The following is a 143,331-nucleotide window of genomic DNA, read 5'->3' as shown; positions in this document are numbered from 1 at the left end:
GAGGGTGCCAAATCTGAGGATCTATAAAACTCATAGGTTGAAGCGCAGAGGGGCAGCAATGCACAGACTCGTCTCCAGCTGCCTCTTGCATTTCTGCCTCTGGTCCAGCGTGGCTTACTGCATGGGGCCAGGAGGTAGCCCACCCTATAGAGCTCTATTTACAGTCCATGCTGTGGCCAGAGCTCAGCCCCACAGCTGTCAGCGACATCCTGCACTGCAAGCATCTCCAGCCAGGGGCTGCTCTCATGGCCATGCCAAAGCAGAACGGCTCCATAGAAATGAAAATAGCTAGAGATCACAGAACCATAGAATCAGTAAGGTTGGAAGGGACCTCTGGAGATATCTAGTCCAACCTCCCTGCTCAGCAGGGTCACCTAGAGCATGCTAGACAGGGCTGCATCCAGGCGGGCCTTGAAGATCTCCAGAGAAGGAGACTCCACAACCTCTCTGGGCAACCTGGCCCAGGGCTCCGTCACCCTCACAGGGAAGAAATTCCCCCTCACGGTCAGGCGGAGCTTCCTGTGCTTCAGTTTCTGTCTATTGCCTCTTGTCCTGTCACACGGGACAACTGAAAAGAGTTTGTCCCCATCCCCTTGACACCCTCCCTTCAGGTACTTCTACACATTGATCAGATCCCCCCTCTGTCTGCCAGGCTCTTCCCCAGGCTGAAGCGGCGCAGCTCTCGCAGCCGTTCTTTCTAGGGCAGATGCTCCAGCCCTCTGATCATCCTCGTAGCCCTATGCTGGACTCTCCCCAGCAGCTCCATGTCTCTCTTGTCCTGGGGAGCCCAGAACTGGACACAGGACTCGAGAGGAGGCCTCCCCAGGGCTGAGGAGAGGGGCAGGATCACCTCCCTCCACCTGCTGGCAACACTCTTCCCAATGCACCCCAGGAGACCATTGGCCTTCTTGGCCACAAGGGCACATTGCTGGCTCATGGTCAATCTGTCATCCACCAGCACTCCCAGGTCCTTCTCTGCAGAGCTGCTCTCCAGAAGGTCAGGCCCCAGCCTGTACTGGTACCTAGAGTTATTTTTCCCCAGGTGCAGGACTCTGCACTTGCCCTTGTTGAACCTCAGGAGGTTCCTCTCTGCCCAGCCCTCCAGCCTGTCCAGGTCTCCCTGAACGGCAGCACAGCCCTCAGGTGTCTCAGCTGCTCCTCCCAGCTTGGCATCATCAGCAAACTTGCTGAGGAGGCACTCTGTCCCCTCATCCAGGTCTTTAATGAAGAAGTTGAACGGGATGGGACCCAGTCCTGAGCCCTGGGGGACGCCACTAGCCACAGGCCTCCAACTAGACTCCACACCACTGATGACGACCCTCTGAGCTCTGCCTTCCAGCCAGTTCTCAAGATGATTTTCTGAGATGATTTCTATTACCACATGAGTGCATTTGCCCTTGGTATGGGCTCCCTAATTGCACAGGGTTGCTCAGCTGATGTTGTCTTACCCACCTGGGTGTTGTGTTCAGCACCGGTGGCCCGAAGCAGACGGGAAGAGCAGCCACAAGCGTTCGGTTCCCGGCCAAACCCTCGCTTTTGCTGCGCTCGGTGCCGAGCCCAGGAAGCTGCAGTGGGGCGAGCTGTTTTCCACCCTGCCTCGTAAATCAGAATTGCCAGGCAGCTCCTGGTCCCGGATCCAGCAGCAGGTGTGAATCAGGAAGAAGTTTTCATTCCAAAGGCTGGATTGAGCTTGGATGCGGAACTACTTTGTTTTGACTTGCAACATAAAGCAAAATAATGAAAAAATCCATCCCAAATATTATATCTATAACTCTTCCCCTTTTCAAGAGATTTTGCCTTGACTTTCTATTAGTTCCTCTGTTCTCTCATTTATCCTCACACCTCCTTCACCTTTACTGCAAATCCTTCTTTCAATTTTGACTTCATTGAATTTAACCCTGTCTTTCCCTGGAGTATTTTGGGGATGAGCTTGTGGGCAGGAGCAAGCTGTGCACCGCTGCACCCCGCTTCTCCGCACTGCTCGTTTCTTACCCTCTGTGAGACCGCGCAAGCGTGGACATCCCCGAGGCCGAGGAAATAAAGAACAGAAAGACTTGGCAAGCCAGTTTCACTGTCCAGGAAGCAACCTCACCAAAAAAAATACAACACGTCAGAGCTATAAAAATGAGTGAAATCTCTGATTGCACAGAGAAAGCGGTGATGCTAGGAGCATATATCTTATTTCAGCAGTTGCCTGCCGCTGCAGGAGCCTCACGCTTCTGTGGCACTTTGAGTTTCTCAAGGACAGTAATGTTTGGCCCAATATCTGTGGGCTTAATGTAGAGGCCGAGGCTTAATGGCCTGCGGTGAAGAAAAGGTCAAGCTGGACGATCAATGATCCTTTCGAGGCATCAAAATCAAGGAGAATCTCCTACCACTTACCGGATTTAACCCAAAGAGTAATTGCACCGTGGGAAAATATTTCTGGGTTTTGTGCAAGACTTCATTCATTTTAAAACATCTGTCCAGAGGACAACTGCACGTCTGCGGGAGAGCCAGAGGAAGACGTCGTCCCACTGTGCTCATGCTCAAACCGGCGCTGGCGACCAGTCGCGCAAACCCAGCAGCACCTGGTCGCAACCGCAGCGAGAAAATATTTTGAAAGTATCCTGTCCTCAGAGATGTTCACTGTTACTAGGTTTGCGCATTTAGAGTATCTGCTTATGTCAAAAATCCTGGCACGTGAGAAGGAATACATGCTTTTTTGACTGGGAAGATGCCGAAACTGTCACGACCTGTTAAAGTTACGTGCTCTGCGGTGCTGTGCTCTGCGAGGAAGGATAACGTGGAGCCGGCGGGTGGGTATTGCCTGTACAACGGGTTTTCACAGTTTGGATTCTGCCTAAATTATGCATCGCGCTGAGAGGCTGAAACGTGTAACGTGTTCAGGGGATTTTTTTTTTTTAATCTGTGCTTTGTGTCCCTGTGACTGAGGAGAGATCATTACCAATAGGTAATGAAAGTTGTAGAGCTGATGAAGCATGCTTTGCTTGGAGCTCATGTCATCTGAGAGGGGTTTGCGTTGCTGTTGTTTCTCTCCGGCAGCCTATCGCTTACCTTACCCAACGTCTCCCAACAGCCCTGCTCGAACCGCCGTAATTTACAGCTCCGTCACTTCTTCGTTTAGCTTGACGTACAGTTATTCCTCTCACAGCAAAGACAGCTCCAAGCCCCTTGGAATGAGAGTGCGTTAAGGTCTTTGAGCCAGGCAAACTGCTACACGTCTTTCACGTGTTTTGTTTTTTTTCTTTCTCAAAGAGCAATGGGCCTCTGGTGTTAGACACTTCACAGAGTTTACTTCAATTTATAATAGCAGAGGTTTGCCTGAAAAGCTCGATCTCCCTTCTGTGAGCAGTTCCCTTTACGACTAAAGGCAGAGAGCAAAATAATTTTTCTAAATTACATATAAAAATGAGTTTTCTGCACTTTTCCTATGCCAACAAAAACTGGACAAGACTTTTTTTCCACCCTCGGGGACAAATTTTGATTTTCAGAGATGTTCCGATGCCAAGAAGTCAAGCGGCACCACGACCCCCACGTCCCTGCCTCCAGGGGCAGGAGGCTGGAGGCTGCCGGCCGGGGCGGCGTGGTGCAAATACACTGCAGTTTCTTTACGGCCCATGATGGTATTTCCAAATTCAAGTACGTCACTCCATGATTTGCAGTTTTGATTTTCAGCCATTCGCATTTTTGACAACTGTGAAGTTATTTCCATAAAAATGGGGATGTCTTAAGCAGATAAGATTTGCTAGAGAGAAATTTCATTTTTCCCCTCAATTAATTTTGACAAAATAACCAAATCTTCTGATAAGCCTTAATGAGATCATTAGAAAGCTGGGTTTTTTGAGCCAAGTGCTTTATCAAGATCTCATTTCCATCATTTGTCCCTGCGAAAAAGATGGAAAGCAAACTAGGACATGGGCACCTGCTGCAGTCCTGGTCCACAGGGCCGGTTGCACCAGAGTCAGTCCAGCTTTACGTTCTCCCTCAGAAGGATTCAGATATAATTGGTTTTCTGAGGTTTTCACCTTCTCACTTTCTAAAATAAAAGCAATTCAGAAAAAGATGAAACGTAAATAATAAGGTAATCAGCAACATTGCTGCTATGGCCTGGTCTGCCCACCATGGAGGAGCCAGCTCACATCCGAGCTTAAGTGCTGAAAAAGAGGGAAAGGAACTTCATTCTGGCCCCATCATGATAAAACTGAACTTGTTTAAAGGCTTTTTAGCAGAGTTTTTAAATGTTGATAATGTGGGAAGACAGATGTACAGCTCCCAACTACAGGAAAGCACACCCGTACACAGACACGCAGCCGCAGAAAACACCCCCCTTTCCAGACTGATCCCGATGGGCATGGGGGCTCCTGCCAGGAGACAGCCAGCCCAGCCCGCTACCCCCCGACACCTGGATAATGCTTTGGCTTTTTTTTTTTTTTTTTTTTTAATAAAATAAAACTTTTTGAGTTCTGTTTCTTTCCACCTAAATCTAGGAGTTTCAAATGTGTGTGCTTGTATCCCTTTGGAAAGAGATAAATGTATTTTAAAAGGTCGGTACTTAAAACCATCCAAAGAATGTCTTAGATCATTACCTGTACAGTCTGAGGCTTACGGGACGTTACTGGAAATAAATGTCATTGATTTTGCTCACTGAGTGCAGTAACTGGGAATACTTTCCGTTAAGCAGTCAAGGCTTACACTTGGGTAAGGTCCTCTCATCCATGCTGGAGATCAGCCCAGCACCTGGGGGGCTCCTTGGGGAACAGGCTTTGCCTGGACGTAACCCAAAATCTTTTAGCTGTTGGCGCCTGTTGTCTCCTTTTCCCCCAGCCAGAGGCCTGGGCAGGGACGTGGGGGCACCGGCCCGAGCAAAACGCAGTTGGCGTAAGGCCTACGATGGCAAAAAAAGCAGCCCTGGGTATCTAGGAATAATTAATATGGTGAATTACACTACCAGAAAGATACTAATGCGCCATTAGGAAGAGATCTGATTTTATTATCCAATTATTATGAGAAATTAAAAATCAACCGCGTTTCAATGTAATTTAAGAAAGGCTAATTACAGATCAGCTAAGGAGGAATCTCTTGTCTGCGAGAGCAGGAGATGCCATCAGAGATGGAACAAGCCGCTTTCGCTCTCCACGAGCTTCCCCTGACCTTCCTGACGGACCCCGGAGCCCTTCAGCTCTCCACGGCCCTGCACGTGCTCCAAGTCTCCCTGCCCGCCGCTCTGCGAGCCCGGCCGTGGAAGTCCTCCTTCCCACCGGCAGCGAGCCTCTTTCCCGGGCGCCCTCGTGCTCCGGTGGTCGTCCGCGCGAATTTGGAAACGCACGGTCAACGCTCCTGCAAACGGCGGCCGTGCGCCCTGCTCCGCAGCACCGCGAGAACGCCCGTTTGCTCAGGAGTCTGGTGTGTTTAAAGAGGGAACGAGCAGAATGGGCGAAAAATAGCGGACGCCCGTGCGGGCCTGGCGGCAGTCGCCCGGCGAGCAAGAAATCGCACAACGCAGATGCTGCCGCAGAAGAAATCAAGAAAAACGTGCCTATCGCAGACCAAAGAAATGCTACCCTATAAATAGCATATTAATCATTTATGGCTATCAGCTAGGGCTCGGATTTTAAGCGAAACCCTCCGTGAATGCCAATGGGAAAGAAAAGGCGAGAGCTGGCGCCCTCCGCGCGAGCCTCGCTCCTCCCGGGAGCTCGTTAGCGCAGACGCGCTGGCTGGGAGCGGCAGCAGCCCCTCGGTGCCGGAGCCGCCTGCGATTTCCGAGCGGAGATAACGCGCCAAACAGCAGCTCGGGGACAGCGCGAACCCTTTGTCAAATTTCAAGGCACAGCCTCTAATACATTTAAAAATGCAGTTACCAAACTGTCTCTGTAATTCAAATATTTTACCAAGCAAGAGTTCTCGTGTCGTGCCAACATTTAGTTGCTTGCAGAAACGTTTATCTGATCGGGAAGGAGTTTTGGACCCGGCTCGATCTGGCACACCGGGATATCCGCACGGAGCCCAGCCGCCAGTGCTCGAAAAGATTGCAATGGCTCCATTGTATGAATGACTGATAAAATCGATAAAATCACGGAAATGATTTTATGTTCCCCCAAGACACGGTTGATAACCCGGACCTATAATACACCTTTTCTAGAGCCGAGGTAGGCGGCTCCTGCCCCGATGCGCAGCCGGGTCGGTCTGGGAGTTCGCATTGACGCCCGTGTAAAGATTTACAACGAGAAGAAAAGAAATAGCTGATCGAAATGAAATACGCAGTGTTTCAGGACCTTAATGAGTTGCTAGAGAAAATTAATTTCCACGTTTAATATATGCAGAGACTATGAGAAAATCTTTGAATTTAATTAATCACAGCATAAAAAAAAGCTATTGGATATAATTGTAAGCAAATACTGTTTAACCATTTTTCTAACATCGTGGCTAATTTAGACCCCGTTTCCCCTGATCCCGTTCTGGGTGTAAATTCGCTCTGTGTTTTCCGGTCCATCTGCAGGCTCCGTTATTTTTTAACGCGCCAGCCCATTTTGGGCAGCTCCGTTCCCAAACCAAGAGGTTTGCAGCACGAACAGAGCCCTGCGACGCCGGGGCAGGGAAAGCCGCCGGGAAGCGCAGGCGCGCGCCGGTCCTCGCTCGGCTCGGCGCCGCCGCTCCCCGCGCCCTCGCTGCCTGTCCCCAGCACCCGGGGCCTCCTCCAGCTTCGTGCTCGGCCCTCCCGACTTTGGCGCGAGCTCTGCTCCGCACGAAGCCTCGCGGCCCTCGCGCTCCGAGCGGCGGTAACGGGACTCAAGGCGAACGCTGTATAAATCTATCTCCGAAATGATGGTTTTGCGCGCAGGAAAACGAGTAGAAGTAGGTGCAAAGCCACACGTTTTCCTTTGCGCGGGCTGCTCGTGAAGATGCTCCGGCTGCTGTAAAGTGACCGGCGACCCGGCGACTCCCGTCGCGGCCGGACCAAAGCCAGGCGTCGTGCGTGTCCGGCCGAAGGCAGGAAGAGCAGGGAGCTTCCAAGCGCCGTCCTGCTTCCACCCGAGCAGGAGGGCCGAGAAACGCGCCGTGCGCACCCGCGCGGCTCCCTCCCGCGCGCTTTCCAGGGACAGCAATTCATATTTTGCTAGCGCGCAGAGTAACGTCCTGGGAAGAAAACTCATCGTAAGCTCTTATCTTAACGCCGCCGACCCGCTCAGGGTCCCGTGCCCAGGGCGGTGCACGAGCCCTGCGTTCGGCATCGTACCGACCCGGCGCAGAGCCGCCTCGAGAAGCGAATTTCCACCGCCGAGCACCCGAACACCCGGCCGGGAGCCCTGCCCCAGGGTCCGAAGGGACGCGGGCCGGTCTCGCCCCGCGCGCCCGGTGCCGCGGTCCAGCCGGGATCGAGCCTCGCACCGGCCGCTGGGGTTTTACCCAAACCGCGGGATTTCGCCTGGGTTCTGCGACGCGCTGCCGACAAGCAAGCCCAGAATTAAAACAATTTAACTTGCAAAGGCTTCAGCCTGAAGAAAGACATAATCTTATTTGTATTGAATTAATTTATTTTTTTGAAATTAAGTTTGTTGAAAGAAGCTTTTTTTGCAAGACTCCTTTGATAAAGGACACGAACTACTATATAAATATAAATTATCCAATTTAAAAATCCTGTCTTTCACCTCAAAGAAACGCAATGACTACTCAGTAATTCCCCAAGGTGAGGCCAGGAATATAATGCACTAGCTGATATATAATAGCTGTCTCGCGTGTGAAGAGTAAAGAGCCATTTATGGAATTTTAGCATGCAGGAAGACTAACATGTCTATTAAAAGAAAAATGTGAACTCTGGGTCTCTCATCAGGGACTCATTTAAATGCAATTTTGCTAAATTAGCTGCACTAAGAAGCCAATGGAGAAAGGCTAACTGTAAACCTAGATAAAATAGTACTTCTTTGGTAATAGCAATTCGTATTAAAGGACTCCCATGGATAAGTCATTGATAGGTAAACATTTTCTTAATCCTATATATCCTAAAACAAGCCCTGAATTCAGCGCCTGCTTCTGTATCCGGTTAACTGAGGTTGCCAAGATTTGATTGAAGAATTCCCAATGCATCTTATGTATTTAAGGAGCAGAGGGAAAGAGGTTGGGACCTGCTGATCTGACCTCCAGCACGCGTGAGATGTTGGAAGAGCTTTTGAAGGGTAGGGACAGCCGGGAAGCGCAATGTAAGGCAACGCGGCTTAATCAAATGATGCCAAACTAGAGTAAGATTTTTTTCTTTTTGGTAAATTGTTGCTCATCAAACAAAGGAAATGCCCATCAGATTTTGGCAAGGCATTTGCTACGTGGAAAGTGAGGTAAGGAGGAGAGGAAGAGGGGAATTAGGACAAAAGGGGAAGTAGCACTGGTGCGGAAGCGAGCTCGGGGCTGATGAACCCGGAGGTGCCTGTGCTAGCGAAACAGCTCTGGGTTACTCGGCTCGGTGCTCAAGGCTCGGCCTCGCAAACGCTCTTTCGAAGATTTTATGTAGTCATCTTTGCACAACAGCCACGCGCGACCCACGTGCTCGTGGAGGAGCCGCGGTGGAAGTCCTCCCCAGCGTTCGGCGGGCCCTGGACGCGCAGAGGTGATATCTGCTATCTAGCACCGACACGGCCTCAAAACCGCCCGCAGTCTCGGAGAAGGTCCATATCGAGAAGCAACCAACAGCAAAAACGTTCAATTTAAACTGATGCCATAGAAAGTTCCTGATCCCAGACAGGCAGAAGAAACTCCAAGGGGGAAGAAATTTGCCACCGTTCACCTGCCCAGAAACGAGCTGCCGTCGTGGCTGACGCCGCCGCGGAAACGCAACGTGTGGCAAGAGGCGCTTCAGGAAGCACCGCGGGCGGCAGGCAGCTTGCACGGAGAGCGATGTGCCCTGGCGCCCACCTCCGTGCAACTTATTTTAATTGGCTTGCACTCCAGCGTCCACAGTTAATATCAGAGAGGGGAAGTCGTCGTGGGATGCAAAGGCAGGACGGGAAACAGTTAGAGCCAAGGGAGCGCAAGGGGGACGGCGGCTTTCCGGAAGGCTGGCTCAGTAAGGACGCGCTGCGTCCTGGAAGCTGGTGGGAAGCAGAAACGAAGAGCGCTGGAAAGGGCAGTGCTGCGCAGGCTGGGTGGATGTGGGCCGGCGGGTGGATTCGTTCCCAGTTCCTCCAGCGCCAAGGCGTAAGTTGGGTTTTCAAACCCGCCTGGACAGCAGGGGTATTTTTAATGGATTTTTTTTTTTCCTGAAACCATTGCTGCAGATTGCATTACCTGAACAAAAACTATAATGCAGATTCACTGAGAAATTTTTAAATTCTGACTGTCTCACAACCACGTCCCAGAGTCATAGCCGCTGGCCGTGTCTTTGGCAGAGCAGATCGGCTGTGCGTCTTCCAACCCCTGGATGAAATTCAGAATAGCACCGATTTCCGTTCGCATTTTGCCCGTACATATGCAGGGTAACTATCCCCAGGCAAGGCTGCCGCAAGCTGAACTCTCAGTCTAAGGGCGCTCTCGCAGCAACGCTGCTCCCGGCGCCCGCGGGGTTCGTTTCCAGCCTGCAGGACCTTGGGCAGGTTGCAGGGAAAAAACGAAACGCGGAGAGGGGACGTTCACCGTTGCCTGGACCGCACAAAGTACCGACACCGAGTCCCCCACCTCAAGGTATTTCTAGGGGAAAGCACATGCATATCGAGGCTGTTCAATGTGTTTTCTGAATTATGCCTCTAAAAACAGGCTCTCAAATTTCCTGGCCGCTGTACATTTGAATTTTAAATGCAAAACGCTGGATTTTGCTCTCAAGAGAACATTTCCTCTAATTCTGTAAATGCATTCCTCTCGCTACTTTTTGAAATTTAAAGATGGCAACACTTGGAGGTGAAAAGGACTTTTTTCAAAACACTGGGCAGTTACTAGGGATAATCATAAAAGATTAAATTTTCAATGTAATTAGCCAGTGACAGGTCAATAAAATCCCTAGGCCAGATGGCTCCTTAATTAAGTTTTCAAAGAAATTCAGTAATTATAGGAACCACCCTTAGATATACTTGACTTTTCTTTTTAATGAAATTGCATAATACCACATTATGCAAGACAGACCGTAATGAGTTTTAGCAAACCGCACGAAGACCCTTGTATCACCCAGCTCGATACGTCACGTCACGCCCATCGCCCCGACGAGACGTTCAGTCTCTGTTATCCAGGGCTCAGATCAATACGTTAACCCGCACAGATCAATCTGCATTAATTCAAGAGACTGCTGTTCGCGTTGCAACACTGATTTGCCCAGATTTTTCCACAAAACTAGGTCTTCCTAGAGGCAACCCGCTACCACACGCTGCGCAAAGTGCAGAAGATGGTCATTTCGGCTGAACGAAAACGAGCAGATATTTGGCTTTGCATTTATTTATTTAGCTCTCTACCGCTGTCCTCCCCCCAGCCCGAAACCTCCCGCAGCCCCCTCCGGCGGTGGCAGAGCGGGGGCCGCCCGGCCGGCAGCCGCGTTGCTCTCGGCAAGCTCGTTACCGGAGGCTGTGGCCCGTCGCTGGGCGGCTTCGGCAGCTGTGCCTCGCAGCGACGTCTTCCCTCCGCTCGCGAGCGCCGGCTGGACCTGCCTAGTACGCGCCTAAGGCGGAAAAGCAGGGGGGATGAGGTCAAAAAGCGTGTGCACATAAAAATATATATATAAAATATATATACTGTATGCATATTGTGTATATTTGCCTATTGATATTCATTCAGAATATCCTCTGCCAGACCGGCCCCCCGCAAACCCGCCCGCGACGCGGCCAGTCCTACGTGGCTCGGGTACCGAACGAGGCCCAGTCCGGGCTTACGCCGGGCATTAATGGACGTGGAGGACCAATTCGGTGCTTCAAAACCGTCCCTTCGTTCTGCAGAAGCAGGCGGAGGCGGGCGCAGCGCGTCAACGTGCTCGCGGTGGATGCTTCACAGCGGAAATTATCGCGGATGATAACGTGCTGAAGCAACGTTAAATAACAGGTTAATTCATGTACCAAAGAAAATCAGGACAGCTTATTACATTTATATCTTGCCTCGTTAAAGAAACCAGCTCTCGTTGGCTTCAAAGCCAGTAACGCGTTTATTGCCGACGTTTCATCGATGCCGAGGTGAGCTACTTTTCCCTTTTGCGAATCCCCACAGCTCTCATCACTGCGAATGATGAAGATTCAGATACAAACCCAGAAGTGCCCGGGAAGAAGCGAGACGCGTGCTGCTCTGCAGTTTGAGCGACGGCCTGCGGCTGGCTGAGGACAGCCTGGCGGGCGCGTAGTGGGCAGCTCTTTACGGACGGGCGCGCGGGGAACCTTCAGCCGCAGCGCGTGCAGCTCGAGGCGTAACCAAACTCGCTTAAGTTCACGTGATTCCCAAGCCAGCAGTGAAGACCGAGGGAGACTTGCGCTCGTGCTACCCCGGCTTCTGCCACGTCGTTTACCAACTTCTTCCCGAGGACAGAGCGCGTCCACCCTCGGTCTTCCGAGTCCGCTACTCTTAGCGCCGTTTGCTGCTTTGGAGGACGCGATCTGCCCCAGAGACGCAAGGGACGAGAGGGGGAACGTGCAGTGGTCTCCTGCGTGGGTGGCCTGAGCTCCCGGCCACCAGCCCTTTCCACTCTGCCACGGCAGAAGAAAATGAGAATGGTGAAAAAAGTTGATAAATTACTCACCTCTATGGACTTCTTGTGAAGGTGTGCTCTGGAGCTCACAAAAGTGGATGATGCAGCTTTTTATTAACCCCGTAATGCTTCATCCTCAGCAGAAGGGAAGAGGCGCAAAACACGTCCTGTGATGCTGCTGGTACCTCTGCTCTGAACCAGCGCTGCCAGACAAGCAGTGCCTCTCTCACGGCACTAAAAAAAAAAAGAAAAGAAAGGAAAATAAGCATCCTAGGTCAAGCTATGATCTCCAACACCATCATCATAGAGAACCTACTGACCTGCCTTCATCTTCTGAACAACGTGCAGAAATTCCTCCCCCGGGAAGCAAAAAGCCACGCACACCTTTAATTTTCACCCACACAGCTCACCCGTTCTTGTTAAAGCTTCTAGGAAGCCCCAAGCACGGAGCTGGGAGGGAGAGGAGGTCGCCCAGCTCACAAGTGACGTTTTCAGGCTCGAATCCCCACCGCGCGTCGGAAGAGCGGCAAGAGCCGTGCTTGGCCTCTTCCCCGCCAGCTCTGCAGGGTGGGAGCCGGGCGCCCAGTTGCCACTTCCACCCTTCGGTGCGTGGAAGCACCAACGCTGGCCACGGTGATCCAAAGCGACGGCAGCGAGGATGAGCAGAGACACGTAGTTGGAGACCCGCGAGTTTAGGGGAAGAGCTGAGAGTGCTGAGGGAAGCGATTCTCCTGTCAAGTGATACTTCCCTGATGGGATTTGAAACCTTCCTCCGTAAAAGCAGGCAGCTGGGAGCGTTGCAGCGATTAAAAGCTACGACTCTGCTCTAAAGGAGATTGCTCAAGGTTGTAAAACTCTCAAACTAAACCGATAATGCAGAAAATGAACTCAAATTAAGAAGAATCTGAGCTAAAAAGGGAGCTGAGAAACTACAGCTTTCGTTTTGGTAAACTATGAATTTTCCTTGGACTGGTGTGTCCCAATTCAGTGTGTAATGTCTGAAAGAGACTTATAGTTTCCTCCTCATTAATAATATATCTTTCTGAGAGCTGGACTTGAACTGCTCAAACACAAACCACGACATGACCAGACTCCCCCAGAAGTCACGCTGCAACGAGGTTAAGGAAGAAGAGCAGTTCATACGCAGTAGCCAAGGGCACTTTCATCCTAGTTAGCAGCCTACAATTATCACGGCCTCCCAAGAACACACGTATTTTGGCCCATTTCTCGTCAGCATGTTAACACACACATTTTTGGGAAGGGGGGAGCATGGCAGAGCCCTTGCAGCCCTGCCGAACGGCAGGAGCTGCCTTGCTCCCCGTCCTTCGGCCCAGGGATGTCGCAGCAGGGACCCGCGCCAGCCCACCTGAACGTACTTCGTGAACGGGGTCATGAAACGCCGCGGCTAATCCAAACATCACCCCATTCTTTACCATTAGCTCATCCGGGCGATCTGGGGCTCACAGCGTGAATTAGGCTTCAAAAGCCACTGATGGAAGGAGGGTTGGCACCTGCACGACGCCAGAGCCGCGTGGTCGTTCGCAGCGTGGAACATTTTTCCAGGAAGAAAACATAAAGCATATTCCCTGGTGACAAACTCTTTGCTGCATTACAAAGGCCTCATGCAAAGTCAGGACAGCGACAAGCTTTCCACGGACATGACCGCGTTTTGCGGCAGGGCCCATAACAGATACTTTAACTGGGCTCTTGGATGACATAGAAATGAGGGAGCGACTGGAAGAGGTCCCCAGCCTGTGCCTACAGCCTCTGCCGTAAGAGAGCTCAGCGGAGGGACCATGGGAATCTGGTTGTACAAACCTCCGTGCAAAATGCATGACAGCTTGGAAAGCCACCGGCCAGGGGATGCTCCCGGTAACGGCAAGCGCCGGGGATTTGCAGGGCAGACGAGAGGCCAAAGCAGGGACCAAAAAAGAGCGTTCCTGAGCCAGAGGTGCAGCAGCCTGCGAGCTGGCAGCATTCCTGCTTCCCTTGCATCCTCCCTCGGCCACGTGCTTCATACCGGCCTGGGGGCTCCCAACCCTTCAGACAAGCTGGCGCGAAACAGCTGCTCCGCAAGCTCTTGAGCTAGCATCCATCTTTCCTATAAGCCAGTCAATGATAAATTTTGCCCAAGCGGAAACGAATGCTTAAAGCTCTTTAGAGTTGTAAGTAATGTTGAAGTTGCCGGTAAAGGACAGAAACCCCAATACTGCATGAGCCCACCTGGATTTGCATTAGCAGCCTTGCTGTTTTCTGATCCTTCTGCTCATATTAAGCAGGATTACTCCTCAAGTGATTCACTGAAACCAGGGAGCTACTCTTTAAATACTTAAAGAGTGAAATACTGTGAATATGTATCAAAATATTAAAATCAACAGGATCAAAGTGCTTATTCAGCAAATGTAAGCACATCACACTCTAGCCTTTAATTTAGCGCATGTGACTCGTGGTAGGTTTACAGCTTGGAAATTTCAATGAAAGGTTTTAGCTTACTGTTTTTCTTTCTGGACTTTATTTCCCCCTCCCTTTTTTGTAACTGTCTTTTTTAAACCCTTAGAACTAACCATTTCTACAATTTTGGTCTGCTAAATATTAGGTCATAAATAGTGATTTATAGTTGCAGGCAGTTTGAGATGGTCTTTCACAAGCTGGTTCAGCATGAAAAGTTGGCCACCAAAGAGCCATCAGCCAGGACCTCTGAAACCAAATTCTTGCATATGAGTGGAGGGATGATGAAGGTTTCTTTCTACAGGGTAAAGTAGAGAGAGTTTTTGGACTGGCTAAATGGCTTCTTCCAGCTACAAAACAGATGCATTTTTTTCCCTTATGAATTACTTTTTCTGAAGTCTCTTCCTAATTCCTCCCACTGTTTTGAGTCAAGCATTCGTGTCAAGTTCTTTTGATCTTGCTCCTCAATTACAGTGAGCAATTACCCCCTCCGCTGGGTTTCTCAGCCCCCTAATTGTTCTTATCTCTTCTTTCTCCCTGAATCTAATCTCTTCAGCCTTCTTGGAAGCTTACTGGTAACAGAGCGCTACGTGTTTCCTAGGAACTCAGCAACACCGCGCCACACCAAGGACTCCAGACATACATGCTCCGTCTCATTTGCCCTTCAATTAATCCCAGATATAAGGTACGTGCTATCATGCCTTGGATCTCTTGCCTCTAAGGAGTCTTAAATCCTCTGTCATCAGAAATGCGGTTGCTCTGATATCTGTATTTATAATTTTTCTCCCAGCTGAAGAGTATTCAATTTTTCCTCCCAAAGCGACCAGCGCGGTGCAGCAAAGCCTGCGTTCAGAGAACTCCCCGTTGAGCCTCGACGTTTTTAGCTGACTGCTTGGCACTCAGCACGAGCATCCCTCCCCTTCCCCCATGGCAGCTGGATAGCAGCCGACGAGGTGATGAAGTGAGAATCTGAAAAGTATGTATTTTTAATGTATGTTTAAAGCTGGCAGAGCCTAGGGAGCTCAAAAGGAAATTTATGCCCCTGCTAGTGAAAAAAGAAAGCACCAGGGATGCTTTGTTTGTCCAAGGACAGACCTCCTTAAACTGATTGCAAAATATATGCACTGTTCTTAAGAGCACCCTGTCATCTAGCGCTACAGCCCTTGTGACATGTCTTAGCTCATGGCACTGAGCCATCCCTTCAAACAGGTCTCTTCTACTATCAGTGACAGGTCCAAGACTAAGGTCTCGGACTAAGGTCTGCTCCTCGTTTCCACGAGCGCCGGGTTCAGAGATCAGGCAGGGTGCACAGAGCCGTGCCGGCCGGCTCGAGCCGCAAGGCTGGCGCGTTACAACCAAATAGCACGTAATTTCTTGCATGCTACACGCGCCTTTTCACACAGGCGTGAGCATGATCCTACCGGAGTCGGTGCTACTGAGCACTCTCGGCTCGTAGCGAGACCTCCCAGGAGCGCGGCACGCCCGGGTGCAGGAGTCAGGAGCTGGCTTCTTCGCGTTGTTTTACCAAGGCTGCCGCACGGGTCCGGTCAGCCCTACGCGCAAGTCGAACGGCTGCTCCAGTCTACGAAGGCCCTTCCGCAGCCGCGCACGTGGCGCACCGCCAGCTCAGATAACCGCAGGGCCTCCCCGGCGGAGAACTTGCAAAGCTTCTCCAGTGGGCAGGGTGGACACCAGCCCCCAGCATCAAGAGCACACACAGAACATTTCCTCCTGTTCTCTAGCCCCAGCATTTCCGTGACCATCTTCCTCCCCACCCACACAGCGGGATGCATAGCTATCTATTAAAATCAAGCACCAAGAAGTTTTGTAAACACCATCATGGGAAGAACCATGAGACTTAAAACACTGGGCTAAAGTCCAAAGGGAATTGCCCTTGGACCATTTCCTAATCAACAGGCTAATAAAATATCGGTAACGCACGTCTGTACAAAGCAGGAAGCATATTAAAGGAGCTGTTTAACAGCAGTGACTTTAAATAGAGACCACAGTAAGGTGTGCTCCCATAAAGCAAAAGGCACGGCTCTGGGTTACGATTTCTCTCATGCAAAGCCAACGCAAGATGTTTCAGCCTTCTGTTGGCCGTAAACCTCTAGTTGCCCTCCACATTTTTTGCCACATTGTGTTGATTCATATGGAGCCAGGCTCCAAAATGAGAGAAATACAGAACATCTGAGAAGGACAGGCGAGATGGCGAGCGTATCCCCTCTGGTTGCTCACCCAAGGAGGAGCTGCACTGGTGACCTTTGTCATTCATGCTTGGCACTGAAAACTGGATTTATTTAATACTGTTTTTATAGATCTGAGTTTTTACCATGAATGAGGAGGTTGGCCAATTCAAGCGTTCTGCAGTTAAATAAAGATTTCATTTTACACCACACACATATACTCCCGTTGAGTCACTGCCAAATACTAATGATAATCTCTCTTAGGAGCTATTTGGGAAGTTAGAGGTGAGTCTCGCTCTGCAGTAGAAAGTAAACCAGAGGCTGTGCTCGTGTTTCATTTTTCAATTACAAAATTTGACCTTTACCTGTGATTTGTTTTAGGTCTTCTGAAATATGCTGTTAAAGTAACAGAGTTGGGCAGAAACCCATTTATAAATATCCGAGTAACCCGCCTCACTTGCATGTTGAACAAACTAAAATCCTCCTGCTGCTGTTCCTCATCCGAAGGCTCAAAAAAAGGAAAAACCCCACAGAATCAGCTAACAAACAGCACACATGTGGGTATAACCCCCCCCACACACACACATTTTACAACACCCTACTGACAAAAATTTGAGGGAAATCTTCACGTAAGGAAAATTTAGCTAAAACTAAACTAAAGCTACCTTGCGTGACATACAGCCATAATCTTCCTTCTGCCTACGGTCAACAATTCCACAAACGGAGCCCGAATTAGGTCCTTCCCCTGAGTTACAGATTTCCTAGCACGGGAACAAGGTTCCTGAAGCAGAAGATGAAGTTCGGGTAAGGTTACGTTTACAGTTTTTCTTGGCACGTGAATATCTTCTATTTCTCGGAACCTCACGCTGCCAAATTAATTGAATACTTGCAAATCCTTGCAGGGAAATAACATAGCAAATACAGGAATTTCCCAAAGATGAAAAAGGCAGCTATAATCAGAGATATCTCAGCAGTAACACCACATAATTTTTATGTCATCTTTCAATCATAGTTCCCTTAATGCATCCTTGAAAAATAAGGACTTCATCAGTCATGGTAGCTTTAATAGCCAGGTAGATTTATACTGGAAAAAAAACAGTGGCAACTTCGCATTTAAAATAGCAGTACTTGGATTAATTTAAATACTATTATCCAGCTCAGTTTTGTTTTTAAACCGTATTAACAGCCCCAGGAGAGATTGCAGTATTACAAACCTTCATAAGAAAAAAAGATCGGTGTTACTGTTATTTTGCTTCTGCAAAAAACGTTTACTGAAGTGCCTTTATCAAAATAAAACCACCGGCCACAGGAGAGTTTGGGTGCGAGGCTCACAGGGCCAGGCACATCTGGGCAAAGGCACCTAATTTAACACGTGGCATTGCAAACCTGACCTAGATGCTTCAGTGAGGTCCAGACCAGGATGCAGTTAGGGACCCTCAAAGACTGAATGCTCTTAAGCAAAGACCACTGATTTCTACCTCCCTGCAGTGCTTACATCCAACCTCACAACCACCACGGATAATAAGAAAAAAGAAAAGAAAAGGCCACTAAGGTGTTCTAGAAATGAAATAACTCCTCGTTTTCTTGAGATGACCACAGGCATCCACAGATGTCATTTAGGCCCTTCCTCCACGGCCCCGGGGAGTCAGGAGCAGAGTGAAGGGCAGATGAAACTCCGCCAGCACCCGTGAGAACGGACCACGGCGCATGCTGATCAGCAGAAGCAAAACAACAAGCGAAAAACCCCACCGCGTTAAATCTATTCGTCTCCCAAACCTTCCTCCGGAAGGGCCGCGTGTCTGTGCGGCGCCTTAGAGAAGCGCCCGCTCCAAAGGGAAGCAAACGTCCGGCTCTCTCGGCGAGGGATTTGGTGGCCACCTCGCCGCTAAGGGGCAAGGCGAGCTATGCAGGACGGGAACTTCCGCGCGGTTTAATCAAGGCTGAGCAAACGGCTGCGGTGGGAGGCAGGACAGGACAGCGCTTTCCTCTCCCCGGGGGCTCGGTAGCTGCAGCCTGGCTGGGGACCGCCGGCTCCGGCGGCGTGGGAGAGGCTCACCGCGGGCAGCTCCACCCGGGCCAGCAGGTCCCCGTCCCGCCAGAGAGCGGCGAGGCTCTTCCCGGGCTTTAGTCCGCTTCGGAAGGGGGACCCGCTGGCGAAGAGGCAGCACCGATCAGCCCTGCTACCCGGGCAGGGAGCAACGTCGCGTTTGCCCCGAATTGGGGCGCCAGCGGCCCGCGGTCCCAACGGACGAAGCAGGGCGCTACTTCAGCAAAGGTTTTATATCTAGTCACAAACGTTTCTCGCAGCACAAAAACAGCGCTCGCTTCCCAGCGCGTCAAAACGTCCGTTATCCGGTTATAGCTAATTAAGCTCTAGTAGCAATTTGCAACGAAACATGTCACTGCACTTTAGAGCCCACAAAGGGGGGGCCCGACGCTGCTCCCGCGGTCACCCTGTTCGCGGTCCCGTGAAGAAGTGGAGAGCACCAAGGGAAGGCAGGGGGTGCGGAGAGCAAAGAGCCGTGCGCGCTCGGGGCGAGCAAACCAAACCCAGCTCGCAGCTGCTCTCTGCCTGCTCCAGAGGGGACGACTCCAGGGCTCCGCCGGGTTCCTTGGCTCCAAGATTTCGGTGGCTTTTCACCGAATTTGCTTTGAACGTTTCCCAGCCCGCTCTTCCAGGTCTGCTCTTTGCTCTCCATGTGCTACCACAAAAAAGTTACCAAGACCTGCGACATTTGGCCGGCCTCCCACAAACAGGCATGGGTAAAACGGGACGGCAGATGCAGCAGAAGCGGGTTGGTTCAGCCTCTCCTGTGCCTTGGGAAGGAGCTGCGAAACGATCCTTGTTCGTGCCCCACGGAGGCGTTCGTGCCCCATGGAGGCCTCAGGCACTACAGTGGGGATTTACTCTTTGGTGGCACTTTGTGAATACGCACGTTTTTCTGCGCAGGAGGAAAGGTACCAGGACCTGACCCCACCGACGCCGGCTTGCCAGGAGCAGCAACCCACTCACATGCTTCGTGGAGACCGCTACTTCGAGACGATGGATTATTTCAATTATTTCCATGTTTGTTTGGGTTTTTTTTTAGCAGAGTTGGGAAGTGTAATTCCAATCTGGCAGGGAAAAAAGTCTGTTATTTGCGTACAGACACGCACATCAGCGGCCAAGGCAAAAATTCTGCCTACTAGTTTGATCCTCTTACTGTAACTTCCTAGACTGAGGTTTTAATACTGCAGCATTGGGGATGAGCAGCTTAGCTGAAATAAACCCCTCAAAACAAATAAATTAGTTAGTACCATGTGTTCCCGTCGCCACTGCGTGCAGACCTGCCCGACAGGAGAGAAAAGAGAGGGCTGACTCCCGAGCAGACCGCCGAGGGAGCGTGCCAAACTTCGCCGAGCACCACGGAAGCGGCCCCGGCGCAGCCCGAGCGGGGCCCGGCACGACCTCCGCGGGACCCAACGCAAGCCAAGGGGGAGGGGGGCAGCAACACAAAGTACACGGATCCCTCACACACCAAAAGGGTGTTTGGCATAAAATCATAGGATAAATACCATCCATGAAAGGGCTTTTTTCACGTTGTTCACGAACAGCAAAATAATAATAATAAAAAAAAAATGCTAAGAGAAAGTACCGTGAGGAATGCACAGCCCAGCAATTTTAATGTAAGTTCCAGGCCAGAAGTGAATATTTGCTCTCAGATGGAAAACAGCCAGATATCCAAAAGGAACCTGAGCAAAACCCCTCTCTCACCCCAAATGCTGGCTGCTACCATCAGAGCCTCTCCCAAGATCACTGATGGAGAACCTTACATGCCAACTTACCTGGCAAGTCAAAACATGTAGTGTTTTTTGAAAAAATGAAAAAAAAAAAAAAAATGTTGAGTTGATAAAAGTCCTTTTTGATGACAAATCCATCGAAGGGGATATTTCTTGATCTCTGGGAGGATATCAAGCTGTCACAACCGCAAGCCGCTCGGAGGATGCCCTTCGTGGACCTCCCGCTCCGGAGCGAGCGCGCGCGTCCTCCGAGGCCCCCGTCCACCCGCCACGCCGGGTCGCTCTGCTGACACTCCCCGAACACGAGGTTTCCGAAAGCCTGAGGCCCCGTTCTGCCGGAGCGGAGCACGACGAGGACGCTTGCCCGGCGACGTCTGCAGGCGGAGAGCTAAAGCCGGCGCTCGCTCACCCCGCGCGACCCGCGCTGCGGGGACCCGCTCCCCGGCGCAGCAAGCGGGTCCGGAGCTGCTGGCCCGCACGCCGGCGGCACGAGGGGCAATTAACGCTAGTTTAGAGCTAAGCAGAACACGATTCCCGGTGCGCAAAGATGTTTATTATTTATTCCATACTTAAGGGTTGTTAGATTAATCTATTTTAAATTACTGCGCGCTGCCAGACCCCATTATTTTAATTTATGGGGGTAGCTCCAGGGTTTCTTCTCCCTCCGGTGACAGCTTGCATAGGAGGGGCAGGCTGCTCTTGAAGGCTCCCACACAGCAGCTTTTGCCGGTATGAATGGAGCTGCTTTTTTTAAAAAAACCCTACATATTTGCTTAAAAGCTGCAGTTACCACTATTACATGCAACTGCTACCCTCGGGGGCTCAAAATGAGACACGTTTTTATGAAATTTAATGATTTTCCATGGGGATTTGCCAGGTAAAGGTGCAATTACAGCAAAAAAAAAAAAAAAAAAAAAAAGGGCGCCGCTCCCGCGGCGCAAAGGCCCCTTCCCCGCGCAGACCCCTCGGCCGGACTGCTTGCAGCTTTCCCTCGCTCGTTTTGGAGGGGGGGCAAAAAATAAATTTTGGGTGTGACGAAAGGCCAGATCACCGAGTACGAATGCACGGCAATTTTGTCAAGCACCACTTTACTCAATTTTGTGCTTCCAGGCAGGCTAGAAGGAGCGCCCGTCGCGTCCCGCCGCCACGCAGCGGGATCCTCCCCGCTCCTGACTCCTCCGGGTGAAACAAGTGATTTTCTGGCAAAGAACGTCCTGGGGGCGGGAGGACAACGTCTTGCTTTAGCTGCTACAGCACTGGACTCCAGATTCATGGTTTCGCAGTCGAGATTTTCCCCAATTAAAAATCTCCAAAACCCATCCAGTACCTCGACGCCTGGGAGGTTGGTGTTTTAAACACAGTTTCAATAAACCGCAAAAGTTGATACTGTTAGAGGCTTGAAAATACACGATCTCATTAAAAAATGCTGGCACTTAGAAAGATCTCTGGTGGCCAGTCACAGCATGGGGAGCGCGGTGATTTACAGCTTTGATCCCCACAGCTAACCCATTTAATCTGATAATAAACATCAATCACTGATTTTTATTGCACCATTTTGCAGCCTGAGCAGAAAACCTTGCTCTCGCGGACAAATTAGGCACCCCAAAGTGACTCTTGCAAATAAATGCCAACTTTAATATTCAGCACTAAAATTCCGTGAGCTCAATTTTTTATGTAAGCGCAGCTGGAGCCAGAAGAAAGTTTGTGATTACAAGAACAGCTACAAAGCCCACCCGAAGGGGCGCAGCAGCGCGGGGCGGGCGGCTCGGCGGCCCGAAACGCACCGCCGAGACGGCGCGGAACATCCCGCACGCGTGCAGCCGCCAGCGGAGATCAGGCGGAGGCCGTCAACACGCAGCGACGCCCAGAGCACCCTCAATTCAGACGCTCCTTCCAAACCAGAGCGCTGTTTAAGAAGGAAAATCATTTTCCGTTACTTTGAATGCACCAAGCATTAACTGCTTAACACTGGATTTTTGCACTCCATAGAAAAAAGTATTTCTTCAGGATGCCTTCTGAAACGTTTCTCTCTAAACTAATATTTTCCAAGTTGCAAAGATATACAGTGATCAAGCTCCAGTCGGAGCAGTCTGCAGCACCTGGGCCAGGCCGAGGGATGCAGCTCATTTGCAGGACGAAAATAGAGAGCAGCGGTCAGACTGCACTCCAGGACAGAGTTAAAAATCCAGAGACAAGCCACCGTCTGAAGGAATTTTTAACATTTCCGTAAAGCTCAGGACCATAACCAACAGAAGCCCGCGAAGGCTTGACCAGCACCGTTCCCCAAGGGGCAGAGAAGGCGTATTCACGTCAGAGCTCAATCAATCAGTACAGATTGATCTTCCTTAATTATCTCCCCAGAGCACCTGCTACACCAAGGGGCTTTGCTTACACGAGAAACGTATCACCTTTGCGTCAAGCACGGAAAACATACGGAGGCAGTTAAATCCATGCCTTAGAGTCTTTCACTTCTATGAGTACAGTTTAGTTACCGATCACAAGTATTGGATCTACTCAAAGTGAACTTTCCAGTTGTCTCCAGTAAAGTCTCTAGTGTGCACAGAAAATTGCTTTAACAGACTCACATCAGCAATTTTGTAAGCGTTGCATTAAATCCAGACAGTGTTTTTCATCTCAAGACAGAAAAAAATACATATTAATCCACCAGCAAAGCAATACATTGAGAATTTTATACATTTTTGTCAGTATCAAAAAAAACCACTACAACACATTCTTTGCTAGACAAGATACGGAGTCATTTTGGTTCATTTAGAGGCCATTTGCTAACTTTATTAGGCAATATTCAGATGATGGATTTCAAAAGGATATTCACTGTAGAAACAGGCTTTGTTTCTGAAGACAGTAATTAGGTTAACCTCATGAATAAACCCTTTACATCAGCAGCCTGTATAAAGAAAAAGCAAGGAAAAAAAAAAAGATGTAGAAGAAAATGAGAAAAATAATTTCACACAGAGGGAAAAAGCCTGCATCTACGCAGAGCGCCCTGCATTTGACACTTTTTAAACAATTAGCATACCTCAATTAAAACCTCACAGTACCCTACGTGCCACGAGCGTATAGATAAATCATCACGCGAGCGGCCCAGCCGCAGGCTGCTGTGCTCAATGCTGCAAAGCAGAAACGAGCCCCCGGAGGGGCTGAAAGCGCCGGAGCCGCAAGCAGCTTTCCCGGGGTCCCTACCGCTCCCGGCCCGAGCACGAGGCCGGGCTCTCCCCACCAGCGGGGCCCGCGGCCCGAACTGGAAAACGACGCACGCACGCAAGTTACGGGCACCCAGACCAAGGCAAGCAGCAGGGATTTGCAGATGCGTTGAGCGAACTGGTTTTATCAGCCGCTCGGCCCGTCTTCAGCTGGGGGCCCTGTGACTCGAGACACTTGGTGTTACCAGCCGTGGGTCTAAGGGACTTTTCCAAAGCAGCACAGCCAGCAGCAGGCTCAAAACAAAACCCCAGGAAGTGCCCTGCCTCTTAGCTCCAACACCAAGCAATAAGCCACAACCATTTCCATATACATAAACGCGCAGAATAATTTACCACAAAGACACTTAGGGTAAAAAGGGAGGAAATCTTGCAAAAAAAAAAAAATGCAAATGTAGACTTTAGCTGATTTAGGCAGAAGCTAAGGAACAGGAGATATTCCATACAAGGAAAACCCTCATTTAACACACACTCTCTGTCACTGTGACCATCGGTGGCTCACGGGCTACAGCACGGCCACCTTACCAATCCAGAGGGCAGCAGCCACCCTCGCGGCTCCAGCATCGCTGCTTCTCGTACGGCCAAGCTCTAATACTTACAACGAACATCAGTCAACTGAAGTGTTTTCAACAGAGAGGTTTTTTCAGTGCCCCCGTGTTGGGCTATGAAGATGATTAGGGGACTGGAGCATCCCTGCTATGAGGAACGGCTGAGAGAGCTGGGTCTGTTCAGCCTGGAGAAGACAAGGCTGAGAGGGGATGTTTTTCAATGTGTACAAATATCTTGAGCGTCAAGAGGATGGGGCCAGACTCTTCTCAGTGGTGTCCAGCAACGGGGCAAGAGGCAGCAGGCACAAACTGAACCACAGGAAGTTCCACCTGAATATGAGGAAGAACTTCGTTACTGTGAGGGTGACCAAGCACTGGAACAGGCTGCCCAGAGAGGTTGTGGAGTCTCCTCTGGAGACAGTCAAAGCCCTCCTGGATGTGATCCTGTGCAACATGCTCTAGATGATGAAGCGTGAGCAGAGGGGGTTGGACTAGATGATCTCCACAGGTCCCTGCCAACCTCAACCATTCTGTGATCCAAAAAACAAAATCACACAAAAAACCCCCAAAACCCAAAGAAACCTCCAAAAGACAATCCCACCAGACCACCACCAAAGCAAACAACAACTAGGCAAAGCAGACTGAAGGAAGTGGTTCTAAGGAAATCAGCTGGAAGTTATATCCCTGGGACCAGACGTGAGCACAGAGGGAGAAAGCAAACCTGCTGCTGACATGCAGTTTCCACCAACTTCCAGTGGTTACAGCCAACATCATTTAACCTGGTCCTGAATATAACGTTGCTTCAGTCAACATCCAGAGATCTGACCTGCAAAATTCAGAACAGAAAGTAAAGAACAGGAACAGCAAGGGTGAAACCCCATTAAACTTGACTGAACAGCCTGTTTTTTCGCCTCAGGGCATCTCGCAGTTCTTCCACCCTTAGCAAGATTGGCTCCAAAACACACTAAAAAAATCACGCTCCTCGTGACTTCAGAAAAAAAGCGGCTAACGCACAGACGCGCCAGCGCAGCGCCGGGTACCAAAGCGTGCCTCGGACCCGGGCCCGCGGGCGAGCGGGCGGGCAGCGGGCTCACGGCCAGCGCGCCGCGGCTGCACGCTTAGGACGCCTCCAGGCGGGAGGCGGACGTGGGAGCAGCGCGGCCGGTCTGCCCGAAGAGCCTCGGCCTCTCCTCCAGCGCGCGGCTGGAGACGCCGCGGGTCCTGCTCACGGACCGCTACCGCGGCTCGAGTCCCCAGGCGGGTCAGGACGCAGCCCGCAGACCCGGGTCACCCCTGCCGTGACTCACTAGGAATACGCAAAGCCATTTTAAGAGCCATTTTATAGGGTTTGAGGAAAGAGGTTATTTGGACCATATTTTCACAGGCTTTCCCTTTCAGCGGGATAAATCATTTATTTCAACACTGACAACGAGATATTTTTCCTTGAGTCAGCTTTAGAATAATCTTGACATTATCGTCAATACGTTATATATCACTACATTTATGTCAGAACCTATTGGCATAAAAATAAATCAATATAAATAAATAGCCTTTGTATTTAAATGAAGCCTTGCAATCCCACACCTTCCCTTCGCTTTTCACTCAGCTTCTCATCTGTGTATCAATCATTTATGGCAGATTTCATACACTGAGTTATCAACTCTAGCCTCAATAACAGCTATTTTAACCGAGTTTTATACACAGAGCCTGGAAAATCTGCTTTTGGAAGCTCCTTTTATAAGAAATTTTGATTGCTTATTGTGTCCCAAGGGAGGTTTTATGTTAACCTCGTATTCAAGGTAGGGCGCACTCCTAAACGAAGCTCACCCCAAGTTCGGCAACTTGTGTTAGTTCCTGACCAACAGATCGAGTTGATTTGTTCTCTGCTGTTCTATAAAATAGACGTAAGTGTATAAATATACAAAAATATAAGTGACAAAAACCAAAGATTGTCTGTAAGAAAACATTCCTTGGCTCTATGTTACATACTCTTATCAACGATGTCTTCACATTTATTTCTGAAGTATTTCCCTTTGCTCAAGTGACTACGTCTGGCTGTTTGTCCAACATCACTGTGTGAACTGATAGTGCTGTTCTCGCCTAGCCTGAGAATAAAAGCAGCAGCTTTTCACCAAAACACTGCTTCTACCTTTGCTTTCCAAGCTGGCGGCCTCCCCGCAGGAGCACCGGCACGCTGCTTGCCGAGCCCCTTCGCGTGCCGGTGCCACAAGCCCACGCGGCCCTGGGTGGGAGATGAAGGGCAGCAACAAGGAGAGGCGAGCTCGCCCCAGCCCTGCCAGCAGCCCAAACGAGCCAGAACGAACAAAAAATGGCCCTAAATCTGCAGTATTAAGCAGGTCAATCAATTTTCCATAAACATCTAAGTGATATTTGAGATATTTTTCAGCAATTGCTATAGGTAGACCATTGCACCTAGGATGCTACAACGCAGTTACGTCACCTACCTCAATCTGAAGCGGCCAGTTACGTTCAAGCATTGGCGCAGCTGACAAGAGCGTAGCTGGCATCTCGCGTTTCTATTTCTGAATTACTGACATTAGCAGCTGTTTTATATCCAAAGAAACAGCTTTGTAAACATGTAAGCAAGTCAGTTAATTAAGATATTACAGTACCATAGATTTTAATAATTTGAGGAACAGAACAGCCTCATGTTTACAGACCCGCACATACTACGTGAAAATTAAAGATACCAGAAAGTGAAATTTGCTCCTTCAGAGGAAACAGAACAGAAGCGATCTTCTTCCTTCTGTTTGCTGAAAAGCCCCACTTTTTGCTTGCAGAATGAGAAGATCTCAGCCTATAGCCAGACATATTCTAGGGTAGATCCTTCAAAGGTTCAAACCCAGTCACACAAACACAACTGAAACCCCCTAGGGGCACCACTCCCAGCTGGATTAGTTGAAGTTGCTCCAGAACACGCACCCCAGAACCCTTCCGCAGTGCACTGAGCAACACACCAGTGCCAAACACCAATTATTCCCTGGAACCCATCAGAAGGGGGGAAGATTTCGTAGAAAGCAGTTGTCTTGCCCCTAAACTGTCATTTCCACAGCAGCCTCACATTGTGTGCTGTGTTGAGGGGGGTGGAAGTCGGTGGTGGACTCTTTGCTTCCTTTTCCAGCATGTGAAGTTGCCAGCAGCCTAAGCAAGGTGAACCAAATGAGTCCCAAGGAAATGGAGAGGACCAAGAATTACCCAGCTTGGATTCAGAAAGTCAGTTTAAAAGAACTGACATCTCTGGGAGACATCAGCTACCCAGTTGGTCACAGTGCCCAAGTGCAGCAGAAGCTTCTCCATCCCAGTGGGATCCAAGGCTGTACCATCAAAAGAAACTCCTGATAGAAGTTCAGTTCATGTTTTCTGTAATTTCATTTGTCACAGGCTAAAAAAAAATGCCAATAATCCCTGCAAGAGTTCTTCAGATTCATGAATCCCAGGGAGAAAACTAGTCTGCTGGCTGAAAACAGCAGCTTTATGGCATTCTAGTCACACGCAGGCCTGAAGCGGCGTGTGAATGCCCATGTCCTATCCAGATGGACCCATAATGATGTTAATTGTCTGAACAGGGCATGAATTAATTACTAGGGAAGAGGCATACTCCGGAATAGAAGCCTACACTTCCTTAATTTTTCGGAAGTGCAGAGCCATCCCTCTCCGGGGAGATGGTCTCCAGATTGTGAAAATGGCTTCCAGAGTGGTTAAAATTTTCCTTGAGAGGGCTGGACACAAGAGCAATGTGTGCTTGGGAAAAATCAATCAGCAAACACAGTCTTGTCATACTGGAAAACTTCAGAATTAGAAGAGGGATAAAAGGAGGAGAAAGCCCCCAGGCACTGGTGGACAGAAACACCAGCTCGCTGGACCCTGTTCTCCAGGAGGTAATGACATGATTCAACACTGCTGGACAAGCCGCTGCTACAAAACTTTAGCCAAGCTCAAAGAATATACAGAAAACATGGAAGCTATGGATAGAGACCTGCAGCAAGTGAGGTTCTCGCACAGCCCCAAGAGCTTACCCCGCGCTTGCAGCACTCTCACGTGGATGCTGGTGGAGGACAGCAGGAGAGGTGTCCACCCTTCCCAGCTGGTACTCCCCAGTGAGCACTGAAGAGACCACAGACAACCAGCACCTCAACACAACATTTCCACAGAGATGCAGAGTTCTAGCTGAAGTAGGTGTGCTACAAGTGTTCCGGTTCAGTTCAGGATATATTCAGCTATGTCTGAAAATAGATAAATCCGTTTTGGCCACCTAGACTTTCCTAAAAACTTACAGACGCGTCAGCCTGAGCAGCAGCGTCATAACCTGGGACAACCCCACAGAGCTCTCGGCTCTCCAGCTGTCCGTGCCTTAGGAATCTGTAAGCAGAGAAGAACAAGCTGAAAAGCACTAGTATCATCTACACGTACTTTACTGGAAAACATCTGGGCTACACTGGAAACATTTGACACATGTGGGAAGCAAGCATTCGGTTCCGCATTTTCACACCTTTAAGACAAACATTAGCTAACGGAGCCAAAAAAAAAAAAAAGAAGTAAATTTGGTCACTATTACTCAACCATTTTTATCAGCATAAGAGACAAAAGCAACTACCTTCTGCTGCACCTTGCTGGCGTTAATATTCACTTCAGCAAGCAGCCTCTGAAACTATGCAAATAAGCAGCAGTAACGAATGAGGGCAGCTGCAGCCTTGAAATAAGACCCTTTTTATCCTATTGCAGAAAACATTTCGCGTACATTAATGCGACAGTACCGACCTCTAGCGACAAGTTAATCACCGAATACGCAAGCGTGCGTTAGAATAAACTGTGCTGCTCACATCTTCCACCCCAGTTTAACCTGCTGGTCCAGAGCAACCTCGCCTACCCCAGGACGGGGAACGAGCGCCGTCCGCCAACCGCGGCGGCTCTCCGCGTTTGCTCCCCGTCGACGCCGAGGGCTTGGCACCCCCATCCAGCAGAAGGGCTTTGCAGAGGGCCAAAACACTAAAAGACCCCAGAGCACAAGGCTGCTGTCAAACCAAACGCACCAGACGACGAAGAAATTGGTACGCCATTCAAAAGCGGAACTTTCCGCTGAGCGCCTCGCACCACGCTTCGCAGAAGCACGAGAGCTGTAACGTCTTTGAAGGCAACGCCAGCGGCCGGGGAGCGCCTTTCACCCGAGAGGAGGATAGCAAGCAGGGAAAAACAGCACCGTCCCCAGCCCTCCAGGCAGAGCGCGGCTGCCGCCGCTCTCGCCCGGGCGGCCACGAGCGCGCGCTGCCGACGCCAACGCCGTCCCGGCCGGCGAGGCCGCCTGCGGCCGTCAGTCGCGCGAGCCCGTCCCTCGCCGGCCGGGATTAAACGCGCCCCGAGTCACGGGTGCTCCAGGCTGATCTTGAGCCCGCGGGGAAGGTCACAGCGGTTTCGGCCCGGCTCTGCAACGAGGACCGCCAGCTGTCCTCGCGGGCCAGCCGCGCCGCCCGCGGGCACGCCGCCAAGTTTTGGCGGCGGTCGCTGTTTTGGTTGAATTCGGGTCGTAACAGTGACGTGGCACCACTTCCACCGCGGTTTCACCTCTTCAGAGGTTTCCTTAATGCACTTTATTTATGATCCTACAGCTTGCCTCGTGGTGCCAAGAGGCAAGGGCCACGGGTGACAGGCGGCTGCCGGGTGTTCCCGTTTCTATTTCTGGCAGGGAGGGCAGGAGGCTTTAAAGCAGCAGAGCAGCAGCGCACGGTGCCCGAGGCTGCGCCGAGCAGGGCCGAGGCCGGCGGAAATGGGGAACGGCACGGCGGGGAAAGCACCGTGCCCGCTCGCGGAAAACTACAAGTACGTCCTGCTCCCCCTGACGTACAGCTCCGTCTTCGTGCTGGGGCTGCTCCTCAACGGGGCCATGCTGTGGCTCAGCTGCTGCCGCGCGAAGGAGTGGACCTGCACCACCATCTACCTGGTGAACCTGGCCGTAGCAGACCTGCTGTACCTCTGCTCTTTGCCCTTGCTCATTATCAACTACGTCCTGCAGGACACGTGGCCTTTCGGGGAGCTGCTCTGCAAGCTGGTGCGGTTCTTGTTTTACGTCAACCTGTACGGTGGCATCCTGCTGCTGACTTGCATCAGCGTCCACCGCTTCCTAGGCGTTTGCTACCCGATTCGCTCGCTGCCCTACCGGACCCGGCGCCTGGCCACCGTTGGCACAGCAGTGTCCTGGGCACTGGTGTTCCTACAGCTCTTGCCCACCCTCATCTACGCCCGCACTGGTGTCATCAACAACCACACCGTCTGCTACGACATGACAAGTCCTGAGAACCTCAACAGCTACTACCCCTACGGCATGGCTTTAACGGTATCCGGCTTCCTCTTTCCTTTTCTCATCATTTTAGTCTGCTATTGCTCGATGATCAAAAGCCTGATCCAAACCACGGGGGACACCAACCCCATGGGACGCGCTGCTCGAGCCAAGTCAATCCGAACCATTCTCCTGGTGTGCGGCCTCTTCGCTGTCTGCTTGCTTCCCTTCCACATCACCCGGACCATCTACCTCTTCGTTCGGGTGTACCGGATAACCGAATGCCAACTCTTTCAACGCTGGAGCTTACTTTACAAGATCTGGAGGCCTCTAGTGAGCCTGAACAGTTGCATCAACCCCCTCCTCTACTTTCTTTCTGGTCAAACCAACAGAGCCAGGCTCGCTGTGGAGCTCAGACTGCACAAGGCAGACCCTCTTGCTAGGCCTGCTGGGAACGCAAACGAGACAGATGCCCAAAGACAACTTCCCTCATGCTGAGGGAGCAAATCCCGGAGAAAGAGATCCCTGCTAACTTTGAAACACTGCAGATCCGTTCCACTTTACTGAGTATTTGACTTGGAGAAGAGCCATAAAACTCACCTGCGCAATGGAAGAGATATCTCTTAACTACAGTTTCCCTAGCTAATACAAACTTTGTTGAGGACAAGTTTGGGGAAGAACAAGAGGAATTGTATTTATGAAGGAATAATGGACTAGTTGTCATGATTTCCTGGATCAGCTGTGAATAATAAAGTTGAAACGCACCCTTTCCAAAAAATACATCTACTGCTTCTAATTATAAAGAGGACTGAACACAAATGATGCTGAATAACCAAGGAAGATGCACCAAAATAGAGGTAAGCAATTGCCTGTGGTCATTAGTTAGGTACCAAATGTTTAAAATGCTACGACTGTACTTTAAAAAGCTAAATCAATGATGATAATTGCTTTCATTTCCCCTCTATTTTCTTACCTGGAATCAGTTCTAAATATGGTATTAAGAGGCCTTTGCCTTACATATAACATTTCAGGAAATGTAACAACTAAAATTATCTCCAAAGCATCTTCAGACACAGCTTAGCTGTCATGCAAATCACAGCAGCAGCAGCCAATAGTTTGGGGCAGTTCACTAACCAAGAAGTTGTGGTACGCCTACCACAAGACACTTGGAAACACGAACACCGTTTGTATGATCCCTTCTCAGTGCTGCAACCTACAGCACATACAGCACCACTGCAGCAGAAGTCTGGTTCAGAAAGCTGCAGTCATCTCTGCAAAGGCAGCTCAGTAACACAGCCAGCTCGGCCAAGAGGCGCTCACAGGAACGGCCAGGTTCTGATTTCCTCCCCACCCATGCCATGCCCTATTGCGCTTCACTTAAACGTCGGGGGCATCATGGGCTAGGAGCAAGCTTTGATTATTTGTACGAAACTTAATAGGCAAGAAGCAGATCAACGACCTTAGCAAGTACTGTAACAGAAACACAAGCGGGCTGTTGCTATTGAAAAGTGTTAATCACTTCCAACCCCACACTCGAGCTAGCAGGCCTTCCCTGCACCCAGTGGCTGGGCGACATCCCCTTGGTTCATGCTGAGGAAGCAACTATTCAGAGGAAGCAAAGTAAGACAGCAGGAGCTGGAAAACACTATGAGAATAAAAGGCATTTCCTTTTGAGACTAACAAATGATCTAGCTGGGACACTGACCGCATCTCCAAAAGCATCAGAACTGGGAAAAAAAGGAAAAAAGAAAAAAAAATACAGTCATGGGATACCCCTGAAAAGAAACAAAAAGGCCAAAAACAAACAAACAAAAAAACCACACTTTCCTTCAGAAGTTCCAGAGCACCTCCAGGAGAGTTCTGGGCCGGACTGCGTTTGCCCTCCTCCCCACCTGAACACAGCTGTTGCAGTCACAGTAACATGGGCAATCTGGACCAGTGGCAACGAGAGAGAGCAGCTTGAGTTTGCGAGACGTTCGTTCAGACTCAGCCGAGCTCGGTGACTGCTGCAGCCCACCATACGTGGCGGCTGAGCAGCGGCCCAAGCAAGCCGGCTCCAGCCCTGCCCTTCGCAGGGAAGGACGAACAGAACCCGTCCCGGTGTCTTGGCTGCGGGCCAAAGACGGGTGCTCTGGGAGGTTCAGGATGAGGAAGCTTTCACTACTGTTGCTGTTATAGTTAAAGACTTCCAAGGTCCTGGAGAATAGAAAGCTTATGAGTAAGTACTATCTTTGCATTAAAACTTTTTTGCTATGCTGTGCTTAGTGACCAGTATTTATCAAAAAAAAAAAAAAAAAGCTGCAAAGCTGCAAACACATTTACCTACTTGGAGAACACCATGAGACTTGAAGCACTGCAGTGTCTTCAAGACAGCTATTCCATTACTGAATGTTTGAAAGAGTTATTTCATCCTTTGAATACATGGGAAATTTAAGTATTTATGGAGTATTTCTGTTTCAAATATTTTCTTTTAAGTGGTCTGCATAATACAGCACGCCACGTGCACAGAAGTCTAGGGCTAACAGGCTTCCCCTTCATGCCAACACACATCTGCCCCATTGAACAAAACCCAGCACGAATACATTAAGAACAGAGATGTGTGTGTGTTACTCAACGACGCAGCTCATTTGAGCAGCTCTTTGTCACTTTGCTTGACCATCTGCACAGCAGCAGAAGCAGTAAAATAGCACCTACAGCAGTAAGATACTCAATGAGATAATAACTAATTTTTTAAATGAACATGAGAAAATCTACTGAAAAGTCCAGTGATAAGGAAAAGATCTGTCAAAAGAAAAAACAAAAAAAAAGAACCATCCTGAAGATTTGGGCGTTCCCCACCCCTAAAGGCACCCTGGGGGAGCAGCAGGAGTAATAGACAGGAGATGGATAGCACAATTTACATTCTTAAGTTACACCTCTCTGAAATTCTTCCAGATATTTTAATAAAATACTGTATTGAGCTGCTATTCACTACGATATTTACTGCACCTAAAGCATAGCATAAGTTGTCTGTCACGTTATTTCTTTAGCACTAACCCAGTCAGACCATTATAGTCTGGAAACGGAGCCCGATCCACAAAATAAGTCAGGCAAACCATATCATACCACCCACCTCTCGCACTGGCAAGTGGAAGCGGCACCAGGAGCAGCTTTGGAAAGAGAAAGGCACTCCACAAAGACAAGCAGCCTTCAGCTCGAGCCATTCCAGACCCACCGTAAGCAAGACTCACGCAGGTATTGCCAAATCACGCTCCAGCAGCACATGCTCAGGCAGCCCCTGCCCTCGCCAGGGCAGGCAGCCTGCTCATTTGGGTAGCTGCTGGCCTTATCCTTCCCACAACAAATACAACCAGACTTCTCACAAAAAAAAGAACAGAAAAAAAAGAAACACCTCCATTAAAAAATGCCTTTTCCCATTTTGTTCTTGATGGTCAACATCCATCTGGAAACTATACGCCAGGAGTTTGAAGTATCAGTGCTGTGGTGAACACTTTCATGCCAGGCTGCGAGAAAGAGAGCTGGCAGTAGAAAGTGGAAGGCTCCACTCTGCCAGAAAGCTGCTAGAGGAACAGAGGATGGAGCAACAAGAGCCAGATGGCTTCCATGCACCACATCCAGAAACGAAAATGCAAGGTAATCACTGAGCAGAAAACACGCAGAAAGAAAAGGCTAGGGTGTTTGGAGTTGAGCTGACACAGGAAATTATATTTGCGCAGAAGTCAACCATTGCACTTTACCAAGATGCTTAAGAGTACAGAGAAATTAGGAACTGAAAATAAAGTTTCAGCAAAACTCTGAATTCATACCTTGATATTTCATGTGACAATAGCTACAGGTAGCAGTGGAATAGTTATCTATAACCATAACATGTCAGTGTTGGAGGAGAAGCAAAGACAGATCTATGAGCAATGAGAACAGACAGAGGAAAGATAGGAGGAAGAGCAGTGAAACAACAAGAAAATCTAATTCCCTCCCTCCCCAAGAAATAAAAATGCATCAACCAACAAGTGACGTAAGTGGGGGAAACTTCTCCTTTGGATCCTCAAAGATACACTTCCCAGAAACGCCTTGCAAATATTTCTCTGGAGAAAGCAGAAGCCATGCTCACTTAAATAAATAAGTCTCAACTACCACCAAAGGTAACAACACATTACAAGCAGTAAGAAAAATACAAGTGGCAGCAGCCATTTGAAGTTTTTATTAAAAAAAGACCCAGAGTTCACAAGTCAACAGGCAAATAAGTTAGCCTTGCACCATCCAGCCTCACAGCGGACAATGTTTTCTTTTCAAAGATAGCACCAGCAAGTCATCACAGGTAAAGGAACTCCCCTTCAGCAGTTAACTCAAGGTTCAGAATCTGCTCTTTTACCTTCCTAGGTCATTCTTCAGAACATAGTACTACCACCATAGTCCTGGCTTAGTCTTTCAGGAAGATGATACAACACAGCAGAAATCTCCATGGAGAAATATCTTAAACACATGAGTTCCAGAAGGTCTCCTCAAATTACTGTAAGCAAGTGTTACACAGCTATAAGGTGACATTTTTATTGTAATATTCTGTCTTCAAGCAGTTGGTCAAAGGCCAACCAGTAGCTCTTCAGCATTTTGTTGCTTGCAAGGACTCCCGAAGTAAGCCAGGACAAGCTCACTCACTACTGTGCACTGAAGCCTCTGCTTGCAGAGTAGCTCTTCCCTTGAGCAACTACTGCTTAAGAAAGCCAGATGCTCCTGCCCTTCAAGTAAGACTAGTTTAAGAATGTGTTCGATTCCACAATCGAGCCCAAATAGTTAAAAACAAAAGAAAGTAAGAATTTGGAAAATGGGCCCTGGAGGAGCTATCAGGACCTAGTTCTATGCAGGAACAAGTCTTCCACCAAAATTGCACAAAAGTACTTCACGATGAAGTTAAACATTTTTTCCAGTGAATGTAAAACTTCAGCTCCTCCTACATTTCCAGAGTTGTTACTCACAATCTTTTAAAGATTTACCAATATTCATATTAATGGGGACTTGCATGAGGTTACAGCCAAGCCTGTGATTAATATTGAATTCAAGGGCCAGTACTTTTTAAATAGGAACATTAAAATCATAATCTGATTTCCTCAAAAATATTTGACCACAACAAAAGTCATTTTCCCCAAATTTTTTCTATAAGAAAAATGAAACAGACTATCACCAACTTGTTAACAAAGTTGTCCGAATTAAGAGTCTCAATCACCCCATGCCCACATCAAGACTCATTTCACAGCAAGCTGATTACTGTAACAGGGTTTCCATATTTCAGACGCTCTGTTTTGTAGTAAGAACAGATGAAGTCTTAGCTATTTTAGACAGGATGGTGTAACATATAGCTCCTGGGTTCAAATAGAGAGCCAGATGATTCTTCTTTGGTGTCTTTGTTATCCAGAGGGAGTTTAAGGTGAGTATTTTAAAAATAGGATCTACAGTTGCAGAAGTGCTACATCATTCTGCTTTTGCTTGTATTAATTCTTAGTACTAGCAAAGTTCTGTGTACAGGAACTTCAATTACTTCTGCCTCTGCAAGTGGGCCAAGATGCTATTTCAACACGCTTCTATGTGCCATTGTTGATAAGTAGGAAGAATAATTATCTGGCAGCTGCAAAAATAAAATCAGGGAAAACCTCATTAGATTTCCAGTTACCATGGACAGGACTTCATTTCCAAGAACAAGGATACATTTGGCATTTTACTCAGAGGCCAGTTTCCTGGCTATTTGAGGCAAGAAGCTGAGTTTAGCACTAACTCTTTTCTTAATAATTAAAAACCCTACTTTGCTACTAATACCTGAGCGCCTAGTTTGGAGAGGTATCTATTCCTTAAACTAAAGTCATCATCTTTTGGCTGCAACTTAGCCAAGTCATCTTCATTCTGACGTCTGAGTCTCTCTTGTTCTTCTGCTCTGGAAAACAAAATTGGTTTAAAAGACTTGCACCAAAGAGTGCAGATCCAAAACAACTTTATCTCATGTATGGTAATTTTATCTCTAATAACTAAGAAGAGCTCCTGTGTTTACAGATGGAATACTCAATATCAGATTAAAAGACAAAAGATGCACATAGATTATACTACTTTGGTATAAAGAAAGAGAGAGGCTATTTTCTGAAGTTTCCTTTTATTTAGGCTGTTATACTTCAGTAGAAAGAAATATTCATTTTCACAGATTACAACATGCTCAGTTCTTACAACAAAATTTATACCATCCCTTTATTAAACAAGTTTTCATCCCTTAAAATATATGAAGATTACGTTACAAAAAGAAGCAGTTGTCAGAAATACAAATAAAAGACTGCTCAACAGTCTTCAAAATTGATAGTAATCTTCTACAAAAGAGTCAATATTTGACCACATAGTTATCACTCACTTTTCACCAAGTCTTAAGAAAGAGGACAACTGAACGAACCCCAAATAATTTAACTTAAGAAATTGGTTTGCATTAAGACAGCGATAAAGGCAGTAACAGAGTGGCCCATTTCTAAGTTCTGGAAGGCAGAGACCCTCAAAGTACATAAAATGCTGTTTTATCAGGAAATTTCTACTCCCATCAAAATAACAGAGTGCTGTTTAAAGATGACACTTTAAATTAGACTTTATTTTTAAGACAAAGTTTGCTTCAGGTTGCAGAGTACCTTCTTTAGTGATAGAGCTTAAACACAGTGTAAAAGGTCATAAACCAATTTTGTGCAAATATTGAGAAACAGATCTGCATTAATTAAAACTGGTTACAAAGCATGGAATTTAGCCATTTACTGTAAAATCCTCAGCAGGTTAGCCTCTCTTCCAAAGAGCTACTGTCCACGGCTAACCACCAAACTAAGTAACACCATAATTCTTCAAGTTGACATGTTGCTGATCAAACGCTCCCCACTTCTGGATGATATTTGCTATTCAAATTTCTTTTCTGCAAAAAACATTGTAATGAAAATTACTTGAAGTAATGCTCTAAGGCACTATATCCCATAGCCTACTCTAATACAAAACCATCCTTGAGTAAATACTGGAAGTGTTACATGCACCTTCCATGGGTCAGATAGATTAAAAGGAGCAGATCTGTTTGGGCATAGAATTCCTTTGTTCCTGGGTACAAGGTGGTGTGTTTCTGTTGTGTTTTTAATAAAAACCGGCTGTGATCTGTTGGCTCAAGGATGACATTCAACAGAACAAAGTTAGCAAAACTTCTACAACTGGTAAGGTTTTAGTTGCCTTCCTCAAGGTTAAGGCACAACAGCCCCATAAATCAGGGCAAGAATCCAAACAATGTCACATCCCAGCACAAACCAGAGAAAACCTTTGACAGGTTTTTTGGTTCCTTAAACCCTTAAACTAAGTATCATCATATGGACAATTGCACAGTCTACTTCTAGAGAAGTCCATAAAGTTCATTTATAAAAAACATCATGTTAGTAAAGTATCTCTCTGGAATGAAATTAAAAGTGAAATGCATAGTAGCTGCAGATGAATTTTAGTACCTATGTACTAAGATGTAAAAAATTCCAGCAACATTACAGGCAAAGTTCAAAATTTGAAGACTTGCTGAGCTGAATTAGCTCGTAACAGAGAGCGTATCAAAAGAAAAACGTCACATGGTTCACATACAAGTAGTTCAAATTCTAAAGATTAGCCTGACATGACATTAGAGGTGCAAAAAACACACTTCATTTTCAAAAAAAATGTTATCTTGAAAGTTCTAATTCAGATTAACACAAGACTACACTTGCGTTACAAATACCGAACCAAGGCTAGAAAAACATCAAGTGCGTACTATGTAGGCACATGCTGCACCCCTTCCAGCAGCTCTCATTCGCAATCTCAGAGAAAAATTCAATTAAGAGAGCAGATCCTAGGATTTCTTACAGTTGCTCCACTGATAAGAATCAACTTACACTTTTGCTTTAAATACAGTGAAATAAATACATTCACCAAGACTTCATCGCTTTTGCATTCTCTAATCAGCTTGTTTTAGTGCTCATAGCACACAGCGTACTTTAATCTTCAAACACTCACAGCATAACAATCCTTGAGTACTAGACACTAAAGTAGACACTGGAGGAGTTGGAGAACAAGTTAGGGGAATTTTTGCCTTTAAGGTGACATCTCTTAATGGATTTTAAATTCCATACAGTGTTTTTTTTTTTCCCCTTCCAATCTCCACTTCTCTTCCTGACCAGACAAAGTAACCGTTTTATAGGTTGAAACTAACCCAGTGTCAGTTTGATCTTCTTGTAAGGTATTCCACGCCCCTTGTAAGCTTAAGAGTCCCTCTTTTAGCATTCTTGGATAGCCAATCAAAGAAAAGCAAGTGAACTTTCTACACTGCAGAGGGGATAAAGCCAGCATCATGGAACACTGGCAGCAAACCAGCAGATGACGACAGACATCTTCCATGTTTGATTTAAACAACACTCTTAAAAAGCACAGAAACCCACCACCTAATTTCAGCTGTTTGGACAACGCACAACCGTGGACTTTTAATATGTCATCGATGTTTTGTTGAAAGCAGTTTAGTGGATTTTTAAATTACTATTCTGAAGAATGTCACTATCCTCATCTTCTGTAAAGAAGAAAGCAAGACATTCAAGCCTCCTGCAGAATGAGATTTAATTGGATCAACTGTCAGAATTGGTTCATTTTATGAATTTCTGCTCTCAGGCGTTTGAATTTCTTTCAAAGGAAACTGATTCCACTTACTGGAATCCCTGTACTCCATTTTCTTTCTGAAATGGAAGCTTTTCACTGAAGTCAACATACTTACGCAGAATCTGACCAACTTCCATTAGCACATTAGCACTGAAATTTAGCCTCAAGCCAGTTTTCAAAGACAAGAGGTTAAATTAAGACTTCTAAATGAGAAAGCAAGAGGATCAAACTGAAACAAACTAACTAGTGGGTAGTTTCTTTAAGAGATACAGCTTTTAATATGACTCTTCAGAACATTAATCCACTTAATTACTTTAGGTTAAGTCCTTCTGAAGGACATTGTTCTTTACTGTTCTTTATACTTACTCAGTTGCAGCTACTTTTTGCAGTTTTTCCCTTTTCTTTGCAGACCAGTTAAGATCACCTCCTGCAACAGAAGCAATACATACTTTGAAACTCTAGAAATTGATCTTCTGAAAGTATATTTTTGATATTATATTTTGTTAAAGAAATTCTCAAAATATTTTGCCAAAGACATCAGTGGAGTAATTTTACAAAAGCAGAAACTGATATATAGAGAAAACGCAACCTATTTGAAACAATACAAGCAAGTCAAATCAGGAACCAAACCAAGGTCTCAAGCCTGATCCACTTTTCTGTTGCGTAACAGAGTTTCATCTCTAATTCACCATATTATCCTATAAAAGCAGAGAAAGTGGAAACAACTTGGAAAGAAATGCCATCTAGACCCCTCAGTAGTTACTACTTCCCACTGACAATATCTAGAATAAGTTTCCAAGACACTGTAGCTGCTAAAGAGACAATGTTGCTCCAGTAATACAAAGCAGGAACAGGTTATGGGCAGTAACACTTTTAACTGTGCGCTCAGTTGTAAGCATCAATTTGAAGAAATCCCATTAATTAGCATTAAACAGCCTTCACTGGCACCCAAATTAAATGCTTACATGCTGGAATATCAGAACCTCAGAGTAAGCAACAGTAATTTCAAGAAGCAAGAACTACAAAGGGAAAAAAAAAAAAATCAGGAACAAAGCAAAGATGACAGGCTGAAATTAAATTAAGAAGTTCTGTCTCAGACCCACCAAGCAGATCTCTTCCCAGTTGAGAATTACTTTTAACAGAAATGGTGCAGGCTTCATGATTTGAAAGCAACAGAAACATATCAAAATTCTAGCACATCTTCTGCTGACATAACCACACATTATCAGCAAGCGAACTACGTGTAACAAGCATTTCCCAGCACTCGACTTCACCACTGTATCTTTAAGTGAATAATATAATGAGCTGAAAAAACAGCTGAGATGGATTAAGAACACAGCTATTTGAAGGAAGATCTACAGAATTAAGCTTTTATATTTGTAGATACATACACAGTCAAGTTTGCCAACCAGCTTAGAAAGAACAATTTGAAATTATCTGCAGAATATCCTAGGTGTTCATTCAAGTGAGCTGGAAGGACAGATATTGCATGCCCCACTGATCAGATTTAACATCACAGGAAAGTTTAGGGAATTACACACTTGCATGTGTAGGAAAAAGCAATTACGAGGACAATTCTCACCCAATAGATGCTGCTGCTACCAAATTCAGGAGCTACAGCATCTGACAGGGGGTTTTTCAGTATCAACCGTGAACAGTTCAACTTGATAGCTTTAAGAATTATGGTGGAAAACAAACGTCAAGAGAAGGTGAAAATACTTTACCTGTGAGGTGATTCACAAAATACAGCATGACTACAGCTATTAGTGACACTAAAAAAAAAAAAGACACCACACAATTAGAGTCAACAAATTTAAAACAATGACATAAGAACAGACAGTTAAGCAATAACCAAGATCCTTCACGATTATTCTAGAAGGCAGACTTTACCAGAACCACTTAATTACTTCTAAAAACTCCACTGCAAGTTTGCAAGTAGTAAAACAAAAATAACTTCTGAGTTATTTATACTAATAAAAACCATCATATAAACATAGCCTTTAAAAGTATCATTTAGCTATCCTTTTATTCACTCTTTGTATTTTCAATACTCAAACTACTTATGCCTCTTCAAAAATACAAAATACCTCCCTAGGATGAGTTATCCTCGACATTGCCCCAGTTGAAATTTCCTTCCAACTACACAAAGCGTAGGTACTACCGTTTTATGGTAAATGTTAAAAGAAATGTTAAAAGAAAAGGTTAAAGTCTCCCGAATGTACAGAATCCATTTTTAATGTTTTTGCTACTTACAGCAAACGCAAGCACTGAAGAACACTTCGAGAAACAGATATCCTCTTGTATCCAGTATCATACCAGCTGCTATAGCAATAATTGCCAGACCCAGATTCTGGATAGACTGCATACTAACACATGAACAAAGAATTACCACTGTATGTATGTATGTGTGTATATATATATTTGTGTGTGTGTATTTTTTTTTAAACAAAAAAAAAATCATTAGTGGCATTGAACAAAAAAGAAGTTTAATCTCTTCTCAAACGTTACACAACTACACTCATGACTCCACATATTTGAAGACATTTCTGCGCATCCACCACAACCACATGCTCTACCACATATACATCCTGAAAATACGTAAGGTTTCCTGAACTCTGAGGAAGTTATTAACCATTAATTTACTAGAACTGCTTGAAATTCAGTATTTTTACAGCATAAAGACACATATAAGTACTTACAAGCCATAGGCAGTTCCCAGCTGATGTTCTGGAACTACAAAGGCCACCATGGGCCACAGGGCACAGGCAAGCAATGAGTAAGCCACTCCTAGTAAACACTGGTGAAACAAATAAGAACAAGTAAACAGGTATTAAGTTCAATGCATTTTTGTGTAAAGTATTAATAAATTAACATATTTCCCTCCTCCAAAAAAAGAACAAAAAAGAATAAAGTTTGTTTGCAATACCCTTCTACATAAATATGCACATTTAGAAGAGGCAACTTTTTTCCGGCCTGGGTTATGTGAAATCATAATACCAAGAAGATCGTTAAAACAAAATAACCTGTTACCTCAAGCCAGAGCTAGATGAATTTGGTCTCATCATAAAGTGTGAAAAGCTTCTAATAAAAGGTCTCAACTTGGTGGGAGAGCACACAGATTTCTATTACAACCAAGAACTTTTGCAATCAAGGATTATATACCACAAAAGTCGTTCTACAGAAACCCTACAAAAACATTTGAACCAACAAGAATTTCTCTCAACACATTCGAACATCCAAAAGCAAAGTGAACCCTATATAATGGGCCTCAAAACCAGGAAACAGTTTCCATTTACCTTTAATCTAATAGCTATTCCATCTAACTTGAATGCTGACACAGAAATTTTAGAGCCTAAAATTAATATCCAGAAGAAAATTATCAGTGCTGAATCCCACTGGAAAAAAATAAGAACAAAGACCCCATATTTAACCCTCATACATGCTGAGCACCAGATTTAAACCTGTAAACCCAAGCTCCAAAGTCATTTCTCAGGCAGTTTGCCCTGGAAAGGGGAAACAACCAGATCTTTGAGGTGTACCACTATCCAACACACACAGCACATTAGAGGCAACTAAATATTGTTAATTATGATATTAATTAACTTCAGAATTACACCAAGAGTAAAATTTAGAAGGAGTGAGCAACTAGCACAGTAATCGAGTCGTAGTTACTGTGAGGAGAGAGTCTTGAGAAGCTTGAGGGCAGACCTCTGAAACAGAGCACCATCTACCTGCAGAGATCATGGTGAAATTAAGGTCTTCTCTGAATGGGCAAAGAGTTGCCACATTTAATCCAACATTTCCTAGGAAGCTGAACTTTTTTTTTTCTTTTTTACTTTTTTTTTTTTCACTGAACAGTTACAGAATCACTGCTATAGAGAGCGGCATGTGAACAATCTTTTCCACTCCAAAAAACACACGTGCATTTACTGCCATCCACCAAGAAACACCGAAAGTTAAAGTGTTATCTTAGGGTCACAGACAGCTCATGGTGGCTTAGCCTGTGTTAGGCACACTTTGCTTTTATATTAGTCTGGAAAACCCATATAGTTTTCAAGAACTAACCAAATTCAGAAGATGCAGGCAACATACACAGAATGATTCATTATCAACTCAATTTTCTATTTTATCATATTGAGTTATAATAGTCTCTTATGAGAAATCAGTTACCATTGCCACCCAGGGGTTCCAGAAGGTAAAAGCCAACATGATGTGAGAAGCAAGTGTAGTTATTACAGCACATAAAACCCAGATGATATTCTTTCCAACTTTATCCACCAGGAGTCCAAAGACAGGGGACATGGGTGCAGATATGATATAAACAATACTGCAAAAGAGTAAAAATAAGAGAACTGAACACTAGTCACAGACAGCTTTGCGTTTTCCAAGCTATAAGTATCATCACATAAAAATGTCAAATTCTGCTATTGCTTGTGAAGTCTTAATAAAACAAAAACCCCCAAACAAACAAGAGCCCTCCACAACTCAAAATTCCTCGGAGGCCTGAGGACATAAGAACATTCAATATCCAATAAGGAAAGACTGACACATTTAAAGCTCTTTAAATCTTTGGATCAAATGTTTTGTATTTTGTCATATCACAGATTCATTCTCAAACAAGGAAAGTTTAATTTAGCATTGCTATTAATCTCCTTCTATTGTTCTGAAGGAAATCATCAAATGCTAAGATATCCTCGAGGCAGAACTTCCCCCTTTTGATTCTTCAATGTGAAGATCTAATACTTATTTTTACTTAAACACCGGCATCTCCCAGTTACTTCTCAGGCTGTGGAAAGTTTATCTATTCACCTAAATGCAAACCATCTTCAACAGCAGATCCTAAACTTCTTCCTAAACTTTCAGAGCTCAGGTACATATGCCTCTAAAAACACAGTTGCACATTCACTTGTTAAACCAACTGCAAAATACCTGTTAATTGCACTTGCTTCTTGAGATGAGAATTTGAATTTCTCAATGAAGAAAACCCTAAGAATAAAAAAGAAATCCACAAGTTCAGAACAATTCATATTTGTATGAAGTAAAAGCAAAGTTTTAAGCTAAACTAAGTAAATGCAGGAGATTCTGGTTTACAGAGGACTTTTAAATATAGCTTTGACTGACATCTGCTACTTCTCTATAAGAGATCCTCTTTTGTAAGACATTTAGGAGTTTAGAAAAAATTTCTCTGACTTAATAAAGACTGTTCAAATCACATTTTGGGGAAGCCAAAGGATGCAACTAGTGCTAATGTCTTGTTACTGTGCTATGCAACAGAAATACCGCATGAGACTAAAGTGAGAACTTTTGGAATGCACTCACAAGCAGAAAACGGGCATCTAGTTAGCCTGGAGAGGTCTTACAGTCAGCAAGCTCAATCTTTTCCTTCTCATTCAATATGCACTGAGCTTAAGAGAACTGTCTCCAATCACAAGAATATTCAGCAGACATTTGATTGATCTATTATGAGATCGTCATGAGATTCATAAGAAAAACCTGCACAGAAGTACTTCAAGTTTCAGCTTAATGTATTCTTAATATCAGTACAATAAGAGAACTCCAGTCCAAAGCTGTAATTGCATTCATTTAAAGCCCCTCATACTCAGTCAGTGCGTGAGTATAGAAGAAATTCTACATGGCAGCTGTCCACAGCTTCCTGCACTGAAACTTATGCCATATTTTAAAACTACACCAAGTTTTAATCAAAAAATTGAACACGTATTATGCTTTAGAGCTCTGACTACTCAGCCTACGCTAAGAAATAGTATTTCTCACAAAGCTCAGCAGATAAGGAAACCATAATACTTATGATTACTTGTATTGCAAGTATTCCAAACAGCGCCACAAAAAAAGAGACAAAGCACAGCACAGACTTGCTAGGAGATGAGTTGTTCTGTAGGCACCTGGAATTCTTAAATATTAGCCAACATCTCTCCCCTTTTAAGTAACTAAAACTGGTTAAACTTAAACCCTGGCCAGATTCAAGGGGAATAACCACCTTCATGCAAGAGATACTTACTTTCCAAGTCCAATGAAAGGAAAGACAGCTGCATAGTAACAGACACAGATTACAAATATGAGCCACAAAGACAAAGAGAAGTCCTTCACATCAGTGAGTTTAATCACTTCACCTGCAGTGGAGTAGAAAACAATATGAAGTGTTTTAGCGAGCACAAACAAATTAGAAATTCATTCATACTGATCCCTACTAAAGCATACAATCCTGCCACTATCTACACTCTTATATGAAGTTTATGTTGCAAAAGGAAGTGGTTAAGAATATACACACCCTAGGTCTACAGTGCCAAAGTCAAGAACAAACTTCGTCTATGCCTTATTAAATCAAATGTACATTTTAAAATAAGTTCTCTAAAATCTCTGGAAGTCTCATATAGCAGAATTAAATAAAAACAGCTTTCTCAAAGAAGTGTTTAACTAGGGCTAGGGAAATGCCTATCTGAAGCCTCAAGTTATATGGTTTATTTAGTTTCAAAGTTTAGTTCATTTTTAATTGCTCTTACTATTTCCACGCAGAAAACTCAAAATACTACATATTGTTTGAGAAGGGATGCATATTTTCATACATCTATTAAAGGAAACAAGATCAATTCAAATAAAACAGAGTACTGGTGACAATGGCACAGATAATATCAGTGAATCATGAAAACTTCCCACATGCTTGTTTTCAGCATGATATATAAAGCAGATACATATACATGCATATACATGCATATACATCTGTCCGTAAACCAGTCTGAAAACTGTAAGAGTTCCTATCAATACAGAACTGAACTAAAAATTATAATTAAAGCTACAAGTAGTAAAGTAAGTAGCAGCCACTGAATTACATAATACACAAACCCACACAGTGAATCAACTAGAATGATCTGATTCAGAATAAAAGAACACAGACCAAAGTTTAGCTAGCCTTACTATCCATACCACTCACCAGTTTTTCCTTGCTCTTTACAAAGGAGCTTCTCTGCTCTCTTGTCCAGATAAGCAAGAATTAATGCACAACCCAGGGAAAGGAGACATGTTATGCCACCTGCAAGAAGGCAAAGTGCCAAGTTTATTTGATGTTCCAAGTAGTAAACTGCTTTTTAAACATGCAGTGTAGTATATCTTTCTATATCTAATGCAATTCAGTCAGTTTACTGACACCTGTTTGTCATACATGTAAGACTCAATAGCTGTAAAACTCAAAGAACCGAACATTTAAGCCTTCTGTCTTCAGGTCTGAGATGTCTCGAGTTTGAAAACGTAACTACTCTTTATTCCAAAATATTAACGCTGCTCAGCACAGCTGAACTCCTTATCTGCACTTTGCAATCACAAAAGCTCAGCTTGTTTCTGTTACGAACACCAGTGCCTTCATACCGAGTGCTCTGAAAGAAGGGACACTAATCCAAAGGGAGCTGAAATTTCACTTTTGCATGTTAGACATAACTGCAGACAAGCTTTGACATGGTGCCCTTCAGAAAAGCTTTCAAGTCCGTTTTAACAGAGCAAGTCATACTGCCAAGTATGTTTACTCTACTTATGTGAAATGTTTCAACTCTGTAAGATACAAACTTGATTTTTTAAAAAAAATGACAGAAACCACATAGCATCATCAGATACAATAATCTTACACTATGCACACTGATAGCGTACAAACATAGTGTTATGCATTGATAGTTCTTCCCAATCTTAAGTACAATTTTCTTGCATTCTAGACAGTAAGTCAAGAATGTATATGCACATTGTTCATAATGAAACCAAAAACAGTAGGTGTGACAGTAGTTCAAAAATACTACTAACCTATCATAAGAGTTAACCCAAGAGTGCTGTGACCAGTATGCCCCAGAAGATCTTGAACTCTAGAGTATATCCATCCCATGATATTCATGTTCACTGTACTCCCCTAGGCAGAACAAATGTATGTTAAGGATAACATATTTTACGATATGAATTCAAAAGGAACACTAGGTAGACTGCTTGTTGAATAGCATTAAATATATATCAGGTAAGACACTACACACGGAACATGAACCACCAGCTACAATGATAAAGTTATTCCTTATTGTTTGGGTTATTGTTTGTGAGGAGTTAATCATTATAACAGAAGTAAGTTTAATACCACATGTTAAAGCAAACAGACAAGCATCAAGAAGCAGCACATTCTCTTCTACAGAGAAGGCTCACAGTCAAAATCCTGAAGCTAACACAGGCAGCTAACCATGGTTCAGCTCAGGTGAGGCAATCTGCTAAGCAGCAGCAACCTGAACATCAGTCCACACCCAGCAGTGACCAGCTAACTCACTTTTACTGAGGTGAACATCTGCAGCGGTTTAGGAAGTTACAGGCTGCTCAATAAGGTCCCATAAAAAGCAAATGCATGCCTCGGGTCTCTCAACTCACAGCCTGGTATATTAGTGTAAACCCACCTTCATCAGTAGTTTGAGTACATCAAATTGAAAACGGCACAGCTAAATGCAGTCACACAGTTCATCACAACTGGCAAAAGGGACAAGAAACAATAACAAAAAACCCACCAGTTTCTTACAAAAGCACAGCAGTAATAGATAAATAACTATCTATTACTTAAAGCAGCCATCTCAGCTCACTTATTAGAACTCACACTTGAGTTTGAGCCACAAAAGTCACAGCACACCAAGCATCAGTATCACACTTTTAATAATAATTAAAAAAAAAATTGCCCAAAGAACTTCCTAGCGAGCCTTAGAAATGCTTCTTTCCATCAGTACCACTGCCATGCCAAGCTGAACACCAGAGACTAAGAAGTAGAGATAAAGTTTTACACTTACAATTCTGGCCATGCTTAGCTGCAATCCAAACACAAGATTTAATTCCTTGCCTTTAAACCAGCTGACTGCATAAGTGTTTTGTGCCACAGCTAAAGACTCTCCACCTATTCTAGAAAAAAGAGAAACAATGTTAATTGCAACACACAAAGCAACAATAGTTCCACTTTCTGATACTATCAGGATGACATTATTTCTGAGTAACTTCTGTATGTACAGGTAAATCTAATACATATACAGTGCAGTAGAAGTCTTGCTCGAAGATGTGATTCAAATAACAATTGCACTCTGACAAAACAGATAAGCAGATATCTTCAGTAGTCTAGGAATTGATTAAAATTGCCTTTGTCATTTAGAGACGTTAAATGGATGAGCAGTAGATTCATTTCTCTTTTGCATAGGTAAAAGATAAAAAAAAAATAATAAAATAAAAAAAAAAACAAGTAGTATAGCTCCTGATCCCAATGAAATCAAAAGCACACATCTTCTCTAGAACCAAAATTTAACAAAGGCAACCACCCATACCCTAGTGTCGTTGGTCAGATTTCCTAACATTCTCATGCTGTGAGTTTCACAACTTAAAGACATATTCCTGACACTTTCTCTAATCTTTACAAATACATACAAAACGGCTGATGAAGTAGCAGTTTCTAGGAAAGCAAGAATGAGAAAAAAGGAGGAGTAATATACTTTTAGTCAGCTTACTGAATGTTCAAGTGTTTATTTGCGTAGTTTCACGTTTTTCAAAGTCAGTAGACAGGTATTGCAAACAACAACAAAACCCTGCTATGTCCTATTTGCTTTCTAACATTAAAATAGACTGGGGTGATATGCAACTGAAGCTTTTTGCATATCTCAACTTTAAAGATGTTTCGATATCTAATAATTTTGTCTCAGAAAGTATAAACATATTAACAGTTTTCTAGGACACAGAAAGCTGGTCCTTACCTCAGAGGACAAACATTCTACTCATCTAGACTTACCCAAACACAAATCTGCCTGCTTCCATCAGCCAAAAAGCATTAAATAGTGCTCCCAAAGCAAAAATCACCTGTAAGACGAGCATATAGGAGAAATTATCATTTCACACTTGAAGTACAGAATAAACAAGAACAGTCTCAGAACTGGTAAAAATGCTTCCCCCTTCCTAGACCGGCAGGAATATTTCACATCCACTTCCTGGTCATAGCCTTTGTCCTTAGCTCCCTCTGTCTTACGTATCATCCCAGTTGGCTAGACTATATCCAACCTGGTCCACCCTGAAACAGCACTCAAACTCTAGATGCTCCATCATGCCTTCCCTTACCCTCATACCCTACCCAAACACATGTACTATGTGTAGCCCTAGCCGTGCTCCTCTGGTCCACAGTCCCCAGGAACTCCTGGGCCCTGTGATGTCCTAACGATCAAGGATAGGCAATAGAGTGGCATCTGTAGTCATCAACTTTAATCCCCACCATGGAAACACCAGTACAGGTGCGTAGATACAATCCAGTCTACCACATGTACCTGAACTGGATAAAGACTAAAGTCTTACACTATATGAAAATATAAGCAGATAATTGAGACAAATTTACAGGTTGGATGTTAGTCACCTCCAGAAAATCCAGGAATTACACAGGGCAGCCAGTATAAAAACCAACATGACTATCTTAGAAAAAAGATATCCTTGCACAGTTGCATATTCACTGAACAGTTCTAGAAACACGACCATGTTACTTCTATACTAATAAAGGATTCCACTTCTTTTAAGTAACACATATAGGCACATGTCGGGGAGAAAAGTTACCCCAGGTCAGGGTTCTCCCATTTCCCGCTTCCTCCCACCTGAAATACACATCACTGAGAAAAGTAATCTGCAGGTTGGGTTTTGGTTTGCTTTTTTTTTTTTTTTTTTTGGTAGAGGCGCTTCAAATGGATATCATCCTCCAGCCTCCCAGTTGCACTTACCTGCCCAACACAAACAAAGATGCTAAAGATTACTGTGCCCAACCTGTAAGAAAAATAAAATAATTCAATGCATAATTAGATTTTTTCCCCCTAAACAATAGGGTATTAGATCTACATAAAGGAATAAAAAGGAGGCTGATATGCAATAGAAGTTTTCTGTAATAAATGCCATGGCTTCATCAAAAATGAATGATACAGTCCAGCAATAACTTTACCAAAGCTACAAAAGGAAGAAATCCCATTCACTTCATTGGAAATTTTGAATTTGCCAAGTCACAACTTGCACTTATTTAATATGATGCTCTCTCTCAGTACCAGTGTTTAGTCTTTTAAAATATTGCATTCAAAAACACGAGGCTTACATCTGGACTGAGCTAGACAGTTATTAAGGTTCCACTAACTCAAGGAGTTATTTTAAATCCACTTACATCACATCTGAAAGTGGTTTACTGTACACAGTAAGATAGTACATATTATTTAAAGTCTACAATCTCTATAATTCTGTTCTTAATTATAGCCATGCAACACCACTGAAGTTAGTAGAGTTATATGTATGTTGTGAGAAGACCTCTTACCCTTGTAAACTTGTCAAGGTTACGTTAATTGGAAGGATGAAGTTCTGTTAGTTTGAGAGTATGTTTTAAAACGACAAATAGCACTCACCACTACTCTGTGGTATGAAAAGCAACATTTCAAAGGCTGTGATTTCTTTTTCTTTACAGCTGGCACAATGCCAGGTTTTAGCTCTGTTTGAGAAGATTTAATTGAGAGCCATCATACTTGGCCTCACGAGAGGCTGCTTTCTGCAAAACAGTGCTAGTTCAAACATCGCTAGGGAGCAAGGGATTACTTAAGTAAAAAAAAAAAAAAAAAGCACACACACACAGAAATTCAGACTATGATACATCTTCCCTATATTTTAGGTCTAAGCTCAACTTTCATACTAAAGAAAGAGTGCATCCTACTCTTTCAATTCCATTAGGTTCGTAATTTCATTTTAAAAAGTCACTCTTGCTGTGATTTTTAATAACCATAAACCATTAACATACAATCCACATCTTAAATTGGACTGTATCGAAACATCTAAGGTCTCACAGTCAAAGAGCTGCAATTCATTTAAGTATTCCTACATGTTTACCAGAACATTCAGGATATTTTTAACTACACCTTCAATTTATGCAAAGATTTTTTTTAAAGCCCACATTATAAAACCATAAGGTTACCCTCAAGAAGCTTAATGCATCAAAGTGATCTTTGCTCACCCTGTTTTACAAGTATTTGCCACAGAACCATATTTTCGGCTTACAGTTTCAAGGAAATGAAGTGAAAGTTACTACTCCGTCATAATGTCGCAGGAACTTGCCACCAGAAGGGACGTACCAGACATCTCAGTCTCGGAGCTCTTTAGACAGTAACGGCGGTTACCTCTCACACAGACCTTAACTCTGCACCCACTCGACGTGAACAGTTGCACCACCACACTTACCGTATCCCAAACACTCTGTCTATCAGGAAGCCTCCAAAGAAACAGAGAACCACGTTGGGCCAGGAATACCAGGCATAGAGTGCCATGAACTGCGCTGTGTTCACCTTCATGTCCTGCACAAAGGAGGGAGGAAAAAAAAGGGGGGGAGCAATTACAGGACAGGCATCCAGCCTCAGTGCTGCTACTCTTCGCTCAACGAGCTGGCTGGAAGCAGCTACTCACCGCCTGCACCTGCGTCTGCAGGGCCGCCGGGTTGTCGTAGCAGAAGTAGCTGCCTGCAAGGAGAAGGAGACGCCTCAGGGCTCTGCCCCGGGCCGCCCCTCACGGGGAGAGGCCGCCGCTGCCCCCGCCGCCACCGCCACCGCCACGCACCGAAGCCCAGGAAGCACATGAGGGCGAGCACCAGGAGACGATGCGGCAGGCGCCGCGGGTCGCAGGCGGCGGCCAGGCCGCGGGACCCCGCCGAGGGGGAGCCGCCGCCAGGGCCCAGCAGCGCCCGCTCCTCCTCCGCCATCGCCGCCTGCCCGCGCGTCACGTGGGCCGGCGTCACGTGACCGCGCAGCGCGTCACGTGGCTCCTGCGGGGCGGGCCCACAATGCGCTGCGGCTGAGGGAGGGCTCCCCGTTGCTATGGCGACGCAGGGGCTTCTGGTTGCCGCGGCGCCGCGCCGCGCGGGGCACTCGGTTGCCATGGCGCCGCGCCTCGCGGAGCTCCCCGTTGCCATGGCGCCGCGCCGCGCGGAGCTCCCCGTTGCCATGGCGGCGGGCGCGGCCGGCTGCCCCACAAGCGGTGCCGGCAGCGCCTCAGGCAGCCGCTGCGGCCGGGTTTAAACATTGAGGCGAAAACGCGTGTTTGGCTCTTTCACAAGGCTCCCCGGTTCCGGGGCACCTTTCTGGCTTCTCCCCTTGGATTTAGTAGCTAAAAATATTGGGGGGGGGGAGGAGAGAGGGAAAAAGAAGCTGAGATCGACAGAAAAGAGGGCACCAAGAGCAGCAAAAAGTAAACGATTCGAGCTAAAATCGTCGAGCTTGGCAATGGCAGATTTCTGCATCCTCCCGCCCTGCTAAATCTCCCCAGGACAAAATGAGATGCAGCAAAAGCAGCCTGTCGATGGGTAGGAGAAACTCGTGCTGAAATAAAGTCGAAGCAGGAGAGGGCAAAGTCATACAGAATTTCTTTCATATATGTGCATATGCGTATGTCCTTAAAAATAGTTAAAAAAAAAAAAAAAAAAAAGCTTTACATTTCAGCTATTAAAGCCATTTTATTTAAGCTATTGAATTAAAAAAAAAAAAAGGCTTACTGCATTGGATAAACCCTCGGGCAAGCAAAAGAGACCCCTGCAGCCAGATTTCACTCTTTTTTACTCCAGGGATGATGCTGATTCTGTACACACATCATTAGGTGGCAGATGGTGCTTTTCTGACCAAACTGTTTCCTTAATGCTGGCAGAACTACTATTATTTATGTTATTCAAAGTATTCAAAGTACTTAATTGCCTTTCCAGGCTCTATCATGGATTTTACTTCGCGTCCTTGTGAATGTGGCCCGGAACCATTGAAGTTTTCTTGGCTCTTCCTGAAGCCGCCTCGACGAACGCGCGTTCTGGCCAGGCGGATCGCCGCGAGGTTCCCGGAGGAAGGAGTCAGCGGGGCAGAGCCTCTGTGCACGGATAAACGGGATAACTTTGGAGAGCAAAGTCATACCTGTGTGCAGGGAAAAAAAAAGTCTTCCTTTTCAAGCAGCCACCAAAAAAAAAAAAAAAAAAAAAAAAAAAAAAAACACATAGCAGCTCTGAAGGTATCGGACAGTTTCTGGTTCAGGGTGAGGATGTTACGGGCTTCAGATGGGTGTGCCTACGTGGAGAACGGAGGCTTGCGGAGGTGCTGGGGATATCCCCACCAGTCAGTCCATCCTGAATATTCTGTTGCAACGTTTTGCAGCCTTTTTGTTGTGATGTTTTGCAGCCTAAAGACCGCAAACCGCCATCCGCAGAAGTACTTCTAATGCTTCCAACAGCCGGGGCTCCCGGGTGGTCTCTGCCGAGCACGATGGCAAAGGACTCCTGGAAAAGCAGTGCTCCTCGAGGAATGTCGTCCTGACTCTGCTGACCTGGCAGCAGGATTTTAATAAGGAGCGCTGGTTCCCCGTGTTCCTGCCTCATATTCCATCATCACCAGCACATCTTAATTTACGTAAATCTTCCTTACTGCGAGAAATTCAGAATGTCGCTGTCACATCAGTAAGTAACAGAAACAGAGGAAAGCAGTGTTTCCTCTTCCCTTCGTTCTCCTGCTAAAACACAGGGACAAAAGTCTTTAGTTCAGCACACATCACCTTAACGCTTAAACAGTGATCAATAATCTCGGTCTTATTATCTATGCAAAGACACCCAGAATTTGTCTTTTATATTTAAGTCATTACCCAAATGAGCAGTGTTATCTCGAGAACTTCACAATTTTGTAATATGTCTTGCTGTTTCGTGTCCTCTCTTCTGCCTGCTTGGGAGGCCAGGGATTTGCCTTAATTCGCTTATTCTATGATTTCCTAACAAATGAGTGTTACATGTCCTACCCTGCTAGGAAAGACTTTCGCATTTCATAGTTTATTGTATCAATTACGTTATTGTCAGTGTCCCACGATCCAGTGCTATCATCCAAAAACATGCAAAGATGGAAGGATTAAGATAAGCTATATAGAAAGCTACCTAAATCCTTTAAAAATGACTATTTATGTTATTCTTAAGCAGGTTCCACTAAGTATAATTAATTCAAGGCCAAAACAGTAAATGTACAGGTGGGAGAACTCCTCCTGTGGAGCACAGCCATGGCAGGTTCTAGCACAGCAAAGGTCTTCAGTGCCTTTGCTTGTCCTTGAGGGAGGTTTCATAAATCTGAAACACGTGCAATTTCATTATATAGCTCGTCAAAAATGTTTTTCAGGTTATTATCATTACTATGCTTTAATGGCTTTTGTTAAATGGCCCTGGATTTGTACTTTATGTTGTTCAACATACCATAGTATCCTTTATAATAGAGTAAGAAATCAATTTATCCAGAATATTTAACAGGACAAGAGGAATGTTTTTCCATCTGTTAGTTCAAAATATTTACCATGCCCTCCCCCCTCCTTCCTCCCTACAGCCTTCACCTTGTTGTGCCTGGAGCTTAATGACTTTAATGTGCAGTGTGAGCTAAGCCCGCGATGATTCTCAAATGCATTGCAGGTGAGTGTTTATGCCACAAATAAATACAGTGGATTGCTCTTAAACCCCTGCTTTAGAACGTTTATTAAGCTACAATTTCTGTCTTAACATAAATCAAAGTACTTAAAGTGCCATATGATACCAAATGTTTAGTTTAACTGCATAAAATTGAGCAAAACCTCTATACAAAACTTTATAGGTGCTATAAAACTCTTGCACTTGGGGCCTCACCTTTTTGCATCACCCAGATCAATCAAGTCCGCTGCAGATTCTGGATAGGAAATGCGCCCATGAAGCCACGATTAGCTTTCAGAGCTTTGTTCTTCTAAGTTATTGCTATCTTCAGTGAAGATGTTTCAAAATATGACAGAATTGCAAAGAAACAGGAACTGCATTTACCATGATTAAATTTACTTCACTGTCGTTAGACTCTTTTTTCATTCTCTGAAAGAAAAATGTTGTACTTTGGCTCCAGCATGCATTAGTAACCCATTATGAAAGATCTGCCACACGGAGGCATGCAAACACATTTTTTTTTTTTATCACTTCATATGGAAAGGAATGTGTTATTATAAAGCTCCCTGTGTCCTGTACTCTTCCTGTCTCACTCTTAAATATTACTGGACTTACATACACTTTCCTTAAGACATGTCCTTGCATTTTCTGTAAAAAGAATGCATTTTCTGTAAGCTCTTTTTCCTCAGAGAAAGCTGAAAATGGCTGAGGAAGCATTCTTTTTCACCAGAAATCTATCTGAGACCAAAGATCTTGGCCCGAGGAACCTCCTGAATTTCGAAAGGCTTCTCTGCCAAAGCAGACACCTCCTCCCCTCCCAGCTGAGGACATCAGACCGCACAAATGAGCGCTGCGGGTTTATTGACGTTTTTTCCTAAATAAGCTAATCAAGAAAGATTGATCCTCACATATCCCCAAATTATTTAAAGCCCCTGGGTGTTCCCCAAGGCAGGAATGTGTCAGGCTACACGCCTAGCAGCCAGATCTGCTCGGGTTACACCTGAAGAGATGCCTGCAGTGAGCCTGCGAGAGCAGCCACTCGCGTTGTGCAGCCTGGCGGGACGGCAGCGCTCTCGGCAGCCTCGCCTGCCGGAGGGGACAGCAACGAGCAGATCTGCATCATTTTAAGTACCTGCAGGAGGAAGCTGCATATTTACTCTACAACCTTATTCAGCTCTCTCATTTTGTTACTCTCGTGGGCGTAACAAGTTTTCATAGAGAAGCTGAAACTTTTTCATTAAGGATATGGAAGGGGATGTCATGTCCATCGGGCGTTCGAAGTAGAAAAAGAGAGTTTCATCAGCAGCCGATCAGTATGCAAGCGCAAGCCTGGAGCCAGATAGCCAGTATCTAGACTGAGGGAGCATATTCAGAAGCTTTGGCTTTGGGGACTGTGCTTGAATTACCAGATAGCACGTGTGCTTTGCTCAACGTACAATTGCCCCTTTGTGCCTGCAAATGTTTTCCTCAGGATGCACATATTGCTGCCGCTTGCTGCAGTGGCATAAAACTGCCCTTTAAAAATCTCCCAGTTACTTGGCTGAGCAAGAATAGTTATAACTGAAAAAGTGAGAAGTGCTATAATGTGTAGACTGAACCGAAACATTTGTTCAATGCTCCATCAATGAAAGGATGCATTTTCATAGCATTTATGGGATGGACATGAAATATTGTGTAATTAAGCCCAATGATATAGGAAGGAAGTTTTGATTTTGAATAAAATGCTCAAAGGTTAGTTCAGCATGACATAAGCACGCTTTGGACGAAATGCCTCGGGAATGAAGGAAGTTCACACCCGTGTCCGTGACGTTGTTTGCTCCCTCTGGCTGGGGACCAGACGAACGCAGTGCGCAGGCTCCCTGCGTAACCCGGGCAAGACCTTTCATCTTTGTAAATGAAAACATACAGAAGCAGAATCGGGTGGGAGGAAGAAACTCTTATCCACTGACTCCACTGCCGGCCTTCCGTATATCCTTAGTATCCCTGTAAATACATAATACGCACAATTCACCACACAGCTATCATGCTGTTGTTAAATTCACATATATTACTACCATCCAGTAATTTGGCTGCCAGATTACCATGCTTTCCAAGCGTTTGGCAAGACCCTTCTCTTTCTAACTGTGCTGTAAATCCTCATGATTTCCCCATCTAGACCTTTATTTATCTCCCTTGGTTACTTGTACTCCAAAGCAGATCTCCTCTCACAGTCCTTTTTTCCCCTGGCCAGGCCAAGTATTTTTTGCAAGTGGAGCAGTTCCTCATCAGATGTTTCCTCCACCCTTGAGTTATGGTGCTTTTTCTGGAGGGTTTCCAAGCTACTTGTGAGGTGGGTTTGGGGGGAGGTCCCCCCACTCCAGATTGGAGCCCCGAGCTAGGCAGAATTTTGCAAGCAGAAGGCTTTACTCAGTGGCATCATTTTTCCTGAACTTTGTGATTAATTCCTTTGCTGATGCATCTGATCATTTGATCTGATTTCCTGGCAACTTATTTCACTAAACTGCATCTTCTCCCCTGTGTGCAATTTGCTTCATCTCTCCTAGGCCCCAAATGTGAGGATTTGTTCTTGACCTGTAAGCATATCTGTTTGAAGTGTTTTTTTCCAAATTCTTCCTGACAACACCCTGATAAGTATTGTACCCACTTGACAGACACTCTTATCCACCACTGTTCTTCCAGGAGACACCCTGCTATCATTTTTTAGAGTTTCCTAATTTACAGTAACTTCCCCTCTCTCTCCTCCCTTGCTCCAGCGTTCAGATGAATTCCTATTTTAGCTGGAGCAATTTCAGCAGGTAGCGTAGCCTAAGAAGATATTTTATCCATGCAGGAATTCTCAGAATTCAGCAACGTTACATAATCGCACACAAATAGCAAGAATTAAGACAAGTGTGATGTATTTTGGCCATATTTTTTTTTTTTGAAAATGAAACAAATATTCTATACCTGTATTTGACATGTATGTTAAGTATACCTACTGGATTGAGGTCTTTCAAAACAGAAACAACAAATGCAAAATCAGTATCGTTCTAATCCTTCTGAGTTGCCTCCACCGCTTTGTCTCTGAGACTGTGAGGGTTTGCCTGGCTGAGGCACGTGGAGAGTTTCGTGACAGAGTGGGAGAAATCACAAAAAGTGGTCAGGATATTTAGACAAAAAAAAGTGCAATTCTTCCCTCATTGGTGAAGAATTGGATATTAGTAGCTAATCTACCTGGAGAATGGAGAAGAAAATTTCACAAATTGATGATCAAAAGTAAAATGAGGACAAGATATTCTACCTAAGCATTTGCTAAAGGAAGGGGCTGTAAAGGGGGATGAAATACACCATTTTCTTTCTTACTTTCCTTCAAAGAGTGAATGAAAAATTGTTCTGCACAGCAAGAAAATCACTTGTAATGTAATTCAGAAAATATATTATTTCCTTTAGAAGCATCTTGCTCAACACTTGACTTCACATTTCCATTCCTTAGAGATTACAGTGCTTTACATTTTTATATCTCTGAGTTCACCAGCTTGTGGTTTAGAACTGCAAACAGTTTCATAAATATTACTCACCGCATTAGAAAAAAATCAGAGTCATGCTCCTCCACGTAAATGACAAGTGAGTAAATACAAGTTACATGGGTGACTAACCGAAATATGAGAATAGCGTTTCCTGACGTTATGCAAGTATCACCACGGCTGTAGACAGAAGTAGTTAATACAGAGGGTAAATAGATGCTACAGTTAGCGTTATCTCTAGGTCAAAGTTTCAATGACAGGTCATTCTAGCTTTCTTGGCTTTGAAAATTTTACCTTACATTAAGACATTTTGTTTCTTAGGGATATAATATTTAGGGTATAATATGCATATATTGCATATCTTTTCTGTCTGAAGTTTCTAAATCCTCTTCTACACTTGAAACATGAACTCATGTGTTATTGCCAAGAGAAAGCTTATGCCATAGCTCCATGGACGCTTTAAAGTAAATCCATAAAGCCACAAAACCAGTCTCCGTCATGCTTTTGTAGTGGTCTCACCTTTCTTGAGCTGCTGAAAATGCACCTCCCTCCTCTGTGTGTGCCTGTAAGTGAGTACATACTCCATTAACAGCAGCTCCTTGTTCCTTTCTGCCATGGCTAGACCCTCTCCACTCCGCTTTTGGTGAAAACTGCTTCTCTGTTCAGACAAATTCCCTTCCTCCTCCACTGTTTTGCTCATACAGCGTTATTCCAGGACCCACAAATTTTGATAGTCCGTGCCCAACCCAAACATCACTAAAGCAGTGCAAGATTAAAATAGCTATACAGGCTCATAAATACTCTTTCATACCCAAAGGAAATCAAGTTCTCACATCCTCTGCAAAAGGGAAACTTTTTGGATGAATTCTGTGGCAGTAAAACCCGTGAGGATTTCTTTAACGCTGAGTTCCACTGCGAAAGACGGGCCACGATACCAGGACATCCTGCAGTGATGGATGAGGATTTGTCTTGCAAATAGCAATTATGAACCGAATCCCACTAATACAACAGTAGGTGATGTAAATGCCTTTTACTATGATCACAGACGGTCAAAAGTCCACTGCCTCTGTGGTAACCATTTAATTAAGTCTTATTTTAGAAGGAACTGAAGAAAAAATATGAAGTTTTCTTCTTTTACCTGCAAAGGAATGCATTTTTTTTTTCTGGGAACTTGAGCAGTCAGTTGATGTGACATATCTACAACAAGATCAACAACCTCAAACATTCAAATAAACTACAAGAATGCAATTTCACTGCAGTGACAGTTTTATTTCAAATATCTACAATCTCACAGTGAATGCCAAGTATATTCCTTAGTAAAATTACAGGGAATATAGAATGAAAAGAGGAAACTGAGCTCAGGAACGGAACAGATAAAAATCCTATTTTTGTGAATGACGCCAAGTAACAACATCCCATCCTGGCCCCGGTATAAGACCTGGAGAGTTTGATTCCCGTGGCAAACCATGTAAAATCACACCCCTTCCAGCTTATAGTTACTCATGCTCTGAACAATGAGTGCTTTGGGGTAGACTCTGAGAGCTCTACTTAAATGCCTTGCTATTCAGTTTACATATAACCCTGTGGAAAACAAGAACTGATTCTTAATTTATTCGGGGAATGTGTCCCTCAGGGTCTTTCCAGGCACTGGCAACAATTGTGTTATTTTGGCTGGCTTTTCTGTGCTGCATGTGAGTGTTTGCATTGCTACAAAGAAGACTGACAGACAGACAGAATGAAGTTTGGTGCTTTTACAACTTCTTAAAATCTTGTTCCAGGGAATAAGACAGTCTGCAAAATTCATCGGAGGTGAAAGGGCTCAAAACAAGTGTCTCGCATTGAAAGCTTGTGCTAGGTAGCTGCTGTGGAGGAGGAGGTGGGACCAGCAAACACAAGGGCGTTCATGTCTCCTTCTCTTCTTCCAGCCTAGCTGTGGACAAGCACAGGGCTCATCTTCCAGATAAGTCAGAATTACATTTGAAAAATAAAAATAAGAATCATTTTGCAGTGGCATCTTTAGTGTCATTAGATTTCATTAAAAAATGGCACTGTCCTTGGTCATTTCTGCAGGGTTGTTTTCTCCAGTAATTTAGTCCTGGATCCTGAAAGGCACCTCAGCGTGACTGAGGATCTAGACCTTTAGGTCTGAATGAGAATTAGATAAAGCAATGGAGAAAGGCCACATCATTCACATTGTGCAAAAACACAGCTTGGCAGTCAAATGTTCAAAATCTGTACCACTTAGGAGTCAAAAATCTCACTTTCTAAAGTCAAACAAGTACATTTGGATTCTCACATGCCAAAGATATACTGAAAAACCATCAGAATTCCTTATTTTATACATTTTTCCTCAGAATTTGTAGTTATCGTATTTTCACTTTTTTTCTTCCTTTTGAAAGCTGCCTGTCATATTGTGCCGTCTACTCTTTTTGCTGAGCACTGCTCAAATTCTTCTTGTTATAACAGCCTGCTAGAACAAATCTGCTGTAGTTATTAATAATATACACATGCCAAAATATTTTCACTGACAAAGTGAAAAGCACTTCCAGCATTACAGCTACGAGGAGGAGGTGCATCAGCCCACGCAGTGCCATGGTCTCAAACCTCCCGGGGCAGGAGGAGGAGGAGAGCCCTGGTCCTCAGATGGCCGTGATGCTTCAGTCAAGACATTCATGCTGTGCACAGTGCTTGCCTAAAGCCCAAACCCCCAGCACACACAGATGAAGTATATGTTACCTACGTGCCCTTGTATACCCCTAGAAAAAAAAAAAAAAAAAGAAAGAAAAAAAAAGAAAAACTAGGAATCCCAAAACTCAATAGCAGTAACCTCCATGACAATGATTCTGCAAAACGGCTTACTGGAGAACACAAGCCCTGGTTTTAGGCTTCTTCACCACTTTCCAGGCTTTGCTTTTTTGCTAATGCAAATAACAGCAAAACAAAATATATCCCTATAAGCTTTCTCTTAAGTGTGACCCTTTCTATGGATTTTCCATGGAGGATCCTCCTGTCTCCACTCCTAACTGTCCCAGTATTGTTTCAACTTCTGGCCCCTCATTGTATCAACAAAAATAATCCTCTATCTTATAGGCCTTCATCAGCCTGAAGGCCAGGACCCTTCAGGCTTCCTGGTGCCCTGAAAGCCCTGACAGGTAGTACCACAAGGTCCATTTCTTTCTAACCGTTTCCTACTTTACAGTGCATTCTGTCCAACAAGCAAGAGCAAGATCTTGCCCAGAAAACTGAAACAGCAATGCTCTTTTCAGCACATTTCCGGCCTTTATTTCTCAGGAATATTTCCCACAGACAGCTGCACACCCAGTGTTCCTCTTCATAGGAAAAGTCATCTGGCTCCAAGACTGAAGTGCTGGTATTTTCAACAGCATGATAATGTCGTAGATGTTACACCCAGAAGATAACATTGTGATAGTCAGATCTGAACTCCTGCACAGCGCAGCCATGGAAGGCAGCCAGTAACCCAGCAACCTGCAGTACATCAGAAGTGTTTCCAGGAAATAAAGAAGAAACAGCAAGATTTTAACAAACCTTTCACAGTTCCCCCAGGACTGGGAAGAACTGGTAGATGAATCACCATCCACAGTGCAGAGGCAGGGCTGTGGCACTGCTGCAGTGTCGTGGGGCAGGGAGTGAGGCCCCAGGCTGGCCTGAAATGGGGTCCTGCACGGTGTGGGGGCCCCAGAGAGGATGGTTCGGTCCTCTAAGGTTGGTGCCCTCAGGCCCCTAACAGAAATTTCATTGGGTTTTGGCCTACAACTGTGTTTTAGCCTACAACTGCACCACCAGAGATTTTGATATAAGCATCAACTGGCTTAGCAAAGTCTAGACAGAAGATTCTGTAAGAAAAAAAGAAAAAAGAAAAATTGTTCCACAATAAGAATTTTTGCTAATTCAGAATGATTTATCGAATCTGGTTAGCGTTTCTTTGTGGTGTTGTACAGGATACTCAGCAAATACAGATTTAGCAGTCAGGCATTGTTAAACTAAGACAGGCTCCTCCTTATAAAGATTAATTTTGTGTACTTTCCATTTACACTAGCCATAGTTCTCCTGCAAAGTTCTTCTGAATTTACAGGCCCCAGAGTAACTATTTTCTGTTGATGCTGCTGCCTTAGGGTAAGCCAGAGATCCTACCAATGGCTGGTCAAAGCTCTAGAAACAAAACTGCAGCAAGTGCTCAAGATTTTACCGTAAAAGCTACAGAAAGGGGGTAAATAGGGAAACACTGCTCTTCAGATCAAATCTGATACATCTGAGAAGGAGGATGGCTTCAAAAGCCACTGTGCACAGACTGTACATAGCCTGCTCCCAAACTGAGTCTGGAAAAAAACATCAGTCTAGTATCTGTCTGGTACAGCAGTCATCGAGGTAGTGGCTTTAAGGAACAAAGACATTAAAATAGGAGAAGTATAAAATATTCCTCTTTCCTTATGCAGGCCCAAATATACAAAAATACAGAAGCTACTTTCTGATGGTAAGTAAAAATTCTGAAGAAGAAAATACACAGTGTGAACATAAGGAGCACTTCCCTACCAGATAAAGGACGTTACCATCCTCTTCCTCTGAGCACTGCTCTGCTCTCTGCCACCCTAGCACTGACCTCCAGCCTTCTCTGCTTCTAGTGCCTCCTAAAAAATGTGCTGCTCCAAATCCCAGCAATGTTTCCAAGAACATTCAGTGGAAGGTTAAAAATAATACAGGCACAAAGCCCATGACTTTCTCCTGTATTTTATATTAAAAACAGGTTAAAAGCCAAAACAGTACTGCTTTCTGGGAGAGGAAGCAAAGAAATAATAATACTTAGCACATGTCAACTACTTGCTGCAGTATGTTATAAGAAAGAAAAGAATGATTTTGTCTGTTTTATGTATGAGAAAAATCAGGAAGAGCTCAGTGGTGGCAGAAGAGTGATAGTAACCATCACTGTCCAGAGGCCTTCGTAACATAACCTATCTTGAATAAGTGTGATTTTCAGCTACCAGGGGCTGAAAATCACATCTCCCCTCTAGGAAATATTGTTCAGATCTAGCCTTTCTGGTTTGTTAGATGCTAGCTTTTAAATTAATTTTCTCAGATATGCCTATTTCTCCAAGTTTTTTGTTTCCAGTTCTGTACTAATCTTTGCAGTTGTTCTCTGTGCTTAGAAACAGCGCTATTCACTGCGAGTAGGGGTGTCCCAGTTTTCCGGGAGTAACTAACCACTAGTGCTTCTGTGCTCGGCCGTTGTGGGGTTGCTGGTTGTTCTCAGCACCTCATAGTCAGGGGAGAAGCAAGAAGAAACAAGTGCAAAACTGAGGAGTTAATGTTTGCAATTCCTTTTCTAATTAACAGCTGCAAAGCTGCTTCAGACCTCAGACACACACTGACTTCATAAACAGATCTTCTTTGTTTTAGCCTGAGAAAACACTACAACAGCCTATTTAAGAAAAATGGAAAGATATCCAACTTCTTTTACAATTCTACATTTTTATTTAATTGGGCAGATTGATCAGGGAAACCTGCATTACTTAAGCTGTCAGCAGGACTGCCCTGAACTCAAGCTGCCTCTTTACTTTGCTGGCAGAGGGAATCAGAGCAACAAAAGTTAAAGAGAGAAAAAAAAATAATTTTCTTAACACTTAACAGAACTAGAGCAAAGTATTGCATACTAGTATTCAAGATGTGTTATAGATATCTCAATAGATTAGGTCATACCTTTAATTTCATATCTAAAATTTCATTCCCTTCTCAAACTCTTTGATGAACCCATGATTGAAAGCAAGTGCTTAGAAAAAGACATTGTCATTCTATATCCTGACATCACAAACCTCATTAACTAAACAGAGAATAATTATATCGGGGGTATAATCGTACAGTGACTTACCAAAAAATGTAAACAGATACACTTACCTATAAACTTGACAATTAATGTCTACAATATCCTAGAAATACATATAAATGTCTACAAACATGTACATGCACACACATACATAGCCCATGCCAGAGTCACCCACTTTGTGGACCTTGGCACATTCATCTTTATTTTCTAAAAGTGATAATACCAAGAAAAAAAATCTGTCAGATATTCTTGGGTCACTTGAAACAGCCAGGAAACATATAATTTCAGACCTGTCAACAGCACAGGTCTGGCCAGACCCCCAGGTTTCTCATGTAGAAATCCAGCAGCCTCAGTGCCTTCCTTTAGATACTCTCCTTGAAAATGTTCCCAGTTCTTAAGTCTACCTCCGCTGAACTACTTCGTTCACATACTCACCAGAGCAGCTTTTTTCAAGCACCCTCCTGCCATTTCCTCCAAGACCAGGATTTTACCTCGTCTTTGCTTTGACATTTGACAGAGTGAAACTCTTTTCTTGTGTCGAGCCAGGGTTTCTCTGAATCTTCATCTTCATGGCAGTCATCAAATCCTGCAGAAGAAACAGTGACAGGCATGTCACAGGCGAAGAAAGCATATAACAACACTGCTGCTTTTTCTTAGTGAAATAGTGTACAAGTTGTGGGTATCCTTAGAAGAAATGTGCTTGGTTACAAATACAATATTGGTATTTGATTAGAAATATACTACTAAACTTGTAAAAAATATAATCATCAGTCTTTCAGAAAATAATGTTCTTGCATTTTGTCATCTGTCTAGCTCAGTGCTTGTTTTTAATTCTGATATAGAAATAATTATCTGATCTAACAGAGTTTCAGAAGCATTTTGGATGCATTCAGTTCTACATGTAGGAAAAAAGGAAATGCAAAAAGGAAATGGCAAAAAACTACAGGTGTCCTTGGGACCCAGACACTGAGAGAATTCAGAAATGTTTATTGATCGGGTACACGATACATACACAAATTCAGGTGAAGGATTTTCACTAGGAAAACAGCACAATAGAATATCCACCCTTATTTCAAGGGATGACCTGAATTTTTCTTTCAAATTCAGGAAATAATTACTCTTGCTGGAACTCCTGAGGAGCACGGCCCTTCGAATTTCACCCCTTTACCTTGTATACCGCTCCCACGGTAGAGCGGCCCGTCTCCAGCCTGAGGCCGGCTGGCTCGCCCGGACCGTTTCCTTTTCGTAAGGGCACCTTGTTCCTCCCCAGTTAGGCAAAATGAACCTTTTCAATGGCCAGAATGTTGAGCAATCCATCAACATACCAATATATCATCAAATCGCTGGGTTGAAGCAGACTGCTTTCAGCACTGGGGGGGTTTTGTGGTATAAATCTCCAATTACTCCCAATAAAACCCCTTTCAGTATAGTATTTTCAGGCTCTGCCTGAGTCTTGATTATCAGCTCCTTTTTCGGGAAGGGGAAATATTGATTGGATATTTGTTCTTTTCTTACTCTATATCCAACACAGCTCTGCAAAAGCAAGAGAAAGATTCCTGTTGACTCTAGGCTTCAATCACACCTTTTTATGAACCGGAGCTATTAATGCATATTTAAGACATTTAATGCAGGCCCTGACCCCTAACCTGACAGCATAAAGAAAAGCTCGTATCCCTAACAAGCTCACAGGCAAAATATAAATCCATCAGCTCTGAAGATCAGATGCTAAATCACTTGTTAGGAGTTTTATAAGTTTTATCATGATGAAACCATGGCTTTTCCTGTGGTAAACAACCACTTTTGTTCTTGGGACAGTCAATCAAGACAGGGATGGACTATGTGACTTCCCAGTGTCCACTCCCTGTCCTGCTGTCTGTGCTTTTTCTTGTTGATATCCTACCATCTCATATTTTATTAGCTGAACAGCAGATTTCTGCGCCCTTCTCTATCTCATTTAAAAATTTAATATCTGTGCACCTCATGTCATAATACCATCTTTTATTTTCACTTACCTTCATTGTTTGTATCAGAAAATGTTTTCTACCATCATAAGCAGTTGGATAATTCCTGGGGAAAAACATTTAAAAATTAGGAGTATGTGCTTGTGATTCTTTGATTGGCATTGCCATTCTTTTCCTCTTTGGGTCAATAGCCTGCCTACATATGTGACATACTATCAAAAAACCCCTTCATTTTAAGTCTCTTAATTATTACAGCTATTTGCTTTATTCCTAAGAAATAAGTTTTCATGTGTCAGATTTGCTGTACTTCCTCCAAAGGCTATATTCACTAAAAATACGCAAAGTTGCTTAATAGAATCCAAAAGGCTAGAAAAAATAATTTATTAAAAATAAATATCTAAATGATACAGCTATATAATCTCAGTAAAAAAAATAATCTAATCCAATAGGTCTGGGTTCTTTTCTTTTAGTAAAAACTTACATTTGTCAAAACAAGTATCAGAAGTTAGTAAGAGAATCTGGTTTGTAACATCCATTGTGCAAACAAACTAGAAGTATTTTCTTTTACTTTTGCATGCAGTGTGCTTTTCTGTTCTGTTTTACTTCCAGTTCCTCAATTAAGAGAAAACACTTGTAGATTTGATAATTCACCCTGACACTACAACCAGATCCTCTGAGCAGTGTCAGTGTTCACATCAAAGCACTTGCACGTGGAAACTTTTTTTTTTTAATAAGGTTGCACTTCACAGACTTAATGTTATAAAAATACATAATTATGTTGGGCTGCATCTAGAAGGCTGAATAAAAGTCCTGCTTGAGTAAGATGAGGCTGCGTCTGCAGTCTTCTCCACTGGCAAATGTCCGAGTGCAAAATGGGGATTTTACTTCTCCCATGTGGAGGCCTGGGTTGAAAGTACCTCCCCCTCAGCTTCTGCCCTCTCCACTGAGCTACCCCAGGCCAGACTAACTTGCCCTCACAAATGCTTTACGACATCCTCTATATTCCTTTTTCTGTCCATCAGTGCATTTGACTTTGCTTGTGTTTTATCTGTGCAAACCTGCAATTGCAGCCTGCGCAGGGGCCAAGCACGGGCTGGGGGAAAAGCCCAGCTGGTGTGGGAGAACTTTATTTTTCTCCATCTCTGTCTATAGTTCACACAGTAGGGCAAAGTTCTAAAAGTTAAGTATGCATATTTAACCTCCTAAAGAAAGTATTAAGAATATGGCAAAGCAGAATATAAAGGAACAACAATAGTAATAAAAGAACTGGTGTTCAGCTTCTCAGTTTAAAACATGGCTGTGTTACATCAAATTAATTTGGAAAATACTTTCAATCTAATGAGGTCAGTAGAAAAGTCAAATTAATAAAATTAAATTTATTATATTAAATAAGTCAAAAACATACAGGCTTTCTGAAATGTAATCTCCTGCTCCTCAAAAATGTGAAAAGGAGAACTCAAAGAAGTATATAGTTAGTAATGTTTTTATTTAAAGAGAGTATTACCAGTACTTAACCAAGCACTGATTGGAAATGAAGCTGGACGATGTTACTGAGATGAATCTTATACTATTAAAAATATGCACGTCTGTCATAAGCAGCAATTTATACACGCATTTAAAAAAGTTGATCTTAATCCTGTAATGAGATTTCATTACTTTAAAGTGTTACGACTAGAATATATATGTTTTTTAATTTTGCCAACGCAATCACCTTCTTGAAGAGGCTCCCAGAACCAGGGGCCAGCAGTGCAGTGATGGGGATAAGCCGTAGGTTTTGCCAGGGGAAGGAAAAGAACTTAATGGAAATAGGAGGTCATCAGCACTTCCCATTATTGTGCTTTAAATACGCTCAGCATTCATTCCCTTGCCATTGTTTCTCATATTCACCTTTGGAAGCAAGGTCAGCAAGGACTATTTAAAAAAAGTCAAAACAAAATTTCAGTATGTCTTTGAGCCATCTGCATGGAAAACTGCAATAACAGTGATGTCTTACATAGAAAAAATAAAAGTTCTCCCCCTCTTTTCTTCTTTTTGGCTCACACTGATTTTCCTTAGATCTTTTAGGAGATTTGTTTGGATGAGACTAAGCGCAGGATACTAGCCTCAATAAAAAAATCTTTCAAACAGAATGGGTGGATGCCTCAGTAATATGTATTACAATACTGTCAATATATATTTTTGTTTCATATACATGCAGCAATATGTTTTATTTGTGAACCTATTATAGATCTGTAGCCTAGACCTTTTCCCACCCAACAGAAGACAGCATCAGGCTCTTAAACTGCTAATCTAACTATACACAGTAATAATCTGAGATGTTAATACAAGTACCTCAGTACACAACGACACTAATAACAGAACTACACTAGGAAGAGTAAAATTTCAGTTATGCATTTTTTCTTACAAAAATTAACCAAACTATCCTGACCATAGTTTCGCATCATAACCATCAAAAACCACATCTCATGCCAACATTTGTTTAGTACTGGCCCCGCTATATCCCCAGTGCTATATAAGAAATGACAGGTTCTTTGATGGTTTCTCTTCTCACTATTCCATTTGTCAAATTGGACATTCCAAATGTCAAATTTGCACCTTTAGGATACAAAATATTAATCTGTTTTCTGCCCTAAACTGCATTTTCTTAAAGACGTGGGGGGATATCAAACCAGAATTCCTGACAAATCAGTTAAATTTAGTGAAATAGCAGAATAATTTTTTAGACCATAGAGTATTCCCTATTGGAAAGAACTTAACTAATGAATTAGCTATGTTTAGTAGGTGATAACACAAAAGCAGTGTGAGAAAGGGTATTTGCCAGGTGAAAAATAATGTGTTCTACAAATTGCAGGAGGAACTTGGTGACAGCTGATGTGCCCTAGCTACAAGTATCATGCTATACTCAATGCCATCATGTCTCACATCTAGGTCTGCAAAAGACAGTGCAACAAGCTTCACAGGGGAATACAGTCCTGTGATTCTGCTGAAACCTGGACAAACAACTGATCTATACTAACATGCCGATTATTACCAGATAAACTGATTTAACATCATGCTTCCTATCAGTAAAATATCAGGAAAAATCAGGAAAATTGGTAAGTCTTGATCTACCTATCTGCTGATGTGTAAAATTAGACACCAGGATGTAGATTTCCCCCCCAAAATCTGATAAATTAGGAATATACTGAACCATTACATTCTGATATACTGAAGACTCATTTTCCAGACCAGATGTATAGTTTAGACTCTACGTGACATTAAATATTTTCTGTTTTAATTTGCTCTAGAAGCTCTTAACACAAAGGAAAAGTGCTAATCAAGAATATCAATCTCAGAATTTTTGACTGAATGCATAAATGTAATTTTTATAACAGTATGTAGTGAGAAATGAAAATACAAATATCATTTAATTGATTACTTCATGCAGTTCTCTAACATTCAGCTCATATCAATGGAGATTATCCAGATTACACAAATTCACTTAAATTTCACAGTAATGAAAATTAAAGAACTTTCTCCTTGTAGTCTGTCTGCCTGGAATTTTCTGAAAATTATTGGATAGTGTTCCTCTGCTGTTCTTCATACCCTGTTTTATGTTGTGCCTTAAATAGTTAAAACTCTGTTACTCAGGTTTAATGTTGGATCGAAGCTGCTGTTAAAATAACGGCTTTAAATTGTGACTAGGAATTTTTTCAGTATAAACAGTGTTTAAGTGACTATAATGTTCCTTAAAAGTACCATATTGGCAACTCTGAAGTCTACTCTTTGTAAGTAATGTTTATTCTCCATATTGTCTTTAATCCTTAAACCTAAAGGATAGATTTTCATTTTGACATCACCAACATCCTGCTGATTAAGCCCAACTGCGGAATCTACAGAAATAAACACAATAGTTCTTATACATATAAGCAAGGAAGGTAAGTACATTCACCGAAACATTATGACTAATAAAGAAAAAAGATCATTTTCTCAGAACTTCCGGGAATACATAGTCATGCAGAAAAGAACAAAGAAAGAATTATTCCTAATCAGAACCAAGAAAATCAGATTATCAGGTGCAGTAATGATAAGAAAACTATCACTGACCAATGCGAGAAGTGCTGAGAAAATAAGCCATTAATTATTATTTAAAGGAGATAAAATAAAACTGAATTACTTAAGAAACAGAGATTGCTGCTATAATTTATTCCTTATTTATTTAAAAGAATGCTCAGAGTAAAATACAGTGCCATTAAAAAAAAATGTTGCATAAGTAGTATCTGCAATAACCAAACATGATTCCTCACAATGAAAAAATCGTAATACAGGATTTTGATTTGTTCTGTCCCTGAGTTGGTTTTAGAAGGCTCTGAAGAAGTAATAATTTGCCTTTATTGCCATGAAGATGGTCAGTCTGCTTCAGGACTATATCACCTGTTTCTTCAGGAAACCCTGTGGGAAAAGTAAAATTAGGGACCTGAAAATTGTCATCACACCATTTTATAGATGTGAGATGAATATTAGGTAATATATCTAATAATATTAATATAGATTAGAGTATTTAATTTTAGGCAGCCATCTTCAGAAATGGGAGTCTAATTTTTATCTGAAGATAAAATTCCAAACATATATAAGTCAATTTATCTCTGAAATGTCACTCTGCAAGAAAACTGTATCTTTCTTCTTATCAGAAAATTAATCATAAATCTACTTACCTTCCAGCCTAAATAACATCACCAGCAAATCAAGTGAACCTTTCAATGAAGAGTTTTTTTTTGTTTGTTTGTTTGTTTGTTTGGGTTTTTTTTTTGCATGTTTCATCTTTGGTTTGACAGATGGGAGAAGCTGAGGAAAAAAAAAAATACTAGGGTCATCTTTTTGTCTGCTCAGACCTGTCTGTTCAGGACAGACTGTCCAGGATTGTCCCCAGCTGTCTACCTTCCAAAGTTTTGACCATTTCGGTTTAAGATTATACAAGCAGTCTATATCTGTACCCTCTCACTGTAGCATCCACTGCTCCTGGTGAAAGTCAACATCTGGAACTGCTCACTGCGAAGGACAGAAAAGGACAGTGGTCACAAAATAGAGGACACATGGGAGATTAGGGAGAAGATGGTAAGAAAAGTAGCTATGCCACATCACTGTTGACAAGTGTTTCCTATCAGCTCTTACTTGTGCTGGACCTTTTCAAACATGTCACCTTCCAAGAAATATGGTTTATGATACATTGTTGAGGAATCCACTGTAACAATTCATTCACTTGTCCCCACCTTATTTAAAGCATTGACCGAGCAATCATTCTTATATTGTACAAACATTTGATGCCTTGTTTAAACATTGTGAAACTAAAAACTTCAAAAAGTGTAATTCTGTTGCAATAGTTATTTAACAGTGACATATATAGAATCTTTATAATACCAGTGTCAGAAATGCCAGTTCCTCAAGATTATTTCTATTGCTACCAGCTATGAGGTAAATGTTAATCTCAAACAAATTAAAATAGTTTTTGTGTGTGGTGAGGGGTCATGACTCAACATGCATCCAGATCTGCTGGGAGGAATTTAATACGAATAACACACAGTGGTTTCACTTCAGACTCCACTTTTTAGAGATCTGGAGCACTGTTTAAATGTTTCTGTAGAGGCACTATGGCTGTAGGAGTCGTACAAAGGAAAGAAAGACACAGCTTCTTCTGTGAAGGGCATCAGTAGTACAAACTACTCTAATACCTGTGTATTTCTATCAATTATGTTTTTGCCTTTAAGTAGCTGCTTTGTTTTTTGTTTTTATTTTAAGCAGGCCTACACATGTATCCACGATCCACTTATTACAGTTTACAAGGCAGAATGGTGGTGTTAGCTTATTAGTAGGTATTAAGCATAGTTTATCTCTATGCTTGGCTCTGCGGTGCTTATATCTTACTGGGCATGTAAGAGATTTGTTTGCCCAAGATAGTTCATAAACCGAGATTTCTCTGAAATATATTAATACTACTTTTTTTGTAGAAATAGTAAATGCCTGTGTTTCTCCACGTTCAGGAACCTTCCCCCAGCCCTGACCCAGCCTTTGAGCTTTTATTTCCCCAAGTCAAAATACTTCGTAAATTTGGAGTCACGTTTGATCAAAGCAAGTTATAGCAACATGATTTCTATAAACATGTAGAAAATTGCCATGGAAATCCCTTTCTCTTCCTGCTTTGTGATACAGGTTTGCTGTCCTGTCATACTGACTCTCAGGTCTCAATTATAACTTCTCTCTTGTACTCAGGAGGAAGGAAGCAACCATATCGTCGACAGTGATGCTGACAGAGAAAGCAGGAAAAGGAGGAGAACAGGAGAGGAAAGGAAGCACATAGAAAGAAAGGACAGGGACAAGACTCATGGCTCAACACTGAGACATCAGGGACTTGCAGGCTCTTCCAGCATTAATGACAAAGGGCCAGTTCCACAAATATATTTTAAGTTCTTATGTCTCATTTAAGCCTCTGACCTTCTGCAGAAATCTAAGGCATCAAAAGCGGGCGAGTGCGAAACCTCTGTACAGTGTGACTGTAACTTCTTGCACTGACCAGGGACAGCTGCAGCGTGAGCGTACTAACGCTGGGGGGTTGGAGAAGCTGCCTCCAGAGCTGTCCGGACTTCCTCCCTTCCCGCTCTCTGCTGTGCCTCTTGCATAAATCCTTTTCTCACCACATATCCCCGGTTCACCTCTCAGTCTGACAAGACCTCTCGCTGGCCTCGGCTTCCTTCACTCACGTGACTTCCTCGGCTGCTCATCCCATCGCCAGAGAGTTTCTGCGAGAAACAAAGTGCACGAAGCAAGCTGGCAGCATGGAGAAACAAATCTGCACTGCTCAGACATCTCGTGTCAGTTGAGGAGAGTAAGTTTTCGTATTTAATTTTAAAAGTAACATTTGAGTTGATGTCACAGTGCAGATAAATGAGAAAAGACTGGAATTTGGTTTCCTCTAGCTAAACATAAAAAAATATGAGACAAACATGGCAAGTGCTTTAATTAGACTGTCCCCTCTGCAAAACTTATAAACATTTTCCTAAAAGAAAATGTAGGAAAAACTTGAATATCATCTAACACATGCCTCTGCCACTCCAGATACAATGTTGAGCAAAACAGTGCATTGTGAAACCAGAAGCATTGATGAATTAATCCGAAATTAACCTTTCCATACAGGCTATAACTCAAGGTGCAATTGAGAAGTTTGGCTCCTGTAACAGATACAAGAAGCTTAATTTGCCACAGGAGGTTTTGAACCTTTAGCTCAAATAATCTTAAAAGTGTAAATTAAAGGCAGAAAAAGAATGCTGTTATCCATGCTTTGCAAATGATGCTTTCATTTATCAACGGTAATAGAACTAAAAGGATGGTTGTTTCTTGATAGATGTTTCAGCAAGCTGTGTAGGTCAGCTCCTGTGTTAGGTAAAGCTTGAATTTATACTAATCATTCAGTTCAAGTGAATGGATTGCCATGAACTGTTCTGATTCTGCTTAAAAAAAACATAATCTAGTTAGAAAGACACACAAACTGAATAGCTGTGCACTTTCTGTTGGGTATACTGAATTTACCGAAATTGTCTACATTTGCTAAAAAACATCCAGTCTTGTAACTCAACTGATATCAGAAAACAAATTACTACCTTATTTTCCTAACACAACTCCTGGAGGAGTACCCTGTATCACACAGGTTAGACAGATCCACTGGGGATGAAGGTACAAAAGCTAAATGAAAGGAAATGGCAGAAGAAGAACATGTCTATAATGCTGCCTGGAACCAATCATAGTTTCTGGCAGCAATGCAATAGTTAGAATAGGGTATGAGTGCAATCAGTAAAAAACAATGGAACTAAGTAGTGTTCAAGCATTGTTTGTCCCTGCCTGATGTGGGGAGACCAGACAAGTCCAAAGAAGAGAAGGTTACTGAAGGTTAGAACTGAAGAAACACATAGAAAATACTCCTACATCTCAGGATATAACTGAGCTGTAAGTGACTGGAAGCTGGGAGATTAAACCCGGGAAGGATCACCTGTTCTTGCCTCATCCTTGTATTTTTCTCTGAGGACCCACTTTCAGTCCCTGTCAAAGGACACTGGCCTATATGAACTCTTGGCTTGACCTGGTACAACTGTCCTTAAAGGACAGTCCTTATATAAGTTTTCACTAAAAATTCCTTTTAGTCACGGTACCTACAAAAAGCAACAAGACGTCAGACAAAACATTACTGCTGCACATCCCAGTGTTTAGTGTAACATCAGTGCTGGCTGCGACTGTGCCTTTGTTTCCTGCTGCAGGTGAGTGGAATGAGTGCCGAGAAAGAGTGTAAGAAAAGCTGTCTGGGAGCTGGGAGAGACCAGCTTAAACAGGCGTGGGGCATGGACAATCATGGAAAACGATAGAGCCTGATGTAAACCCCTGGAAAACTGCTACACTGCAGCCCAGTGACAACATCGGTTCTGGCTGCGATCTCGCCAGTCCAGATGCAGATAATAACGCAGCCTGCAACAGCAGCACGGTGGGCAATACCCACCCAGTTCTGGGTAAACGCTCAGAAATCCTTGTGCAAGGTCCACACCGCGGAGACAAGGCTGTTATGAGATCCCACATGACTTTAAAACGCAATTTTTGAATGCAGTCTTTTCTTAACATACGTACCGTAACCAATAAGGCTAAACTTCCTTCGTGCTCATGCTTTCTCAGCCAGCTGGGTGTGAGTCATTTCAAACAGATTTAGGCTGCTAATTGGCACAGTGGGGTTGCAGTGCAAACATACATTGCGCTACTTTGTGGCCTTCCCATGGTTCATCTCCGACCAAACTACTTCAGGGAGAGCTGAGTGGGATTGCTCCGCAGCCACGACACTAGGACAAAAGTCGCGTTATTCTGAGCCCTCTCTCCAAGCTCTCGCTTCTCCCACCAGCTCGCCCCCAGATCGTGGCTCCTGCAGTCGGAGGTGCCCGCTTCCCGTGTTCCCCACCCCTCTCACCACGCTGCTTCCTCCGCTCCTCCCGGGCGACTCCTGGACGTGTGCTGGCCGAGCCGGGGGCGATGGTGCCCTGACGCGCCCCTCGGGGCCCCTCTGCGCCCGGCTGGGCCCGCCTGCCGCCCCGAACCCCCTCGTGTCCCGGCTCCCCTCAGGCTGCCTGGTCCCTCCCGAGGGCCCCCGGCTCCTCTCACACAGTCCCCGCTCCCCTCATGTCCCCGCTCCCCTCACACACCGGCTCCCCTCACATCCCTGCTCCCCTCACACACTGGCTCCCCTCACATCCTGTCTTCCTTCGTGTCCCGGCTCCCCTCACAACGTCCCAGCTCCCCTCACCCCATCCCGGCTCCCCTCACGTCCCGGCTCCCTTCACCCTGTCCCGGCTCCCCTCATGTCCCGGCTCCCCTCACAACGTCCCAGCTCCCCTCACCCCATCCCGGCTCCCCTCACGTCCCGGCTCCCCTCGCACCGTCCCGGCTCCCCTCACATCCCTGCTCCCCTCACAGACCGGCTCCCCTCACATCCTGTCTTCCTTCGCGTCCCGGCTCCCCTCATGTCCCGGGCTCCCCTCACAACGTCCCAGCTCCCCTCACCCCATCCCGGCTCCCCTCACGTCCCAGCTCCCCTCACCCCATCCCGGCTCCCCTCACATCCCGGCTCCCCTCGCACTGTCCCGGCTCCCCTCACATCCCTGCTCCCCTCACAGACCGGCTCCCCTCACATCCTGTCTTCCTTCGTGTCCCGGCTCCCCTCACCCCATCCCCGCTCCCCTCACGTCCCGGCTCCCCTCGCACCCCTCTCCCCTCGCACCGGCCCCGCTCCCCTCACCCCCGTCTGCCCTCACCCCCCTCCGCTCCCCTCCGGGGCGGAGGAGCGGCCGCAGGGGGCGGGAGGCCGCGCGGCGGGCGCGTCCCCGGGCGCTTCCCCGCGGGGGCCGGGCCGGGCCGGGCCCCGTTATTAGCGCCGGCCGCCGCGGGGCCGCCGCAGAGCCGCGCCGCCATGCAGGGGCGCCGCGCCGCGCCCGCCGCCCGGCTCCCGCTCCCGCTCCGCCTGGGCGCGCTGCTGCTCCTGCTGCTGCCGCCGCCGCCGCCCGCCGCCGCCGCGCAGCCCGCGGAGCCGCCGCCCGGCGCGGCGCGGGCGCGGGCGCTGCCCCCCGGCGGGCGGCAGGCGGCGGCGGCGGCGCGGGCGGCGCTGCACTACCGCAACTCGCGGGCCGGCTCGCCCGCCGCGCTGCGGGCGCTGGGCCACGTCCGCAAGGCCTCCGTCAAGGTAGGGACTGCAGACGGCCTCCAAGGCAGCAACTCTGCCAGAGGCGACGGTCCTGCGATCCGTGTAACTCGGACCCCGGCGAGGCTTTCCTGCCCTGGCGACAGGCAGCGGAGAGCCGCGATAAACCCTGCCTTGCACAGGGCTGCGCCTCCGTGTTGTCCCTTCTCACTCGTCCTGTGGTTGGGTTTTGGGGGGTTTTCTACTTAAATGCGCATCCTCTAGGTCACAGCAGCATTCACCTCGTGGAGCCGTAAAAGCACACGCTCTTATTAAGAGAAGCAACTGAACCGCAACGTTTGCTGAAATTGGGCTCCCAGAATAGTTTAGTGGATGGAGATTGCACAGGCTCGTCTTGGCACCCAGTGATTTCATGTGTTCCGGTCATTTAAGTTACTATGGTCCTCCGTTTGGAATTTAAGCATTTCTGCTCATTTCTCAGCAGTCAGGTCCCCACATTTTAATGGGGGGAGTTCAAATCCGTGGCAGGTAGGTAGACTGTCTAGGGAAAACCAAATGCAGAGAGAGGGAGAAAATAAAGAGCCACTTTTGCTGGCTTTTTCCTCCTGCCTGGTTGAACAGGGGCCGAAGGGGCACGTCTCACTCTGTGCCTGCTTCTTGCTGCCGTCGTGGCTAGCGGGTGGTTAGAGCAGCTTAACTGGACTCTGGTTTCCGTGTTGACCTGGAATGATATTGCTCTTAAACAGCGATTCAACCTTACTGATGCATTTTGGCATAATAGTGAAAACAGTGGGGTTTTTTTTCTTAAAATCTAGAAATAAATTTGTAAAAGTTAAGAATTTTTTTCATGACAAACGCACTTTCTTCCCCTCCTTGCTAAGACTGAAAAAATCCGCTGGTCCGTATCTCCAGATTGAGTACGTAATTTTAGTTGTATAGTGCCACTTATGAGCCTTCTAAGCAAGTATAATTACGGTCAAGTATTATTATGGTCAAGGTTTTGTAAGTGGAGAATCTCTCCTTCAAAAACCATATAAGCACAGAATTATGTATTAAGCCAAGTTTTTACCAAATCACTAGTCAAAGTTTTTTTTTTTTTTTTTTTTTTTTTGTATTCTTCTATTGAGCAATCGGAGACCAAATAGTGAGTTTATACAAAGTTACAATAGTTTTTTTTTCTTTTGCTACCAAGGAAATGCAATGAAACTGCTGAGATATTTTATCAGTGGCTGGTTACTATTCGTAAAGTTATCATGGCAATAAAAATTGTTATTTTTTTCAGTGACACCAATGGGATAAATAACATTGGAGGAAAAATTGCGCATTTTTTCAAATGAGGAGATACTCTAGACAGAAGAGTATTGGCTTAAGTATGAAAGCTTAACTATGTGAAGGGCTTTAAGACCCAGCTGTTACAACTGGGTGTGTGCGGTCAGGCTGCTGCGCTGTACCGTGCGACTTCAGGACAGTTGTCGAAAGGCTCATCAGGCAATCCGTTAAATCAAAGACACGGTTCTCCTGCTCCAGGAGTGTTGCAGTCTCGTTGAGTGCAACTATTTCACGTGCTCTCATCTTTGGACCGACAGCAAGAAGAGGAACACGGTTATGTCACTGTGCTTTATCCTTCGTAAGAGCCCAGGCTATAGGAAAGAACAAAATGTTAATACTTGATCAAATGAAGAATGTTAGAACAACAGAAGGAACATCTCTCAGGTAGCTTTACAGTAACTAGAAACTGCAGTGGTTATCACGAGGGATTAGACCCTTCTTTCTGTGCCGCAAGTAACTGATTCTTTCATAAACCTGTAATTCAGAAAGAAACCATTTTTTAAATTATTCTGCTATGCCAAGAATGTCTGTTCATGTAACAGACTGTCATTTTAAATGAGAATAAGCAGATCAGAAGGACAATGTATTTCTGGCTAAAGCACAAAACGGGGGCAGGGGCGAAGGGGAGAATGAGGAAGCAGAGCAGAGATGATAAGGACCTGAACTCAGCCTCTCTCCGTTTCCTCCACTCCCTTCACAGCATGATCTGGGCCAATCTGCAGACTTCCTCTTCAAAAAGCTTCAGGATGAGATTTTATAAAAGTAGAGCAAGGATCTAAATCAGTTTGTCCTTCTTATCTGCAGTATGTAACTAAGTGTGTGTGCTAAAGGCAGGTGCTGTGCTGATGGCCGTGTCCTGTGAATTAAACTTTACTATTTTGCTATTAAGGGCTTCCTGGAAGACGACATGATAGGAACAGAAAGGCACAAATTTAGATCAGTAAAATATGTACACATTTGTTTAGGATTCTAAACTCCAACATTATGCGAACAGCCAGGATTCTCCTACTGTTTACTCGAGGAGTATTGTATTTAAAAATAAATAAATAACAGGCTAACAAATCAATACTGTTGCTGGAATACAGCAATTTGACTTAAATGCACACTTTGAAAGGCAGCTTGTATTCTCTGTAAAATGCCTTTTTTACATGCTACCTTATGTATGTCCTGTAACAGAAAACCTATGTAAGTAGTGCTAGAATCACTATGATAGTTTAAGGATAAAAGCAGGAATAGGTTGATAAGGGAGAATACCTTTTATTAAACTAATCATTAATGTGAAAGGAACAAACTTTCAGACATAGAAGTGCTTTGAGTTGTATGTCAAAAAGCTTATCTAATAAATCACAGTATAGCATGCCAAAAGACTTTGATTTGCTTATGTCTGATTTAATTAAAGGAGTAACTTAAAAAAATACCAGATGGTTAAACAACACTAAATGTCAATTTACAAGCAAACAGTTATCTATAAATGTAAAATCATCCTCATTATTCTGTCACTCAGACTCCTCCCTCTCAAATGAATATGAAGTTGCTAGAGAGAGACTGATTGATAAAGAGCAGATCATCCAAATACTTTTTTCAGGCTGTGCTCTTGCACTATTAAATGATACACTGGTCCTGTTCATAGTAATTAGTATTTTTCAGGACCAGTCTTAACCTTCTGTTTTAGCATGCTTGAGACGAGGGCAGTCTGTGATATCCCACAGACTCAGAATTTAACTCAGCCATTTCTGTCAGCAACAATCAACGCAAGAACAGTGACAAGTTTTAGCGAATCCAAGAAAATGATACATTTCAAAGGTGTACATTTCTAAGACCTTTCTGATGCTTTGTGCAACAACGGGTGCTTTTGGTCATTTCCTAGCAGCAAGGGGTATTCTCTTATTTTTCCTTACAAGTGCAATTTCTGATGATAGGGTAGCTGAACTGCTGGTAGCTTTGGAGCAGGCAGATTTAGAGGGATGGAGGTGTTTGCAAAGCTCACTTCATTCTGGCCTTACTCCATGAAAGGTGGTATTCCAGAGGGCAAATCAGAGCGGATAGATTAGATTTGTGCTTTGACATGCTGGGTAGAGAAGTCAGCCTCTTTCCAGTCATGGTAGAAAAAACCTAGCAAGATTAGCATCGCTAAGCCTAAATTAGCCTTTGTAATTCCTGTTCTGTTGTAAATCAGTCGGTGAGATGTGATTCATCTATATATTCAAGGGCACTCTGATAGCCTGTGTGAAAAATACCTCCTTTTGATTTTTTTTGAAGTTACTCCTTATCAATATGTCCTGTGAAGGACTTTGACCTGCATTTTTCTTCTTGTGTCTCTCCATGGAGAAAGGCTTTGAACCATTCTTTAACATAAAGGTTATTTATTGTTGTTTTTAAGATCCTTCACACTTGCTGCTAGGATCGGATCAGTGTATCTCATCTGTCCGCTTTCCCGAAGGTACAAGGCCATGAGGTAGCTGTGGAACCCTCGTTTTCCCTCTTCAGTGCTCAGAGTTACCTTAGTTTATTCTTCGGGAAAGAGAAGCGATTTTGTTAAAGCAGTATCGCTGAGGTCGCTGCATTTTGTGGCACTGAAGTGGAAAGTAACAGCATCCTGTTTATAAAATGGACCAGGCAATATATTTTATAATCTTAACTTTTATGAAGCAGGTTCCCAGTTTGCAGGATCATGTGCTGCAGTATCATACCATACTACTGCTGAGATCTTCAGACCAGTATTTCCTCAGTTATTGCAATGTTATAGGTACTGCTGCAGATACTGAGTGCTCCCAGGCAGTGGTAGTTCATGAGTACCCTTCTCCCACACCCTCTTTTCTTTGTATCACCCCTATAAGAACCTGATTCTGCAGGGACTTAGAAGTGACTAGCTTATGTACCTATAAAATTATACCTATAAAATGTCTGAGATTGATACAATATATATATATTTAACTGAATGGTTTTTATGCAGCCATAGGCAGACTGGGTAAACCTGGGTTGTTTGCTATTTTCTAACAAAAAACATGAACAATAAAATTAATGCATTAATGTAGTTTTAAAAAATCACTTAAATATAGGTTGATATGCTGTGTACTCATGACTAGTAAATTTAGCAGTTTAGTTGCTAAGCAACTTTTTTTTTTTTTTTTTTTTTTTTTTTTTTTTTTGTAATCAACCAGTGAGAGACACTTTTTCTCTAAGGAGTTAACAGAAAAGTAGAGACACAAAATAAGATTTGAATTAATTACTTAAGTTAATGTTCCTTGTTTTCTGATTGATTCAAATGACCTCAGATACTACTTTTAAGAGGGCAGGACTCTTCTTCATGGGTTTGTCGTGGAGTCCCTACTTCAAAAAGAAGGGATACTGTGATGTGTGTTACCATACTGCTGCCTGAGCCATGCATTCAGCAATGATTAAGTTAAAATAATATGTAAGGCTATAGTTATAATGTGGACAGAACTCTTTTCTCTTCCAGAGCATCCCAGGAATTGGTCATAAATATTACCTGCAGTTCACTACTGAAGACTACAGAACCAGGGTAAGTTTACAGTTCACCATGTTTTTCTCTGATAGCATGTGTTAAACTTCAACATCTTCAGAACAGGATATATTTAACTGTTTCTGTAAATGGATCTTTCACAATAAAAAGACTTATTTTTATGCTTTTACCTGCATGTCCAGTATGGGACATGGCTTGCTCTTAGTATCAACACAGTATTGCGTCTGATCAATCCTCTGCCTTTGTAGAGGTCCAAGCAGCCAAAACCTCTTAGTTCCTTACTTTGCTCAACGCCGGAGAAGCTTGTCTTGTTAGAGTCCCACCAGGCAACTGAGCTCCTGAATGCAACTCTGCAGTGGTCCAAATTCAGTGTTGCAGTATGGTCCTCATTATCTTGATGTAGCTCCTGCTGTGTCCACACGCCAAAATATGAATACCAGACAGTTTTCTTTTTTTAGTTATAACCCCCTCTCCATTCATTCTCTCAGACAGTTGTCATTAGCAATTGTACCGTAGTTATCTGCTCTTCCATTACCGCACATTATATGAAATTCAAATTATTTTCAGAATTTTAATACGAATCATTAGATTGTTTTTGTTTTAAGGCAGAAGTATTGTACAATGAAAGCTCGTGTTATCAGTTAGTATTCTTTCATATTTAAAAAGTTTTGTTAAATCACCTTTTTAGTCTTTTTTTTTAACCTATTTACTTTTCTGTAAAAAATATATCCTTCTAAAGATTTTCTGTGATCCTCATACAGCTTCCTACAAAGTATCTTGTATAGAAATGTAATGTACTTATTACATACATATATTTCACATTAATATCAAGAGCTCTTTTAAAATGTGTTGCATGTAAATAAAATGTTGATTAATAGTAACTTTGAAATTCTACCTTTATAGCAAAATGTTGGGAACTGCCTTGCTACAGTGTTCTATCAGAAGAGAAAATCTCCGCCTGCTGTCACTATCAACTGCCTAGATACCAAAGATGAAAAGCAAATCCAAGAAGAGGACAACACTTTTTACCAAAAAATTAAGCAACAAACCAAACCAATAATTGCAAATGATATTCCAGGTATTTTCTCCCCAAATAATTTTATGTCATTTCATATCAAAGAGTTTTGGCACTTTTAAGAACACAAGGAAAGGTGCATGAATTTTAAAAAATAAATATATTTTCACAGTAGCACCCTAAAACTATAGAGCTAACTATCCTCCTTCTTTCCCTCCAAAAAAAGTTCTACCTTGCTAAAGATTCTTGAGGAGAAAAACCCCTGCTGGGTTTAGCAAAAGCGTTAGTTAACACAGTGAAGGTGTTCAGAATTTGAAAACAAGCCTATGCAACTCTATATTCAAGTGAATGTAAAACGTCTTCAAGTAATAACAACTGCCTTAACCCACAAATCTTCCTCCACCTGTGGATGGAAATTCACAAAGGGATGATTAACCGAGTTTTCCCATATCAGAAATAGCGCCCTAGTCCCTCTTTTCCTCCTGGGTTAGGTAGTCACCTCCATCCTTGTGGATGCTGGGTTTCTCATCTCCCTAGGGGGAGCCTATGAATAATGTCTCTTGATAATTTCAGTTCCATCATGCTCTCATACTTCTGCAGTCACAGTAAGTCGGTTCATTCTCTTCCACGTTGAAGATTTTAACATGTCCGAGGGAAGAGTTACTTCCCTGGAGTTGTGCTGTGCTACATTCAAAGGGCTCTGTGGTTTATCATTTGTCTGAAGAACAAGTAAATTCATCATTTTTATATTATTTTCTTTCTCTCTTTCAGATAGCTATGGAAATATTGAGCCTGCTCTTGAGCCAGTGTGGGCTTTGGCTGTTGCTGGCAGCAGTTTCATAATGTGGGAAAAATCAACAGAGAACTTGAGTTACTCCATGGCACAAGTCAAGTCTGTGAAGCAGTGGGTAAGCCAAGTAGAAATTACAAGTCTATGTTACAGAAATCAACACTGTCTACCAAGCAACAGAAAATAAAACAGCCATCGACAGCTCACACTTTCTGTAATATCTGTGATTCTTCAGTAGCCTAGTGGCTTCACATACAAGTATCTCAATCAGAATAAGTTATTTAGTCCAGAGTTTGGTAGAAAACGTTATTCATTTGGACAAAATTCTGTTTTGTTTGAATGAGCAAATCTATTGGCTTCTGCAGGATTAATCAGAGGATTTGAACATGTGGTCCTGCAATTCATCACCCTCACACTAAGTCACTAAGTCATTCCTAGTGTTCTTTGCCTTCCTAGCTGAGCTCAAAGGAAGCATCAATTTAATATGATATCAGCCCTCTCGGGGAACATATTGCACAGCTGCAGCATATAGAATAGGAGTTTCCAAGGGTTTGTTTCTGCCTCAGTCATCTGTGATCTATAAATAGTGTGCTATTTATAGCTTTTGCTATTGCTTCTTACTCCAAGTTATTCAGAATGGTATTTTTTTCAGAAAGAGATTAATAGAATTCTCAAATTCATTCAAGGGTTAACTTAAGTAATAAGCATCTGAGTAAGCCTAGTTTCATGTCAGAGTACAGTCAGACTCCAAACCCACACTCCAGTTAGTGTCGTCAAACAGAAATTGTTCCCAGTTCCCCTCCTCTCCACATACAAAACCTATCTTATTCCAGCCAACTATCATAGGCTTCTCGAGCCCTTTTTTATCCCTCTCCCTTGTTAAGCTAAATATAGTCAATTAAATTGGAGTAGGTACTATACTTAACAATATAACTTTGTGTTCTTGGTTGCTTTTTCCTTTGTTACATATCCAGATAAGGAAAGATGATTCTATTGAATTTGACTACACTGTCTTACTTCATGAAATTCCAACACAGGTAAGAAAGCATGTATGTGTAATACCTACCTTCATCAACAGAGAAGCAACAAAAAGATCATAAAGATAACCTTTTTTCTTCCTAAATCTGTTCTCCAGGAAATGATTTTATGCCACATGCGTGTCATTTGGCTTCCTGGTCGCACTCTGAAAGTGAAGCCCTTCTGTGCTTCAGATAATCAGTGGTTTGAAGAGGCATCTGGAATGGAATCTGGATCAGCTGCTGGAATTTTACAGGAAAAAGAAGAAAAATTTTAAAAGAGATTGTCAGTTTTGTCATTAAATGAGAAAACCCTTCTGTTAATAAACCCAGATTTGTGATAACTTCTCTATACAAGTCACACTACAGTGACTTTAGATGCTTTCACTAGTCTGTTTTGTTCCAGAATGAATTTCTGTAATTTCTTCAAGGGTAAAAGCTCACATGTTCTAGAGAGCTACCTAAAAAAATTTTGCTACTATATACGTGCATAGATATACATACACAGGCTGATTTTATGCGACTATGTTACTTACAGTAACATAGTTTGGGAACAAAGTTAATATATTTGGATAAAAATCTTGAGAAAAACATTAATCTGTCACTATGAGAAATACTTTACTAAATTTTTTTTTGATTTTTGGATAGATATATTATTTGCTAATTTTTAACTTTAATCTCCAATAAACCAATACCATTACACACAGTGGAGGTTGGGTTTTCTTTTATGACTCACTGGTTGAGCATAGCTTTCCATCTTCTCCCAGTATCTGGCCACTGAAAGGATGTGAACCAGTGGAGGCAGCGAAACCTCTCCCCACAAGGCCCTATACAAGCCAGTGGCCAGAGCCTGCATGATCCACAGATGGCCCAAGTCCTTCTGGCGCACAGCTCTTCTCTGCTGCGTAGCTTAGAAAAAAAGGAAGCTTCTCCTCTCATATTTGTGAAGTCAACTTAGAAAATATTGCTATAAGGAAAACACATTTTGTTGTCTCCCCACGTCTGCCACCAGTCTACAACACCGCAAGGGAAGTGTTTGTCAAAAGGAAACTTGCATCTTTTTGTCTGTTTACAATTTAGACAAGAGTTCTAGCTGCTAAGCAAAGATGGACAGAACAGCAAAGACTTTGTACAGATAAATTTCCACGTTTGGGTTTGGCTGAGGAATAGCCCACTGTCAGAATATCCAGTCAATCAGACACTGTATTTTAATGACTGCCATGTCTTTTACCCATCCTAAATACAACAAAGTTTTATTACAATAACATCTTTTTGTCCTTTCACACCAAATTCTCCATTCTGGGTTTAGGGCAACTCCCACACCCCAAATGTACTCCCCCACCTTTGCTCCCTAAGATTATGCCACACTATTTTGAGGAGTTTTTTTTTTTTTTTTTTTCCCTTAACAATAATTTCTATCAGGACAAATTAACTCCATGTAATAAGTATGCCTTACTTAGGGAAGCAGGAGATGGTCTCTGCTTCTGGGACGGTTATTTTCTACAACTTGTAGTATTCTAGGCTACCAGTGATCTGTAACCAGTAATGATGATTAAGATACTTAACATTAAAGCTTTAGCTGGGAGGATGGATAAACTGTGTGATCTTGATAACCTAAAATAATTTAGGCATTTTATACAACTGTATTAGTCTCTGATATACTGACTGAAGCTTTTTATATCAGCACATAACACATTAAAATAAATTCAGTAAAACAGCATTTCACATACTCTGTATTTTATTTTTTGCTGGCAAAACATGTAATCAGAGCTTTTAATGACAACTTCAATAGGAAATTAATAATACAAATTTTTAGAATTTAAACAAGAAAATAATAGAGATTTTGCACACTGGAGCTCTATTTTAGCAATATATTGAGCTATAAGATTAGCTTCCTTACTTTGTTTCTGCCACTGCTTTCTGGACCCAGGACAGAGAATGATGTGTTTCCAACTTGACAAGTCAGTGTAACTTAGACTCCAAGTAAGCAGCACAACCTTTTTATCAGTTAAGAAATTGCACAATCCTGTCTTCTGCAGAAGTACCAATCCAGCTGGAATTCAATGGCAAAATTTCCATCAAAGTCTTTAGGGCCAAGATTTCAGTCAGTGGATCAAGATCTGAAATTATCTATGCAGGTTTTACTCGAGCAAAATTCAATTACCATGATTAAATTGTTAACAGTAAACATTATCTGAGTCAAGACTCCACTTTCACACTGAATTCTTCATGCGAAGAAACAGCAATGAGAATATCTGCAGGAGATTGGATACAAACAAGAGAAGAAAGTTCTGTTCCATAACTTCACTGCTAAGAAATCAACTAAAACAGATACACTACCCATGTTACCTAAAACTTTATTAAAAAAAATGAAAAGAAATATGAAGAAACAAGGTCTAGGACACCCCAAAAATGACTGCCCTTGTTCCATGCTCCTCACTGTCTCAGGTTGCTGCTGCTACAACCCCTCCATCTTTCCCAGTTCCCTTTAGGCTCTTGCCAGAGCTTCCTTCCGTGCTTCCCCTGTCTCTGGCTCTCCACTTGTCCTCCCTCCTACCTGTTGTTTTTTCCTCCCTCTCATTTTAGTGTAGTAGACCCTACTGTGGCTCGGTTGTACCTATGCTGTGCTCCTCTGAGTGCAGACTCGTCGTCCATGTTAGATTTGAAGAGAACTAGCACGCATCTGGCAGAACCAGAGCCAAGATTTCACATCATGACTGACCTCTAAAAAGTATAACATAAAAGTGAAAAATACAACTAAAATAACAACTATTTCATTTCTTTCTTTGGAGTTGCATTCATACTGCTTTTATAAGCCCTCTTTGAGTTTTGGCAAAGGTGTGGTAATATTTGTTTGCTTAAGAAAATTCCTAAATGAAAGAGAACCTGCAGGGTTTTCCTTAAAACTAGTTCCAGCTGAAATTTTTTCACAAAAACAATGCTACAGATGTAAGGAAAACAAGAAGGAATTGGCCCCAAGCAACATGATACACATGCACAACCTTAAGCCCATGCTTAGTTAATATTTACGTGCCCCTGACAAATCTCTGATACTGCACTTACTTGAAGTTTAAAATGAATAATTTTCACTTTCTTTCTATGAGGACTGAGACAAAAAAACACAGCCGTTACAGTTCTGTCCGTGTCTGGTAAACATCAACCACAATCCTGTGCCAGGAATGCAGTTGGTTTTGAACTGGAACTTCATACCCTATCTGCTTACTGGAAATCTGCAAAAATGCTGTAAGCAGAGTAAGTCAGGAAGAGAAAGCACGCAAGGAAAATTCACAGAACATCTTTCAGTAATAACATTAAAAAAAAGTGGTATCTTCTCTCTCTCATTTAACTGTAACAGCCTCAATTTTTCTCTGTATTGTAAGTGAAGAATATCTAACTAAGTGATTCTCAAGATGAGCATCAACAGGAACATGATCTCTTGATTTTAAGATTCTGGAAAAGGAATCCTTTTGTTTGGTTTTATGACAAAGAGATCTTTTTAGGAAGGTAGAGCACCTGGAGCCAAGTAAGCAACACATACATAAATTCATATTGCTCATAGTTTAGAAAAGAGTTTACTTCTATGTAAATTCTTGTCAACTTTTTTCAAACGCATTGTACCATCTGTGGTAAGCAGATTTGGTGAAACGCCAGTTCCGCTAACAGGTGAATTTGTTCATTCATCCATTATGACTTTGGAGGATCTTAACATTGTTCCTGAAGGAGGAAAAGAAAATACCGGCATTTTTTTTACTAGACTATATGCTCTAAGTGAATTGCAGGACCAAACAATCTGTGCTTGGAGCATCTGAGTGAAAACTGCTGACCATATTAGATGAGAATTCATCCCCTGTGCCTATCAGGCAGTTAACATTTAGTCTCCTAAACTAGGATTTTTAATCTTTCAAAAACGGAGAAACAGTAACTAGCCTAATTACACAACAGTATTTTATCAAGTAAAAAAATAAAATTATTTTAATACAAATGGATTGAGACAAATTTCAAAACAAATTATCAATGTTATCATGTTTATATATTTTGTTAATGAGTGGCATCTACAAGCGACCAATTCAGTTGCAATCTTCCAGTGACTTCTAAGAATACCATATATTACAATGTAATGAAGTCCCACTGCAGTCCATATGTATCCAGCCAGCCTCCATCTCTTCTACCACCTGGGCAACTGAGCTTTAGAGAAGATTGTGAAAAACTGTTCAATGCACTGAAAAGGAAGAAAGTCAGCTCTTAGCTTTGCCCTTTTTTGCAGGAAGTCGTCCTGTTGCCTCAAGGTATTTGTTTATTATTTCTTCTTGGGTACTGGGCAAACACGGCTGATATTTACTGTATTCCATTGTATATTCACCCTTTCCCTGAAAAGTTGGAAAAAGAATAAGCAAAGTTAGGATGCTAAACAAGTAACTATTTTGCACATGGCTACACCATCATCTATGAAGTAAACATGCAACAATAATTTACAATGAAGCATACAGACTATATTGAAGCATGTAGTTATGAGATACAAAAATAAACAGTATCTGAACATTGTTTCTTTGATACAAGATTATAATACTGCCTGTAGTTTCCATCCCAGTGTAGCAATTTTGCTTAAAACCAGAGAATGATTATGATATTAGCAACAATCCATTCAAAATGCTCACAGAATACAGGTACTTCTGTATCACCAAAGAAGGGAAACAGTTAATTATTAGTAAAACACAAAGAAAATGCCTCATTGGATTCAAATGCACAGAGAAATTCAATCAATGTATAACCTTAAAAATGTATATTGTTAAAAAGGACACCTTATTAATGCAAGCACTTCTTTCAAAAATCTCTTTAACTTGAAGACATTTGAAACTGAATGTTGGAGTATGCAAAAAATTTTCCAACCTGTGAATTTGATACCTTTACTAGTATTTACCACTTTTAATTATTTAAGACTTATCTCCTTCCTCCCCAAAGTATAAGAATTTAATACCTTTATTGGTATTTACCATTTTTAATTATTTAAGACTTATCTCCTTCCTCCCCAAAGTATAAAAGAAATCTTTAGCCTGAAACGACATAGCTACCGATAACTAAAATATTTAAAAAGTAGTTAAAGTAACAGTAATAACTCTAAGGTTATTATCCTATTCTGCATTTGTATTTTGATTTTTATCTCCTTTAAAACTGCTTATGTATAGGATGATGCAAATAAACACACTTGATCTATGCAAATAAATACATTATAGCAAAAAAACCCACTGAAAGTACTTACCTCTGTACAAGACCTCAGCTCAGTGGCATATCCAAACATATCATTCAGTGGCACCTAAAACCATACATATTAAGCATATTATTCTTCTAGTAAGAGCAATTAGTTTTTCGACTAATTCTTGGTTACCATCCAATTAATCTTTATTATGATATAAACAGCCAGTTTGTAAAATCTGGTGTTCTTGGTAAACAGTACCGATTTTCTTAACTTTTTCAGTAAATGTTCCTTTTTCAACTAATGAATATTCATGAGTGAAGGTATACTCAGCAGGAAAACCCCAAAGATCTCAGAGTTAGAATACACCAGTTATTGGAATATCTCAAAGACAGTAATCTGCATTATCAAGCAAGAGATCATGATGCTAGAAACTCAAGACTCTAGCTTTTAAACACACTATACTTTTCAAAATATGAATGACTCAGCATGTGGTTTGTCATTAGCTCAGCTTTGCTGAGATGATTTACCCCACAACCATTTTAGAAATACATTTCATATGACCTAATACAAAAATGAATGCATTTTACAAGGGACACTAAAGGCTTGGAAGGCAATCACTGCGTGCATCTCCAATTATTAATGTCTCCAGTTAACAGCTGAAGAAAGATAGCTGACAAATGATTTGCCCTCTTAACTTTGTGCATCCGTATTGCTGCACAGAGTTTGTTTCACTTCACTATGAAATAGTACAGCTGCCAAATCTGGCTCATTAAAGGGGTCCTAGTAAACAACTGAAGCACGGGTATGGGGAGTCAATGCAGGAATAGAGCATTATGCTGAACTGCAAGAAACCTGAGTTCTGTTCCTTTCTCTGCCCCGTAAGGTTTTAGGTTAGTCAGTTGGTTTCTCTGAAGCAAGACAGATTTATAATAGGCTTATGTTGCACTATATACATTGTGTATACATACATACATTGCATTGTAATATTATGTTTATATTGCACTGCTGAGTTGAAAATTAATGTTACCCATTGAGTAACTTGGCTGTAAGTTTTAATATATATTAATAAGAAAAACAGCAATGGAGTTAAATGGCAACACAGGAAGAGAAAGAAAAAAGGATCAAGAACCAGTTAACAACACACACCTCAGCATAAAGAGTAAAGTAATCATCTGTGCCATCTTGTCCTGTGATCACTCCATGACGGCGATTAATGCCAGCTATCACTGCTCCTTGGAATTCAATGGGTGCCATCACCTCCACTGCCATAATGGGTTCAAGTATACGCACAGAAGCATTTTCCATAGCTGGAAGGAAAAAAAAAAAAACCCCATGAATAAAAACACTTATAACTCTTATGCCTACCTAGTTCATGCACATTAAATGATCTTTAATTCGGCCTTGCAAGAAACCAAAGTGCTGCTACAGAATTAAGAGTGGTGAGGCCAGAAGTAACAGCTATGGCAACACGTTTCCTATTAGACCCATGACCATAACAGGGAACAGTAATGCATTACTCATGGAAGTTGTGTTTTGCAAGACCGTATAAATTAACTTTCAGCTAAATTCACATGCAGCTAAACAAACTAAAAAACAAGCCTGGTATCATGCAAGATACTCCTGTGCATAGCAATGAAGTGTCTTTGTGGCTAATGCTGAATGTTTCTTACATCAGTGGGGAAAACGATACTACTGTTTTAGAATTCTACCTCCCCTACCTCCTATTTCAGAGACCATAATGCTGAGAGGCATGCAGTTTGACAGAACGTTGTTTTCTTATCTCTATAAAGATTAAGCTGTTCATACTTCTTGTAGCTGTATAAAGGAAATAAGGAACCCTTTTTCTTAGATCACAGTAAAGAATTAGATTGCCTTCCTCAAAACTTCTATAAATTCTTGCATTCATTCTGCACTACATAACTGGCCAACAAACTTTGAATGTATGCATAGATACACCAGGCAACAAATGAAGAAAATCAGGCTGTTTAATTTGGCTCCAACAATAAAAAAATCCAGCAGGACTGCATGCTCAAATGACTAGCTTTATACCTTGCTTTAGAGCTCCTTCTCCTGCTCTGATGAAAGAGATTTCATTAGAATCCACCATGTGATGTGCACCATCTTCCAGGACAAACCGAACTCCAGATATCCTGTGCCCTGACACCGGACCTTTTTCACAGGCATCTCGGAATCCCTGTCAAATAACATCTCAAAGTTAGCAGCACTCAAACAAAATGAAGATCTAAAAACAGCAGCATTAACAACAGCCTATAAAAGATATTAAACAAAACACTTTTAATAACAATCACACATCTGGACAATGAACATTCTTGTTTGGTAAGATGACATCAAAATACAACATAGTAGGGAAACTTTTCACTCTCAAGCATTTGAAAATTTTTTACTGTTTTTCTTCAATTTGATATCATCTTAAGAACAGAAATCAGATTAGAAGTTGAAAAATGTGTTCAGTATTTTGTTTTGTTAGTGAAGTCTGAACAATAACTGAAAGGCTCTTAGTGGAGAGCAACTACTTTAACTACTTGACTGCAGAACAAAATTCTTTAAGATTACATGTTTTTCCAGTGTTTGGCAAAAATTGGTAAGTGTTGCATCACAGAAGACGATAGAATTCTTTTAGTTTAATTATTATAAGAATCCAAAGATGGTGCTAAGATGGTGACAAAGAGGCATTATTTAAATCTGCATGGGATCAATTAAACAGTTTGTGAACAGAGGCAGATATAGAAGAAGCCCCAGAGGAGGGGAAAAAAAGAATACTGGGTTATTTATTGGGAAATCTAACTTAACTGCAGTTTCTTACATAAGTGTTTTCTGAGAAATAACAAAAAAAATCATGTGACATATTTCAAAATTAGAGACTAAGATCAAGTGATCACAATCAAAAGCAGAAGAATTAAAAAGCAGGTTCCAAGAAGGAGGTTTGTTTTACTGTAAGAAAGGAAAGCCTACCTTTTGTATAGAGGCATTGCTATGGAAACAGAGCTAAGAACACGCTAGTAAAGAAAACAAACAGCCACTTCTAAATTAAGTGGAAAACTTAGGAATGTAAGATATTAAGCAAAAACACACAAAGTTGATTTTGCTTCCACTGAAGTAATGGGAAAAGTCTCCTTGCCTCGGGTAAGACAAACATAGTACATATTGACAGTATAGCAGGAAAAAGACAAGAATCAATACTCCTTAGGTCCTACACACACACGCACAAATCACAGAATGCTCCGCACCTTTTCAACAGCAGGCACGAACTGTTTTGGAATATTTGTGCCAATAGTTCTGTCTTCGAATTCCAACTTTGTGTAGTCCTCTGGATCCAGAGGCTCAAGAACTCCTATAACTTTACCATACTGGCCTGCCCCACCGGTCTGTTTCTTGTGTGTAAATTCAAACCTAAAAACAAACAAGCAAACCCAGAGCACCATGTTACTCGTTACACAAACGATGCTTTCATCCCATTTTTTACAGCAAAAATTTTCATACTGCAGTTTCCTTTATTCCGTGTAGCTACACTTAACCAAAAGGGCTAAATACGGTAACAGTGACTGAAAGAATAGTTGAGAATATTTATTTAGCTTGTCTTAAGAGGAGTTCTAATCCTTCTGAACTCCTCTCATTTCAGTACTTCCTTAAGAGAAGGAAAACATTTCTTCATCTTGCGAGCTAGAAACTGGGTGATTGTGATGATGTAATCTCAAAGAAAAAAAAAAAAAAACTCAGAAAAGGAAACTCCCCAGAAACCTCCCTTGTGTGCAGCAAGCAACGCTAATATTGCCTGCTCACCTTTAGACTTGTCTCTTTGATGACTTAAGAGCAAGATTGTTTTTTTTTAATCTCCTCCCATGTTCACCATCTCCTCCTGCAAAGTATTCTGACAACAGCACTTTAACTGGACAAACTGAACCAGAGAGGAAAACCTTGAGAACGTGAATTACTGTGTATCTGGGTGTATATATACATATGCACATGCACACACACACACACACACACACGCGTTTTTCCCAGCGCAGCCGGAAGGACGGTGGCTTCCCCCGCAACATCCACGCCCTGCCACGTGTGACCGGCGCAGGGGCTGGCAGCGGTCCCTCCCGGGGCGGCCGCCTCCTGCTGCCGCTCGGCTCGGCTCGCTCAGCGGCGGCGCGGGGGAGCCGCCGGTGCCCGGGCCGCCATGGAGGCGTCGCTGCCACCGCACTCCGCCGCCGCGGGCCGGGCGGCCGCCCTGGCCGCCGCCTGCCTCGAGTACCGCCGCGGCGGGCCCAGCCGCGGGCTGGCGCTGCGCGCCCTGGCCGCCGCCGCCGCCCAGGTGAGCTGCCCGGGCGCGGGGGCGCAGCGCAGCCCGGCCCCACTCCCCGCACGCGGTTTATTGCGCGGGAGACCCTGTCGCCGCCCCGGCGAGCCCGAAGCGGGGCTGCACGGCGAAACCAGGGAGGCCGGCGCCAGGGCCGCACCTGCGCCGCGTCCCGCACGGCCCAGCCGCGCCAGCACCTCAGCTCCAGAGGGTTTCCTTTTCCCACTCTGTGCTCTGCTTGGCAAGGTGCTTCCAAGCGCATTTAGAAATAAAAGCTTTTGGCCACCAGGATGTCAACAGCCTTAATTTGCTCTGGATACGCTCCCATAGCCGCTGTTCTCGTGGTCTGCTCCTCCTGCCCACAGCTGGACAGCAAGGCGCTACGCTTGCAGCCGACCTGCGGCCAGTTCAGAGCTGAGGGGCTCCCGCTACACACGGCGTTCAAAAAAGAGGAGGAGGAGGAAATTACGTGCCAGCACGGCTCCCACCTCTTCCCGCTCACTTTGCTCCAAACTACAGTGAAGTTGCACGTTTAGCAATGGAGAGCAGGGCGCTAACGCCCCTGCTGAGAGACGCACCTGGACGGACCTCTTGTAGCCTCTCCTCCCCTCGCGCCCCGGGAGGGCCGCACCTCCCTGCCCCTGCCCCTGCCCCTGCCCCGGCGAGATCCCCCCCTCAGCCTGCCCACGCAGCGGCACCGCACCTGCTCGGCGAAAGGTTAACGCAGAGCCGCGCTGAGTCTGAGCCGGCCAGGTGAGCACGGGCGCCCCTCCTGGCTGCACTGCTTCTGCTTCTCTCTCTTTTTTTTTTTCCTATCGTGTAGTTAGACGACAAAAAACAGCACAGTGACCCTGCTGTAGCATGGACTATTTAAAACCTGCCTGTCCTGTCTTATCTTCAGGATGTTACCACGCAGGACTGGAGGGCCCCGGCGGAGATACTGGCCTTGCGATCCTGACACTGCCACCCTCGTTAGAGCACTTCTCTTACGGGGTTGTAGCAGAGTCTCTGCGAATACGCGAGACCCCTGACTCTCAGGCATACGCTCAGTCTCTCTCCATCCTGCTGACAGAAATCAAATTGCTTCTCCAAAGAAACACAATATTCTTCTTACTAACACGGAGATAATTCCTCCACTGAGCATGAGAGGATTTGAAAATGTTTCTATAGCTTTCTGCTACCAAAGATTGCAGTTATACTAAACATGAATAAACCTGATTATTATCTGATTATTTTCTTTATGAATTGTGGACAATAGCTTAGCATATCTTTCATGGACAGACTAATGGGAAGACAATGATGAGGCCAAGGCCTTTTAAAACAATCAATGGCACATCCTAAAAAATTACTCAAATTACACCTCTTCTGCAGATTTGGAAAACACAGATGAGAGCTACCTTTGCATCTCCACATCCTTCAGCATAGTCTTTTATGTTTGGCGTCTTTGCTGTGATGTACAACCTCACAGCTGAAAAGTAGGCTGAAAAACAGGCTCTGTCTTCCAGAGATCGTTCATCTGTTCAGTCCTCTTTATTTGATACAGAACCACCGTTGCTAGACACGTCAGCACGGGGAGATTAAAACATGTCCCAAGTCTTGCAGTACAGGTCTAAGTAAGGTCTGTTCACAACAGCTTCGCTTAAGGCCCTAACAGTAGTACAGGTCTATACTGCCTGCATGGCAAGCACAAAATACATTATAACCTTGTCCATTTTGACACTACTGCTGCAGTAATTGTGCCCTTCACCATGCAGCAAATGCTTCAGACAAGTAATCAGTCCCTACACAAGATTGTAAGCTACTCAGTTAGGAGGATACTCTTTTGGTTACTACCAGGAAAAACCAAACTCATGCAGACCTATTCTTGACTCCCTAGTGAACCTGCTGTGGAGCACAGATTACAACAAAACTAAACCATTTACTTAGGTCATTATTTTAGACATCCAATACTGTAGAAAGACATAATATAATGTGAAATATAATGCAAGATGTACTTAATAAAAGGAACCCAATGAAGACTCTCTTGTCTCAGTATTTAACCAAGCAGCAGTTATTGGATCATACAAGAGGATCATATTGTGAGCTCCAACCCAAGAATAAAGTAGTATGCAAGACTGGAAATGGATTTGGAGATACCTAATCAGATGTTACATCGGACACATACTAAACAAGCAATCTTAACATGGTAGGAGGAGGTAATAGTCCTGCTCTACATCTGTATTACAGTCAGTGACTCTGCTGCAGTGTATTTCACAAGAATAATTACAATCTTTTCCACAACGTAAAGTGGTTCAGTACTACAAAATACATGTTCTTAATGTCTTCTCATATAGGAGATCGACAATGTTGGACGTAAATACCATCTGAAATTGGTGTTAGAAGATATCCTTGAGAAAGTGAGTTCAGATTCATTTAATTAATAAATTCTAGGGACAGAAATTGGCATTCCTGACACATAATAAAAAGCCAATGCTCTGTGCTGCTGGTTCTAGCTGAGGCCAGGAGACACACACTTAATACTTCTTTATTGTGTTTCAAACTTTTCCATGTTGAAAATCGGTATATGTGTGTGTGGGGGAGGAGCTGAATCTCCCCAAAAACGGAACTATCATTTTCTACACCGCAAAAGCTCTGAATAACAGCTAGTGCCTACCACCATGACACAAGAGGATATTTAAGGGATGACAAGGTCATTTTGGCATAACTTGCAATTTCCAATTGGAGTTATTTTAATCTGTTTCTCGAACTGAGTAACACAAGCAACATTCTACACCACAATGGATATTGCCTTTTATGTCACAGCAGAAAGAAAATTACCTTTAAAATATATTCACATAGATACTACAAAATTTGACCTTGTTTTAAATAATCTCAATTATCCATTGGTCAGATTCAGAGAAAATAGCAACTACATGTAGAAAAAAAACATTTTACAAGTGTGAATTAACAATATCATACATGTATTTACTTAAATATTAATAATGTGATTAACTCTGTAACAGGACAATACTATTAACTGCACTGCTGAGATTCTTTATCATCTGGGCAACAAAAATGTTGCTCCAGACGTAAACTTCACAATAGAAGGAGAACTTAAGAACACTGACGAACAAGATAATATATTCTACAATCGAATCAAGAGCCTGAAAAAAGAGCTTGTGGCACAAAACATACCAGGTACAAAGAACAGGATGGGGGAGAGAGAAGTTATTGAAAGAATGCTCTCTGTGGCCAAAGCAAGTCGGAGCAATGTGGTGGTGGTCCACGACCCAGGTGACAGCCCATGTTATACCAGCCAGGAGTGAGGGGAATCAGGCCATTAGCCCTACTCTTAATACATATCTCTACTTTCTCTTATTCAAGATGGTTTGTCAATCACATTACCAAATTCACTCATTAATTTCAAAATCCAGAACTGATCTATGATGTGCATGTGATTGTTTCCTGAACACACCCTCTTACCTCTACTTTATCAATGCAGCTCTTGCTGTGGTCGTTCTTGGAGCAGTACATCAGATACCCCGACTGTAATACTCAAGTCTGTTCTTACCTTAGAACAACCCTTTTCTTGATGATGTTACAGAATATTTATAAACTGTGAGAAGTGGGAGGGAGACAGAGTGGCAATGTTAGCAGCTATTCCAAGGTTATAGAGGAGGTCCATGACAGCAAGGATCACAAACCACGTCTCCTAACTTTTAGCCCCAAACCCAACTCATTAGACCGTACTATGAATGACTGCAACTCCATGAATCATGCTTAATGTGTTGTTTATCTTCTCTGCCAGACAGCCATGGCAATGTGCCCCCAGAAATGGAACCCATCAGACTGCTGGCACGGGCCGCCACTGGGTATGTGGTATGGCAGAACTCTACTGAAAATACTCGGTACGAACTGGCCCAGATTAAACACGTAAGGCAAGTGGTAAGTTACCATCAATGACTTGCAAAAAAAATAACTTGTGTGGCAGATACTACACTACAGCTGTGGTTAAGTTCAAGTTCTTAAGTAAGAAACCTCAATTGCGCCTGGATTTCTTTGGTCTGGTTCATTTTTAAACCAGTGTTTCCTTTTTAATCCCCCCCACCCATTCACTCTAGCAAATCCTGATTTCACTGATGATTTTGTTTATTTAATCATTCCTTCTCTTCAAAAATTTTGCTCATAGATGCTGTATATCCTTGACAACAACAGTATTCATGCTTGTTAGTTGCAAAATTGGCTTTTCCACCTAGAGGTCATCACTTTTATTAAATCTTGTATTACTTTCCTGCCTTTTATCTACAGTATCCTGCAGGCACAGCTGACAGTATTCTTACATCTGCAGAATATACATTGGAATATTCTCCTTTTTCTTTTCATCTACACCACAATCAGTCATGCTCTCTTTGATATCTATCTAAAAGCAGATCACAGTCAAAGTAATACTACTTGACATCTCTGCAATACCCAAGTCTGGACAAATAGCAACGGGCTGCATCTCAACTTCAATAAAACACAATCTACACTGCTTTTTGTTTACAGCATTCCAGTTTCCAGCCATTTGCTAGTTCACCTCAAAATGCTAATAAAGCAAGTAGTGATTTAAGTTCATGCTCTTAATATTAAGCTTTTTTACTTTGCTCTTCCTGAACTTACTTTTACTAACGCTTTTTTTTTTTTTTTTTTTTTTTGGGGGGGGGGTGGTGCAGTAGGCAGAAATATCTTAAGCCTAAACTCCATTTTTAGCTGAACCACTCACACTGAAGAAATACTCTCCATTTTTTTTAATGAGCCTATTAACAATCCCCATTACACTTACTTCAGGGATAGATGTCTACCCAAACTGGGATTTCACTCAACTGGAGCAATGCTCCTAGATCTATATTAGCACAATAATCGTTGATTAAAGTTTATGATAAGAAAATAGGGTTCAGGAAAATGTATCACAAAAAAGAAAAGGAGAAAAATACCTCAAGACAGAATAATTTATACTTTCATTAATTTCTGAGTGATTGCAAATAGTATGTTTATACTGAGCAGATCTGAATTTGTCATTATCTGCAAAATCAACCGACCTTGCAGACCTTTTAGCTGGAATACGCTTAACTAATAAGCATTCTGTTTTCAGAAAATTTCTATAGGGCCAATTTTCTTTTTTGTTTTAATTAACATATCTCTATGGATTCTCCAATTCTTCTGTCCTCTACTTGGAAAAAACATAATGTGAGTTATTCTTAACTACTAAATGGATGGTTAGAATCATAGAATCAGTAAGGTTGGAAGGGACCTCTGGAGATCATCTAGTCCAACCTCCCTGCTCAGCAGGGTCACCTAGAGCATGCTAGACAGGGTTGCATCCAGGCGGGCCTGGAATATCTCCAGAGAAGGAGACTCCACAACCTCTCTGGGCAACCTGGTCCAGGGCTCCATCACCCTCACAGGGAAGAAATTCCCCCTCACGGTCAGGCGGAGCTTCCTGTGCTTCAATTTCTGCCCATTGCCTCTTGCCCTGTCACATGGGGCAACTGAAAAGAGCTTGTCCCCACCCCCTTGACACCCTCCCTTCAGGTACTTCTACACATTGATCAGATCCCCCCTCAGTCTGCCAGGCTCTTCCCCCAGGCTGAAGCGGCGCAGCTCTCGCAGCCGTTCCTCCTAGGGCAGATGCTCCAGCCCTCTGATCATCCTCGTAGCCCTACGCTGGACTCTCCCCAGTAGCTCCATGTCTCTCTTGTCCTGGGGAGCCCAGAACTGGACACAGTACTCGAGAGGAGGCCTCCCCAGGGCTGAGGAGAGGGGCAGGATCACCTCCCTCCACCTGCTGGCAACACTCCTCCTAATGCACCCCAGGAGACCATTGGCCTTCTTGGCCGCAAGGGCACATTGCTGGCTCATGGTCAATCTGTCATCCACCAGCATTCCCAGGTCCTTCTCTGCAGAGCTGCTCTCCAGAAGGTCAGGCCCCAGCCTGTACTGGTACCTAGGATTATTTCTCCCTAGGTGCAGGACTCTGCGCTTGCCCTTGTTGAACCTCAGGAGGTTCCTCTCTGCCCAGCCCTCCAGCCTGGCCAGGTCTCTCTGAATGGCAGCACAGCCCTCAGGTGTCTCAGCCGCCCCTCCCAGCTTGGGATCATCAGCAAACTTGCTGAGGAGGCACTCTGTCCCCTCATCCAGGTCACTGATGAAGAAGTTGAACAGGATGGGACCCAGTCCTGAGCCCTGGGGGACACCACTAGCCACAGGCCTCCAACTAGACTCCACGCCACTGATGACTACCCTCTGAGCTCTGCCTTTCAGCCAGTTCTCAATCAATTTCAAATGCAAAGAAATTTAGTGTGTAATCTAGAATAGAGAAACAGGACTTCATATGTAGAAAATCCTATTTATTCTGAAGACTCCTGATAAACTTCCAGAGCCCAAATGTCTGGCCACTCAAAATAGCCAATGAACTTCTATGAAGTTCTGGATATGAAGAAAATGCAGAAAGTCATTCTAAGAGTAAGATTTGTTAACATTTTGCTCCCTGTGATATCTACCTAAAAGCAGATCACAGGTGTAGGACTATGAATGGGCAAGATTTAAAAACCATATCTAACAAACTAGATGAATTTAAGGATAAAGAAGGCAAGATACTATTAAACTAGATCACTTTGTTAATCAAACTAGTGCTTTTTTTTTCCATCTTCTATTGTCTGAAGAATAGATTTGTAAAGAGTATGTTCCACAAGCCAGTAGGTACTCCGTTGCTCACACAGCCACTGATAATCTGTTAACCACTGTAAGGCTTCTGGAGTCCCTTACAAGTCTTCTTCTACTGACAATTTTATTTAGAATTATTTAGGCTAAATTTAGACTAAGAACCATAGTATACAACCAGGTGTTCCTTTCCAAATAAGTTCCTCAAGTTGGAAAAAAAATCTAAATTCAAGGCAGGAATTAGCACGGTTTCAAATTTTATATTCAGTCTCTCAAACACAATTTTGGAATTCCCAGAAATACAAAATAGCATCTTTCTGTTTTGTTATAGTGACTACACTACATCTGTTTTATTCATTAACATAAGCTGCCAGTTTCATCTAGCAAAGACTTTCTATTGTAACAAACAACTGATTCACTACTCTTAACAGGGGGGTAGGGAAGGGAAAGATCCCCATATTCAGCCCTTTTCATCTTGTCTTTGCAGAAAAGAAGCGATGATTACCTTGAATTTGACTACATGGTTCTACTTCATGAATTTGTGTCCCAGGTAAAGTCTTATTTCTAAAAATAAAGAACAGCTTTTTTTTTGTTTTAAGACTGCCAACTGTGTAACCTCCCCAGGCATGGGGATGGTGAAGCATTCATAGATCTGATGCCTGGAAGTCAGGTAGCAAACTGCATGAAGTTAGGGCAGAGTACCCACCTGCCTTAGCGTTCTCTGCTTGTGCCCCATGTAAGCAGGAAACAAGTCTCTAACTTGTATCAGGAGACTGTAATTTTCAACTGATCTGGGCCCTTCTTGTAAATGGCAGAGGTTCAATGTATGGTCACTGACAGATCTCTTCTCTTGGGAGATTCTATTGCCAAATAGCCAGGGCTACAGGGCAGAAAAAGCTGCAAAATCCTACCTGGAGTAACAAACAGGGCACTTCTCTACTAGAGGGACAGCCGTGGAGGACCAATAGACAAAAACATCATCTCAGTTTTTCCTCAAAGAGAAGGATACAGGGTATAGCATAAGCAGCAGCAGCAGCTTTGGTTCCCGGAATAGTATTTACAATGTACGTTATTTTCATCGTAATATTGGGATTTGGGCAAATGTCTTTGTAAGACACCGATGCAGAGAAACTGAAAGGGTTTTAGAGAAGAAGCTCTCAACTGTGTAACTCCCTGTAGTAAGTCACCTGCTGAGAGATTTCACCCTTTATCCTAGCTTTACTTTTTCTTACTCCACTGCACTTTCAGTGAAGTTAGAGTATCCATAATGCTTTAGTTCCTCAGAATTTTTTGTGAAGGAAAATTCCTGGAAAGTATTAGCCACTGAATTGCAACTCAAAAGTATAGGTGCTTCATCGTACTCCATTTTGGGAGGGAGGAGGGGTGTCCTAAGATATCAACAGCACTGTGATTAAGAAGTGCAATCCTACACAGACATACTTGAGCTGTAATACTAGCCTGGAAGAGAGAAACTGTGTAGCTGCAGCAGAACAGAGCACCAGACAGGCTAAAAAAAGCTTGAGGGAGAACTCAGAAACACTGAGAGCTCAACAGGATTGACTGCTAGCCTGCTTACCATGTACTGTTATTGGTGCTTGATCTAAAAATCAGACAAGCTATGGCTAAATTATAGCAGTCTATTCCAGTTCAGTATTGTTCAAAGAAAATACCTTCTTGCTTTTTCCAGCACACCTTTTACTTTCTACCCACAGGAGATTATTCCCTGGCAAATGACAGTTCTCTGGCACCCACAGCATGGCGTCAAAGTAACACAGAACAGCAGTCAGCCAAAACATGCAGAGTACTAATGGAGCACCTGGCACTACAGTGGAAGAAGCTAAAATGCTACAAGTGTTTGAAGGGGGGGGGGGGAGATAAGTAGGCGGGGGGCAAACAATCAAGGTACAAATAGTAAGTACTTGCTCAGTAAAAATTCTCCCGTGTATTTTGTTTCAATCTAATAACCCAACAGTCATTTTAGTCATTTTATCTACTGCATAATCAAATGCTGTGTCAAAATTAATAAAAAAAACCTTCTTGTTGCTAGAAAGACTACTTACTGCACAGGTGCACAGATGTTCTCTCTAAATGCAACTTTTGGCTTTCCCATAGTGCAAGGACAACTATATTCTCTTTCCATTCGCTGCAGAAAAAAAGCAGAATGAAATTCAGAACTGTTCCTACACATTGGCAATGTTTTTATCACAGATAATCTTTAAAGTGAGAAACTTGATCAGGGTTAACTAGTTTTTCTTGTTGGGTTTTGGGGGCTCTTTTTTTTTTTTTTTTTTTTGAAAAATAGATGTTATGAATTATTCACTGTCATTCAACTGTCATCCCTGTTTAGGGGCAATAGCTTTACATATAGGACAAGGCAACAGCATAACTACTTTATTCAAGTTTAAGTTTTCAAAGACAAAAACCATCTTTTCTTCATTCTCTCCACATTTCAGATACATCACTCTGTTAGACTGAATTAAAGAACAGATATCAACCTGCAAGAAATAAACAGAAATAAACTATTCCTACTGCATGCATCACCTCTTATTATGGAATAAATAAAAAAAATACAGAAATAGAATTTTTCTCTCTCCCATAGGAAAGTTAATATTAAAATTCACTACAAGCAAAGGCTGCTAAAACAAAATGCAATGCTTAATACAATATTTTTTGTAACAAACTGGATTTGCACCATTGGTTTTGTACCAAAAAGTAAAAATATTCTTGACTGAAGGTTCATTTAAATAGATTACAAGCCTTCAAGAACAGAACCACCTGGAAGAAAGAATCTGCTGGGGTTGACTAAGAAGTTAAACACTTCCCCAAGCAGCTACTGTTCACCTTAATGTCACAGTGCCTTCTATTAAAAAGGCCTCAAAATAGTTGCCATATGATAACCCTCATTTACCATTAAATCAAGTGGATTGTATCTCCAAACAATCTGGTAAGCTTGATGTGAGCTTAGAGGCCCAACTACAAAATTAGGCCTACAGTCTGGCCTCAATTAGCCTATCTGCAAATAGATTTTGGCACATGCAACATCTCAGGCAGAAAGGAAGGAGAACTCTTGGTTGGGAAACTATTCAAGAGCACAGTCCATGGAATCTTCTTTCAAAATTACCTGAGCATAGATTTCTAAGTGTAGTTCTCCCATTCCAGAAACAATGGTCTCTTTGCTCTCATCATCAAAATGGACTTTAAAGGTGGGATCTTCTCTTGTAAAGCGGTTCAGGCCTTTTGAAAATTTATCAAAGTCATTCTAAAAACAATTACACATGCAAAAAAAACATTAATTCAGCATCCAAAAATGTGTAAAAAGAAAGGCCTCAAGTTTTCCTGCCAACAGCTTAGCACTTCTACCCTCATGATGTTATTTTCTGAAGCCCAGCCAAAGATTTATAACTGCATTTATTCTTCCAGCTCCTGGATGCTGATGAAGTTAGCCAGGCTATCTGTAAGCTCGATGGAACAGAAAAGTCCCTTGAGTTTAGTTTATCTCTATTTTTCTTATCGAAGACAAAAGTAAGTATCTTCTGGTTTGAACAAGCTATTTCAAGTCCACGTTTACTTAAATCAAAGAAACAGAGCTCCCCTATGGTCAAGTGATACCATCTAACATATTGATATGTTATACTATCTAAATTATACGTTCTTAAGCATTTTGGCTAGAATATTTTAAACACCGCTCATTTTAGCCTATATGAATTGGTATTTGCTTGCTAACCTGTACAAAGTGATAAATGCAGCAGAAAAAAGCAACTCAGATAAAGGTTAATTCAAAGGCTCCTACCTTGTTGGAAGGCTTGATAGCTACTGAAATGACAGGATCAGGAATGTGAATTGATTCCTGTAATGGTTATAAAGGAGAGATTATAAAATCACATTGTATTTCATCTGGTGATGTAATTTCTCCAGAAAAGTTTGATTACAAAAACTGTGGGTTCCAAACAGGCTTGACTGCTTTACTTATCTAGCTTGTGCCTAATACCATACTGTAAGGAAATTCTCTAATTCTCCTCAGGATACTAGGCTATTACCTAATGCTTGTTGTAATGCCAACCACAACATATTAATACTAGCTCTTGGATGCAATTGATCTCTGCTGGGATTTCACACTAGACACTGCTTCCATATTTTAATGACTGATGTTGTTAAACGTATGTATAAATAGAATAGATGTATCTGTGTATGTATACAAATACATACCTCAATACTTTTGGGATAACAGCATCCTCTCAGTATTCAGCTACGCACTGACAGAAAGGGAGGCAGTAATGGTCCTGAAACCTCAGAAATGTTTGTTTCACAACTGTTTGCTAAAATTGAATATATTTGATGCCAAGTGCAGTAAAGGAGTGTGCATGTTCTGAACACACCATACCTCTACATGTTCGGGCTCTCTGAAGTATAACAAACATTTCCAGTTGTATACACATCAAAAAAGTACTTAAACTGAACAAAAGATTAAAAACATTTAAGAACAGAATATTGGAAATTCCAATGTTTGAGGAAGCATACAGATTAAGAGGTTTACTTACCATGGAAATGTCAGTACTAGTTTTATCAGTGAAGGTATCTCCACTAGCACAATCAATTCCAAACAATGCACATATGTCTCCTGCATAAGCTTCATTTACATCCTTAAGAAGAAAAAGGTCACTATTTCAGTATCAGTGAAAGACATTAGTACATTACAAAGATACAGCAAAGATACAAACACTGTGCTCAAAAACCCAAAATAAAACACCTTTGAAAATTACAGCTCTGATGAAGTGCTCTGTAAACTTTCTATTTCTTCAAAACAAATGCACAAAAAGGAGACCTCAGCTTAGATACTAACTCATCTTAGCATAGAAATGCAAAGCAAGCAACATACTATTTTTCAGGCAGCCCTGCCCCAGCTATAGAGCTAAGGAATTCTAAACAGGGTCATGCTTGCAGCATTTCAAGAATCCATTTTTAATTTAAGAATTGCATTCAAAAAAATCACATGGAAGAAAATTTTGTTGTATATTTTGCCAGTCATATTTCCCCTCTCCTACAAGCAAGGAATACGTGGAGATAATACCATAGCTGTCTTTCTTAGGCTATCACCTAAAAGTCATTTTATAATGCCTCTTACGCAATGACTCTTCCACTGCAGTAGAAATAAACTGAAATCACCTTCATTGTTTTATTACAGAACTCTATTAAATGTTACAGACAAACACAAATTAACAATTAACATCAGTAGAAAAGATTTGCCACGTAATCACATTCTTCAGAGATAACAAGATAGCTTCTCTCTTTTCAAATAACATTGACTCAAAAAGGTGATTAGTTTGCCTGGATTCTACTTCTCACACTCACCTCCATGTTGTCTGAATGCATACGAACAAGTCTTTGCACGCGCACTCTCTTCCCAGTCCTAGTGTTATAGATATAATCAGATTTCTTCAGCATCCCCTGATAAACGCGAATGTAAGTTAACTGCCCAAAACGCCCAGCCTGAAATGAAAATTAATAAAAATTGATTAAAAGTCAGATACAGTCCTTCTGGCAATCAAGACCACCATTATTCTAAGCATGCTCTGCACTGATAGACCCAATGATTCTGCTTTGAATTTACACTAGACACATACGAAACTTTGTGTTAACGTAGTCTCAGCTTTCACTTTACTCTGGGAAGGAAGCCTGGCAATTTTTACTTTCCCAATTTTACCAGTCCTAAACTTTCACAATGAAGGCATACAGCAACTATTAATCTGGCTAGCCACTTTCTATATGAAAATGAGAACCACTACTCTCTAGGTAGTAAGCAGTCTGTTTTGTTAAAATCTCATGTTTTTTCCTCTTCCTCTCTCTCACACTGCATCGTTTTCACCTTCAAGCAGATTTTCCTCTGAAATCATTTAAGATAAGCAATGAAACCTTCCAAACTTTCAGGTTTTAGCTAAGAAAAATCTGAAGTACTTGAGACACGTAAACTGTTTAAAAACTTGCAGACTGTATAAAGTCTCTCAGCAGAAGTCAGACGTTGGCAGAGTAGGAATTTTGCAAACAACTGAAGTCATTCAGTTACTTAATCCTAGGTCAGTATTCTCTAGAAACTGTTAGCTTAGCTGTACCATATGTACTGTGACTAAGCAATGTCATTGCATGCACAGTCACATTTAAACACCAGACTTTAAAATGGGAGCCCTAGAGTGCTTTTCTCCCAAAACTAACAACCGTCAACACATGAAGGCATTTCATGGGGATCAATGACAGCCTACCAACAGTAGTAGGTTGTACTCGCTCAGTGCAAGTAAATCTTGCATATACCAACAATTCTCCCAGGAAATGCTCTACTTCTCTACTGTTTTTGCCACATCAAAAAAACATAACAACTTACCTCCAGTTTAAAAGCAAGGCCTATAAAAGGTTGGGAATTGTCTCGAGCAGAGTTCAGTAGGAACTTGGTTTTGTCCTCAGAGTCCCTTAGAAAAAGGTTTAAAGAGGGAATTAATGTTGTGAAGCAAACACAGTCAGCCTCCGAACACAAGCTCAATCCTGGAAGGCCCTTTCTCAATTCCACAGAAGTTTTTAATACAGAGTTACAAGATGCTCACGTGTGGCTCTCGTACATTTAGCAGACCCCAAAAGGAACTCCAAATTATGACATTTATCACTCTTCCCTCACTTTATCCATTTTGCCACAAAAGCAATTAACTGTACACGCAGCAATTAATGAGATATTCAGTCACACTTCATAAGCAAATCTAGTTTTAGAATGAAAAAATTCTTAAGTTCTGGACCATTTATTGTCAATGGCCAACAGGAGAGATGCTCCCAAGGATAGATTTTGCACTGATACTCAACACGAGTACTATCCTTAGACAGATGCACACTTACAGGCCAGACTTATGACTGAGGCCCAGAAAGTCCTAAAGTACTAGTCACAGCTCAGAGAATAACTGTAAACTCAAATGATCTGTTTAGACTTCCAAGAGACAGTTGATATAAAGAATGGAAGTAACCAAACTGCACCTTAAAGGTACTGCAAAGGTCATTTAATAGAAGGCACCCTAGTGTGTTTCTGCTCTGTATAAAGACTCCAAAAAAAAAAAAAGCATCAAGCGCCACAGTATGTCCTCTGCAGACAAGAACTATCATGCCTGTGTTGTTCTGTTTGTGTGTATGTGAGACAGAACAGTTTTAGTAAATGCCAACAAGGGGATTACCCACAGAAACACAAAAGCACATCATATAATTTGAATTGCAGCTTCCAAGTCACAAAGTCAACTTGTCAGTACCAGCGGATATACAAGAAGGCATATAAAAAACAATGCGCGCAGCTGGCTGTTGCATTAAATACTGCTTTACAACTACAGCTTTGTAATAACTCTACGAAAAGTTGCAAGATTTCAGTCTGGATGCAGAAGTACAGGTAAGAGACACTGATGTTGGGTTTCGTGTCCCTTAACTGTGAAGGCACATCTACGTTAATAAGCGTGTTCAGATGAATAAAACATCAGCTAACATTTTCAAATGTGCTCTCTGCTCTAACGCAGGCATGACTTTAAGGGGATACCATTAATTTATAATTTATATATTTATACAATTTTATAATTTATCTTATCAGATAACAAATTTTCAAACTTAACACTCAACAAGTGCTATTAGAAGTACAGGTATAAACAGTACCCTTCAAATGAGATGAGATCTTGCAGCTTTTAGAACGCCGTGCAAAAATTATGATCGTATTGTTTATGTAAATAGTAAAAGATCATGTATTTTGGTAGTAATGTTTCCTGCTACACTTTACACTGCTTTGACACCTGATTCCAAAACCACTCCATACACGCATGAGTATACTTACGCCTTGTTAAGTATAGCATAGTTCTCAACTTCTGAAGGATTTGGCAGATACTCTAAGACAGCATCCAGCAATGGTTGTACTCCTTTGTTCTTCAAAGCACTTCCCAGAAGTACTGGGGTAAAAGACTTTTTCAGTGTTGCTCTTCTGATTGCAAGCTAGAAAAGTATCAATGCATTACTCTCCTTCTGCAATAACTTCAGGAGTCTGATGCAATACCAACTACACAGCATTACAGATGACACTCTCTATCTTTATTGGTTATCTTCACTCCTGGAGTAAAGTAGGACACTCTCCTGTAGAACTCTCTACACCAGAGTCTCCCATGACAGTTGCTTAGTGGTTTTCTCGAGAATTTTGAGATTTTTTTCTTCCTCTTAAATTCAACTTAAAAATGAAAATACATTAGCTAAAATATAATGATAAAGTCAAGATTCTTCATTTTTGTTTTCAGGTCTGTCATTTCCCTTCCATTTCCCCTATTTATTATATTGGAAAACAATACACATTTAAATTTGTGAAAGTAAAATGAGATGTTTTGACATCTTTAAGCTCTGTAAAACTCTTCTGAAAAAAAAAAAAGGTAGGGAAGGGGTATTTGGGGAATTGTCATGCTGAACGAATTATCACTTTTAATGAAAGCTGTGTTGACGCAGCTACAGAAGAACCTATTCACACTCTTCCGCTGAAGTTACAATGACTGTCTTCGGAATTCTTCCAAGACATCCTAGTAAACACAGTAAGATAAATTAACTGCACAATAACCTCCTGCCTATTCAGTGCCTTTCACCAAGCATCATATAACATTACAAAACACAGTTGAGGGCCAAAAGTCTCCAAAACTGCAATCATAGCTGTCTTCATTAAAGATTTAGAAAGGTGAACAGAAGCTAATTGCTTGCCCCCCCAAAAATCAGTTACTAGGATCACTAACTTGGTCTCAGCTCTCTCTGCCACTAGAGGATGCTATCTACCTACACTTATGAAGGCCTTCACTCCAAATGAAAGCAGCTGCTGTCTTTTTTGGTAAGCTAAAAAACTGATTTTCCCTTAACAGATTGAGGTAGTTAATCATATAATCTGGCCTGGGAGTGATTTAGAGTATCTGAAGACAGAAGGCTAAGCAACCTTCACAGTTAAGAGACAGCAATTCAGAATATCTAAGCCAAAAATTGTTGACAAAGAATAAACTTCAAAAAGCAAACTGATTTATAGAAGAAATTAGAAAAGGATCTTTTATTCTCAAACTTAAAAATAAATGAATAACTGTTTCCTTGAATTTCTTGATTTAATGACTTTGCAAAAATAATGCAAAAGTAATATTCTTACATCAACACTTTTGCTCGTTTAGCCTGTTTCTTTCCTGTACTCCACAGTGTATGCAGAACATACAGCTGTGCTGATGCCTGGGTTTCTATTTTGCCATGTTATTTTAAAATGAAGCTACATGGCTGCAATTGATTCTCATCAACAATTACCTCGGAGGGAAGAAAAGTAATTTTATTTTCGCATAAAGATTTTTGTTACTGAGTGCCCTACTGAGCAGCTAGGGCTTGAGTACAGCATTTTGCATAGTAGCAAATGAGGTGCTTGTTTAAGCAGTTGATCTTTAATGAACATCATATGCTAAGACTCTGACCTCCAGGAGTGATACCTAGCATCATTTCTATGAAAAGATACTTTCAGCAGAAACTTGGCTGCTGGCCACCAAAGAAAAGCCATCTTCAGGGACATATTAATACAAATTAACCTGCATCTGCAATGCTATAGCCATTATAACTATAATTAATTGGCTTTCAGAAGTGGGAAGCAGAGGCATGCTGAATAAACAAGTTCATTTTTGTAACAGATTTCTCTCCCAGTAGGAGCTATCGAAAATAGCTTCCTGCTGGAATCTCTCACCTCTTACATAAACACAGCATATTCCCATTTGTATTGTTCAGTCCTCCTAGTGGAAGACAGATCCTTACAGGTCTTTAAAACTGTTACTATATTTTGTCTTTACCAACTACAGAAGGGCTATTTCGCAACCTGAACAGTCCATGCTTCATAAAATAGTAAATGATTGCTGGAAATGCCAAATAACGAAACCTCTTATTACTGAAATAAGAGCTACATTTGCTTAGTACTTCTGACAAAAGCCTTTGTGCTTTTATATCTCAAGCCAAGTTGGGATATACAGATACCTCCACAGTCCTAGAGACAATAACCACCAGTGAACCACCCATACAACCAAAACAAAACTTTTTTTTTTTTTGGTAACTCAAAACCCAAGGTATGTTATAAAGTTGTAAGTGATCAAAGTTTAGTAGCTATGAAGGTTTGAAATAAATAAACCTTAAGGGGCCCACGGTTTGAACCCAGCTATCTTCCTCAGTTACCAATTGAAGCACCCAGCTGCAAGCAGAGCAAAGCAAAAGGAGGTGGCTAGTGCTGTGCCAGGCAGTTGCCAGGCCTCAGTGAAACTATGTGCATCACTGCTACTCAAAGGCGAGCAGCTCTAGCTTCAACAGAGGCTCTCCAAGAAAAAGCTGTCTGCCCATGAAGCTTCTCCCACTGCAATGGACTTTCTGGATATCACTTTTCTCTTTGTTTAAAATCACATTTTTTTTTAAATTACATTCAAGAACTTCTTTATAGTGAGAGTGACCAAGCACTGGTGCAGGTTGCCCAGAGAGGTTGTGGAGTCTCCTTCTCTGCAGATAGTCAAAACCCACCTGGATGCAACCCTGTCTAATTTGCTGTAGGTGACCCTGCCTGAGCAGAAGGGGTTGTACTAGATGATCTCCAGAGGTCCCTTTCAACCTCAACCATTCTGTGATTCAGCAACTGGTCCCTGTAGTAGTTTCAATCTTCAGCTAGATAATAACTATTAACAGTAGACATTAGAAGATTATTGTTGATTTCTCTTGACAGTGGCAAGAGGTGATGGCAAACAGCAATTCAGCAGGGGGCATCACACAAATATTCGCACCATGTATGCATGAACGGGGACTTACATAGCCATCACACAGCTAAAAAAGGCAAGAAACAACCAAACTGAGATCTTCCTTACAAAACAGACAGACTTCAGTATGGTTCTCTCACATTACTGGCTGTTTAGATACACATGCAGCCCAACAAATTGCTGTGTCAACAACTCCACATTATTGTCTTGAGCTTACATACCTACCAAATGGTAAACACAAGCTTGCTTAGCACTTTTTCTGTAAGTGTCCTCAGATTACTTCAAACTTACGGCATTGTAAGTGAGCACATACATGCTACAGGTTGCTTTTTAAAAACCTGGCTATCTCAGTATGAGCTCATCTATCTAGACTAAAGCTAATACCATAGCAACTCAAGAGGCATCATTAGTCAATTAAGGTCCTTAGAGAAGGTGGTATGTGCAGATTGCTAAATATCTCATAATACAGTTTAAAATACAGACTACACCTTAGTCTGCTCTCAAGACTTTACTGAACAGTGTAAGCTGATCTCATCCTGGAGAGCTGAAATTGCATAAAGACTGCACAACTGCAGCTGAGCTTTCTAGGCCTCCATATCACCTTTTATAATGTGGATGTGCACTCGAGGTAGCAACGATATTAAACTATCACAAGTAATTTTCAGTCTGTGGCCACCTGCTGAAGGGAAAATGGTGTTCTTCATTACTTCTATGAGCACTCCTTTATGCTCATATGCCTTTTGCTATGCAACATCCGAAGTATTTCATAAAATAAATCATGCAGCGATTTCAAGAAAAGCAATTTTCTTCCTTCCTGAAAACTGTATTTTGATCTACACTCATTTCTTCTGGATTTGGCAAAAAAAAAAAAAAAAAAAGACATTCCAATTCCCTTCTAGAGCACTACATCCACCTAAGGTGAAAGGAGCAATCAATGCAAATACAAAAAGAGGCAAGATTTCCTATGCACAAAGAAGACTTGAAGCAAGTCACACCAAGCAAGTTGTGGCATAGACAAGCAATAGAATGATTTAAAAAACCCAAACACTAGAAGTACTTTAGAGACATTTACTTGTCTCCAAGGAGCACAGAAGCTCGGAATCTCCAGTGCAAATCTAATTCGAGATCTAGTGACCAAGGTCTTCAGTAAGCCAGCTAGCATCAACTGCTTTTATAGAAGGAAGAGCTCAAAAATCAAGGGTAGAATGGGCCCTCCCCTGGGAGTGAACTGGGAATCAACCTGTAGTAGGTGACACTCATGCAAGAGGACTTAGGCACACAAAATTTCTTCAAGATATTTTCTAGGAGAAAAGGAATATATTGCTACAGGAACAAGGACCACCATAAACTTACCTTTAAATCAGCAGCTGTAGGAATCTTTTCTTCCAAAAACAGCTCCCCAAGGTGATCATCTGAGTTAGCAACACATTCAATCAATTCCCGACGTCTTTCTGCAGCCTCAGCTCTAAATTCAGCTGGAATTTCATCGTATCGAAGAGTCTGGCTACACACACGTAAATAATATAACTATTCTAAAGGAATACTGTATGAATCAAACTTTGAATCACTCATTAATCATTGTGATGACAAGGCTGATCAAGAAAACTACAGATATGGATATTGAAAAAGACCACTTAACAGTATCACCATAGTAAGTAGCTCTGATGCTTAACTAGGGAAGAGCTTCTTCCCACTCATGGCAGGAGTTTGCAAGGATGCAGGATAACCTGTTCATCAACCTCACTCGCATCTTATCTTCATCCTGGCAATTTCATGTCAAACACACACTATTGGTTCCAACCACGAAGCAAGTCTCCTATTTATCAGGGAAGTAACTGTGTCTGCCTTCACACTACAGTTAGCAAGTAATTCATGCTGCAGGTACCAGCTGCACTAAACTTGACTCTGCAGAATTATTTTGCTGTAACTGGGAGAGCAGAAATGTGATACCTTAGCCCTAGCACAAGCAACATCCCTTATTTTCCAGATAGTGTTTTTTTTTCATTTCAGAAGAACTATAGGTTTCTATAGTTCAGCATAACCCACACAAACAGTAGTTTCAGCACAGAAAAAAAAATATTCAAGTTGCAACACTTACCCAAGTGCACCATCAAAATATATAGCTCTTTCTTCAATAAGATCTATAATTCCTTTAAAGTCTCCCTCCAGCCCAATTGGAATCTGAACAAAAGCTGCATTGTGATTTAACTTGGATCTGAAAAAGTGAACAAACATACATGAGTTTGGTTTAGCTCAGTTGGTTAGAGCATGGTGCTAATAATGCCAAGGTTGTGGGTTCAATCCCCATGTGTGTTACTTGTTTGAGGGCTGGACTTAGATGATCTCCAGAGGTCCCTTCCAACCTTACCAATTCTATGATTCTATGATTAAGAAAGACAGTCATTAAATATATGTGCTCCAGATGCTCCTTAAAGAACTTCCCATTCCTACTATATATCTATAGTTAAAGTCTTTTGATCCTTTGACAGTGCCAGAATCGACCAAGATGAATGACAAATACCAGGTTGCATTTTAATATATCTACTGGTTTTGGGTCAATTACTTGATTAGACAAGTTGCTTCTCTCTAAATACAAACAAATGCATGCATCTCATAAATGAAATTACACACAGAAAAATAACAAGTAAGAAGCAGGCAGTTCTTATGTCTGAACTAGAAACTCCCCAGCCTTGCATTATCTCCACACTGTGAGTTACAGTTTGTATGTTTGCTACCAGTACCTAGGAAAAATTAAAAGGCTGTATATAAATTGGCTTCAAATATAGTTCTATCATCAAAATAAATACCAAACTTCCAGCTGTCAGACTCTGAGTTTGGGCTAACACTAAGATTTGCTTTGCTCTCATCTTCTTGGGAAAATGGAGAATTGTTATAGAGTAGACTGATTTAACCTCAAGTCATAGATTATCCTCCAAGCTGCAACTACAGAGTCCGCAGGAGAACGTTTTCCAATATTTTTAGTGTTAACTTGCTATGCGAATAGTTCAGAATTATTCCACAAAGCGATAAATACCTCAACTGTTGTACTGCTCTGTCTGGACTAGAGCCCAATCTGTCCAGTTTATTGATAAACGTTAAAAACGGCACGCCGTATCGTTTCATTTGCCTGTTCACAGTTATTGTCTGGCACTGAACTCCTCCAACAGCACAGAGAACGAGAACAGCTCCATCAAGAACTCTCAAAGATCTTTCCACTTCAATTGTGAAGTCTACATGTCCTGAATAACCCAAAAAAAAAAAAATCCATTATTCACAGATGATAAAAGGTAATAAGCAATTGTACTTTCATAGCTACAGAAAAAAAAGCAAAATCCAACGGAATCTGTCTTCAGCTATACAGAAAAAGAGTCCGTTAGCACAATTCAAGTGACTAATGGACACAAAGATGGTGCTTTATGCATACATGAAGGAACAGTAATCATAAAGCGTTCAGAGCTGGCACTACCTGGTGTGTCTATGATGTTGATGTTGGTGTCCTTCCACATGGTATACGTTGCCGCAGACTGAATCGTGATTCCACGCTGTCGCTCCAGCTCCATAGAATCCATGACGGCTCCAACTCCATCTTTACCTTTCACCTTTGGGAAGAAATATATTAGTTTAAGAGAGTCTACTGAGAACGTTATACGAGCAGGAGTGTTGCTTTACACAATGAGCACCATCTTTCACAATAAAAACCAGGCAAGGTGCAATCAGTTGCAATTCCTGAACTACACACACGTTTGAGTTTCTGGCAGTTTCACCCATGGCTTTAACATGCTTTGCACTTCTGAGGGTCACTCCTGGAAGAGGCTATCGAAAATAAATGAAAGATTCTGCCGCACTGCCAATTTAATGAAATAACACACCTGAAGCTAAAAATCACTTTTCTATGCTTTCTCAGTTTCTCACAGCCATCTTCAGCTGCATCAAGAGAAAGGCTATATGTCATGATGCATTCGCCAGAGACAGGGATTTATACATACATACATATATATATATGTATGCATAAATATATACACATATAATCAGTCTGACAGTTTGATTTGGGGTGTGCTGAGAGGAGGCGGCAGCGGCGGGGCCACTGCCGCACACCGGCAGCCAACAGACCTCGTGCATTTGGGCAATCCTGCCGGTGTAGAAGAGGATGCGCTCGGTCAGCGTGGTCTTCCCGGAGTCGATGTGGGCGGAGATGCCGATGTTGCGGATCCTCTCGTTGGGAAGGACCGCCGAGGAGCGCTGCCGACAGGCGCCGAGGAGCAGCTGCGAGACACGAGAGCGCTAGTCAGGAGCGGGGGGCGATGGAAACAAACCGCAGGCCAGCGAGGGCGGCTGAGGCGAGGCGCCCTTCGAGCGCCGCGCCCGCGCCAGGCCGCCATTTCGTGAGGTGCGAGGCCGCGCGGCGGCGGGAAGCGCAGCATCGCGGGGAAGCACCTAACGCGCGAGCAGGCGGCGGGGCAAGGCGGGAGCGGGGCGCGCAGCTCCGCGGGCGGCCTCGGCTGCGCTGCGGGTCCGACTCGGCGAACTGCCGCCCGCGCAGCCGCGCCTTCCCGCCGCCGCCCGCTCGCGAAATGGCGGCGGTGGCGGCAGCGCGGCCGTTACCTGCTGCAGGCGCCGCCGCGCCGCGCCGGCCCGCGCCGCCCGCAGCATGGCCCCAGCCCCGCTCCCGGCCCCGCGGCCGCCGCGCAGGGTCACGCCGCTGCCCGGCGCTTCCGGGCGCCGCCGCGCATGCGGCGCCGGCGGAGGGCGGGGCCGGAGCCCGGGCCCGGCCCGCCGGGAGGCCCGGCCCGCCGGGAGGCCCGGCCCGGCCCGCCGGGGAACAGCAGGAGGAGCGCGGGCGGACAAGGAAACTCATCTTGAGCATGGAAAAAAATAATGAGTCATTTCGTATGAAACATTAGAGACGTCCTTCTTTATTTCTAAGTCTCGGCCACTGCCTGCACTTCAATAAATAATCGGCGCCGCTCTGTCCGTGCAGCCTTTCGCGTTATCACTGATGCAAACGCGCGCTTTCCTCCCGGGAGCTGAGGCACCTGCTCCCACTGCGTCGCTGTTGGTACCGTCTGCGACAACGCTCCCAAGCGGCCCGAAGCAAATAACGCACAAGCTATTTTATAGATAAACCAAACACTGAGCCTCAATAACAGATAGCTCTTTATTAATAAAGAATTACAGTTTTCAGGTGGTTCCACGGAGAACAATTTCTCTCTCGTTACATTTTATAACACGATTTTGCAAAATCAACTAACCTGTAATGAATATTAGTCTCTTTCTGCTATAATTTCACAATTACAGGATGTACTTGTTTTACCAATTACATATGAGTGCCATAGTTTTTCCTCCCAGAATATGCACATGCAAAAATAAAAGTGGTCAGATAAATACTATTTTCTGTTAAATAGCACCATCTCTCAAAGATTCTTTTCTGAAGTTACCACCTGAAAAAAATCATTATGCCCCAAGTGCTCTTTTCTGTTTATCACTGGGAAGTTCACATGACGTAACTGAAGATCGCCTCCACAGTCTTGTGTTCTCAATGAAAGCAAGGATCAGTCCCCAAGCTGTTCTTCGTTACTATCCAAGTAGAGTTAAAACATCCCTTAGATTAAGGGCTCTGGCAGACACCCTCTGGAAAATACCGCAGAGGGCTCAGGGGTGGCTTTCAACCTGTCCCTCTGGGAGAACATTCCAGCAAACTCCTTGCCACCAGGACTCACTCTCATAACGCAATTAAAAACGTGGAGAAACAATTTATTTCTATAGTAGAGTTCAACAGAAGTGCGTATGTTTAATAATGTGCAAGAGTCAAGTTAAAAAATCTAGGAAATTTCAGAAAGAGGCAATTTAAAGAAATTTTCCTTTTTAGTCATACAAACATTTAAATATATTTTTTATTTATCATAAATAGTATTTTAAAGGCTACACTATAATATTTTAGCTTTGAAATACTTGTTCTACTGCTAATGCTATGTTATATTCTACAGAAATTAATTATTTATACTATAACTTGGGATCTGTTCCAGTTAACCAAATGGCGTATGAACTTCAACACTTCTAATACAAAGACTTTATCTGTTCTCAGTCACCAGTCTGCTTCCTTCTACAACACCAGAATCTTTAAGCAAACAGTAAGGGAGGAGGTGTTGGGGAGGGGAGAGAAAAATAATCAAGGAAGATTCAAGATTTACTAGATTCCTCTGCATCTCCTAAATCAGGGCAAAAATATCATACAACACATCTGTTAACTGACAGAAAAATGGTTTCCTGTATACAAAGCTTTCTCTCTCTCTCTCTCTTTTTTTTTTTTTTTTTTTAAGTTTTTTTAGAACAGAAAAAATGGAGTAATTATTCATTATCTAATTAACAAACTACTGCCTATCGAACCAATTTCTCCCCACTTACTTTTCTGGTTAAAAACTAAGCTGCAGTTTTAGTTGAGTTTTATAAGGACACATTACTACAGAAAAATTGAAAACTACTCTGAAGAGTCTTCAGGAATGAAATATAACGGGTCACCTCCAAAGAAAATACATGAGAGATCAAAAATTAACAGCCTAGGTATAGAACATGAGATGCAAGCACAGTGCACAGATATAAGAGAGCTGATAAATTCTGAATTTTATTTATGTATTTAACTATCATTTTAGTATTCCTTTCACTTTTTTCTCATGTTGAAGATGATGTATCTGTGGATTCTGTAACAATTTACAATGCGATTTTAAAGCTAATTACATACTGGTGATAGTACTGAATTTGTGATAAACTGATGTATTGATAAACCAAAATTAGTAATTGTTTCAGCCACACAAAATCAAAATAGAATTTACTTTCTGTGCAAGTTATACAGTGTAGAAAAAAGCAGTTTCATTATCAGGCCTGATAAAAAGTGGGGGATAACTAGTGCAGTTGTGGGGAAAAAACCCTTTCAAGACAAAGCAATGTATTTTTAAACAGAATTAGTGATATCCCATTAAAGTGCTTTGCAGTGGAAAGTACTTTTTAAAAAAATTTATTGAAACTAGATGGTTTAAACCAGAAATCTAGAGTTTTAAAGAACATTCAATGGTCAAAAGATTAGAGGAGAAAGGCACACTAATACTTAGTAAAACAAAAAACAGATTGGTCATATATACGCATATACTTATACAAACATAAACAAACAGCACCATTATCTTCTCTGAAGAAACTCCATCCAAAAGGACATGCAAACCATTTATTTTTTGCTGCTTTTGATGGGAACATGTGATCCTTTCACACTGAGGTTCTCCGAAGAAACTCTGGGTCCTCTGGAACCTGCAATTGGTGTTTTTGTAAGTGTTTTCTCTCTGAAACAAACAACAACAAAAGTTAAAAATCAAAACCATCGTGTGATACATATTTTTAGTATGCATTTTGTTAACTACTTACGTGGAGGTCTAGTTATTTTAGGAAGATTCTTAATTGTACTAAAGAAAGGTAGTTTTGTAGTTGTAAAACAATGTTACCACTATGATATAGAAAGTATGAAAATTTAGCAACCTATTTTTACTTTCCTTTGAGTAACACTTGATCTTGTATTGTTTGAGAAGAAATGCAAAGAGCACTGTTTACAGGCTGGGAATATTAGCAGTAGAGGTGAAAAAAGAAAAAAGAACATATTGAAGTATCCAAGCTGCCTAACTGAAAACAATAAAAGGAGTTGGATCATTTCCTCCTCTTGGATGCTTGATGAGAAGACAGACAGAAACAGCTCCATTTGAATACTGAGATTGAAGGTAAGGTAGCCTCTGTAGTAAACCTCTAGGACTGAAGATGTGCAAAAGGGAAAGTACTCTGTGTAGTTTGCGGAAGAAGAGCATTTGCCTTCACAGCATTCCTACCAAACATGAAACTGATAAAGGCATCACAACTTCCACTGAAAATATGCCAACATGAGGAGGGAAAAACTGAAGCTTGACAGAAAACAGCCCATGCAGGAAGCGTCTGCTTTTACACATAAAATGTTCACCCCTACACAGATTTCCTGATCTTTGGGTTATATGAGGTCTTTATTGAAACCTAAACCAAAAGAGAGAGTTGGAGACAGAAACACACCCCTACAACAGCCATTTTGCCTCTTTCCAAGAGAAGAGATAAACCTTGCCCTCCATACGGATTTAATCTTAATGCAATTAACCCATATTAATGATGGGGTGGAAGGGAGAGTTAAAGTATTTGTATATTGCTGATCTAAAAGCACTGACATACTCATCTAGAAAAACCTCTAGCATTTTAGTTTATTAATTTGTAATGTAAATTTCAAAGTCAAAATACTGAATTTCTTCAAAGCTTAGTTACCAAAATACTGTCTTATATTAACATGGCATCATCATGCGTAGCATCATCAAAAAAAATGCAGAAGCAAAGAATATTTCTTCTCAGATTGCCAGTAAACACTGTCCTTTCATGAAATTAAACAGATTGCTTCAGAACTGGCTTTTATTCTATTGGTAGTCTTCCCTTTTTCTGGTAGAAAATTATTTTTACCTTCTTGATCTATCATCTTTGGGTATGTGGTGAATACTTCTGTATTTTGGAGTTTCTATATTGCATGTAGTTCTAGATGGCTTGAACTTCATAATCTCCTTTTGCCACTCTTCATCAAAGGTCTGGGCCTCACCTGAGAAAAGTTGCAGTTATTTTATTTTAAATAAATGCAAGCAAGATAAGAGAAAGTAGGTAATGAAAGTTAATTTTGTTGAAAGTGGGTTTTTTCTGTTTGTTTGTTTGTTTGTTTTTTTTAATGGTCCATGTTTCTCCATGGCCTGAAAATTATTTCTAGGGGTTCCATAAAAAATGACCAAGAAGCCTATGGCTAGTAGGTTTAAATTTGAAAGACTAAAAAAACCAAAAAACTGTTTTGCAAAAGTATACAAATGTTTTGATACACATTTTATATAACTAGACACAAGCAGTATAGCCACGTAAATAAACACACGAATATAACAATTCCGTAAAAAGTTCATTTGAAACCATAAAATATTATTTCAATTATCTTCAAATACAAGCAGTTACCATACAAGCAAATGGAATCCATTACATCATTACAGTGCAACAATGTCAAGTCTTAACTGATGTTTTAACTTAGGTGTCCACTTTACATCAGAAAATTGAACATATAGAAAGTTAATTTGCAGACTTAGCACTTTCTGCAGAAGCTTGTCTTTTAAGGTCTCTCAAGCTGGAGCTTCAAAACTGATATGCGAAATACTAGCGTAAAACTAGAATAGTGCATATGAAGACATACTTTCATCCAAGTTGATAAACTCTTGGTTCAGTTCTTCATCACCAGTTTTCTTATTCTTTGATTTTTGTATAACATGGGCACGATCATGAATATGATGACCAATAGCCATTTTTTCCAGTCCACTTTCAGAATCTTTAAGTGCTCTTCTTGTCTCCTTAACCTGTATGAAGGAGGGAAATAAGTGTTCTTGAACAACAACAAAAAGGCACCAGTTTTTCTTCCCCAAAGTTTTTAGTGCTTTCTTTTAAAATAAAAATAGTTTTTACAGGCTTTTCCAATCATCTTATTTATTGCATTAGCTGAAAATGGACCAGCAAAACACAGATCAATTAATACCTATGTTTTGACAGAAAGAAAATAGAAACAATAGAAACAACAACTAAAGTTACTTAAAGAATGTACATACGGGATATTAATTGTTGAGGGGAAAGAAAAACTGTCAAGGCCTAGTCTAAATATACTACATGCAGACAAGTCTTCAAAGTTCTCCTTGACAACAGGATGAGTAATAGCTTCTGTTAGTATCCTTAACATGAAGGGACAACTAATTACTAGGTTGTCATGTTGACTGGCTTGAAACCCTGGCGACCACTTATCACTGTGTTCATAAGTATATTATTAGAACCTTTCTGATAACAGAGTGTCTGCTTGAGCTTGAACATATCCCTCAGCCAATCATGCTGAATGGCCTTAGCTGCTTGCATATAGTCTTTCATGAACCTTGCTTCAGGGTTCAAATTCAAATTCAAATTTCTTAGCAGAATTAGATGCAACAGCTGCAGAGAAGCCAATGAAATGGCGTGGTCCTCTGAAGCATTATGTAAGCATTTAAAAGTACTTGAGTAAAGGGTATGATTTGAAGCAATGTTGCATGTAAGTAGACTGCCTTTGGTATCTTATGTTTTAGACTGTTTAGAATGCACAGAAGTGATTATAGCAAATAGCAAGACATTGAACATTGCCTTGAAAATCAACTGTTCCGCTTCTCAAGATTTTCCAGTCTTTAATATGCATACAGTTTATCTAAATGTATGTTTATACATATACAAATTACAAGGAAAAAACAGCACTGTAGCTTAAGAAGCACTTCATATAGAATAGCATTTTAAAAACATTTTTCTAAATTACAGGAGTAACTGTCTCCAGTAAAAAGATAAGACGACTGTGGCCTGGTATAGATTAACTTCGATTCTGATGATTACACATCACCTTTTTGCTGCATCTCAAGACTACTTACACCTCCCGGAGCTGTGCGTGTCTGAGCTGAAGCTTGGAAAACTTTTGGTGGTTCATCCCCTATTTTGGAATATGTCATCACAGAGGAGGAGCTGAATGTGTGTGCATCAGGACGGACAGACAGATCATCCTACAAGCAATTGTTGCATTTTTAACAAATATTTATTACCTACAGACTTTAACTTATATTTCTTGCATTCTATCTTAATGAAATTATCACTAAGGAAAAGAATAGCCCCTGAGAAACTAACCCTCAGTTCTCGTATCACAGACAGTTATATCCACACAAATCAATCCTTTCATCTTCATTTATTCCTTCCCCCCTTACTAATTCTTTCTTCTCGAGTTCAGTGGGAATGTGCCTATATAGTCTATTGGGAACAGAGCCTGGCATATGATATGCACTCACTCTTATCCCAGCATTGTTTGGGCACAGGTCTCACCATGCTGGGAAACCTGCCAACAAATTAAAAGCATACCAGAAATAATTAACTGCTCAAACTTTTGTCCTGGCGCAGTTTAGTTTACTAATGAAGATGTACATGGCATGACTGATCTCCTAGGTTACAACATCTAATAAGGAGTGTAAAAAGTTCAGGTGAAATAGGATTTTAGCAATGATGGCAATAAGCCGTTTTACAAGACCACATTAATAAAGTAACATATTCAGCAACGCTGTCAACACATATTGATGTTGCGTCTTCAAGCACTGTAGAAGAAACATCACTGAAAATAAAACCAGAGGGAAAAGAACTGATTTTCACAAAACATGCAGATTCATAAAGTTATGTACAGAGTGGCATGTAGGTGTTTGGGGGTTTGTTTTTTTAGATGTCCAGTAACACTTTAAACTCCTCCTATACTTAAGGGTGTTCGCTCTGTCAGCGGTTAGAGACCAGACAACTTATAGCGGTTCCAACACAAGAGAATTAAGCATATATTTAAAATACTGCTGTTAGCAAACTATCAGTGACAGCATAGAGCACTATAATCACAGGATTTTCTAAGCCAAAACAAGCTAAGAAAACCCAGCATATTTTATTAGTCTGCTCTAAGCCAGTAACCTCTCCTCCCCACTCACCAGACTTTAAGTAATATTTTATACCATCGTCATTCTCCAACATGATTTTAAAACAAACTTAAAAATTACTCACAAATTTCCTTTGCATCTCTAACATACTGTTTCTCATATTTGACATCATTCTGTCCATTGCAAAAAAAGGTTCCTCAAAATCTGAATCCTGCTGAAAGACAAAGGTCAAAAACAAAGATTAGGAAGACTAATTTCTAAAGCTGTTAAACATGCATTGTTTTGATGCAAACTGGACCATTAACACGGTTTTCATAGCCTTCAGTCACTAAACAGACCAGACAAGCCAGAAAGCACACTTTTAATGTAAAAATTGAAAGCAAGCATGGGGAACCCGGCTGTTAAGATGTAAATGTTAAAAGAGAGGGAAGTGTGAGCCTTTTGTTACTCAAACGTCAAAATAAGCACATATTGTGGACATTCTGCAAGAACTGTTTTCATGTACTCTCTAACCTAATTAGCTTGTCAGTTCCTGTCACAGTCAAAAGTACCATATGACCCTCCACACCTTACAGATCTATGGAAGATCAAATCATCTTTATTATGCAAATCCCTTAATGCACATGGAGTGCCATAATAAGCATGAAACAGTCAGTCAGGAAAGAACCAAAACGAAATTCTAGGAGAGACATCTGATGTGCTCAGTGAAGTTCTGCAGACACTGCTATCAACTCATTACCGGAAAGGATCTTGTCAGGCATAGCTCCGAGTTTCACGTGGAGAATGAAGATAGAAAAGAAATATTTCAGGAACAATTTAAATAAAAATAGTATATTTTAACCACACCTCTTAAATAAAGCTGAAATTCACCATTTTATGCTTTCCTATACAAAAATTTCAGCATTGCACTTCTCAAAGGAATTTAGTTAGAGAATTAAGTAAATGAATCGTGACTTTAACAAAGGAAGCCATTAAACTGTAAAGGAAGAGAATATAAAATGAATCCACCTGTCCTACCAACATACAAAAACAAAACGACATCTATAGCAAGGAACATGCAAGTTACAACATGGTTACGCAAAGCTATAGAAAAACCCCTGGTTATTCATGACATGTACTTTGGGATTTGCACTGAGATACTTCTCATGTGCCTTAATCCTCCCATTAAGTATGAGCATCACTTCCTCATTTTGATCCTCTGAATCACACACAAGTTGAACAATCAAACTATCTTAATACTCTCACCATAACATAATCCCTCTTTTTAATCAGAGGAGGGAATATCTCTGTGAAAGAGGAACAACAGCCAAACCAATACATAAAGTGAGTTTTTCTTACTGGCTGAGCTATTGTTTTGAGATGACATGGAAGACAGAATGGCACATGAGCTAATCGGTTGCTGCTCAGATCGCAGTAAAACCAGGACATGTCTTCTTCTGATTAAAAAAAAAAAAAAGAAGAAGAAGAAAGGGTTTGAAGACCATCCTGCTCCATCAAATGGATTTTAAAACACTGGGCATGTAATTTGCACAGTTTCACCGTTAAACTGGAAAGAATCAATCTCAGCTCCAAGGCTGAGGCAGATTTTTAAACTTACACACAGGGCAAATCCCTTGCCTGATATAAGTTTTTATAATACTATAGACAAGCCTCAGTTCAGTGACCTTCAGAGAACGTCATTCTCAGAATCATAAGGTAGGTGCACCTCAGAAGAAATCAGCTGTCCCTTTGCAAAAAAAAAAAAAAAAAAAAAAAAAAAAAAAAAGATGTACATCACTCAAATAACATACAAATGATATAATGAATCAGAGAACCACAACTTTGGATTCTAATAGCAGTTTAATTATTTGATGCTGTATATGTATCCAACAAAACATTAATTTCTACATGTAAGTAGAAGATCCACTAGTGTACAAACATACACAGAGCTTTATTAGCAGGGTCTGTAGATGCTAGCATACATCAACTCTAATGATGAAAGCTGCTATAGGAGAGGGAAAAAAAGAAAAAAAAAGCTCTCCTTCACTAGTACAGCAGGTGATGCTGGTTTCACCATGCCTTTCCCCTAGTACTAGGAACTTCCCTCAGGACCCACCCAAACCCTGCTGGGCTTTTTGATTGCTGACATTCTTAATGCCACTTGCTGTTAAAGCTTCTAGGCACTGCTAATTCCAGTAACACAAACTGCCATGTTCCTCAAACTACTGAAAATGTAAATAATCAGATTTAAATGAATTTAAATCTGCTATATATTTAAGAGAGTAAAAGGAAAGCCTGCAGTTTAGGCACAAAGCTAAGTAAAATCCATATATACAAAATCTTCAATTACATTTCCTGAGTAGCAAGACATTTGAAACTTTTTAGGCCTACTGAAACCTTTAAGCAGTTATTATAGATACTCTAGTGAATCAGATCATTGCAAGCATCGGTTACTCCAGAAGACTGCCTTCTGCTCTTAGACATCTGGACACTGTACCTATGTTCTGTTGGATATCACCAACACGCTGCAGGTCAGAGGTATCTGCTTTACAGCTGCACTCAATCCTTGAACACGCTACTATTTCATTCACTAGGACTCAGTCCTGAGATCAAGGACGAACAGACATACCACAGAGGGGAAAAGCAAGCTGCTAAATAGCAACTTTTTCAAACTCGGTATCAGAATGTTTAGTCTACCATGCCATTTCCATTAAATAAGAAACAAGCATTCTAAAATTATGCTGTTCAATATATCTAAACACCAACCAGAGCAGTTTGTAGGCACGCAACACTAGCCTTTATCCATGCTTTAGTTATGCAAACAGTACGCATGTACTAGCAAGAGCTACACAAATTATTTCTCCTGGGATACTAACCATTCTACCAAAGCCTGCAAAGGGCATGATGGAACAGCTTACTGCCTGGAAAAAGAAAATTAACCAGCTTTTTAGTTATTGTACCTATTGTGAGGCACAGCAGAAGTATCTAGTACATTTTCACATACAGCAGGTGATATTAAATATTTCTGATCAAATACAGACACTTACTCAAGGGGACCTTAGTAATTTATTGTGTGCTATGACCATATAATATACAGCAGTCTATTTAAAACTAGAAAGCAGTAACTGTCACCACATTTAATAAGTCATATTCATAAGTACATACTAGAAGCACTTAAAGCTAAAAGCTGAGAACCATATGTATACCACAGCAACCTTTATATTGAAATTAAAATAAAGCACAGTACTTAAGATGTTACATACTTCTCTGAACACACTTGATTCAATTCACACAATAAAACCCCACCACTGAAAGCTGATTAAAATCAACAAATTAGTATTCCCCTTAGGTTTGTGTAACAGTTTCAAAAGGCTGACAAATTTTAGAGCTAAAGAAGAAAAATAAGGGACACAACTTATCTGCTCACAAGCACTCTTTACGTATTAGAATACAACAGTGTAAACTTAGCAATAAAATATAACATATTTCTGTAAAATATCCATAGATCTTCTTGCAATAAACAAAATGAAGTCTGACTTGTCAGCAGTTTCAAAGGTCATCGCAAAGACGTTCTAAGTAAATCTATCATCATATACAGAACCATTCTAAGACTAATAAATCCCCCATGAGCAAATTATATTCTTCTGCAGATGTATAAATAGATGTAGCTATAAACACCAACAAATAGAGTTCCTGTTTGAGCAACACATATTGAATATCCCTGTATGACCGGGCAATGAAATGCTAGAAAGCAAATTGATGTTTCCAGGAAACTAAGATGGAAGAGTTATATAAAAGCCTATCTAAAGACAGGCTGATTAGGCAGAAGTACCAAACTTTTTATAAAAAGACTGCAAGTGCAAAAGTAAGATATTGTTTGATTGTAGAGTATCTTTATGAATTCTTTCACATTGCAGTTCTGTCTAACATGGTGACAGAAAAAGCTCTAATCAGGTACAAAAGTACATCCTAGGAAATAACGATTTAAAGTTATTAGTCACAGTAAAGTTTAGGTACTCTCTTTTAGAAGATAGTGAAAACTCTTAAATATTTGCCTATTGTATACAACAATCATATGTCCTATTGACCAAGCTTCTGTTTAAGTTCCAACATGGTTTCCAGAAGTATAGTAAGAGTTAACATTTTTATATTAACAGAAGGAACCTCTCTCAGGGCTAGAAAATAATCGGACATTAAGTTCTGAAAAAGTTCAAAACTGCAGTAAGACGTTTTCAGACACATTGAATAAAATAAAAGTGAAGTCAGACTGTTTGTCACAGAAGTCATAGGCATACACTGAATGACAGTATCTCTGAAGATGTTTTATCCTATTACTTCTCATACTCCTGTCCTTTCCTCCTCCACTTCCCCTAAAGACTGAAAACTGACACTGAAGATCTATTTGAATATTCCATTTCAACTTCCAAAAGTTTTAATTTCTCAAACCCATCTGTACATATTGGGTTGTAACAATAAATTGTCACTTGTAAAGCAGTTTAGGTATGCTGTAATTTGCTTAAATATTGAATTACAATAGGTTAATCATATGAGTACTGTTAAAGTATATCGTACACAGTAATAAAGATATAATTAGATTTTTATGTAGGAAAATAAGGATATCAAGTTTGCTTACATCATTTCTGGAAGAAAAACGGCAAAGAATTCAGGACTATGATAATGCTCAAATAATCAGTACTGAGTTTTCTTCTGACAACTCTTAGGTAAAAGGTGAAGAATTTTAAAAGACACTGAAAAGATTTTAGGAGGTGTGGAATTCCTTTGTACTCACCAAAACAACACAGTGCTCTTGCACCTTTAACTCCTTTATATAAAGCACAGATAAAGTTTTCCATGCATCATCTTTATCTCTCATTATCAAAACTTAGCGTAATATTTTACAGTATTTTGACAAGTTCTTCTAAAAAAAAAAAAAAGTCTGATCCATTTTTATGTATCTGCTGAAGATACATAAGAATCTGCTCCAACAGAGGAAAAATTATGCCTTAATTAGATCCAACAACATCTATATTTGAAACTAACTGGCAATGCATGAGCACAGAGGAAAGAATCTGACAGTTACCCTTTTGACCTGTAGGTGACAGTCCGTTTCAGCTATGCTTATTAAGTTCTAAATATCTAAGTTTGAATAACAACAACAAAATTTGGCTAAGTTCCACAACCTCTGTCTGGGAACTTAAACAGTAGTAAGTGACATCCGACTTTAAAAAACAAAGTAAAAGATGGTTCAAATGCAAAGCATTTAGTGGATGGGTGAAGGCAGAGAAGAGGGGTAGAGACACAGAATTCAAACAATTTCAAATGTACATCCTTTCTGAATTAGGTAGGATTTAGCTAGAGGAACACAGGCTATAATCGTCATTGCATGACCAGACAGTTTAAAAAGTACTTTCTGTAAAACAGACTGGTGCCAACTTCCTTCTCAGTTGTAGGTGGCTGTTTACAGGAATATTAGGCTTCATATCAATTTATGTGATCTTCTTGAATTCTTACAGCCAGTTATCTACAGCAAATATATTAAGAATTGGAAAAAATACAGAATGTGAAGCCTTTACACAAATAAATTGAGAGAGTTTAACATTATCTGTAAAGATACCATCTAGCTGGCTAAAACATAGGCTTGGTGTTTACATGAGAGTGGGAATTTAGTGTTATTCACCAGTACCTTATTCTATCTCCTTATTTTAAATTATTATTATGGAATATTATTAAATTATGGAAATTTAAACCCAAACTATAAACCAACATAAAGTAACTACCCTTGCTCCCAAACAAAGAGAGAATGCAAAGTCAAATAGAACCATGAAAAGCAAACTATGGAAACCACGTCTTTTTCTACAGATTCTCTCATTATAATTTGCAGAGCTCTACACATTCTGGTAAACTATACCTGTTACCTAAGACTCTTCCAACTTTAACAGTTTATGATGTTGCAAATCAACAAAAGATAGATTTACAAGTGCTTAAAATTAGTTGGCAATGTTTGTAAACTCATTATAGGTAATAGCTTAAGTAATCATATATTTTAACATAATCAAGTAACTAGATAAGATATTAAAGTGCAGAGTGAAGGCATAAATATATACTAAGGCACTTTAAGTACAGCTAGCATAAAAAGGAAGTAAATATTCAGAGAAGGCTCTTTGGACATTTTTAATGCCTATCTGCAATAGAAACATTTAGTACACAGTACTTATTAAAATAAACATTCAATAAATAGAAATATTTACTAGCACTCAGATTTACTGTGACAAACATTTCTGTTAGAATAATACAATAAATGCTTAAACAGAGGTATTATTCATCTTTTATTCTGAGTGACAAAAATAATCTGACTAAGGTGGCAGGCCAGTTTTTCACTGGACTAAGTTTAATCAAAATACAAATGTGAAGCCAAATATACTACCAGGAAATATAAGCTCCATTTAACAATCCTAGAGATTAAGAAAAAAAACAAAAGAAAACTTACTCTGCGACTTCCTCTCAGAGCAACTTGAGAATCATGGTGCGTTCTTCGATCTACCGTTCTCTCCCTACCATCTGTTATGCTAAGAAAAGGATCTCGTCCAAAAGGATCGGAAAAACTTCTCATCATCTGCCGCATATACTCATGATGCGCGGCAAAAGGATCACTGGAAATGGGACATTCCACATAGAATGTTAGTGTACATTATTCCAAGTTATATAAAATAGTCATAAAAAAAATCAGTTTTAAATTATTTTGTATCATTCCATATGACTCTCTATTCACATTCTTTATTTTAATAGAACCCAATTAGGAAGTCATTTTTACCCTCAATGATTTTCACCTCTTTTCTCCCATTAGTTGGCCATTTTAGTTCTCGTCTTCTCACCTTCGCTCATTATACTATCATCCTCTTTGGTGCTCCGATTTATTTTTCCTCTTCTCTCATCTTTTGTGAAGCTTTCCAACCTTCACAGCTATTTTTCACTCCAGTCCACACATTCCCAATCTGCTAGGAACTATAATCCTGACCTATATTTTACCTGCAGCCTTAAGAGAATCACTTTTCTCCCCTCGTGCCTTTGCCCTGCAGAGTTTAGTAGGGGACTACTCACTGAACTTATCCTGTCTTGCTAGAGGCTTTCACAACCTCTTTTCCTAGGTGCTTCCACCCTACTTGTCATCCTCCTCAGCCCACATACTTGAAAACTTACTGCATCCACTAAATTCAAGCCAGCTTTCTCTCCTTTATTTTATGACCTACTATTGCATCTTCACTTTCCATTTCTTCCACCTTCCCAATTATGTTCCTGTATCCCTCTTGTCTGCTTAGGAAGAGAAATTCTTACCATTTTTCTTGCCTTCCTTGTTAGCTTTCATCTTTTCTCTCTTCCTTCTAAACACTCAACCTTTGTCTCCAAATAGCTGTAGAACTCCACCAGTAACTCATAAGCTTGGCTTGCACGCAAAACATTGCCAACATTGCTCTCCATTATTACTTAAATTACTTCTCTGCATTCTCTATTTTGGCAAAGAAATAAGAGTTCAAATTGAAGCCAGAAGAGGAGTAATATATCCTGTGCTTCTGACAACATTGGACATTCAGCACTGTTGCCTATGGTCCATGAAAGGCTACAAAGTATTACCTCATACAAAAAAAATGCTTGATTTCCTCTCTTTGTCTCCCTTTTAAATTTTTGCTTTTGCTACTCCACTGAAAACCACTTTAGAAAGGTAATTTCCTAGGTATGTACTCAGTTTTATTAGCACCTCATCTTCCTTTCTACTATTTCCTGTCATTCCCCCAGACACCTCATGCCCTCATTCTTCCAGACCACTGCAACCTTTCCCATGATAAAACTTATGCCTCCATGCAAGTAAGAAAAGCTTCAGGTTGCTCCTCTAACTTCCCCAATACACAACCATCTCCTGAATAGCTTTCCTGATTCTCTGCCTCTCCTCCCCTCCCCACCCCCATCTCTAGTCCTACAGAAACTAGTTTCCACACCATGTGCCCACTCTGATCTTTTTTTCCTTGTATTGTCTCTTCTTGCGCCCCAAATTGCATTTCGCTTTACTTAAATGAAAAAAAGTCAATGAGATACACTAACAGAAATACGGTTACATTTGTAACACCAGATTAATTCTCAAATGAGATCTTTAACCCAACAACATCCCTTTAAACCATGTACATACTTAAGTCACTCCAATACAGACAGCCCATTACAGCTTAGAAGCATTTTTTCCACTGTCATGAGCAGACTATCTACCCTATTCACATGACTGCTAGCTTTAACTTCAATCCAAACGTGATAAGCAACTCATAGATAGCAAGCGTCCCCTTGTTTTTCACAGGATGAAGAACAGATGCAAAATTACTGCACACGTGAAGATCAGGAAAGCACAGAAGCACTAGTAAGGGACACATATTTCCATAAAATCTCTTCTGACACCACAAACTTCAGATAAGTTTAGATATCAAGACAAATAAAAAATAAATGGTGTTCCATCAGTTATTCAGGCATAACAAAACTTTTCACGGTCCTTTCCAGTTCAAAATAATCTATAACACGCCATGAACAAAACAACAATTCAGATTTTGTTTAAATGAAGATGACTGGCTGAATTTAGCCTGCATAACATGCTGTGTTACATCTCACCTGACATAAATTAACTTTAAGTAATTTGGAAACAGAATTTTTTGAAGAAGAAGAAGAACAAAACATATCCTAACTCTGAACTTGTTTTTAAAATATATATACACAACCTACTGTAGCTTCGTAAAGTGTTTAACCCATTACCTATGGATGAAGACAATCAGAGAATAAATAAAGTGGACATTTTCTGAATTTTTCTTTTTTGCCTTATTTCTCTAGCAACTTCTGTTGGCATTCATCTTTCATTACAACCATCTAATATACTCATAGCTGCACCTAAAACTGTCAGTTTTGTTTTCTATGGAAGGGCCATGAAACAATTCAGAAATATGGCCTCTTACCATCAGATACAGGGAAGTAAGATACCTGCCATGGAGAGACAGTTCAGGAACAGAAGTAAATTCCCCCAATTCCCTAAAACGTGTCAAATTTAAAGACATCTTAGGGAGTCACGTGCAAAACAGTACTAATATTGCCAAGCCTCCAAAGAAATATTACAATTTCTGTATGTTCTAGAGTAAGGCAAAAACAACAATGGAAAGTCAACAGAGCATCTGTTTTGAAAATAAGGAGCCAAAGGCGTCAAACCTGCCATCTTGATGTCTCTGATGACTTAACTTCTCTAATTATGCTTTGTTTCAGAGTATGTCACTCTCTTGATTTTTTTTATATATATATATATATATATATTAATATCCTGATATAGGGTGTGAGATCTGAAGTCCTTCAAGCCATGGATTTTATAGGGCAGCAACAGATAGAGAGTATCCTAGCTTAATTATTATTGATCACATCTGAATTCACCTTCTTTAGGGTGAATAAAGATATTTTTAGAAGAGACTGACACGTGACTTCTACATACTTGGCACTACTATATCACAAAATGATTGAGAAAAAGAAAGAATGTTTTAAGTGTTTTGCACATTGATTTAGTGCCCTTAACATATTCATTACCACAAATTATTTCCAAAGTTAAGGTCTGAATGGAAACATCAACCATTTCTACATTTGTTGTTCTGTTATTTTGCAGTATTAAAACCTGCACTTTTGTCTAACATTTAGTTAAATTGACTTTCACTTAACATTCATGTGTTTGAAGGGATCAATAGAAGGAACCAAAGATTCAGCCTCCAAGACTGTTGAGTTTTAAAACAAATACATCTATACAGAAAGGATGACATTAAAAATGAAAAGGCAGATGCTAACACATATAGTAAGGAGCTTCACTGAGATGCACCTCAACTGTTGAGTTAGTTCTGTGTATGACTCGGGTTCAGCTTCCAAGATTTAAGGCTCTATGTTCCAGCTGAAACCAATTACAGCATCAGAGTAGAGTAATAAAATATGATTGCTACTCCTTACTTCATTGCATGTTCCCATTCAATTGAAAAGTAGTATCTTTGAATAAATACAGTTTGTGATTTCCAAACTGTACTTCATACTATTTAACTTCCAAATTAAAAAACACATACATGCAAGTTTGAAGTTGCAGAATCACATTGAACATAACACCTGGAGCAATAAAACAAAAGCTGTGTAGTGGTAAATCAAAAACATAGGACAACTGCACTTGGCAGAGGAGACTCAACTTCAGCACCTGTCTAAGCTATTAGGGGGAAACTCAGCTGGGCCTTGGAAGTATGCTGGCTGACTGACTAGTGCTTCCCCCGGACAGCTGCTCAGAGATGGAGACATTTCTCTTAACCCAGGCCCTATTTCCAGGCCAGCAGTCAAAATCTCTCCTTGTGAGGCAACAGAAGCCTATTATTACGCTATTTTGGAAGCTAATCTTCTTATCTGAAGTAGTAAGCTCATTTCTTTAACTATACATAAAACAAATATGCAAGGACAGTGCCAAGAGACAAACCTCAGCCCCCCTCCTGTTTCACCCAGGGTTGAACACATACACACACTCCCCCTCCATCTGCTGTAATCTCTTTCTCTCCAATTTTAAACTGTATCAATGGCTACACTAAAATTTAACAAGTAACAGGAAAGCAACGGATAATTTAGAGGGTCATAAAATCGTATTTTGAACATGCAAGTTTCTATAGACAATTTGCATTTTTATTTTCATTTGACTTCATGTTAGGAATACATACAGCAAAGTTTTCTGCAGTTTTTCCTGGGTATCGCTGATGAGTTGCTGAAACAGCATGCATATTCCTAGCAATCAAATGTACTAATTAAATTTTGAACAGCTTTCAAAGCTATCCCACTGCTAAGAACGTGTTTCTGCAACAGAGGAGTAGATTCTGCTTCAGGAGGTGCAAACACAATCTCAGCTAGAATATCTTGTAACTAGGAGATATATAGTCAACAAACCCACATCACAAGCACTGATGCATTATCCTTCCTTGTTCACCCACTGGTGTTATCCTTAGCTTGTAGTTAAACCCCATGTAATAAGTGCCACATCTTTTTATATATATATATATATATATATATATATATATACACACACACATATATATAAAATCACTAGGCTCCTCTGAGTTCTCAGATCCCATTCTTACCTGCTGCAATTTACCGTTTCTGACAGGAGATGTAAATTTGTGGTCAAATCACACAGCATAACTTTTAGGGCTTTCCCAACACTCCAGTGGAGCACCTGTCTGACCCATTATCTAAATCTACCTTCCAAAAGCAAACAGGGATTCCTACAGCAATTAAACTAATTCTGTAGTCTTAATATGCAGACACACTCTAACCAAAGCACCACCACTGCACCTTTGGAATAGAAATAAGAAGCCCTTCTGCTCAACTTAAGTATCAAGATTTTCTGGAAATAAGTTCCAGAAAAAAAAAACAGAAAAAAAACAGCTTGCCTTAAGTACTACACATGATCTCACACACAGACACTTGCAAAGTTTTAATGCAAGAACACCTAGTGCTGTGTTTATCATAGGCATCCACAGCAGGAGCTCAGAAACAGTCTTCTGGAAAAAAAAAAAATAAATCCACAAAAGCTAGCTCATCTAGAGTGCAGCCTTTAATTAAGGAGCTGAAAAAAAGAAACCAACAGAAGAATCAAGAAACTCAAACCTATGGAGATGACGGTTTCTTCGCAGCACGTATCACTGTGAAATTAGTACAGTGCTCTTCACTGCAATACGAGACAGGAAAAAATCAAAAGTATTACCGAACAAGTAAGGGAGTAAAAGGCAAAACTTTGGCATTGAAGATCACTGGCATCAATTTGGTGCCCAGCGCGCTCCCTTGCTTCACGCAAGCAGGCTAGCGCGGCTGTGAGAGACACCGTTTTGCCCCCGTCCCCAGAGCTACGCGTCCCTCGGGGCAGCACGGGGGAACCTCAACGGCTCCCCCGCGCCAGCCGCGAAGCGACTCCACTAGGCGAAGCCGCCCCCCAGCCCGGGCAGGTCCGGTCCTGTCCTGTCCTGTCCTGTCCCGTCCCGGCGGACCCCCCGCAGCCCCCCCAGCGCCGCCCGGGACCCCTCACCGGAAGAACGGATCCTCCTCGAAGCAGCGCCCCAGGCCCCCGAACATGATGGCGGCGGCGGCTCCTCACCCGCCGGTGTCGCTCGCTCGCGCGCGCGCTGTGGGGACGCGCGGCCCCACCAGCCCCGCGCGCCGCTCCCACTCCCGCCCGCCCCTCTCCCCCCACGTGACGCCGCTCCGGCGCAGCCACTGGCCGCCGCGGGGCGTGACGACACACGCGGGGGCGGGCCGAGGAGGTGCCGCGGTTGCCGTGGCAACCGACGCCGCGGCGCGAGCAGGCTCCAGAAGGTTCTGGCGGCGGCGGTGGCGTCGAGCCCCTCGGTCCCTTCCGCCCCGCTCGTTACCGGCCGAGGCCGCCAGGATTTCGGTCCTATTCGCTGTGAGGTTGCCGCTCACATTCCTTGTATGCAGACGCAGGTACATTTTAAAAGACAGCTGCGATCTCCCTGGTTACCCATTCGTCACGGGTACAAATGCAGAGTATCAGATATTTGAAAATGGCTGCCCTTCCGTTTTTACCTGCACAGGGCACTGAGGTGTCGAAACCGAAGCGCCGTCGGCAGTCTGTGAGGAACCAGCCCCTCTGCTTTCAATATTACGGTATCATTGGCCCGCACACGTATGGACAGTGTGCATATATACATGTATACAATGTTTTCAGGTGTTAAAACGAGTAGTGGATGAAGGTTTTGTGACAGCACTTCTTGCGGCAGGTTGACCCGGCTTTCTGGCAGGGTTATGGGTGAGCTGGAGGGGGGCACCGAGGAAATGGGTGCTGTGGTTTTAAGTGATCTCAGGAAATAATTTTATTTCTTCCCACTAGGTGGCAGTAAAATAAAGTCACTGTGTTCTTTGTGGCGCGCTCTGCCCCTGTTTCCAGGACATTTGGAAACCAGACATTTGTCTGAGCAGCAGTCTTCGGTAGAGAGCGTTTGCCAGAGGGGAGAGAAAAAATGATACTCTGGTAAAAAGCATCAACAGCTTGCATAAAAAAAATTCTTCCAGTAGCATAGAACATAAAGAAAAACTGAGGTATAAGACCCACTTCTCAGGGATATTTGGCAGTAGTCGCTGTTCTGACTGTGCATGGGCATTGCAGGCAGTTTATGGATCAGGATTACCTTTCACTCCATACTTCTTAAGGACTCTCAAGACATATCAGATTTCTCAAGCTTTATAGCAGTTTCTTTCTGAAGTCCTGACCAACAGTTCATTCTGTATTGTTTAACTGTACTAGCTCTGAGAGTGAAAATGGTTAGGATTACTGCTTAAACAGAAAGGGAAAAGTAGTTTTTTGTCTTCTGTGCAGGAAGACTCAGTTCAACTGGCTTCTGTAAAGGAGAAACATCTCAGTTAAACCTAGCATTGGGCATAGTCAAAGGAAGATTTCATAGATAAATGGAGCAAGTATCCAGCTTTCCTAAAGGGGTTGAGGCAGGGCAGTGAAGATGTGAGTGCGTGTATAAAAGCTACTCATATATAAACTTCTGAAGGAGGATAGTTTGAAAAAATCAGCTGTATAGGAGTCTAACCTTTATTCTTCCTAAGATGGGAGAATTATGGAGAAAAAAGGTATATGTGTCTGGAAAAATTATTCTGGATGCCAGAGTTGTTTCAGAGCTGGGTTATTAGCTATTCTGCATCTTGTATTGAGAGACGAATGAAGGCTCTTTCCTCCCCTCCTCCCATCTCTTAGTGCTCTAGATTTTAGGGGAGAGAGAGAAAATGTGCCCTGGATAACCAGGTGGGATTACAGAGCATCAGAGTATTTATATGGCAGTCATGAAAGTAGATCCTTGTGGGATCTACTTATCTCTCCTCCAGCAAGGAGCATGGGTAGGCACTACAGTTCCGCTAAGATCCATCATGCTGCAGAAGCAGCTCTGCTAGTATTTGGCCCAAAGTGGAAAACCGACATAAAAGATGAATGAACTGAGCCTGCAATATTTTTGAAAAATATCTGTAATCAGGTGAGCATTGATTTTGCTGTCTGCTGATGTACACTTCTCTTTAGATCCTAGCGAGCAATGATATTGCAGTCTTAAGATGCACTCCAAGTTTGAACGGTTGTTACAGAGAAAATGTGTATACTGACTGACTGGTGGGCAGGGAAGCATGACAGAAAAAAGGGTTACACATTGATTATCCAGGGAAGTCTGTGAACTGTTTGTACATTTCTGATGAAAGATTAGCAAATAAAACAAATCAGGCTGTGGTCATGGAAGTGAACTCTGGTGCTGTGGGGCTTTTTATAACGAAATCTGATGCCAGTTATGATATTATCAAAGAACTTTTTTATTGCTCAGAATGAGAATTCAACCTTTGAATCAAACTGCACAGAAAAATATTACAAGTATTGTAGTAATATTGTTCTTCACGCTCCAATTAGTTATTAAATCTATGGACTTTAAAGCTTCTCTGAAGCTGTATTGTACAAGAAATACAAAATACTGTAACTTTACCAAAGTGGCTAGGTTTGGTGTACAGTGCTCATTTATTAATTACATGTCGTTACAACATGATTATTGTACAGATGCCCTGGATCAGTTTGGTTTTGATATTGTTTATTATAGTTCATTAATGTACATGATATAGTATGCTAGAATATATATGTATTACCTGGTACAACCCAGCAAAGTGGTTTTTCTTTAACATAATTAGCCCGTTGAATACAAAAGCTTGCAAATTTTTACCTACCTGGTGTTTTATCTTTTCAAAGATAAATGTTTCTTTCAGTGTGGTTAACTTGGTTTGCAGTCTTCTACCAAATGCTGGCCAAATAGGTATTTATTTACAGTGTTTATTTACAGGTTCTGAACACAGATAAAAGATACAAAATATAAAGAAGTTTATTTTCATGCAGTTTAGCCTCATGAATTCTGTTATGTAGAAAGATACCCATTACTTCTTTAGTGCAATTGTAAAATGGAAATGTGGAGCCTTCCAACAGCTGTTCAGTGTACATCAGATAATCTACAGTTTGCTATTTAATTTTATGTGAACTCAGACGCTGAAAGATGAATTTTCTTTCCAAGTCAGGGAAGATCCAGAGATGGATTACTGTGCAGATAACTAGGCAATATGAATTCTAGTTATTGTTAATTTTTTGGCTGCTAGTGGGAAGAGGGGCCCTCTTAGAAGTAAGCTCATTATGAGAGGCTCACTAACATGATAAAGTCAGTACTCTATTTGCACAGAGTGATATCTCTAATTGCTCGGGCCTTTTTATGGTTTGTGTCTGCTTGAGTTAGATTTCTTTTGTGTAGATAAAAAGGCTTCTGTAAGAAATCACCTCAGTGCTGCAGCACTGTCAGTCTGGAGGGCATCGCCAATGAGATTAATGATGTCTGCCTTAATATAAGAAAACTTTGCATAAATGAGATTATGGTTTGTGCTGAAACCTGCCAACTCTTATTCATTTGCTGTAAATATTATCTTTAATTAAAAGTTTTAAGGTATCTTGTTCCTGAACTAATGAGATCTACAGTGATTTCCCTTAGGAATTAATTTACCTTCTTAATTCTTATTCATTTTGGTGATATGACTATTTAAATCTAATTCAGACTTCAGAGCTTTGTTGAACATACTCATTTAGAACAAAAGGTCATTTTGCCATATTGACATCTTGTTGGTATTTATAATTCTCTATTCTCTGTCTGTTTCATAGATGTTTGTTTAGGTTTCTGCCCAAAACATTTTCTGCTAACATTTCTGTTCATCTTAACTCTTCATGCTGAGTTGCTCTTTTTCAAAGCTATTTCACGTTGGCTTATGTTTTCTGTTCCATGCAGAGTACAAATCAATTATAGTGAAGCTGAAAATAGATCTTGATTATGCTCAAATTATTTAGAATTGCAGAGCTATGTAAAATATACTAAAATATCTGAAAAACATTTGGTGCAATTACTAAGAAATACAGAAATATTTCTGACTGCCTATCTGCATAGTCATCAGCTACTGTTTTTCTGCAAGGATTATTTTTAACCAGTGGGGATGCTTAACACTTGGAGGTGAAAATTGGATTACTGCATAGATGTTTACATAGGCAGAGTTCCAGCCAGCAACTGGTTTGTGAGAATGAAAGCCAAAAATCATTTTAAGAGTACTCACCAAAGAACAATATTGGTAGCTAGATTTTTTTTTAATATATGTAGTTATTGTAACTAAATTACAAGGTTCTCTTATTTTAAAACTAAAAATAAAGAAATACAGTTCTGTCACAACTACAATATAGGACAGTCTGTAGTAGTTTTGTATGCCCAGATCCTCAGGCCAAAATTATGGTTGCTTTTCCTTGCTTGCATTCTCTGTCTACACAATGCTGCATTCTGGTATGTTTGTCCTCATAATTATGCATGCTGTTAAGCACAGGCACACAAACGCTTCATGATGCATCTTTTTTTAAAGATATCTTAAATTCTTGTATCTCATAGAAGAAACACTAAAATAAATTGATGATAAAAATACTGTGAGTATAGTTTTTCTTCACAGGAGTCCAATGCTGTGTGTGTGTGTTTCATTATATGCAAGCTTTATACTCTTCAAATTTGTAGCCTGCTGCGCCTCAGAAGGAGGAAATAATGCAACATCTTAATAAAATCTAATCTGTACACCAGAAAGCCTTTACCATCTTGCATTATTTTAAAACTTTGGCAAGGTTTATTTGGAAGGTCTGTCAACTCATTATTTTCTAATGTACCCTCAAAACTATTGTAGTTTATACATAGTTTGTTTTCATATAATCAGTATTTCCTTCTGTTTTGCCGCTGAAGTTCAAATGCAGCTTTCATTCTGCCTTACTCTGTACAAATTGCATTTTGATGTCATCAACAATTTTCAGTGAAAGGTCTGTTGCAGAGTATGACCATTTCTGACTCATCAAAGCTGAGCTCATACTGTCTGGCACTGTTTTCAGATTATTTTGGTTATCAGAACACTTTCCAGGTTTGCATACACAAAGAAGATACCAAGAAAAAAAAATAGCAACTCCTAAGTTCATTAGCAGAAAGAGACTTCTGTATTGAAATTGAATCTGAATCATGAGACAACCTCTCAGTCTCTTCATTTATGCAAAGATACTTGGTCTGACACTGATGAAACTTCAGCTGGTTTAAAAATGGTGCAACTCTAATGAAGTAAATGGAAAAAGAAAAATGTAAAACTATCTGGAAATGTAAACCAAACTTCTTCCTGAGTGCTTTTGCTTAAATATAAAATAGTCTATCATCAGAAGTGCATTGTCAGCCTTACGGAGATAAATTGAGCCATATTTTATGCCAAATATAAATTGGAAATAGAATTCTTGCTTTTTATAGGAACTAATTTTTGTATTCTGCTGTTATTCCGAAATCTTTCATTTTCTCCCACCCAAGAACTTGTGGCAGAAAACATTTCTGGGTATAATATAGTCTCTGTATATAATTGGGAAATATCCTTAAAAGCTACTGTTTGTCATTGAAGTTGATTAAAAAAAATTACTCAGTATTTTACATACACTACAGTAGGAACTCATACATCCAGGAAATTCCAAACCCTGTACTTTCAACATTGGTAAGTAAGAAATGCATTTTATTGCATCTATATAACATGCATTGAGACTAGCTATATATAGAATTGTCACTGACTTCTACAAGTTCTTGATAACCTTCCATTTATAACTTACTTGCAGACCAACTTCCTCCCATTGCACATGAATTATATATCAATAATGTATAAACTAATAAATTATGCTTGCATGCTGTTATCAAGGCAACAAATATCATTTAGACTGAAATAGAGAGCACCAGGTTCTGTCAATTATATTTGAAGTCTTCCACATCTGTAAGACTTCAACCATGTAAAAGAATGAGGTTTTTGTTTTTCTCTGAGACAGACTCTTAATTAAAAAATTGGTGAAATACACTGTGCTAGATTTACAGAAACATGAGAGATGATTGCTTCCTTTTTAAAATCAGTGTTTTTCATCTATTTTATTTAATAGCTGTTTACAAAACATAAGAAATGTAGCAACTGCCAGACTGTATTAGCCTAAGAGGTCTGTTTGGTGTTCAGTGTCTTATTTACAAGTGTCTGTTCACAATAGAAAGTGCACAATAGCTCTATGTGACACAGCCTGCCCTTGGACTATCCTATTGTAACAAAAATTAGTTTCTAAGACCTGCAGGATATGTTTTTCTTTCTTTCTAAAAGTATTTGGATGTTATCCAAACATATATATATATACACACACACACAGTAAACACATTTAAGAGTTACTAAGTTTTTGGCTTTGATTACATTTTGTGGCCACAAATTTCAGAGTTTAATTTTTCATTAAGTGAAACAGCATTTCTTTTAATCAGTCCTAATTTTGCTGCCTTTCCCTCTATCTTCTGTTTTTGTTTAGCAGGGTGAAAACAGGCATATAAACAAATACATTCTCATTCTTAAAGAAAAATCCTGATTCCCCATAGGATTGTTTATCCTTGATTCCAGTGAGACTAGGATTTGATCCAAAATTTGTATTTTAAATTTATGTTTTAAATGGTCTCTGTAGCCATTGTGTAGGATAGCTATTGATTTATACAAACTTTGGCAACAGATGTTTAAGTATTAGGGAGTAGAGGGCTTCTGTTCAGGAATTACTCCAGCAATTTGCAGCTATCATGTCTTGCCATTCCCAATGGCTAAAAGGCCAAGTGACCAAAAAACAAATGTTGAAGATGCTGCTTGAACAGTCTTCTATGAGTTGACATATTTGTTTCTTAAATCCTGGCAACTTTTCTTCTCCCTCGCACTGGGAAGGAGAGAAAAAAATGCTGCCCTGGGATGCTCTAGTATTGGCACCATAGCATCCACAGATTCTTTTCTGAACACTGGGGCAAAGCCACTTGGCACACAGCCACTTGCTGAGATGTTTCTGTCAGTAATGCATGTGGCAAACAGCAGTATGCGCAAGGGGTGACAGAGTCCTCTACAAACCGGTGTACCAAAATAACAGGGCCGCATGTTAGTGGGGCATTCCTCTTAGAACCAGAGAGAGATACTGACAAACTGCTGGCACTGGGAACAAGTGCAGCAAATACATTCCAGGGGCAAACTTTTTATTAGGTTAATTGTAAAGATTGCCAGAATTGAGCTGATAATTTGGCCATGGCCTCAAGCTGCAAAATCAGATAAGCAGAAGTACAAAAGCTCTAGCAAAACACATCCTGGAGCAATAAATCAGACCAGTAACAAGAATTACTTGATTTACCTACTGCCTACAAGAGCCAGTTTCCATAGGAATCCAGAAAATAGAAACCTCAGAGCCTGGTGCTTTGCACCAGTTGAAGCCATTTTTTTCACCATCTAAAATCTGATCACAGTTCAGGTGTTTAATCTTGAATTTTGAATAGATTGAAGTAATTTGAAAGGCCTTACCTACTTTACATTATTTGTCTCTAAAACTGAAAAAAAAATCTTGTTAGTTTAGCAGATGATATTAAAGTCATTTAAATATAAGGCTTGTAAAAAAAAGTATATTAAATGCACAGGTTATCATAACATCAAATTTGTACAGCTCAGAAATGATCACAGTATATGAATAGTTTTACAGGTAGGGCAACACATAATTGTCAAAAGTAGTTTTCATCTGTCAGCTTTTATTACACGGTTAGCTTTTAACTACCATTATTGGAGCCTCCAAATTCCAAAAGTGTTGGAAAATTTCTGGTTCTGTTCAAACTACTGAGAACTAGCACAGTATATTAAAAATAGGCCCCTTTTTCTGAACTATTTTGGAAAAACTAGTAATAGATTACTTGGGTGCACTGATCAGTTCTATGCTGTGTATTTCCATGTACTAGAAAGCAATGTCAAAATGAAGGTTGAAGGTAATTGGAGAGGACTTGGACAATCAGTTCTCAATCCCCTGTCAGTTTTGTAAGGATCAGCAGTTACTATTTAAAATGTATTGGCATAAATGAGATAACCTTACTTCTTAAATTTTTAGAGTTAAGTTCTTTTACAGATAGGTTTAAAGATGCATTTTTTTTTTCGTAGCAGTGGCCTTTTGACAGTGCTGTTGAAAAGCTGATTACATTCTGTCAATAACATCAGTCCAATACAGAGTATTTTATAAAGACAGTTTATTATAAATTGTTCAATGTCAAATAAAAGCAGGATTCCACCATAACCAACTAGAGGTAGACATGTAATAACAACACTTATATTAATATTTTATTTAAATATATAATCAATTTGAATAGTCACTGAGCTCTCTAACTTGTATGAATAATTAAATGCCAATAATTTATATGAAAGATATTCAGAAACTCACTGAAAATGTATTCAGAAATACAGTTCAACATTTTTAGAAATGATAGGTGTATTTAGTTTCCATTAATAACATTTTAGTAATAATGACATTCATTCATGTTTTCCTTTCAGAACTAAACATGAAAATACAGAAGTTGGCAGCAGCCAATGTGAACAGCTACAGCTTCCAAAGAAAGGTGACAGTCTTTCCCAGTAATCAAGGTCCAGAAACTGGCTGTTAGCAATGCTCACTCATTGTGATTTTGGTGAGCAAGGGGCAGCACAGCTCTCAATCAGTGCTTTATACAAACTAGAAAGGGGAAGAGAGTACTTTTTTTTTTTTTAATGTCCTGTGGGAATTGCACCAAATTTATGATAAATGCTTGGGTTTGACCTTTTTGATTAATATATTTTTTTTTATCTGTAATGATTTAGTTTCTAAGGCAACAGGTCTTACAGAAAACTATTAGATAAACTGCTTTTTCATGCCACTGTAACTTCAGCTCAGATTAAGAAGTAGAAAGTCAAATTCTGTTTTCATGCATCTCTCTTCTACAACCTTCTGTTTTTAGATTGCCGCTGAGGTTTACTACAACTGCTTTGGGATTAGAGAGACATCTAGTGGGAATGAGATTTTTACATTGGCAACTCGGCAACCACAAGATGACAACTTTGGAAACTACAGACTGTTCAAAATGGTATGTTTAAAATTGGTACCAGAGGGCTGAGAATCTTCTTATCTTACTAGTACTCCCCTCAGTCATGAAGCGCTATTGCATATTGTTTTTCTAAAGAAGCAAAAACTAATCAAGTAGCAATAGCAATTTTAATTATCACATGGGTATAGGTTGTGTTAAATTAAGGATTTTCAAATAGTGAGGTACACCCAACTGATGGAATGGAGCGTAAGTGTAAGTGAAGCACAGCCTTATCCTAGCTGCAGCAGCTAAACTCCCTCCTCCTTTTCTGGGCAGGGCCTCACTGCCTGTTTCCTCACAGAAGGAGTAAAAGTATCATGTCACATCTCATCCTGGAGTGGCAATTCCAGAGTGACTCAGTGTCTAAGTGTTGCCCCCCCAGTGTCATATAATCTGGCCTGGCCACTGCCACTCTTTTTCTC

The 143,331-nt window shown here is 41.8% G+C and overlaps 6 protein-coding genes and 2 long non-coding RNA genes across 16 annotated transcripts; 3 read left to right on the top strand and 5 right to left on the bottom strand.

Moving 5' to 3' along the window:
• Positions 1–10,709: 10,709 nt before the first annotated feature.
• On the bottom strand, positions 10,710–11,865 carry LOC134144371 (uncharacterized). Its single transcript, XR_009959339.1, has 2 exons — positions 11,696–11,865; positions 10,710–10,988 (listed from the first exon to the last, which is right to left on the bottom strand). It is a non-coding gene; the product is annotated as an uncharacterized LOC134144371 (long non-coding RNA).
• Positions 11,866–29,606: 17,741 nt separating this feature from the next.
• On the top strand, positions 29,607–30,614 carry LOC134144231 (P2Y purinoceptor 3-like). Its single transcript, XM_062583005.1, has one exon. The coding sequence runs from the start codon at positions 29,607–29,609 to the stop codon at positions 30,612–30,614; it is 1,008 nt and encodes a 335-aa protein (XP_062438989.1).
• A 3,685-nt stretch (positions 30,615–34,299) lies between these two features.
• MFSD1 (major facilitator superfamily domain containing 1) lies at positions 34,300–51,526 on the bottom strand. Of its 3 annotated transcripts, XM_062583072.1 has the most exons (17): positions 51,384–51,526; positions 51,234–51,286; positions 51,012–51,124; positions 49,526–49,568; positions 48,559–48,626; positions 47,579–47,687; positions 46,572–46,674; positions 45,718–45,816; positions 44,788–44,899; positions 43,701–43,757; positions 42,942–43,098; positions 41,471–41,568; positions 41,025–41,137; positions 40,496–40,543; positions 39,138–39,198; positions 35,922–36,036; positions 34,300–35,733 (listed from the first exon to the last, which is right to left on the bottom strand). In XM_062583072.1, exons 1-17 carry the CDS (start codon positions 51,523–51,525, stop codon positions 35,674–35,676), a joined length of 1,551 nt encoding a protein of 516 aa, XP_062439056.1. In that variant the 5' UTR covers position 51,526; the 3' UTR covers positions 34,300–35,673. The 3 variants fall into 3 exon arrangements, with proteins under 3 accessions (XP_062439056.1, XP_062439057.1, XP_062439058.1); XM_062583073.1 differs by lacking the exons at positions 34,300–35,733; positions 35,922–36,036 and adding an exon at positions 36,065–37,035; XM_062583074.1 differs by lacking the exons at positions 34,300–35,733; positions 35,922–36,036 and having other exon boundaries at positions 39,134–39,198.
• Positions 51,527–69,729: 18,203 nt separating this feature from the next.
• Positions 69,730–75,394, bottom strand: LOC134144146 (uncharacterized). Of its 3 annotated transcripts, none has more exons than XR_009959303.1 (6): positions 75,347–75,394; positions 74,175–74,380; positions 72,079–72,304; positions 70,449–70,559; positions 70,226–70,355; positions 69,730–69,962 (listed from the first exon to the last, which is right to left on the bottom strand). It is a non-coding gene; the product is annotated as an uncharacterized LOC134144146 (long non-coding RNA). The 3 variants fall into 3 exon arrangements; XR_009959302.1 differs by lacking the exon at positions 75,347–75,394 and adding an exon at positions 74,506–74,621; XR_009959304.1 differs by lacking the exon at positions 75,347–75,394 and adding an exon at positions 74,506–74,621 and having other exon boundaries at positions 70,505–70,559.
• Positions 75,395–75,660: 266 nt separating this feature from the next.
• RARRES1 (retinoic acid receptor responder 1) lies at positions 75,661–85,083 on the top strand (the record flags this gene model as incomplete). The annotated part of the gene is made up of 6 exons (XM_062583256.1): positions 75,661–75,771; positions 80,519–80,581; positions 81,446–81,620; positions 82,329–82,465; positions 83,322–83,384; positions 83,483–85,083. Coding segments are annotated over 6 exons (708 nt in total), but the record flags the coding sequence as incomplete, so codon positions are not given.
• GFM1 (G elongation factor mitochondrial 1) lies at positions 85,084–114,995 on the bottom strand. The gene is made up of 18 exons (XM_062583252.1): positions 114,928–114,995; positions 114,436–114,588; positions 113,792–113,924; positions 113,360–113,564; positions 112,424–112,540; positions 111,679–111,829; positions 107,382–107,536; positions 105,915–105,999; positions 104,891–105,028; positions 104,080–104,181; positions 103,332–103,388; positions 102,663–102,800; positions 101,602–101,684; positions 91,806–91,968; positions 90,607–90,751; positions 89,704–89,864; positions 88,621–88,674; positions 85,084–87,730 (listed from the first exon to the last, which is right to left on the bottom strand). The coding sequence occupies exons 1-18, from the start codon at positions 114,973–114,975 to the stop codon at positions 87,599–87,601; spliced, it is 2,220 nt and encodes a 739-aa protein (XP_062439236.1). The 5' UTR covers positions 114,976–114,995; the 3' UTR covers positions 85,084–87,598.
• On the top strand, positions 96,527–101,574 carry LXN (latexin). Of its 2 annotated transcripts, none has more exons than XM_062583254.1 (3): positions 96,527–96,787; positions 100,029–100,091; positions 101,254–101,574. In XM_062583254.1, the coding sequence occupies exons 1-3, from the start codon at positions 96,626–96,628 to the stop codon at positions 101,347–101,349; spliced, it is 321 nt and encodes a 106-aa protein (XP_062439238.1). In that variant the 5' UTR covers positions 96,527–96,625; the 3' UTR covers positions 101,350–101,574. The 2 variants fall into 2 exon arrangements, with proteins under 2 accessions (XP_062439238.1, XP_062439237.1); XM_062583253.1 differs by having other exon boundaries at positions 101,229–101,574.
• A 466-nt stretch (positions 114,996–115,461) lies between the features above and the next one.
• On the bottom strand, positions 115,462–134,046 carry MLF1 (myeloid leukemia factor 1). Of its 4 annotated transcripts, none has more exons than XM_062582496.1 (8): positions 133,936–134,046; positions 128,323–128,485; positions 124,712–124,756; positions 121,981–122,070; positions 120,828–120,956; positions 119,591–119,750; positions 118,831–118,963; positions 115,462–117,650 (listed from the first exon to the last, which is right to left on the bottom strand). In XM_062582496.1, exons 1-8 carry the CDS (start codon positions 133,980–133,982, stop codon positions 117,539–117,541), a joined length of 879 nt encoding a protein of 292 aa, XP_062438480.1. In that variant the 5' UTR covers positions 133,983–134,046; the 3' UTR covers positions 115,462–117,538. The 4 variants fall into 4 exon arrangements, with proteins under 4 accessions (XP_062438480.1, XP_062438481.1, XP_062438482.1 ...); XM_062582497.1 differs by having other exon boundaries at positions 121,981–122,067; XM_062582498.1 differs by lacking the exon at positions 124,712–124,756.
• Between the last annotated feature and the right edge of the window lie 9,285 nt (positions 134,047–143,331).

This window comes from Rhea pennata, chromosome 9 (genome assembly GCF_028389875.1).
Source record: "Rhea pennata isolate bPtePen1 chromosome 9, bPtePen1.pri, whole genome shotgun sequence".
NCBI classification, from domain to species: Eukaryota; Metazoa; Chordata; class Aves; order Rheiformes; family Rheidae; genus Rhea; species Rhea pennata.
This window is presented reverse-complemented; position numbering and strand designations above follow the sequence as displayed.

Coding starts and splice junctions, on each gene's coding strand:
- LXN (XM_062583253.1), top strand. CDS start 96,626: ATGTGTTGTTTATCTTCTCTGCCAGACAGCCATGGCAATGTGCCCCCA. Junction 96,788..100,028: donor TTAAACACGTAAGGCAAGTG/GTAAGTTACCAT, acceptor TTGTCTTTGCAG/AAAAGAAGCGATGATTACCT. Junction 100,092..101,228: donor TTCATGAATTTGTGTCCCAG/GTAAAGTCTTAT, acceptor TGCTTTTTCCAG/CACACCTTTTACTTTCTACC.
- MFSD1 (XM_062583072.1), bottom strand. CDS start 51,525: ATGGCGGAGGAGGAGCGGGCGCTGCTGGGCCCTGGCGGCGGCTCCCCC. Junction 49,569..51,011: donor GACAGAGTGTTTGGGATACG/GTAAGTGTGGTG, acceptor TTTTTCTTACAG/GTTGGGCACAGTAATCTTTA. Junction 41,569..42,941: donor GGAACCCCTGGGTGGCAATG/GTAACTGATTTC, acceptor TTGTTTCACCAG/TGTTTACTAGGAGTGGCTTA.
- LOC134144231 (XM_062583005.1), top strand. CDS start 29,607: ATGGGGAACGGCACGGCGGGGAAAGCACCGTGCCCGCTCGCGGAAAAC.
- GFM1 (XM_062583252.1), bottom strand. CDS start 114,975: ATGCTGCGGGCGGCGCGGGCCGGCGCGGCGCGGCGGCGCCTGCAGCAG. Junction 114,589..114,927: donor CGCGGCGGCGCCTGCAGCAG/GTAACGGCCGCG, acceptor CGTGTCTCGCAG/CTGCTCCTCGGCGCCTGTCG. Junction 87,731..88,620: donor AGCTGAGGTCTTGTACAGAG/GTAAGTACTTTC, acceptor CCAACTTTTCAG/GGAAAGGGTGAATATACAAT.
- MLF1 (XM_062582496.1), bottom strand. CDS start 133,982: ATGTTCGGGGGCCTGGGGCGCTGCTTCGAGGAGGATCCGTTCTTCCG. Junction 124,757..128,322: donor CTCTGAGAGGAAGTCGCAGA/GTAAGTTTTCTT, acceptor TTCTTTTTCCAG/GCAGTAAGCTGTTCCATCAT. Junction 118,964..119,590: donor GTTTATCAACTTGGATGAAA/GTATGTCTTCAT, acceptor AACTTTTCTCAG/GTGAGGCCCAGACCTTTGAT.